This window comes from Corapipo altera, unplaced genomic scaffold (assembly GCF_003945725.1).
Source record: "Corapipo altera isolate COAL_440 unplaced genomic scaffold, ASM394572v1 61411, whole genome shotgun sequence".
NCBI classification, from domain to species: domain Eukaryota; kingdom Metazoa; phylum Chordata; class Aves; order Passeriformes; family Pipridae; genus Corapipo; species Corapipo altera.
In genome coordinates, this window is record NW_020884875.1 from 23,554,078 (window position 1) to 23,669,514 (window position 115,437).

The 115,437-nt window shown below is 38.4% G+C and overlaps 3 protein-coding genes across 7 annotated transcripts; 2 read left to right on the forward strand and 1 right to left on the reverse strand.

Moving 5' to 3' along the window:
• The first annotated feature begins 19,289 nt into the window (after window positions 1-19,289).
• On the forward strand, window positions 19,290-87,635 carry DENND4C (DENN domain containing 4C). Of its 3 annotated transcripts, none has more exons than XM_027634453.1 (33): window positions 19,290-19,508; window positions 36,021-36,345; window positions 42,202-42,454; window positions 43,406-43,475; window positions 44,621-44,790; window positions 46,812-47,053; window positions 47,899-47,965; window positions 48,616-48,674; window positions 50,024-50,168; window positions 50,509-50,684; window positions 54,282-54,382; window positions 57,140-57,358; window positions 58,348-58,493; window positions 59,624-59,659; window positions 59,888-60,018; window positions 60,842-60,974; window positions 61,434-61,640; window positions 62,315-62,443; window positions 63,105-63,249; window positions 63,570-63,716; window positions 65,886-66,011; window positions 66,806-66,946; window positions 68,278-69,425; window positions 71,002-71,182; window positions 72,787-72,896; window positions 74,101-74,276; window positions 75,653-75,835; window positions 77,321-77,510; window positions 78,414-78,659; window positions 79,988-80,105; window positions 80,722-80,875; window positions 81,963-82,027; window positions 82,713-87,635. In XM_027634453.1, the coding sequence occupies exons 2-33, from the start codon at window positions 36,035-36,037 to the stop codon at window positions 82,847-82,849; spliced, it is 5,862 nt and encodes a 1,953-aa protein (XP_027490254.1). In that variant the 5' UTR covers window positions 19,290-19,508; window positions 36,021-36,034; the 3' UTR covers window positions 82,850-87,635. The 3 variants fall into 3 exon arrangements, with proteins under 3 accessions (XP_027490254.1, XP_027490255.1, XP_027490253.1); XM_027634454.1 differs by lacking the exon at window positions 19,290-19,508 and adding an exon at window positions 19,863-19,944; XM_027634452.1 differs by lacking the exon at window positions 19,290-19,508 and adding an exon at window positions 32,073-32,133.
• Window positions 87,636-89,930: 2,295 nt separating this feature from the next.
• RPS6 (ribosomal protein S6) lies at window positions 89,931-94,820 on the reverse strand. The gene is made up of 6 exons (XM_027634458.1): window positions 94,707-94,820; window positions 93,757-93,888; window positions 92,626-92,836; window positions 92,116-92,262; window positions 90,830-90,987; window positions 89,931-90,067 (listed from the first exon to the last, which is right to left on the reverse strand). Exons 1-6 carry the CDS (start codon window positions 94,710-94,712, stop codon window positions 89,972-89,974), a joined length of 750 nt encoding a protein of 249 aa, XP_027490259.1. The 5' UTR covers window positions 94,713-94,820; the 3' UTR covers window positions 89,931-89,971.
• A 102-nt stretch (window positions 94,821-94,922) lies between these two features.
• ACER2 (alkaline ceramidase 2) lies at window positions 94,923-113,446 on the forward strand. Of its 3 annotated transcripts, none has more exons than XM_027634457.1 (6): window positions 94,923-95,498; window positions 101,848-101,962; window positions 102,843-102,984; window positions 106,902-107,039; window positions 110,884-111,021; window positions 111,849-113,446. In XM_027634457.1, exons 2-6 carry the CDS (start codon window positions 101,887-101,889, stop codon window positions 112,033-112,035), a joined length of 681 nt encoding a protein of 226 aa, XP_027490258.1. In that variant the 5' UTR covers window positions 94,923-95,498; window positions 101,848-101,886; the 3' UTR covers window positions 112,036-113,446. The 3 variants fall into 3 exon arrangements, with proteins under 3 accessions (XP_027490258.1, XP_027490256.1, XP_027490257.1); XM_027634455.1 differs by lacking the exon at window positions 94,923-95,498 and adding an exon at window positions 96,053-96,190; XM_027634456.1 differs by lacking the exons at window positions 94,923-95,498; window positions 106,902-107,039 and adding an exon at window positions 96,053-96,190.
• The last annotated feature ends 1,991 nt before the right edge of the window (window positions 113,447-115,437 follow it).

Below are 115,437 nucleotides of genomic sequence, written 5' to 3' on the forward strand. Positions count from 1 at the left end.
CAATCTGTTCCATCAGCATTGGTGAAACAAAAAGAAGCTGTGTCTCCCCTCTAATCTTGCAGTAAGATCATCACAGAAAAAAACTTGATAGAATTACATTCTCACCAAAGTAAAATTTCATATGTTTTTCCTAGGATTTCATTTTGAAACAGTTTGAATGAGGGCTTGGTACCCTGATATTATGTTTGTAAAGCCCTGTTCTGTAACTAAATGAACAACAGATACTGAGCCTATGAAAAACTCTACAGTAAGACAGTGAAACTGTGATCATAAGATGTTTCAGGACAAAGGTAAAACCTACTTGAATTATGTGTACACAACAAGCTCATTTGTTGGAACTGCATCATCCAGTCTAAAAATGGATCACAACAGAGGACGGTGACTTCAAAAAGGAATGATGCAACAGAATAATCAAGGCCATCAGTTTATTTTGGGGACTGCATCAATGCCAGGTGAATCTGCAGTGGGATTTTTTTGGTAGCTTTTCTTCAAATACATTCCTGGAAAGCATATTCCCTCTTTGGTCAACAGTTTTCTATAAGAAGACTGAATTGTGGTTCCTAATTTCCTGGGTCTGGATAGTCACCTTTTATTGTGCTGACTCTTTTAGGCCCATTCACAAGCACAGTTTTCTCACGGGACACATTGCAGTATTACTGCTTCAAATGGCAAAATAAATGTCAAACTTTTACACATGTATATATATTAGTTGTTGGGAGGAGTAGATTAAAAGGTGAAAGAATAGCGAGGAGGATTGTAAATTGCTCAAATGACCTTGCAGCTGGGAATAACTCTTTATAAGCCTGTGTGAAGAACAGGCCAGTGATCCTCTAGCAGGGACTGAGTTTAAGAATGTGTACATCTCCAACTGTTATATGTCTGCCCAAGTATTACTTTGGTGATTCCCCGGTTCACGGGGTAATGGAAATAAATTTACTCTTTGTGTTCTATAGCTGCAAGTTTGTGGTTGTCTGGCTGCCTGCCTGTGTCAACTCACACACTAATGTATGCAAATATCAGTACTATGACTGCATCCCTCCTCACAGAAGTTTGGCTGCTGGGGCTGTGAGCTCAAAGAGGTCAGAGGCTGGTTACTCCCTAAGGGAGGGGAGCTGGGAGTTGAAGGAGACCCCAAAAGCTTGCCCAGAGCCCAAGGCCATCACTTTGAGGTGATGAGACAGGGCCAGAGGAAGTCAGGAATACAAGCCAGCAATTCAGAGGTAGGATCAGGCCCTCTAAAGATAATGAGTGATCACCAGACAGGCCTGTAGTGATGAGGAAGGTCCAAGGTAAGGCTGGAAGATCATCCTGTGGGTCAGGATCTGGGCCCAGATTGCCAATGGCCAGGCATAGGCAGAGTCATGATGTAGTAGCAGCTGTAGCTCAGATGGCATCTAAGCACTAGAGCAGCACCTTAGATCAGTTCCCACAGAAGGCTGAGGACTTCCTGCAGTGTTGTCCGGAAAGGATCTCTCTTGAAGGGGTCTCTCCAGGCTTAGCAGAGGGAGGGGACAGTCTTCAACTATACTGAATTGGCTCTGAGCACAGCCAACCAAACCTCCAGGAGGAGGGGTGGTCTCAGGGCCCTTTAAACAAGTATATTTCATACCTCCAGTAACCAACAGCTGTTGGGAGGAGAAAAAAAGTAACTCAAGACCTAAGAACCCTTCTTATGTTCTGCCAAACCAACTTCTTGTTCCTTCCAGCCTTCTTTGGCTTTTTTTTCTTCTGCCAGATACTTAAGGTTTCTATACTTTAGCTTACATGCAGAAGGATGATACTAAAGGAAAACAGAAGGGAATGCTCTAAGTTACCATATGCTAGCTGAAAAGAGGTAATAGTATGCCTCTTCCTTAAAGGGATTAGGTCAATAGATTTATAAATTTACTCCAGTTTAGCTGCTTAGTAAATAAGTAGCATTAAGGTTGTGACTGATCTTTCAAATAACAATTATGGCAGATATCCAACAACAATTATTTAATGAAATTGCTAGTAGCATCACATAGGAATGGACAACAAGAGACTTCTGCAAGCGACTTTTCACCCAAATTCCAGGAAACAGGCACAAAGTCCAAAGATTACGCAGAGCCATTTGAATATCCATGTCCTTCCTACTCCAACAACATGAGTATCCCAGATGGATTACTTTCTGAAGACCTGTTTTCTGCAAGTATCTCCCTATAAGGCAAGCACCTCCCCTTAGTACCTTAAGCAAGTGGAACCTACGATAAACATTACTTATCAAAATATCACTAGTTTCTTCCTGACACCTAACAAAAGTCAGTGCTTCTTCATCTTTTCTTACTTTTGTCACAATCAGGTTTTATTGTAGGTATGTTTTTCTCTCAGTCAGCATTTCTGTTCTACCTAAATTGCCATTAAAAAAGAAATACAATATCATGTAAAGTTAAAACCTATTCTGTTACACTTAAAACCTCATGATTTTTCCTTTAGTTTCCTCAGAACTATTCAGCTAATTCTGAAGTCTTCTCATGTGGAAACACTTTTCCTGGATGTGAACAATAGTGAGCCAGAGAGTCAGAGAGACAGCAGACAACAAGCTTCCTGAGTGAAGTCAGCAGTTCCTATTTCCTCTCTATTCTGTAATATGGTAGGATGTGTCAGACAAAGATTGCCAGACTGCTATGTATATTTACTAGAACTGCTTAATACTTCATCTTTGACCTTTCCCCTAGTTTCTTTTTCTTTTCTTTTTTTTTTGTACTCTATTTTGTACTAGTCTTTTGTATCAAAGTCAACTCCCTTGATTACAAAAAATAAGGAAAGACAACAGATTCCCAAATTAGGGTATCTTCTCCCTGATCCTTTTTTAATTTGATCAGCTCTTCAATCAGTAACTACATTTACACAAATATTAAGGGCAGAACTAGTTAGGTAGCAGAAATACAATAACGTATTCCACTAAATAATTAATGTCAGTATCTCACTTTTTTCTAAATCCCTTCACTGTTGTCTGTCAGAAAGCTCTTTCTGACCAAGCTACAAGACTATGGAGCTTCTGGCAGAAAAAGACATTACAGCTTCCTTTACAGGCACATAATGTTTCTTATAGCAGCTGCAATGAAGGAAAACAAAGCAAAAAGCCCCATGCTATTTTTTCATAAGAACTTTCAAATTTTGGAGCCACTAACAGTGACATCTGTAAAATGTCATTCCAAATTAAAAATACTAACTTTCCAAAGCCAAAAGATCTTCTCAAAATGTATTATACACTTGCTGTGGTTTAACCCCAGCCAACAGCAACCAAGTCCCACGCAGCTGCTCACTCACTCCCCCACCAGGGGACTGGAGACAGAATGAGAAGAGTAAAAGCTTGAAAACTCGTGGATTGAGATAATTACAGTTTAATAGGGAAAGCAAAAGCTGTGGAAACAAGCAAAGCAAAACAAGGAATTCATTCACTGCTTCTCATGGGTGGGCAGGTGTTCAGCCACCTCCAGGAGAGCAGGGCCCCATCACACATAACGGTGACTTGGGAAGACAAACACTATCACTCCAAACTTGCTTCCCTTCCTCCTTCTTCCCCTTATTTTATGTACTGAGCATGATATCATATGGTCTGGAATATCCCTTTGGTTACTTGGGTCGCCTGTCCCAGCTGCGTCTCCTCCCAGTCTCCCATGGACCCCCAGCCCCTTGGCCAGTGTGGCAGCATGAAAAGCATAAAAGGCCTTGGCTCTGCTTAAGCCCTGCTCAGTAATGACAAAAACAACTCTATATTATCAACCTTGGGTTCAGCACAAATCCAAAACACAGCCCGACACAAGACACTCTGAAGACGGTTAACTCCATGCCAGCCAAAACCAGCACAGCACTGTTGTTAAAGCACCAAATGTGGTACTCCTCATGGGAATTTTGGTAATAAGTCATAATGATATTCAGAATGATTTTGTAAAAATAGTTAAAAAAGTATATAAGCACTCAATTAGAAGCAGAAGACCTTTTTTTTTTTTTTAATTAAACAGGCTTCTGACAGTCCTAATTCTCAGACTTAAAGAATACATTAAATAGTTGTTAATAATTTCACTCAGTTTTGGATTATACTCCAAGTGATCCATCTAACATCCCTGAATGAGCAGCCAGAAATTCCAACAGGTATTGCATTCATTTCTCAGGATTTGGAAGCCTCCCTCCTATGTAAGTTATTCTGAGGAAAAAGATTCTTGTTTCTTAGGTCATTGGCAGATAATGGTTCATTTAGATCTGTCTCAAAACATAAAAATAACACATTGTGCTGTAAAATGACTGGTATTCATAAGCTCAGACACCATTATAAACCTTGAAAGTACATACAATTTAATACCTTTGATGCACTCTGTTCCCTCAAGTGAAATAGCCTCACAATCTTGTGTTTGCTTTTGTAGAATGATGTAACCTTCATGTTCACTTTCACATCCCTCTTTCAAAGAAAACCCTTATGAACTTATACAAATTGCTTGAGTTTGTTGGCTTCCAGGAAAACTCCAGTGTATTCTGTATTTGAATAAAAAATTAATAGATGTGATCTATGGACTGTTAGTAAGTATACAATTCCTAAGCCTACTAATCTTTCTTCTTACCAACTCTGGCTTAGTCAGCTTTTCAGCATTTTTCTTTCTGATCTTCCTAGCATTTCTCGCACTTTAATCAAAGCACATATATAATTCAAAATGAATAAATTTCTTTTCTTGATTTTTGATGTGGAATCATAGAATCATTAAGGTTGGAAAAGACCTCCAAGATCATCGAGTCCAACCTTTGACCGAACACCATCATGTCAACTAAACCATGACACTAAGTGCAATGTACAGACTAAACACCCCAGCTCCCTCAGCTGCTCCTCACAGAACTTGTGCTCCAGACCCTTCACCAGCCTTGCTGCCCTTCTCTGGACCTGCTCCAGCACCTCAGTGTCCTTCTTGTAATGAGTGAGGGGCCCAGAGCTCATAGGATTTAAGGTGTGGCCTTAATCCCAGTGCTAAGGACAGGGGTATCTCTTCCCTAGTCCTGCTGGCCACAGTATTTCTGATACAAGCCAGGATGCTTGGCCTTCTTGGCCACCTGGGCACACTGCTGGCTCATGTTCAGCCACTGTAGACCAGCACCCCCAGATCTGTTTCCACCAGGCAGCTTTATAGACTGGAGATCTGCCTGGGGTTCTCGTGGCCTCTTAATTCTTCTAACTGTTGTACCTTCACTTGTATTTCCTCCATTAATACTTATTTAATGTTCCTGTAAGTACCACCATTGCTTGCCAAATTGTTTAGGTAGTGGATGTCACAATCTCAGGCTGACCACAGCTAAGCAATTTTAGTTTTATACATGTATTTACTAAATTCACAGTAAGATGTGAGAAACCCATTTATTTTTTTGCTAAAAAGATTCTTGGTATCCTCTCATAGATAAACACTTAAGTTCCATATTCTTGAATAAAGAACACATTATTTATGAAAGCACTGTCGTATGCTGAATATTTAAAAAATAAAAATAGACTTTGGCATTAGTGTTCCATGTCTACTTTGAAAAAATATGAAATTACTGTAAGTGTTGGTCATAAATTTTGTCTCACCAAGTTACAGATAATCTTTTCTATATTTAAGTGGCCTTTTAATTTCTCAAACCCTTGAGATGTCATTGCCAACCATAAAACAACTTCTTCATGAGGGGCAATGGAGGGGCAGGCACTGATCTCTTCTCTGTGGTGACCAGTGACAGGACCTGAGGGAACGGCCTGAAGTTGTGTCAGGGGAGGCTTAGGTTGGCTTTTAGAAAGATGTTCTTCATCCACAGGGTGGTTGGGCACTAGGACAGGCTCCCCATGGAAGTCGTCACAGCACCAAGCTTGACAGAGTTCAAGTATTTGGATGATACTCTCAGGCACATGATGTGACTGTTGGGAATGATCCTGTGAAGGGCCAGGAGTTGGACTTGATGATGCTTGTGGGTGCCTTCCAACTCAGCATATTCTGTGATTCTGTGATTCTGAATGAGTAGGAAGAAAGTAGAAATCTATACTCTGAGGAATGCAGTTTTAAAGCAGATGTTACAGTTTTCATAACTTCCATGACTATGACATTATGCAATTTAGAATTTAACTTTTAATCTTAATATTGGATGCAAACAAATATCCTGAACCCCAGAAAAATGAAATATTTACAAAAATATTTGGGAACATAGAATTATTCAGATTCCTTACTATGTTGAGCGGCAAATTTCACAGAGCTCTCAGTCTTCAGTCTTTGTAACTTATTAGGCACAACAACTGCAAGCTGCTTCACATGATCCTCACAACAGGCTGCAGGGGAGTCTCAGCTCGGGCGCCTAGAGCACCTCTTCTCTCTCCTTTTTCACTGACTGTGGTGTCTGCGGGGCTGATTCTCTCACTCCTCTCTTCTCTGGCTGCAATTACTTCTGCACAATAAGTTTTTTTTCCTTCTTAAATTTGTTACCACAGAGGGATTACTACCACTGCTGGTGGGCTCGGCCTTGGCCAGAGGCAGGTCCACCTTGGAGCCAGCTTGCAGTGGCTCTGTTGGAGACAGGAGAAGCTTCTAGCAGCTTGTTAGAGAAGCCACTTCTGCAGAGCTCTGCTATCAAAACCTGGCCATGAAAACCCAATACAGATACACAGCATCAAACCTATCACTATCATGAGTCTGAACAATGTTTCATATGAAAGTAAGAGTTCTGGCGTGCAATTCCACATATATCAATATAAAAACTATCTGTAATGAAGAAATTATTCAAGAAGAAATTATTCAGAAGTAAGCACACATGGTGCATAAGATGTATAAGAAACCTGTAACCATAGTAGCATGACAAAAGTGCTGCCCAGATCAGCACACAAATAGTCATTGAAGTGAAAAGTTAACTCCTGTTGCATTTATACAGATGTGCTGAGTAGTAACATTAACATACCATATTAATTCTAAAAAAAATACGTCCTTCTCTGAGTACCTATTTACTTGTTTTCTTCTAAGAACCATTGTTATTACTATGAAATACTATAGGATGGCCAACTGTTGTCATGTGGCTATTGTGAAAACCCATTCTTAGAGGTCAAGCAAAGTCAACCTAAACCACATGAAATTCCTCCTGACTTTTCAAGACTCCTCAAACACACTAGAGGACACTAGTCACCTTGATAAGGGGCAGGAAGAGACTCTTTTATAGATAATAAGAGACATCAGTGCACTGCGACAACTAACCAGGACAGTTTCACTCAGGAGAAAATATTCTCTGATTCAGTTTCCAAAACACTGACAACCATTAGAGGTTGTAATTATCTTCTTAGTGAAAACAGTATTAGGTCCCACTACAGCAAATGATGGTTTATAATTTCTGTCCCTCAAAAACTACAGAATAGTGAGTCATTTGACAAAAATACTTTTTTTTGCATTAAAAAAATGTTTTCTCCTCAACAAAACCAGCTGAAGGATATGCTTCTGCCTTGCATGCATCATCTAGCCAAGTTAACAATATTTTATGGCTTAGAGTTTATACACTGTTTAAAACAAAACCAGTGAAAAAACACATTAAAAGAATGGTGGCTTCTGCATTTTACATCAGATTTGGAAAGAAGCAAGTGTCACAACCGAAATTAAAGTTTAGACAATTAACCACAATTTTAAATACCTTCATATGAACACTGTGCACATCACTAAAAAAAATTATAAAACATTTACAAAAGGCTATATATACTATGAAGGAAGAGTGGGGGAACATTCAGGAAATCTTCAAATTACCTCAGTGGATATGAATGAAATAAAAACTTAAAAAGCAGTTTATTCAATGTATAATAACCACAAACATATTTACAAACTTTCAGAAGGAGTAGCTATAATTTGAAATACTTTCCCTTTTTTCCTACAAAAATCACACTATTGATAACACATTTAGAATCTGTTGTGCTTCCTCCTTCATCCCATGGAAGAATAAATCCTGTAAACCACAAGCCATCCCCTTCTTCCTTCACTTCAGGACAGTTGCATGTTCTGTGAATTACGAATAAAATTAAGACATTTGCACTTCAAGTTACAGCCTCCTATTTTAACTGTATCTCTGTGAAGTAACACTGCCTAAACAAAGTCAATGCAACATCAGCGGGACACAACACATTCAAACTGCTTTGAAGCATCAGGACCTCCCAGATCATGTTTTAGCTTGTTTTAACAATTAAAAAAATCTACATCAGAAAGGTAGGTAGTAAGGTGTTAAGGTCCATGTGGTTATCTCACCAGGTATTTTAGTGCAGCAATTCAGACATACAAGGAATACATAAGATACAATCCATTAGAGTGCTTAAACATTTATTTAACTTAAAAGCTTGACAACATCAGTAATTACAGAAGACCTCGTTATGACAAGTTGATTGCTGAACTCTCGAAAACATTTTCATCTTTTTAAGTAACACCGACTCAAATGTCTGAAATTTCCTGAGAGTAGATTATACAATGCCACATTCTGCCAGAGAAAATTGAAAGCATAGCAAAATCAAACAGAGGCCGGGATAACTCGATGGAAAGAAATTCCCATTTGAGGGATTTTTAGCTCCACCTAATGGTCAGAAAGGAAAATATTTTCCTGTACACCTGTTTGCTATGCAATCACTATTTGAAGACAGAACTGAATAGGGTGTATCAAAGTAATAAACATAATTATATCAAAATAACACTATAAGTAGGACTTATAGTAGCAATAACCAAGAAACACCAGTAACTTTACCTCATTACTCCACAGCTAACGAATTTTTCCTATCCTTGGAGCTATATCAATGTTTATCATGGTAATTTCCAAAGAACAGCTAACAGGCTGTGTTGCTGCATTTGTACATTAAATAATGGGAAAGATCCTTAGTGTATAAAGATTGACAGCACTTGAATGAACTACATGAACTTACATTGGTGAAGATCTGGTCATTATGTTATGCTTAGTTTGCTGAAGCTTTGTTCCATATTGTACTAGTTTCTTGTGTAACAGGCATTTTCCAGATAAAAACAAAGTCCTTCACACATGCCACTCAAAGCCCTATGTACTAATTCATTAGGTACTTCCAGGTGTCTTTTTTCACTAAGCATGAGCCTAGCATGGAGCATCAAGAGCATCAGGCCAAGTCAGTGACATGCTGCAGATCTTTTTTTTTTTTTTTTTTTTTGTAGACATGCACAAGTTCTGTATTTACTCCAATGCATGTAACAGAAAACACCTTTCTTCTACATTTTGAGAAAAACAATGTGAAGGTACCCAAGGCTGCGTAAAGTAGATTTTTATTGTAGGTAATCCGTCTTGAATATTCCTGTAAACACTGCCATATGTAAGCTAAAAAAAAAATTCTCTCAAAGCACCATAAATTACTAAGGAAGGCTTGAAATAGTTTGCTTTTTTTCTGAAAAAATAATGCTGTTCTCACACATATAGTATCCAAATGATCTTTATCTTTACTAACATATACAGAACACCTTCAAGAGTGGTAATAGACCTGCATGGAAAACCTTTTAGTACTGCAGTAACTTCCATCTTCTAATTTGCCTCTGGCTATAGATACAAAGTAATCAAGTATGTGTAGATTTGGGCTTAGTTACATATTTTCTATGAAGGGCCAGAATGCAGCTGAAATGTGGCCTAGCTTGTTTAGTGATTAACTCCAGGTAAGGGTAATTCTGTCCCAGAATGTACGCTAAAACAAATAACCCCTCCATGTTTCCCTACTTGATAATTTGAGGTAATGCAATTTAATATCACTTTTGCTCTGCTGTATAATAAGAGAATATTCAAAACAACATACCACAAGATACTTCAAAAAGTGTTTTATATACTGTTCTGTTAAATAGGATGATGGCTTAATATTCATTATATCAGCAGCCAACACTATTTTCTTTCCTTGGGAATATAAAAGCAGGAAAAAAACTCAAACAACAAAAAAACCCACCATCACAACAACAAAAAAGACAAGGAGAAAATCAGCATTAAATAGACAAGAGGAACAAGATGACCCCAAAAGACAGATTAATATGTGCTAATAGAAATATTTTTAAAAAGCCATTAAAATTTTTTAGTTTGCTAAGAATTGAGAAGCAATCTTGTTGTACCTAAATCATAGATACTCCAACTAAATTTTTATTAGAATGCATTGTCATTAACATCACTTTAAAAAGAGATTGTTCTGAAAAATTTCATGCTTAAAAGAAAACGAGTAAACTCATAATGAAAATATAAGAAAGTATGGAATACACAATACTAGTTTCTCATTAAAATACTTAGTGATCCAGATTCTAATCACAGTAAAATTCCTTCACTTTTTTATACGGAATCCTTCTATTCCCACAGTTTTGCAAACAGGAAAGCTTATTGTTTTGGAAATATATGTATTGTAGTATATGAATAAGTAAGTTTAGACTTCAAGCTACAGTACAGAGCTATTCTGAAGCTGATTAAGATTAGCATACATGTATTAAACTTTCCATATATGCTTGTAATATAAAACACCAAAGGAACAGCGTCTGCTGCTGTACAAGAGTATCCAATTATGAGCCTATAAAGCTCTTTATCAAGTATTAATCACTCCATAATTTGAAATACATTCAAAATTAGAAAAATCATACAGTCATAGAATATCCTGAGCTGGAGGGGACCCCCAAGGAACCTAAAGTTCAACTCTTGGCCCTGCACAGGTCCACCTCAAGAATCCTACCACATTTCCATGTTCAGGAAGTGTCATCCAGACTCTCACAAGGTTGGAACATGATGAAGTACAGACCAGATAGTGACCCAAATTAATGTACAATTAATATATCTTTTATGTTTTTTAAGTACCAAAGAATATCAGACTTAAATAAAGATTTACATAAAGTTTGAGCTCTCAACATACAAACTTTAAAAAGAACACATGAATTTCACTGTACTGCAATAAGTGCCTTAGAAATTATATATGCACAGAATACCATAGAGCATATGACATCAGTCCATGATCTCAGTTTCATCTAGTTGTGCTTGAGCAATACATAATCAAGCTGACTACTTTATCAGGCAACTGTTTTGGAACTAATTCAAAAAAGTGTTTTTTATCCATTGCTAACCATACGTTTATTCTTGCTATTAGTTCTTTTGTCTGTAAAATAACATTTGCTTTCAGACAATTCAAGAAACATCTTGTTTGTATGTTTGGATTATCTCAGATTTTCTTTACAGACTTTGCAATGTTTCATGTATAAATCTATGTAACAGCTAAATGAAGTCTGAAAACATTGTTCTTAGTAGAGAAATATTTTTTATTTGAGTACTAAGTTTTCTAGTTAGTCAAGAGTAATATAAATACATATATAGTTAGCACTTTTAATGTGTTTGTATCCTGATATCTCACAATTTTACAGAAAATATTATTTATACAGTATTATGATTAGTATAGAGAGATTAAGGAATTTATTAAAGGTAGTTTAAAAGCCCAAGGGAAGAAGTAGAAACAGAGTGGCTGTGTGTATTTCTTATGCCTTTGTGATATGTTCTGCCTACTAGATTTTCCTGTTTCCTGAAAAGATAAACAGGAACAGCACACATTTGGAACATACCTGCACATTTTACCACCACGTAACACTGATCTCATCACCTACCTAGGCTTCCTCTTAGTTATGTGGTGTGAAACAAAATCAGAAAAGAAGTAGGAAACTGTAGCAAAGATTCAGGAAAAAAGTACAATAAGCAGTTACTCTTCTGAAGAGAGAAAAGAGAAATACACGCAGCAAAGAGAAAACAAAGTTCTAGGGCCATGACTGAAACCACCACCCATGGTAAACTGCAGAGAGCTCAGTTTATTTACTTAGGAAAGATGAAAGACTGAATCACTCCTAAACCAGTGACATAAAACTTGGGTAGGGAGATATCCTACCTTATTCCTCACTCATCAGATGCCAGAAATATGTTACAAAGTCATTCCCTCCAGCTTTTTCAAGCCGCAGATAGAAAACTTGAACAGAGGGACCTCTGGAAATGCTGCAGTCTTTTGTGTTCAAATGAAAACACTATTAGCCCAGAAAATAAAAGAGCTAGGCTGCATTCATCTAGCTGTTTACCCGTTAAGTCTTGAAAGAGAATCACTTCTGTACTCTAGGACTCTCGAACAGGATCAAATATTCTATTTCTACATACAAACCAGACTCTGCACATAGTCTACTCTCACATCTGACTTCCCACCATTTTCCTTATAAAGCAGTTACTTAATGAAAAAGGAACCGTGAAAGGAAAAAAACAAAGCCAAACACATACACACCCATCTGCTGTATTTACATATGCTCTGCAACATGTGGCCAAACTGCTTAATTTACACTGAGTGATTATTTTTCACCTTGAGGGGCGGGTCTCAGGTAAGTGCTTCTAGGATTAAAATCATAAGTGTGGACTTAGGTACTAAATCCGCTTGACTTCTAAATTCACTTATTTCAAATGTAAATAGTTTTTTTATAGACACCTGAACTTTCTGGATGAGTCAGCTCTACCTGCTGTCCCACACCTCAAACAGTACTTATCTGCTTCCACTGTGACTAAAACTACTATGATTATCCAACTGCTTTTTGAGAGGTACTTTCTGAAAAACTCCTTAAGCAAACTGAGTGGCTTGGGAAAGGACTGCTCTTGCTGATGCCCTCCTTTTGCTAGAAAGCTCAACTTGCATTTTCTGGGGTTTTTTTCCTCCCCAGATGTTAGTTGCCTGGCTTAAATCACTCCAACTGAATATGAACTGTCTTGTCAACATGAAAGAGTTAAGAAGATAACTAAGAACTGTGTACTGGGCTGTGATGGAGGCCTCCCTTATTGGCTTGAAGTGTTTGTGGAATCACAACCTGAGTTAACAAGTCTCAGATTGATATATGACATCTGTCTCTGCAGATATACGAAACCTAGCCTTCACTAGTGTGTAGTCAAGGACCCTTGTATTAGAACTGCTTGATAGCAAGTTTTCCCCAGGACATGTGGCTGTCACTGAGATTAGACAACAGGAGGTAACAGAGAAGAAATTCCTAGGGAAGGGGTAAAGTCAGAGGACAAAGTATTTAGAAAGCTACATTCAAGCAACAGACACCTGTGGTTCACCCTCAGAAAGAAACACTTCCACATGCTCCCATCCATGAGGATTACTGATGCCATGCAGCTCTCAGACACTTGGGTTCATATTCAAAGACTCTCACAGTAGCTGTAGTCTCCAGCCACATCCCTACTCCCTTCTCAGAAAGCATTTTGCACTCCCCTAGTGTAACTATTGCTTCTCTAATTCTTCAATGAAAATAGCAATAGAATGATAATGTTTATGTTTACTTGCCTACAGTTCCTTTTCTCTTGTGTTCAGTTTTTTAGGAGCATGTCCAGTTTCAGCAGTATCTCTGAGATTCAACAGGGAACAACCTACTGATATTGACAATGCTTTGCACCTCTACATTTTATTTTTCTGTTAAGCAAAGATAAACTAACAAATTAATTTCGCTTATTGTTATGCATTTCCAGTCAGTCCTCAGAGGACCAAGAAAAGGCTAGTTGAGTAGGCTCTCTTTTTTTAAATAAATAGCTAAAAGTTGGAGTTAATCACAGATGTTAAAGCCAAGAAAAATCACTAGCTCATATTGCCTTCTTTAAAGTACACATAAATAAACAATGCTGCCCAGAAAAGCATCTAGAAATAAAATATCTACTGGTTTTCAGTGGGTTCTATCAGTTATTGTTAAACAGTAAGAAACTATGTCTTCTTTCACATTTGAGTTTCATAGAATCATATAATGGCTTGGGTTGCAAGGGTCCTTAAAAATCACATAGTTCCAAGCCCCCTGCCATGGGCAGGGACATCTTCCACTAGAGCAGGTTGCTCAGAGCCCCATCCAACCTGGCGTTGAACTCTTCAAGGGATGGGACATCCAGAGCTTCTCTGGAAACCTATTCCAGTGTCTCACTGGAACACAGTAAAGACTTTCTCCCTAAAATCTCACCTAAATCTACTCTCTTTCAGTTTGAAGCCATTCCCCTTCGTCCTGTCACTACATGCTCTTGCAAGTAGTCTCTTCCATTTTTCTTGTAGGCTCCCTTCAGGCACTGGAAGGTTACAATTAGGTCATCCCAAAGCCTTCTATTTTCAAGGCTGAACAATCTCAATTATCTCAGCCTTTACTCAAAGGAGAGGTGCTCCATCCCTCTAATACTCTTGGTGGCATCCTCTGGACTTGCTCCAACAGGTGAATGTCCTTCCTGTGCTGGGGACCCCAGAGCAGGATGCAGCACTCCAGGTGGGGTCTCACTAGATCAGAGCAGAGGGGCAGAATCACCTCCCTCCATGTGTTGGCCACACTGCTTTTGATGAAGCCCAGGATACAACTGGCTTTCTGGGCTGGGAGCTCACATTGCTGGCTCACATCCAGCTTCTCATCCAACAGCACCCCCAAGTCCTTCTTGGCAGGACTGCTCTTGATCAGTTCATCCCCCAGCCTGTATTGATACTGGGGGTTGCCCCAACCCAGGTGCAGTTTGTATGGCATTATATTCCAGACGTTATTTCTTGTTGCTTCCCTCTAAATTAAAAGTACGTTGTGTGAAGTACCTTCACACTTTTTATGAAGGTACTTATTTATTTTAATCAAGTCAATCCAGGTCTTTTGATAAACTGAGCAAGTTGTTGCTCAAGAAAAAGAGGTTTCCCATTTCTAAGAAATAAGTTTTCTTGGAAAATAAATTAAAAATTATATTATGTTACTAAACACAGCCAATAAGATCTACATAAGTACCTATAGTTAATAAGTTAGGTAAGTGGGGGACAGTGAGTCAGCATGAACTGACCTGAACTTTAAAACAGAATTTATGTTCAGAGACATTCCTATTAGACAGGAGCAATTATCTCAGCAATTACATGTAGATCAAAAATCACATAAATCAGAAATCTGAGTGTACTTAAAAAATTACTGTCTTTTGTGAATTTTTGCTCACATGGACTGACTGGTCAGGTTCAACATTTGGCAGTACACAGAACATTCTGTTGAGTAACAGCTAACCCAGAAACCAGCCAAAAAATCCAAAGCCAAATCTAACAGCAAAATCCAGACAACAGAGAGTCCCAGCAGAAACAGACATTGCAACAATTTTGTGCTTACTTAAAACTCCATTTTCTTTGTGTTGCCAAACCCAAGAGATACCATGCTCAATACTTTTTAGCAGGAATAATCTCTTTTTTCAAACTGCTGAGGACTCATGTAACACCTAATACTTGAGGGAATCACAAGCATTTTGAAAACAATTCTAAAACCCTGTTACCTTATAAGCTGGACACAGAGAGACTCTGTGAAAGCTTTTACAGAGAAAGGGAACATAATATTTTACAGAAAAATAAAATAAGAAAACTTTTGAAAGATAAATATCTCAAAAAATCCTGCCACATTTTATGCAGAGAAGATGAAGATAACTTGATCTTTAAAAATAAATAATTTCAAAGTATTCTTGAATTTAGGCCAGTATTTTAAGCAGCATATATTAATTTGTTAGAGAAGAATTAATATGAAGAAAGGGATCCTTCTCCCTTGCTGATATTTATGAAAGCCTTTCCATTAAAAATAGCCTGTCCAACTTAGGTTTTGATGTTGTAACACAGTGACAACAAGCAAAAGTTTACAATACTGGATTGAAATTCTGATACTTTCAGACAAAATGGTGGCTTTCAAAAAGATGGTTTTGGTGAAATAGCGTTGCCAGCTATGCTTACTTTCTTAATTAGAGTGAACTGGACACATGGTTTAAGCTGAAGCTGTCTATGACAATGACTGTATGTTTTTTCTATCTCTGTGTGTCACTGATTAAATGATTAAAGCCAGAAAGAGCTTGTGAATCCTCAGTTCCCACTCATATCATACAGGCTGAGAAAATAAATTGTGAAACCATAACCAACTGTACAGTAAGAAGAAACACTTGGACTCAGAGCTTTCTGTCTTATACAGAATCACAGCTACAACTTCAAAAGTACACAATGATCAAGATGTTCTACACATTACAGTGACAGCATTACTTCAAGCAATTTTTAACAAATCATGATCAGCAGAACTCCTTGGGACAGCAGGCAACTATCCCTGTTCATTTTTATTACCCACTTTAATGGACACTCCATATGTCAATTCCAAAAGCCAGAGAAGATGAAGTGGTCTCTGGTATAATTTCCATAGTTCATATGACTGGAGGCAACTGCAGGATTAAAGAATGAAATCTTCCAGCAGTTATGAAGAAATTTTCAAGTATTCAGTCAGGAATTTGAAAAGGGAAGGTATTTTTATGTGGGAACAAGTTAAGCCAGCAGCACTTGCATTCAGTTAATTAGAACCAAAAGCGAGTGTTTCAGCCTTGGAGCTGATAAGGAGTGTGTGAATCAAAACACTGAGTTTGCAAAAAGTCCTGGGAATTCTAGTTAACTGAATGACAATACCAGGTGCTGTTAAGAAAAAAAACAAATAAAGGGGAAACACAGAGAGAACTCTGTGGAGAATCTGGAAAACTGAATCACAGTGTGTGCAGACTCATTTCTTCAGTGCCCATATTTGCCATATTTTTATACCCAAGGACTCAAAGTAAACTTATCACAGATTCAATCTGCATAAATCCTCACCTGTGCATGTCACAGACACTCAAGGCACACAAAGTATTTGCTCTAACTAGGTTACAGGATCAGGCCCTCCTGGAGTTGTAGATTTGGCAATTGGTGACTAATCAAAGTCAAGACAATTCTTGAAAATTACCTGAAAGAATATTGAACAGAGGGCTTTTTTGCTACTCAGATTGAAATTAAACAGAATTATTTGCTATAACATAAAATTCTTCAATTATAAATTTTCAAGATCAGTCACAAGCTTCCTGGCACATGCATACCTACGAAGTACTAATTTTGAGAAAAAAAAAATTGATGCTCCAGTTCAAAGATCATAACAGCAGAATGGATCAAGAAACTCATGGTATTCCAGGAAAAAAACCCCACTATTATTTTAGATGCAAGGATGAGAGCCAGCCTCTCTGGGTGAAAGAGGTTCAAAAATACATAAATTAGCTGCCTTTTTCTCAGCCTCATTTTTTCCTTTGGATAAGTGGAATGCAATATAGTAACTAAGTGCTACCAAAAGGATGGTTATCTCATTTTTTATGACAGATCTGCTGCTCAGTGACTTTTTAGGGTATCTTACTCAACTCAAAAATTCAGGAAAAAAATGAACACATTAAAACACCCCTTGAGTTTCCTAATGGGTTAGTGAATAGAACTGACACAGTGGAATGTCTGATGGATGTCAGAGTTGCCAAGAGATAATAGAAATCTGCAGCCAGAAAGGAAGACACCTTAGGGTAGAACAGAATAGAATAGTTCCTATTGGAAGTGACCTACATTGATCATTTAGTCCAACTGCCTGACCACTTCCAGGCTGACTAAAAGTTAGACCCCCCCCTATTGAGGGCACCGTAAAAAAGCCTCTTAGTGACAGGTTTGGGGCACTGATCACTTCTTTAAGGAGTCAACTCCAGTGTTTCACCACCCTCTCAGTAAATAAATGCTTCCTAACGTCCACTCTAAACCTCCCCTGGTGCAGCTTTGAGCCATTCCCATGCATCTTGTTGCTGGGTCCCAGAAAGAAGAGATCGGCACCTCCCTCGCTACTTCCTTTTCTCAGAAACCTGTAAAGAACAATGAGGTCACCTCTCAAACTCCTTTTCTCCAAACTAGACAAAGCCAGAGACCTCAGCCACTCCTCACAGGACACTGCTTCCAGGCCTTTCACCAGTTTTTTTATCCCTCCTCTGGACACATTCAGGGACCTTCCCACCCTTTTTAAATTGTGGGGCCCAGCACTGCACACAGGACCCAGGGTGAAGCTGCAACAATGCTGAATACAGTGGGATGATCCTCTCTTTTGGCCAGCTGGTGATGCTCTGTCTGATGGGGTTTACTCTCCTTGCTGCTTGGACACCCTACTGACTCACACTGAGCTGCTGCCAATCAGCATCAGATCCCTTTTTCCAGGACTGCTCTCCAACTGCTCCTCTCCCAGTCTGTACTTGTGTCCAGGGCTACTCCGTACCAGATGCTGAATGTGGCATTTGTTCTTGTTAGATGTCATACCACTGAGTATGCTCCAATCTCAATGCTCCAATCTATCCATATCGCTCCACAAGGCCTCTTGTCCCTCAAGAGAATCAACAGCACCTTCCAGTTTAGTATCATCAGCAAACATACTAATCATGGTTTCAACTCCTGCATCCAGATCATGGATAAAAATGTTGAATAGTATTGGTCCTAGAATTGAACCCTGAGGAATGTTGCTGGTGACCCATCACCAGCCAGATGTAGCCCCATACACTACAACCCTTAGATCTCTGCCCTTCAGCCAATTCTTTACCCAGAGTAGCGTGAACCTTCTCCTCTCGCGCGTGGACAACTTTTCCAGGAAGACGCTGCAAGGGACAGCATCAAAAGCCTCATTAAAATATAGAAAAACTATATCCATCACCTTCCTTTTACCCAAGGCAAGCCCCTCTGAGCCTGTCTATCCCCTCACACTTTTATATATTCCAGAAAATTCGACGAGCACTATTTAGTTAATGAAAGTCACCTATGAAATGCACAGTCTCATCTGGATAGGTAGCTGAGATGACTATAGCCGTTCGAGGAGCAGCTGAGGTCACCTGGTCTGTTCAGCCTGGAGAAAGGAGACTGAGGGGAGACTTCATTGCAGTCAAAACTTCCTCATGAGGGGAGGAGGAGGAGCAAACACTAATTTCTTCTCTGTGGTGACCAGTGACAGAACCCAAGGGAATGGGGTCAGGGGAAGTTTAGGCTGGATATTAAAAAAATGTTCTTCATCCAGAGGGTTGGTGGGCACTGGAACAGGCTCCCCAGGGAAGTGGTCACAGCACCAAGCCTGACAGAACTCAAGAAGTGTTTGGACAACGCTCCCGGGCACATGGTGTGACTCTTGGGGATGGTCCTGTGCAGGGCTGAGTTGGACTCGATGATCCTTGTGGGTCCCTTCCAACTCACAGTCTTCTGTAATTCTCCGCCATACCAAGTTCCCTTTCTGCCATTACTTTTTTCCTGGTACAACCCAACACTCTCACAGAAGCCGCAGCGGGCGCACAGGCACCCCGAGTAATCCACACCGCGCTGCCTGCCTGAAGGGGTATCCCGGGCCAGCCACTCCGCCGCCCCGCCACAGGTGCCCGGTAGGCGGGACCAGACCACAGGCTACTCCGGCTGCTCCCACCGGCGCCCCCTGGCCGCAGCAGCACGGCTTCCCGGCCCCGGCGCCACCGCCTCCTTTCGGGGCGGGCCCTGGACCAGCCTGTAGGCGTTGGAGGGGGAGAAAGTAACATGGTGGCCGCTTCCTCTCTAAACAGGAGCGGCGGCGTGTCTGGCAGTCCCTGAGGAAGCGGCGGGCGCGGGAGAAAGCTCGGGGCGGGGAGCGCCCCCTCTGCTGGCGCGTACGAGGGGCAGCTGTCGGCGTGCGGGCCGGCGGCAGGTGAGAGGGGCGGGAGGGAGCGGACGGAGGGGGCCTGACAGGCGAGGAGCCGGCGCTGGACCCGGCGCCTCGCCCGCCTCCCACCGCCCCTGTCGCAGAGCGCGGGGCTCTGGCGGGGGACCCGTCTTCTCCACGCTACTCCTCGGCCTTCTCCTGAAGGCGTCGGGAGGAAAATTCCCTCCTCGCTGGACAGGCAGGGGGTTCGGGGTGTTCCCCGGCGCCGAGCTGCCTGAGAAGGGCTCCTGCTCTGCCCCAGCAGAGCTTCCGTGCTAGGGATCGTCCTTACCCTGCACCGCGCGGGCCGGCAGGGGCGGAGACGCTTTCCGGGCTTTTTCACTTTATTATCATGATAATGGTTATTTTCCCTGGTCCCGTTGGCCGCGGCCGCCCGAGGGACAGCGGGGCTCTCCGGCTGCACAGGTGGCAGCCGCTGCAGGTGAGTCCCCGGGCAGCTGCCTTCTTTATTTCTCCATTTTTCTCTCCCTTTCCATACCCCGACTCCTCCCCTGAGCTCCGGCGTCAGCGTGTTTAACCCTTACGGGGGTCTGTGGTGAAATGGAGACGTCAGCGGCGGTGCCGTCGCTGTGGGAAGGGTGTTTGAAGAGCAGGGGCAGTCCCTCCCCTCCCCATCCTGCACCCTGGCGATAAAGGCACCGTAGATCATAGTCGCGCCGTAATTGATCGTATCAGTAAGAAACGTAAAGTTCTGCAGATTTGACAAAAGGAAGGGCTAAAGCCGTAACATTTAATCAACCTATACTATCATCTGAGGATATCTGATGTGTCTTTACTGCACGACCATATAATCTGTGTAATGACAGGATCTGGTGATATACCTTCGTCTGTCAAATAGTGAAAAGTAATAGTCACAGAAGCTTTAAATATGATCTAAGCTGATTAACTTTGCTGTTAATGTCAAACACAGTCTTTCAAAGTTTTCAGAGCACAATTTAACATAATCGTTGATGCTGCAATCTTAGAAAACGTGTGAAAACTGAACATTTTACAAAATCTAAATTTAATGTCTCGTCTATACCAGTTTTTTAATGCTGTTGTCTTTTACTGTTAAGTTCAAACATATTGATCATCATAACTGGTCTACTCTGGCCTCCAGTCAGGAGGCCTGGAGACACACCATCTATAACGCTGCTGATGCTTTTGAGAAAGCACACAGGATCACTCTTGAGGAGAAAAGACAACGCAGAAAGAATCGTACCTTGCAGAATATACCATCTAAGGAGTCTTTCTGCTGTGCCTTTTGCAACCGGACATGTCTATCTCATATTGGCCTTTTTAGCCACCAATGTGCTTGCAACAAACGTCATAGAACCCTTCCCAAATATTCATTCACGAAGCCCGGTCATGATGATCAAACATATGGCAGACATGGACTGTTGTGTTGATATTAAATAATGCCTGTGGCTAAGCTTTTGTATCTGCATGAAGGCATAGCCTGTAAACAAACAGGATATTTGATCTTTCTTTTTTTTCTGCAAGCTGTGTTAGTGTGACATCGCTAATATTTTCTTAGATTACTATGAAGTTTTTAACGAAAATACCTTTGAGTATGGGCGTGTTAGTAAAAAGAAAATTATTTGCTGTTAGTTTCATTGGCTGTTTCTTTGTGTAGACTAAACACGAAGTTAGTAAAAGGTTTTACATCTCTCTTTTTAAGTGGCATGTTAGGAGTTGAGACAGTAAATGTTCTGTTCTTTGGGGAAAAAATAATGATGGATTGCAAACTACTTCATATCTGTTTGGAAAATGAAAGAATTCGTATTTGTATTTTTTTGTGAAAAGCAGTCATGACCAAACTTAAGTGATTAACCAGGTTACTAACCACACTAGTCATATTTCAAATCCTTGGCACAAAGGACACAAAGTAAAAAAACCCAAAAGCATTAGATATTTTGAGAATGCTTTTATTATAAATGTGACTGTCTTTTTTAAGAATTTTTTTTTAAGAATTGACTGCTTTTTACCATTCCAGTGGATATTAAATGCTAATAATGCATTTCTGTCTTGAGAAGTGCAAGGAGAAAGTTCAGTAGAAACCAGAAATGTTTGTCTACATGACTTCTGACTTCTGTGTTAAAACAGTTACTAGCACAGCTTGATGCCTATTAACTGCTAAACTCTCAATAATTGGATCTTTTAAAAAAAAGATCTTACAAATTAAGATGGGCATTTTCTTAAATACCTATGGATAAGTATAATGTTACATTTGGCTATTTATTCATAGGTTAAGGTTGGCCTCTCCATAGCCCGAAGTAAAGTAGTGACATCTTCTTGAATACGTCTTACATATTTGTTTGCTTATTTGAAGATCGTGTGTGCGATTTCTTTCCGATTGATGTTTACATGGTTTTCATTAAAACAAACAAACAAAAAAACTCGAGCAAAACTGGAATATTAAGTGTTGGTATGGATAACATTCATCTGACTCAGCGTGTATTGAATTCTTGTTTGGAGTGGCAGTGAAATATGTATTGTCGAAATATAGTGCTTGAAATGGTACCTTTTTAAGTTTAGTTCTTTCTTAGGTCTGTATTTGACCAGTAGAGAATTGAGTTTGGAATTCAGCCTCAGTATGCTTTAATGACAAATATGTTCAAATGTTCATCTTGATGCACTGTCTGGGTTTACTTAAAAATACAGTAGGAGAAAAGACTCGGTAGAATGAAATAGGATAGGTATATTGGCAAAGTTATAAGAGGAAATAGTAGTCATTTGACTGTTATGTCTTACTGTTATGCTTTCAGGTAGATTTCAATGGCAGGTTATCAGCACAGAGCAGTATTTATAAAGGCTAGCATGTTTGGTGATCTTCTTACTTAGAAGGGTTTCATACCCTTCTAACTGAAATGACAATAAAAAGCACCTCTAAGCTCTAAATGTGGCATCTTTTTGTTTAATGGTAGATTGCACTGTAGAAGGTTATCTGATAGAACTTTTTTTTCCTGTGCTTGCTAGTCATCCCAAGGCAAGGTTTGCCCACCTTCAGCATACTGCTTTCTTGAATAAAATTCAAGATATCGAAGGCCTTGGTGTACGTGACCTATAAAATAGTTCTTGGGTATCATAGTCCTCGTTACTAAATTGCTTCCTGTGTGCCTTGCCAGGTAGTTGACCATACTGCTTATTCAAATCTGTAAAATGAAAATCAGTGTGCTGCACTGGGCATCATGTGACCTGCTTTCCTCCTGTAGTGTTTCAGATTGTGAACTGAAGTTCTGGGATTTTTTTATCTGCTTTTGAACTTCTGGTTTGCTGCAGAAATTGTCCCTCTCTCGAAGTTGTTGCCCTTGGTTCTACAGAAATGTGATACTGCTTCTTTCCCATCCAATAGAAAAGGTAGTGGTGTTGAAAATACTAAATCCCCATGATTATAATGGGAATGTTTTCATTCTGCAAATTTATGGAGATAAAAGGCTCACAACTCTGACCTCTGTGCAGATGGTTATTAGAACTGAAGTGACTTAATTCAAGGCTGTTTCTGGACTATGACTTCTGGTGAAATGTGACTGTTTCATGTTCTTGTGAGTTATTCTTGTGAGTGCTCCGTCACAAAATATGAGCATGCAGATTTATTCTGAAGTTTTAGGAATACTGTTACACTGTGCTTCAGGGTATAAATGTGGTCCTTATGTTTACTGTTTGCTTTGATAGACAGGAAACTTGAAAACAGTGTTCAGAATTACTAAGATTATAATTATGTTCTCTGTTTATGCCCGTGATTTTTTTTGTTGTTGTTTTCCTTTTTTTTTAAGAACAGCAAACTCAAGATTGTTGATATAGAGAACAGTAAAAATCTACCCATGAGTTCTTGGTGAATGTTGGCTTGCATGTCATTAAAAATTCCATTTGCTTTGTTTCAGGTAAATGCAGTGAGCCAGTTTTCCTCTACTCTGCTTTCGTCTTCATATTTAGTGTCACTTCAGTTCCTTTCTTTTACCCTCAAAAACCTCTTTAAGGAGACTTGATGCTTTACAAGTATGTGTTTTTCTGCCTAAAAATATTAAAAATAGTGTAAATCAAGGATTAACTTGCTGAGATTACAAGTCTCCAAAGCAGTAGAAGCTTCATCTTGAAATGGAAGTGTTTTCCATTTGTGAACAAATTGCAGCTCAACCACAAAACTATCACCAAGGGGTCAAAGAACACCAGGTTTTTACTTTCTTTCTGAACCTGTATATTTGAGCGATTGCTTTTGCCTTTGTAATTAAGTACAACCTTTGATTAATAATGTGTAAGCTGAAGTCCAGCTACTGATGAATTCTTCGGTGTTACTCTTCCCTTTTGCAAGTCTTTGCAGTGTTGAGGCATTGTGACTGGTGAAAGCAAGACTTTTTTTTTTTTTTTTCCTTCCCTGTTGAGCAACCCTCTGCTGCTGTTCCTGGTGTCACATAACATGGCTCCAGCCTTCTTTGCTATTATCTGGTGAAGAAGCTATACTGTCACCTGGATAAGAAACCTGACATAGGTGTAAGTCTTGTGAGTAAAATATCCTCCTGCTGTGTCTATGTAATGTGTATATTCTGCTTTAGGAAGGAATAAAAGCATGCATAAAAAGGGATAAAAGTTGGGAGAAAGAGCCACAACTAAAGAACAGCTACATAGGAACAGCATATGAAGAAAAAGAAGTTCAAGCACTTAATTAATGTTTCAGGAAAATGGAGAACTCAAGGCATCTATAGGTGTGTAGTTAAGCCTTAAAGCTTCTATGGAATATCCATCTCAGTCTAACAGAAAGTTATAGAAAGGAACAATAAGGTAAACTGCTGAGTCACAGCAACAGATTATTCAGTTGGTTACTCTAATCATCGCATATGCCTATCACAAAAATCTGAAAACTGGTACGGCCAGTTCTCAATAACTGATCAGTCAGGCATCCTTGGAAATACCAGCAGCAGTATGCCTAGACTACAGAGTAATTTGTACCTATGCCTTTATTTTCTTAAGCTTGAAATCTCGCAATAGTATTTTAAGTAATTAGTGTAATGAGAATGTAAACTGCTGGGTATCTAGATGCAAGTGGCAGAAGACTGTTGTGTTTGGAGGTAATATGAACTTAAGTATGCCAAGGTGGAGTTTTTTGGGGGGCATAGATAATATCTTCTGCAGGTTTCCTTAAAACGAGTCCTAAAAAATAAGCTATGTCTTTGACAGAGGAGATGCTTGCAAGGATGTGGATAACCTGAGAACTGTTTAATGTATGTAAAACATACAGGTCTTACCAAGGTTCTGAAACTGTGAAAGATGTGACTGAAGAGTGGTATTGACAGAAGTTAATTTTAGCCTAGGGGGACTCATGTTTCTAGGCTTCCTTCTTCCCCTGTTATCCACCATTTACGTTTTAAGGGCTAATTCCCAATGAAAGCCTGACTTCAGGTGCTCTCAATTATCATTGAAGCTCCTCTTCCAGTTCCTATGGAAGAAATCTGGGAAGGATAAGTTTGGTTTTCTGTGAGGTTAAGTTTGGTTTTCTGAACAGATGTCACATACATTTATGAGTAAAATTTGCATCTTGCAGGAGAAGGAAGAGTACAAATAATTTTATTTAAGCTTTGTAAGTCATAAACCACTGTGATGTATAGATGTGGTTTGCTAATGATTGGGAGCAATGTGTCTCTTACTGTTCATATCCAAGTTTTTTTTCAGTTCTGAGTATTAAAAGATAAGCAGGACATAAAAGATCAAATTTTCTAACAGCATAAATATGTTCCTGTTTTCTCAAAATTGTGATGAAACCAGAAAAAGTAAGTCTACATGTCTCCTGTACAATACTTATTTGACTTAAAGAAAATTCTTGCAGTTACAATCATCAGCGAAAGATTTGAGTTTCTTCTGACCTTAAATTCTTGCATGACCTTGGAGATGCATCTATACTTAGCTTTTTTTTTCTTTTCCCTTTTTGTTATGCCTTAGCAGTAAGTAAGTAGTAATTCTCCTTGTACCCTGGACTGTTCATTATGTTTGTGCATATAGTATAAACATATCACTGAAGTTTTCCACTACTAATAAAAAACCCAGGCAAACTTGGAGTTGTACTGGCATAAAAAAATCTCAAGTCACAAACAGAACAGACTTTGCAAGCAAAAAATTGGTTTTGCTAGCAGTGGTATACTTACAAAGCGGCTTCTACCAGAATACCTATATGTCTCTGAAGAGCAGAATTCTTTTGTGGACTTCTGGCTATGCTAGTACAGTCCTAGGACCAAACCTTATAATAAAAGGAGGAGTATGTTGTTCGGGATTGGGTAGATCAAGTAGCAAGTTTACCTTTGAAAAAAGGCACAGTATGTGACCTTTGCCTTCTTAAAAGGCAGTGTCATTTCAAACTCTGATGTATATACTTTGCTGCATTTTTCCTTTGAACTTTTTTTGTAGACATCTACTTGTAAGATGTGTGAAAGCCTGAAGTTCTTTTGGGTTATGATGACTCATTCACCATGAATGTAATGACTAATGTGACATTTCAGTTTATTTTAAAGAAAACAGAACAAATCCTCCATAAAGATATTTACAGCTTTTTTTCTTTCTTCTGTGATTCAGTCGTACAGTGGATGTGCACTGTTAATCTCAAAACCTCTCCTTCTTAGTCTCTTTGATCCAACTGATTCTGCTAGGAATAAAAGATATTATTTACTAAGTCACTACTGTACTATTAAAATGTTTTTCTAGTTATATTAGTAGTCAGGTGATGCACAAGTCTGAGAAGGGAAACTGTTTTGAGCCTAAAATGTCTAATTGTCTCTTGTACCTTTTTTGAAATCTTACCCTTAGCTGGTGTGCTTTCTGGATTAAATGTGTGAACTGAAATACTTTGCATTTAAGTTGTCCAGGTTGTTAAGTGCAAAACTAATATTTCCATTTATATCTCTATTCTGCTTGTCTGTGTGGAATAGTGATAGTGCCCTAAACCTGGCAAAGGAAGAAGGAAATTAAAAAAAAAAAAAAAGTAAAGGATTAAAACTATGTCATAGAGGACAGTGTGATGCCCTTTCCCTTAAGCAGGGACTGAATTACGGTAGCCCACCTCTAAGGTAAATCCTCTGACAACATGACTATCATCCCACCTGCCTCTTCCAAGAGCCAGTAGAATGTTAAAGTGCACCGTAAAGTGGAGCAGTATCCATGGAGGAAAATTATGTATACTAATCTATACTTGGGAGAAGATTGTGAGGGCTGGCATAGGTGTGTTGTTACTGTTTTGCTTTAGGTTTTGTTTGGGGTTTTTTTGTTTGTGTTTTCTCTTTTTCTTTTTTTTTTTTTTTCCCAAAAGTAGAAATTATGAATTGCCCTCCACCTTATGCAGACAAATGAATGTAGGGGGTCTCAAATGTTTTGTGCGTGCCACAGCAACTGAGCACTAGGACTGTGCTGTTCTGTAAGTCATGTGGGATCAAATCTTGGGATTTGGAAACAATTTGGAAAAATCTGAGATCAGTTCTCTAAGTAAATTGAATCAATCCATTTCTAAATGGTTAAATTGGAAATAGGAATGCTAACAATTGTGAATTATATCCACAATTTTCATGGCCTGCTTTAGGAAACAGTTTTTTATTTTAAACATATTAATAAATCACTAAAAATATTATGGATCAAAACAACAAAAAATACATAAAAGCATACATAAAGAATATTTTAAATAGGAAAACAAATGCATGTGTTAAATTATGACAGAAATGAATGGTATACTCTTAGTGATGATTTAACTTAAGCACTTCTTTTACGGGCTAAAGTCTGTGTAGTTTATCGCAGAAAATCAGGTTCCCTGTAAGTGTTTTGTCTGACAACTCCACAGTGCGTTGAGTAATACAGTATAGATATTTTGAGTGTCATGTGGTGATATAATAAGAAGGCTCAAAATAGATGTAACATTAGACTTCACAATTATCACATCTGGTGTGTGATAGGACTTCGTGAAGAGAATCTCAAACTTGCCATCCCTTGATAGCTTTTTTCATGTTTGAGGAAAATATGTATTGATACTTATGTCTATATAAGTAGTACCTTTTTAATATATTATCTTTTGTGATTATTTTCTTCAGAAGTTCTTGCATTACACAGCATTTTAATATTCTGATGAGCTCAATTTAACATACATTCAGAATACTGAAATATGGGATTTAATGGATTCAGGTGTTTAGTTCTCCTGAATATATATAGATTCAGAAATGTAAGTGAGCACAGCACGAAGCAAGAGTTGGTAATGAAGGGCTTTTAAGGGCTGGAAACATGAGTTTCTTTACACATATTATGGAATTTGGAGAGAAAAAAGATTTATTTGTTTTGTGCTAAGTTTCTATGTAAACATCAGATGTCTTGTTTGTCTCAGAAGTGGCTGAAAATTTTAAGAGAAAAGAAAAAAAAAAACAAGTCAGATTTCCCAGGAATGGGGAGAGTAGTGTAGACACTAAGTAAAGAGCTTGTCTTTAGAAAATTTAGCTAAACATTTGACGGTACAAAAATACTTACGAAAGCTGAAGGCATAAGTTTTCAGGAACCATACTCCTGCCTAAGGTCTTTATGCATTTTTTATGTTTGTGGTAGCTTCATTGCAAGTGACCTATGCAGTGAGTGCTCTAGACTCGTAGGTCTAACCTCTTTCCAAATCTTCTGCAGATGTGCTAATGCAAACCCTCACTGCAGAAATGTGCTGCAGATCAAGATTGTGGTGTGCTGGTGCAGTAGAAAGAACAAAAAGACAGTTCCTCCCATAAAATTCTCACTGCTGCAGTGTAAGACCAAAAGCATGAATATTTGAGCTGCTGTCAAGTGTTTGGTTTGGACTTAATTTTAAGACATCTTGGCACAAGAGAGTTTCTTAATGAGGAGTTGGCAAGAGGATTAAAAGACTTCTGAAGTGTTAATAAGCTCCCCTCAACCTTGAAAAGCAGATGAGAAAGAATGAAAATGCTGACATGAAACAAGTGGTTTGGGCTGGTATCATAGGCCAACCAGAAGTGGGAGTCATCCTCTTGATAGCCATGTAAAGAGTTCAGTGAGGTGAGGATAGGCTGCAAGGCTCTGAACCTGTCCGTGAAGCAGCCTGCGTTTGCTGGGTTTGTCAGTGAAGAGACCTACAGAGAAGAATAGTGTCTTTCTGCAGAGATTTTTTTTACCAAAAGATAAAAATGAGGAAAATCATATTCCTCAAAAACAGTGAGTGAGTTTTCCACTATGGATTTGTGGAGCCCTTAGAAGATAATTTCAAGCAACTTACGGCTGATTATATTGTAGATGGCTAGCAAAAATTAAGTCAAATAATGATTCTGTGATCAGGCAAATCTCTATCCATGATGATTCTAGCAAAATATTTTCAATGTTAACTATTTCAATGCTTAGTAGAGAGAGCAACAAGAATGAAAATATCTCAGACTCTTACAGCTTACTTTGAGTAACTTCTCAGGTAGATTTGAAACAATATTCTTTCTTCTCTCCTTTGACCTCTCAAAACCAAAACATAGTCCACCCTCACCCTGAGCAAAAAAGGGCACCAAAAAACCTACAAAAAGCAATCTAGGAGATCTGGGCTCCCAGAAGGAATTTAATCGCTGGACTTTTGTCTCTTGACTTTTCTTTCACTGTTTTGTTTTTGTTTCAGGCTACTATATTTGGCTTTTTTCCAAAGGAGTTTCCAATTACAGAAAGAGTTCTCTAACAGAGAATGTTTCCAGGGCAGCAGATGTTTCACTCATTACATAATACTGAACATAGCTAACCTTTAAAGCTTTTAGCTGGGGCAGTAAGTGCATTTTATAAAGTACTTTTCTTACTCTGAGGACTATGTTGTTGTTGTTAATAAATTTTCTCTCTTGAACTGTTTTCTGTTACGTGAACGAACAGTTTGGGTACAACACTGATGAAACAAGATTAAACTGGTTTATTAAATGAGTGTAGCTGGACTGCTTGCTGATTATCATTCTTCCTGTCTCACATCTTTTCCATTTCTGCTTCCTATCCTTGGCAATAGAACTTAATTTACTGGTACCAAACTTGCCTTCATTGATTCCAGCTGCTTGTTGAGACTGCATAGGTCAGTTCAGAATTTGCTTTTTGGCCTCACATGTCTATAACTGCTCCAATCTTTATACCATTGGACAACTTGAAATTACTGTATAATAGGAAAATTTTAAGTGTTGAATAATAATATAGTAGAGTTAGTCTGGATAGTCCAGAGTAGATTGGGTATTTTTTGGATTTAGGGTTTTGGGGGCATTTTTGTTTGTTTGGGCTTTTTTGGCAGTGGGGTTTTTGTGTGTGTGTGTGTGTGGAAGTGGGGTTTTTTTTTGGTGGTGGTGTGTTTTTTGTTTGTTTTTTTGGGGGGGTTTGTTTGCTTGGTTGATTGGGTTTTTTTGTTTTGTTTGTGTTGTGTTTTGTTTTGTTTTTTCCTCCACTTAGAATTTTTCTGACTGAAAAATTTTCATAGTCCTGAGCTTCCTGGATTACAGTGTCCATTAACTTAGTGATATTTTCAGTGAATTCATAAGTAGCTGTTCAAGTTACTATCACAAAAGTTTGCTTCTGAAAGCTTTGTTATGTTTGCTACAGGCATTTATATCATCACATCATTGCCCCATTGTTTTGTATCAGTGGTAACTGGTTTTGTTGACAGAATAAATCAGACTAAATGTACAGCTCTGCTTCCTAAAACAGAATCTTAAATTGTTAGTAGTCTGGTTTTGAATCTTTTCTGAATAAGTTTGGAGCTAGTTTCCTCACTTCCTTTGATAATCTTTGCTCTAGAAATCTAAGGAATTGCACACAGGACAGGAAAACATAGAAAATGCAAAAAAAATTAAAGGTAATGGAGAACAATAATATGTTTTGTTTAAGGGGGAAGTGTTCTCCATTTTTTCTAAAACATGTCTGAAAAGTTTTAAGGCTTCTCAGTAACAAAATTGCTTAAGCGGCAAACTGTATATGACTGAGAAAACTAGAGATTTATTACTATCTAATTATCAGTTATTACAATACTGGATTTGGAAAATCAGTTCATTTCATCACTGCCTCCTCTTCTGTGATGCACACTATTGCATCATTTAAAATCCATGGTTTGAAATTAAAAAGGAAATCTACACTGGGAGAATATTTTCTTTTCCTGTTTCCTGCCATATGAATGGTGTATTTGTTAGTAGCTCTCATGAAAATGTTAGTAACAAATCCCCAAAGAGAGACACCAAATTTAGTCAATTTATAAAGTGCAGTTTGTTTTTCAGTATTAGCTGTAGAACTGTTTTTGACATATCAGAAGCTTAAAGCAGAAGTGACCTTGTTCTCAAACATCCACTGTTTGCAGAATTCTGTTGCTCTGAGAACTGTTTTTTGTACAGGTGGAGGCAAAAATCCCCCTACTATTTCATCAAATTATTTCTAGGCTTGGTGCCTTTGCTTCCATGGGAATCACTTACCTGAGATGATTTGCTGTGATGTTTCTTCTCATTTCCTACTTTAGTGCCCTGATCTGTTTGGAATGCTTTAGAAAACTTTCCCACCAAGTTGATTACATTCATTTTGTGCCTGATTTTTGTGTTCATATGCTGTCAGGAAACAGTCTGGTACACAAACAGCCAGTGCAAAGTCAACATTGTTTTTTTTGCATCTATGAAAATTTGCAACAATTTGGCTATCTGACACAAAAAACCATTTTAGATTATATTCAGTACAGGACCTTGATACAACTTGCTTTCTGGATGAAGTTCAAATAACTCATGAAAGCCATCTTATTTTGTCTTTCACCTTGTCCTTAAGTTTATTTTTCCAATGTTAGAGACCTCTATAAGATAATCAACTTGTAGGTGTAAGCTGTTTCATTTGTGCAACTATTACATTCTCAAATGTTTACTTGAAAACTTCTAGGAGGGAATGGTTCTATATTTGCATATATGCATGTTCAGACCAAAATGCTTGTGACATCCAGCCATTCTTGTTCCACAGCTGGTTGTGTTAAGACAAGTAGAAGGTGGACATTGCATGTCTGTGAAGTTGTTTTTGCAACTCTGGTTTTTCTAATACTCATGTGATTTAATCAAGGGACTGTAACTGTTACTTCATTAAATAATTTTCATGACAAATCACAACAATGTGAGATGCAATCCAAAAAAGAAAGATTTCTAATACTTCTTTTTCTCTTGCTGTTGACTGTCTGTGGCTAATAGTTTGTTGTCTTTTTTTTTTTCTGTTTTAATCCTGTTCAGTGCTAATGGTGTGCTTGAAGTAATGTTACGTTACCTTGTCTTTTGCTGTGGTGTGTGTATAAGTGTGTGTATGGGGGGTGGTGCTGCTGCTGTATACACTTCATATTCTTACACATTGTAAAATGTACTTCAGAGAACTCACATATAGATGTCTGTGTAACTTCCCTGTGTGTTGCAAGTGACGCCTGAACTGTTTGATAACCACCTTGTTTCATCTGAACTTACTTAACTTTGCTGAATAGTTTGTAATGTTCCGTTCTGTAGTAATTTTAAGTTACCTTTGATGCATAGGCAAGATCTGATTTCTGCTGTACAAGTGAAATGTGTAAGCTGCAATTGCACACTTCCCTTAGTAGAAATGGATTTGCTTAAAAGTGACTGTGACATGGACAAGCACACTGATGTGAGCAGTAACAGTGCATGTATGCTGGAATGGACAAGAAAGCAGAACTGCCAACTGCACTATGTTGGTTGTTAAATGGTAGTACTGGTGGCTGTCTTTGCACTTTTGGTGTACATATGAGCCTGTGTGGATACATAAGTGTGCTAGAATCATAACTGTATTTTGTGTTTAAAAAAACACCAACAAACGATTTAAAGTTTTGATTGCCAAGTATAGTCCATGATTGCATTCCTCATTGCTTTTCTAAGTGATTTCAACTATTAACTTCCATGTCTTGAAATCCAGTTAAAGAGAGACAAAATTTGAGGCAATGAGAACAAGAGCAGTCATTCAGATTTATTATATACAGTTAACATTGAGGACCACCTTCACTGTGTTCTTTCTGTTGCTGTGTAATACGATTAGGAAATAGTTACAAAATTATCACCATCCCTTATAGATCCATATGGACACTGAGGTTTGTGATTCTTCAAACAGTATTGCTCATATTCTTTAAACAGAATTCCAATTGTTGTTTTCAGTTTATTTGGCTTATACTTAAGTATCTTTATAGACTTTAAAAACAAGGTCTTTTGTTTGACTTTTATGTTGGCTTTTTTTTCGATGTATCCTGCATTGTCATTGTGCAACATGAAGGTAACACTTTTTACTTTTAGATTTTTTTTTCCCCCCTGGAAGGGTATATAGTATGTTACAATAAAAATCTCAATATTTTCTAAGTGTTGAGTTTTTCTTTTAGTCTTGCGATGTACAAAAATCTGCTTGTGGAAAACAGAGGACAATAGCTTTTGAAGTTATTCTTGGGAAAATTTGCTGTGATAAACTTACAATATGTTTGTTCCCTTGTCTGTTAAGAGAAGCAGTGTTCATACTTGTTTTTCTGTGAGGTATCACAAAAATAGTGGAAAATAGCAGTGGGTTCATCCTGTCCCCCACAAAACCTGTGTTTATTTCTTTCCTTCAGTTCAGAAGGCAAAGTATTCTTGGGCGTACTGAATTCTGCTATTTCTATTTGTGTCGGTGGCCATCTGCTGATTTGTAATGTAGTCTCTGTGTTTCCAAAGCTATTGCATTAAAGAAGGTCACTATGGCTTTATTAGGAGCTGTTACTTGAAAGGTCCATTTCGAGTGATCCTGTTGCTTTAAATCTTTCTGAAACTGGAGAACAAATTCTTGAAGAGCTGACTTGTAGTGTTTATTTGAAACCTTACTTATCCATGTAGAAAAGGAACTGTTTTGAGAGACTGGAAACATTTTGAAAAACTTTCTAAATGTTGTGCTGACATACAAGGCTTTTGTGCCAAATTTCTCAGCTGAATTGTCTGGTGACTCTGACTTTTTCCTGCCGTATGTTAGACAGGGTTTCCATGAAGTAAAACATAGCCATGGCAAAGAGGGAAATATCACAGACACAAGTGTATGCTCCTTAGCTAACAATTGCTACGGTTTTATTGATGCCCACTGGTAAAAATTTAGCAATGGATTCTCTTCATTTGCATTCTAATATTTCAAATCTTAATATTTAATTTTTTCAAGTGCTTTTAAATTTTTCTCTCTGTTTTCCCAGGAAAACTAAATTCTCACTTTAAAACATATTTGAGGACAACATTAGTGCAATTCCAGGAACTACAACTGTGATTAAAAAGACAAACTCTTGTGAGATTTTTGATGTATGCTGTTATCATAACTGTTTGGGTTTTTTCCTGATCTCCACGTTAAAATTAAATGTAAGCCATGGTTTTTAATGTTGCTTCAAGAGAACATGGTACTGAGTGGTGTGAACGTGACCCAGGTAATAAAAGGCTGGAACATTTAACAAATGTTTTGGATTTAAAAAAATAAATTATTAGGATGCCAACCATTTTGCTACTTTTAGCAGCTTGTTCCAGTAACTTTATTTCTCACACGTCAAGTGCAAACGGTACTTTGCAGATTACAAGATATTCTGGCTCAGGACTTTTTTTTGAGGGGAGCGTGAGAGTATGGTTTATTTCTTTATTTCTTTCTTTGTAATTCTGTGAAAAGTGCAAGCATCTGAGAGGCAAACTGAAACATCTTCACAGTTTTATGATTAATCCAGTGTAGGTCAGTGCTGCTGCTGAAAGGGGCATACTGCTGCTGCTTTTGTGCTGACACAGGGAATCGCTGTAGAATAGTGTTCGCTCTGGTTGAACACTAAGCAGTCTCTGCCAGGTTAGCATTCAGCCAGAGCAATTTCTTGTTCCAGTTCATTACATGGTTGCACAAACTATAGTTCCAGACAGAAGTGAAGGTGGAAATGAGCAGTGGCAGTATGAGAAGGGACCTTTTAACAGAAGTAGCAGTTTATAGAAGATGAAGTTGAAGGCATTACCCCTGATTTTCTTGCTGACTTGCTTGCCTGTAAGGGGCTTTATTGCTCATTTCATGTTTTTTTATGACAGTAAAAAGGGTAAACTGATGCAAGTTCTGTACCTAAATGTGATTCAGAAGCTTCACAAGTAGCTATGGCTCTGGAGTAATTTTCTTGTTCTTCAGGAGAAGTTGCATAATCATGTGCTAAAATTTCTTAGTAAATATGCAGGATGAATAACTGATTTTTCCCTCAGTACTCGGTACACTCATTATCAAAAGTTTTAGAAGTCTTTTAAACTGTAAAGATGGAAAATACCTTTTTAGTATCATTTCAATAAGAAAGAGCAGTATAAGAACAGGAAGGTGATTAACCAGGTTGCAGGGAACAGAATTATACTGCCTTCACCAAACCAGAGTTCTGTTAGCAGAGGCCAGTATTTCTGCAGTTACCAGACTAGGGCATTCTGAATACAAGAACCTTCTCAATTTTGGTGCACTTATTTGATAATATCCATGGACCACCACTCCTTGGTAGGTGGAACCTTGGTAGCTGTGGCATTCTTATTTTCAAAGGTGGGAGCCAGACCTATTTGGTTAGCTTTGTAGATGGGATCTCCAGAAATCTGGTGATAGAAACAAGGGGATCTTAAAGAAGGTGGTCCCAATCTTCCTGTAGGGGTACAACAATATTCAGGTTTATTGCTTGGCTACCACTGTTTAAATACTTCTTATGTATCTTCTAAAAATACAAGTATTTAATGAGAATCAGGTACTTGAAATTGTACTTGAGATACTTGAGCATAAGCTGGTTTGTTTTTAATAGAAACTTGTATTTCAGTACTTTAACATCATATGCTTAGTGAACATTGGTGATGTTGGAAGAACAACTCTTTACAGATCTGGAATGTGAAGCTGAGCAGTGATGTGTGCTGCCTGATCAGCTGATGAAATGTGGGTTGGGATGTGTGATTTTTGTAAATGACTTCCAGATGTTACAGTTGCCAGCTGAATGTTCAAGACTGCACTGTTAGGTCTGGGTTATGAAACAAAATGGATGAACTGTGCAGAAGATAAAGTAATGAGGCTGTATTTGCAATTGTTCTCCCTCTCTTTCTCTTTCTCTCTCTCAAAGAAAAAAAAAAGAGAACATGATTCTTTAGTGAAATTGCTCACAAGCAGTGACAGAAAAATACAGATGCTTTTAGAATGGGATATCTACATTAACTTATAGCCTGCGAAGAGCTTGAATGGTCTTATAGTGAGCAATTTTCTATGTAACTGCTGTGTCAGGAGCTTTGAGTTATCCTTTATCTCACTCTAAACATGACTGTTACAGTGCTAGAACTGAAATTTAATTACTGACAATATCTTTCAATATCTTTTTTAAGCAGCAAAAGTCAAAGGTTTATTTGGAGTCTCCCTAGAATTTTCATGAATTCATAGAATTCTCTACGTAGGAATTCTTGTATTTGCAAAAATTTCTTCAAAAGTTCTAAATCCTCATAGTTGTTGAGGGAAAGGGTTGTGTTTGAAAGCAGAATGTTTGAACTTCTGTCTCTTTATTTTCCCCAGATACTGACATAACCATGATAGAAGACAAAGGTCCACGAGTGGCTGACTATTTTGTAGTGGCAGGGCTCACTGATACAGATACGGCAACCCTGCTGGACCAAGAAATAAGCCGACATGAAACAAAGTCAACTGGTCCAAAGGCTCCAATTACTGACATTGCTGTGATAATTAAATCAGCTGGTGAAACTGTCCCAGAGGGATACACCTGTATTGAAGCCACTCCTACAGCCCTTCAAGCCAACTTAAACTATGGAAGTCTGAAGAGTCCTGAACTTTTTCTTTGCTACAAGAGAGGGCGGGACAAACCACCGCTTACTGACATCGGGTGAGATTTCTACCACAATTCAGTTCCTTCTTCAATAACGATCAAATCTTACTCTTTATAGGTGATGATGAAGACAGATGTAAGAAAACTTTTTAAAAATCCACTGTTTGAATCTGGAATAGGTTGAACAAAATGTCAGTCTTCTAGTGAACTTATCTTTTTTAAAATTAATGGTAATGTTTTAGTTTAGAAGATAAGAGGGAGAGAGAGTGATGAAACAAAGCAAATATGAGAAATCAAGTTCTCTGCTGCAGTTTTATGAAAGGTGAGAAAATAGCACAAAATTTATTTATAGAAATGATATAGTCCAAATTCAGAAATATTAACATGCTTAATCTGAAAACAATGACTTCAGGAGACAACAAAAATTATCACCTTGTGGAATTCAATTTAATACTTATAGTAAAAGATACAACTTAAGAATGTTTAAGGACATTTTAGAACTAGTGGGGATATAATGAGAAAGAGAAAACAGAGCATGGGTGAGGATACGATTATGATTATGGCAAAATAAGGAATGCATGTGTTTTTCCTTAGTTATTAAAGAAATAGTAAACAATAGTGTAAAAGTCATACATCTCTATGTAAGCTATCATAAGTTTAGTTTTTTTCATTTATAAGCTTAAATGCATTAGGCGTAAAGCCTATGTATGCCATTTTTTGCCTACAGTTTGAGTGCCAACTGACAAGCAGGGTCCAGTCAGGAGAAGACTGTCACTGAAATCTTAGTAAAGAAAGTAGTTTCATGGTAAGACAGTTTTCTCTAAGGCTTACAGTTCAAGTTAAATAATTAACTTTATACATTCTAGTTTCTGTTCATCTTGGCCATCTAAACTATGTTCTAATTGTCTTCAGCGAAACTGATTTTTAAAATAATCTTTTCCTATGGGTGCAACTGGCACTGCGAGAAGACATATTGCAGTCTGAAGTTATTATTTCAATGGTTTGTCAAACTTCAGTAGTTCTAGCAGAAGGAGGAATTTTTACAGTGAGTGATTCCTCAAGGGAATTCCTGAACAATCAGTCTTCAGCATGTGGCTTTAGGGAAGCAACTTGACTAGCACGTTTATCTTTCTGTCCCCCACAACCTTAGGAACTTGAATGCTTGGGTAGATTTTGTAGGGAATGCCTGCTAAACAAAATAGGCAGATAATTGGCTAAGATGGTGATATTTGGCAAATAGTATTTCTAGTTAATATTTGATCTGCTTAGGGTGTCACACCTAACACGTCGTGGGAGACTTTTCTCTCTGAGCAGTGATGCATATTTTCCCCCTGCTGTTCCTCCTGTTTTGCAACTATGTGCAAGAGATGGTTAGAGCAATCTTTTTTTTGGTATCTATAAATTCCAATGTGTTCAAATGAAAGTGGAGTTTGTGCAAGAGATGTATGCACGGTCTGAAGGCTAGTTTATGCTGTTCTCTATTATTTTAATTAAAAACCCCAGTGAGACAGAATATTTTACCTTTAAGCCTGTCTGACATGCTAAGTGAACATAGCAGGTACAGAAACAGTACATCTCTTGAAAGGGTGAAAAACATAGTCTTGTGTCAGAGTTGCTGGTATGTGTATAAAAATGAGTTATGTTGTAGTCCAAGCATTCAGATGATTCTTGATAAGTGTTTGTGTGTGTCTGTGTATTTCTTTCTGCTAGGGAAAGTACTTAAATGCTGTTTGGAGAAGAGGGAGGTTGGGGCTATGCTCTACTATTTCTCTGCTATGTCCTTGTGTTCTGTATTTCTGTGCCCTCCATCCTCATTCCTTCATAATTGTCCACTGGTTCTTAAACTTAAGTGTCTGTAATCTGCTAGAGTGACTTCCTGATGCAGGTGCTTGCTTGCATATAGTTAGGCCATGTGCCATGCCTCTGGATGTTGCATTTCCCAGAATTAATTGGATTAATTAGTTAGAGAAAATATTAGTTGGAAATTATTTGGAAAAATAAAGGTTTGATCCTAGGATAAGAGATCTCTAAGATCCTATTCCTACATATAGTTGTAAAATCTAGTATCTTAAGCTTATATATCTATGAAATAATTCAGCTACAGTCATTCCATTGCTTTCCTAATTGATTGTTTTGCTGATGTTCCAGAAATAGACAAGAACTGAGATTTGAGATTTGTTTTGGTTTAGGTGTGTGAGACTTTGAAACAAAATTTCACCTCTCTTTGTTTTACACTTGAGTTAGGGACATGCTAGAGCTCCTGCACTTCTTTTTTAAATAATGCAAAAGTTAGGTATCTTGCATTGTATAAAGAAAGAATTGCATATTTATTTGTTTTTTAAAAACTTTTTTTTTTTTCACATTAGTATGGGAAGCTTTAGTTTGCTTAGTGATTCTGTGCTAAGGACCCTTGGGGTTCTGGGTATAATGACCCTTGTAATTCCTGTTATACCTGTTTTCTGAAAGTCTACAGGAGTATCAATTGAACACATGATTTTTTTTGCTGAAGATGTATTTCAAAAAAGAAAGTGAACTCAAATTTCAAGAAACTGGAATAGAAACTGGAAAGTGTTCTTAACAACGAGCATCTTCCATTGTTTCTGAAATCTCACCGGTGTGACAACTGCAGCTGAGTGTTCAGAACAGCTTAGGGTGAGACTAATGGTGAAACTAATTACTTGTTTGTTTAGACAAATAGTAATAGTGATGGCAGTAGAAATAAAACATAAGTCCATCTTTTCCCTTTGCTTGACCTACCACTTTTCTGACACTCCTACTGCCTAGTATATTTATATTAGTCCCTTTATTATTCAATACTTGCAAACCTCCTTATCTTAAAGGAAAGAGGAAGAGGTGTTATGAAGGCTTATTTTGCATAACAGGTGTGAGAGGCAGAAATATGGTTGTACATAGAGGACAAGTCAAACTGGACAGCAGCCCTAGACACAATGCAATTTGCAACAGTCGACCTGTTTTGAAATGGTTTTCCAGAAGGAAAGGTGTCTGTGGTTTAAGGTTTTGAACTCAACAGGCACAATAAGGTAGTATTTCTTCTTTTGTCTGATGCATTGAAGTGTACCTTTACATCAGTAAAACTGCTTATGAGAGAACTTCCATGTACAAGGTCAAACAGCCTTACAAAGAGAGGATAAGAATTTTTTGGTCTTTCTTACAAAGAAGGGACCTAACATCTAGAGTAAGCTTTATATTTTACATATAAATTTATATTTTGCTTGAAATGAAACTGTATTGAAGTTGATAAAATATTGTAGCAAACAATGTGTACTTAGGATCGAAGCCAAACTATATGCTTAAAGAAGCAGGAAACAAATCTTAACCCTAATCAGTACAAATTAATCAAAGGCAGATGCTGGGAAACAGGAACAAGTAGGAATAAACTTACACTGCCAGGGAGGATGTTACTTATAAATGGTGCCATGTTCAATATTTCATGCATCACTTCTAATTGCTTTTCTCTGAATCATTAAAACCATTGTTTAATTTGAGTGATCCGTGTGGTGGTTTTCTTCCATTTGCTTGCAAATACAATACCATACTGCAGTACTATGCATGAGGTCAGGAAATGGTTGGGTTTAATAATACTGCTCCAGTGTATATTGTAGAAGTGAGTGTTGCTTTCATTTTCATTTTGCTTTTGAGGAGAGGTTACCCCACTGTTACAGTCTTGAATGCTGGTCAGGCCCTTAAGTCTTTTTCTGAGAATACTTGCAAACTTACTAAACTGAACTGCTAGAATTGTCTGATTAATGCGGTGTTCCTTGTCAAAAGCTGTCAGCTGACAGACATTTCTGGAAAAATTTTGTATTTTGGATTTTCTTTAAAATACATGAAACTGAAATGAAATGGAATTGAAACTTCTGTTTGGAGACTGCTCTGTTAAAATTTTCTTCAGATTAAGATTCTGATTGGCAGTGATTTGAAAAATTCATGTAAATTCTTTATGCACAATGAACGCGGCCTGAGAGCTGCTGCCATTGTAGTGGTTGGTATTCTGTTTTGTTGGGTTTTTTTTAACTTTGTGAAGCAGGTAACCCAATAAAAAGTGCAAAAAACATGTTGTTCCAGAACATTACTTAGTTTAGAAATAATATAATTAGCATGTGCTTTCTCCATACATATCTTGGTAGGTAGTATATTAAAACTTGGAAATGCTGGTATTAGGCTGGTTTTGAGCCTGAGATTACACATTGTTTTAAATGTAGCAAATCTGATGATCAGACTCTCTACAACTGAAACCCTTGTTTAAGATTATTGTCCTCCATGAACTAGTTGAGTAAATTTCTATGGCAGTCTGGTAGCTACATCAGTATGCTCCCAACTCATGTGATTTCTTTGCTTTTTTAAAGTATTCTAGTTCATGTGTATCATCAGTACTATAACAAGATATGTGTTCGTTCTCTTGAGTCAGAATAAATAGTAACATTTGCATATTCCAGTTTAAAGATGGGAATAGTATTTAAGTAATATTGAAAGTTTAATCATATATATTTTTTTAAAGTTCTGGGAATGGTTGGATCTGAAAAAACTTTCTTTTTTTTTGGCTTAGACATGTAACTTTTTGAAGTTTTCAAATACATACTTACTTGTAATCTGTCAAACATTTAACCAAGAGTATTTTGGGACAGTAAATATGTATTGCCTGCTTATTTTTTTTGTAAGGTTGTGAGGGACTACATGTGGAAAGCTGGAGATCACAAAATACAAGGTTTTAATTTATTACCTTTATCCTTAATCTTGTAATGATGAAAACTGATTTGCAAGTGGCAATTACTGTGTACGTATTGCAGAGAGCCAAGCAAACGGAACCATTGGTTACTTGGGTGTGGAATGGGAGATAAAGAACTTGCCCTATAATAGCATCTGTGCATTAAAAATGTTCAGTGATGTTTGTTTTGGCTTCCACATTTCTTCTCATAGTAACTTCTTAATAGCTTTATGTTTGGAAAAGAAAAGCTTTAGCTCATTTAGCTGCTGTGAAGCTGTAAAGGATTTTTCGTTTTTTGCTAAGAATATAGCGATGTAAACTAGTGATCTTGCTAAAAAAATCCAAGCACCATGTGAATGTTGTTGTACAGCCACATAAGATATATTCTGCTTTCTAGGAGTACAGTCAACTGTACTTATTATTTCTTCCTTCTCTGTGGAGCAGAGTATTAGTTTCTCTCCTTGCCCCATTGTCCTAAGGAGTGTTATTCAAACTGTGAATGTCAATTACTACTGTATTTGGATTAATTTTTTTTCTGGAAAAATTCATCTAGGAAGCAGTCTACTTTGTTCTTTTCCAAGACTGTTTCTTAAAAACAAACCAAACCAAAGCCTACCAAAAAAAGTCTCCAAAAAACCCTAAAGTAAAACAACAAAACCCCAAACACAACCAATTAGAAACAAACAAACAAAGCCCCAAACCAAAACAAAAAACCCTACCCACAAAAAAACCAAACCAAAACAAAACCAAAACCAAAACCAAAAACAAAAAACCAAACCCAGAAAAAGACAAATTTTAAATGACTTATCAGACATTTTAGTGATGAAATTGTCAGGTGTCATATGTGCAAGCAATGTAAAGTTTACTTTGTATTTATTTTTCATTCACAGTGAAAAATAAATAGAACTAGTAGCATTCCTACTAGTTCTATAACTAAATCCTTTTCAATGTGGCTTGATTCTTCCCCCCCCCCCCCCCATAATTGTCATTTGTTCCCACAGAGAATATTTTGGAGCAGTTTCTTTAACCTCAAGTGCTGCATGATGAAAGACAATATATAAAATGCGCATTACAAAGTTGCAGTGATGACGTAGGGTGCTAATGCATGGACAGTTTCTCTGAATTTGTCCAAGTAACATCATATATATTTGAATGCACATAATATCTTGTTTCCTTCATGTCTGCAGAGTTCTGTATGAAGGGAAGGAACGCATAATTTCAGGCTGTGAAGTGATTCAAGCTACTCCTTATGGTCGTTGCGCTAATGTGAACAACAGCTCAGCTTCTTCTCAGCGGATCTTTATCACATATCGAAGGGCTCCTCCAGTACGACCTCAAAATTCATTGGCAGTGACAGATATCTGTGTTATTGTTACCAGCAAAGGAGAAACCCCTCCTCATACATTCTGTAAAGTTGATAAGAATTTAAACTGTGGTATGGTGAGTATTTATAAGCTTGAGTTGCCTTTTTTCTCTATTTTGTTTAACTCAACAAACATACCTAAAGGAGTAGCTTCTTGAACTCTTCTTAGCGCTATTATAATTGTGTTCTGTCACTACATCGTAATTCATTCTTCATACCATATGTGAGACTTCAGTTTTGTTACTTTGATTTCCTTTCTTGTTGGAAATTACTGTTTTATACTGAATACTCACTACTTCTGTTTGCATATGCATGTCTAGGTGTATTTAGGAGTAGTGCACTGGAATTCTAATTTTTTTTATTATCTCTCTCCCACCATTTGGTGATGCTGACACTCAGGATGAATCAGAAACACCTTTTTCTCGGTTGTTAATAATGCCTGTGTTACTAAGACACTGTAAGAATGATAATTAATGCTTGCAGTTTCTCCATGTACTTTGCTTTAATTGGTTCTCTTTTACTTAGTCTGTTTTGCATTTAGTTTACTCAGGCTGGAATAAGTGGGTTTTTTGAATGGTAGAGCATGTTTAGACAAACTGCAAAAATACTATGTTGATAACCAGTTTATGGAAGTCTGATAGAAGCCTCAAGTGGTGATGATTAGAATTTCACTTCCCCTGACGAGGTTTCCATAAGATTCTACTTTTAAATAACCATAAAAATGTGAAGCTGCAAATTGAGCTGCTTCACTTTTACTTGTTCTTTTGTTGGAATAAATCAGAGTAGTGTGGTGGTGTCATTATTTTATGTAAATCCTGTAATCTCTAAAAAATGAGAGAAGGGTGAATTCTCATTTTTATCATTTACATGCACTCAGCTGCCAACCACACTGTATTCTGTATTCCGTAATCCTTTTTATTAAAATGTCTGACTTGTTTGTAAGTGGGAATATATACAAATGCTTACGTTTGATTTCTGTTGCCTATTGTTATCTTTGCTGGTTCTGAGATGAAACTTTTTTCTTCCAGTGGGGTTCCAGTGTATACCTTTGTTACAAGAAGTCTGTGCCAGCTTCTAACTCTTTAGCGTATAAAGCTGGTACGTAATTTTAGAAGCTGTCTAAACAAAAGGATTCAAATGCTTTGTTGAAATAAAGTAATAATTTAGTAATAAAGCACCATCTGTCAGAATTTTGTTCTTAGAGGATGTCAGTTGAAATTAACTCCTGTAATGCCTTCTTTGCTCTCCTCACTTTTTCCTAGGGAAAAGAAAAGTCTTAATAGGAATAGCATTTTCCTGTATTATTTTAGTTCTTATCATGGCTTGGTAGCTTAGGAGCTTTAGCAGAAATCTTAGCAAATATTTCAGACGAAACAAAAGACAAAACAAAACTTGTGTTGGTGGTATTGGAGAAGGACTAACTAAAAATTCTGTTCAGCCTTACTCATATTTCTTTTTGTGTGTCAACATCTTTAATTTAAGTTGAAAGTTAGATATGTTTCTTCCCTTCAGTTCCACAACTATTCTGTTGTTCCTTATTTGAGGAGATTGAAAAATATTCTGAACAATAAATGACAAGTCTGGCTTTTGTAAGTTTTTTAATGTGTTGCTACAGATTTCTTTTTGGTTTTGAGGAAACCAGAAAAACTTTCAGAAGTGTTTCTACTCAGCACTAAGTGCACCAAATTCCTTTGATAGGAGTAAACTACCAAACAGAAGTGGAAAGCATAGGTAATGAAGTCCGTGTACCATAAAACAAGCTAGATGAGCAGCAATAGTAAACCAGTGCTTATGTGCCTGTTTTCTACCAGCAAGAGTTATATACCTGAAGGCTGAATAAACAATTTGTTGAAACTGAACATACTGAGAGCAGAAAATGCAGACAGTCATCTAGTTCACCCTATTTTCAGTGAAGGTATTACTGCTGTCTTCACAGTAGATAATCACTTTCTTCATAGGAATTTCTTGTAATAAAATCCATTCCAGTGGCACATTTAAATAGCACATCAACCTGACTGGTTTGGTAAAATCAACCAGTATTCATACACTATTTTCAAGTGATTGTTACTTGGATCACTTAGTCTTACTGTCAAATGAGAGACTTTCTTCTTTGCAGATGTAATCTCAAATTGTGAAGTCCAGATAACCATCAGATGTAGCTATATATTGTGGAAAATATATTGCTTACATTATTTAGGGCTCACAGAACAAATGTACTTACTTTTCCTTTTCCCATTCTTAAGGCTTAATTTTCAGATATCCTCAAGAGAACTATGAATCATTCCCACTGTCAGAATCTGTTCCTCTCTTCTGCCTTCCCATGGGAGCCACTATTGAGTGCTGGGACCCTCAAACCAAGTATCCACTACCAGTGTTCTCAACATTTGTACTGACCTGCTCTTCTGCAGAAAAGGTATGGTTCCACTCTGTGAACTCGTTTTTTTCTTTTATTTCAGGTGGCTACTATGGAGATAAATATTGTTTCTTTTGTATTTTAGAAATACTACAAAATAAATTGTTCAATACCTCTCTTCTAAAATTGTGTTTCTTAAGCCTTTGTGTAAGATGAAACTAAACCAAACAGGAAGTAGCTGGAAGTGTATTTGCTGTTTTAGTCCCATGTAGGCTGAACCATATACCCTTAATAAAACTAAAACTCATAGCACATAGATTTCTCTGTTGATTCAAGGAAGGAGTTTCTGGGAATGGAATTGTACTCTGCATGTAAAAGAGAACTTAGGACGCGTGTTAGCAATGTTTAAGTTGCTAAGAGTTTTCCTGTCATTACCTTAAAAGCCACTTCTTTGTGAATTTGTGTAATTGGGCTCTGTAGGTATCTGTGCACATGAATTGGAAACTAGTTACCAGAAAACAGCAGGGCAGGAAGAGGAATGACATGTGCTGAGAGGTGAATATGTGAAAGGCTCTAATGATGTCCCAAGATTAGTGATCCCTCTGAATTTGTATGAAGTGATAGATTCAGAACACGATCTGTTTTCTGAATAAGAAGGCTGTATAAGGCCACCGGCACACACAGGCACCAAAAAGGTGTTGCATGACTTGGCCCATGTGTGGGAAAGGCAGTGTCTGCTATATATAGAGACTACAGGATTATAAGTACATCTGATGAAGCAAGGGAGCCCTAGTTTAGGGTTGATCTCTCAGCTTTTGTTTCAGCTTGCCAACTGTGTATGTCTGTGTGTGTTTGTGTGTGTGAACTGCATATGGGAATAAGTGATTTTAATGTGTGATTATCTCTCTGTGGCTAATAAACAGCAGTTTGGCTCTGTTAGTGATAACAGCTCAACTTCCAGTCTGTCTCAGTCACCTAATAGGAAATTTATATTCTTTTCCATTTCCAAATAGAAAAAAGATATTTCTCCAAAATATTAATACTTCCTTTGCAAGGAAGGATGCAGTATTTTTCTTTCCCCATTCTTCTTTTGCTAAGCTTGGCAGAATAATTCAGTTAATATTGAAGCTTTGAAAAATAGGAAGGGAATATTTGCCACGGTCCGAGGGGGGATGGGGCCGTAACACAGCACGGACGAGTCCAGAGACAAGGTAGAGGTGCAAATGGAATACTTTATTGAGGGGTGTAGGGGTTTTATGAGTTTCAAGTGGGGAAAGGGCTAGAATATGGGGTGGAGCATGAGACGGACAAAGGGAGGAACAAATCGGGGTAGGGACACAGGCAAAGGGGGAGGAACATGGGAGGAACCGGGGAAGGAAAGGGCGAATGGTGGCTGTCTTTTCTCTGCAGCTTCTTCAGCCTATCAGAGAGGGGAGCAGGGAAGCAGGGAAGTGGGCATGCCTGGACATGCCCAGGAGATACAAATCCTGGGGAAACATACAGTAGTGTGTATATTTATAAACACATAAGAACTGTAAAGTCTGTATCATAAAGTCCTGTCAATTGCTGTATGTTTTTCTCCATGCCTGGAACCTCTCCCATCCTGAATCTTGTTCCTTCACAAATATTAGAAAAGGTTTACCTTGATAAAATGAGTGAAGTCAAAACTGGAATAATTTTATTGTTTAGTTTGGTAATGATAGGGGAATTTATTGAACACAAACATTTCATGAGGGTTGGGGGTTTGAGGGATTTTTGATTTTGTTCTGGTTTTTTTTTTCCTTTACCCTCACGGTTAATATGCATGCAGTTTGCTTCCTTGCCTTTCAAGTTACTGAGTATGAATACTTTATTGAGGAAAGTACAGTGAAAATGGGGAAGAGAAGCACAAGAGTCCAAAGTATTTTGTTTATAGGGGTGCTTTCTGTGTTACATAAATGAAAAGTCATTTCATAAGCTACCAGCAAAAGCACTGTAGTGTGTGCAAATATGAAAGACTTAAGGATGCTTCAGAAGTTCTAACCTGTTAAATACTCCTGTTAAATACTGAGTCTGCTTAGCTGTTTTCCTTCATCTTTTAGGTATATGGTGCTGCTATTCAGTTTTATGAGCCGTATCCCCGGGAGCTGCTAACAGAAAAACAGCAATCGCAGCTGGGTCTCCTGACAACTGTAGAGAGGAAAGTGATTACTTCCAAGTCCATCAATTCAAACAAATGCATCTGCCTTCTCTCACACTGGCCTTTCTTTGAAGCATTTCGAAAATTTCTTATGTTCATCTACAAACTGTCTGTCTCTGGACCTCATCCTCTTCCCATTGAAAAGTATGTAGAACATTTCTCCAATTGTTGTGGGAATGTAGTTATCAGCTCAAGAAATCATGTGATTTATGGATGTCACACTTGCCTAGTTGGTATAGTTGATGCATCGTCTTGCTTCCACTGTTTAGCTTATTTTGTACTGATAGAAATTATTGCTGCTTCGGTTTAATAGTACTGGCTCTTGCAGCGCCAGCAAAGTTAACTGGATTTTACTTTGGCTTTTCTGTTAAAATATGTTATATATGTTTACCTTTCTTTGAGCTACATCAAACACAGAAAATGGCTGAGCTGTGATACATGCTACATTTGCAGTCCTGCATTTTAGCTTAATAAGTATAAACTCAGGGATGCTGTACCATAGCAATGAATATGTGTGTCCAAGCACTACAACTAATGCAGATTGTTTTTGTGTGTGTCTCTGTGTGCGTGTAAAACCTCTGCAGAGGATGCTTTTCAGGGTCCTAAAAGTTTACTGAAATACAATGTTACTTTCAAAACTGTTAGACCTCTGGCAGAGTATGTAGCTCCTCCTAGCAAAGTCAAGTTAGAAACTAGAGAATGGAGTTAGGCTGCCTGGGGTTTTAAATGGCTTGCCTAGATGCCCTTGTGTTCTTACCTTTTGCTTACATGAGAAACTGTCAGTATTACTCACATTTAATGCTTGGAAATTGAATGGAGATTCTTTGTTTTGGTTTGCATAAATATATCAAATGTATCAAAATGGTAAATAAATCTTAGCAGCCTTTCTAAAACATGGTACAATATTAATTCCAAAACGTGGTTAACATTGTTTTCAGTCTCTCCTTAATCCCCAGTGCTGGTTTTCTAACATCTTGTCTACTTTGCAGGCATATATCCCATTTTATGCACAATATACCTTTCCCTTCACCACAAAGGCCAAGAATTCTTGTGCAGGTAAGCCAAGCATTTGCAACCATTTTTAACTACAGTAATGGCAAACTTTCTTTCTTGCCTTTGGTTTCTTTCTTTAGGCTTTTTGCTTGGCTTTGAATACCCGCCCGCTGGAAGGGAACAGGGAGGAGATGGTTGGGTTGGCCTTCTTTCTCATTGATATAAATCTGGGACAAGTTAGCAAAGGAGACAGTTTCAGGCTTTAGGTGGTGTAGATGGCAGCAATGTCCTACTTGCACTTCTAAAATTTCTGCCTCGTACTACCCTTTTGTTTTATAGGCACCATTTGTGTTACCTCACTGGTAGGGTTGTTTTCTGTCTTTCCCTCACTTGTCCACCCACTGCTGTGGATCAGAGTCTAGTCCCCTGGGGCATTTTCTCTTGTGTTCCTCTGTTTAATCACCTGGCAGCCCGTAGCGTGTCCAACACTGAGTCACAGACAATTTTCTATAATTCTGAGAATTGTTTCGGTGACTGATACAAGCTCTGTTCACCTAGTGACCACGAGTCCCAGAGGTTGTCTCTGGTACATGACATTGTGTCTGTCTGCCAGGCAGTTCATGAAATTATGGATATACATTTGTATTGGAATATTATACTGTATTACCTTTGGAGTTGTCCATACCAATCACATACTACTTTATGTGTTTCAGCTTTCTGCCCATGATGCATTAATATTGTCACAGCCAGTTTCTACACCATTGCCATTAAGGTATCATTATTAATGCTTTAAATGTATGCTACTTGAAAAATTCAGAGGCAAATAGGAGTCAGTCATAGAAGGAAGTCAAATATTACTGCAGTATCATTAAACATTCTAACCAGAAAGTTCAGTCTGCATTTATAATGTTATAGAGTGTTGTCATCTGACATAGGTGTGTCCATTTTGGAAGTGTAATATCATTAATTATTCTGAAATAAATATAAATTACCAGATTATTGTAGGAACTATGAAGGAATAAGGTGTCTATGAGGAAACAAATACATGTATTTAAAGATCCTGTATTTCAGAACCTGTGTAGTAAGCAATTTTATTTTTTTTAGTAGTATAGAGAGTGTTGTTTTGGTTTTCTGCTTTTTTGGATCCAAGAGAGGCAATTACATCGAATAGTTAGGTGAAATCTTTGAAAGTGCAAATGCAAACATTTCAGAAATTCAAAAGTACACCTAAAAATTGTATTTGTGATTGGAGGTTGGTGCAGTCTCTGTGGATACTGCTTGGGTCTTCTGGGTTGGAGCTCCCTATGATAGTGACATGAGGTTTTGATTCAACGGTTTTGTTGATTTTTGGTTTGTCTTTAAGTTAAAAACCAAAATATTCTCCATTTTTATTCTTCCTACCCCAAAACATTATTGTATAATATTCTTTGTTTATCATATTTAATTCATATTCATATTTAATCACATCTGTTGCACAGGTACTTGAGTGAGAAATCACAGCCAGCCACCAAATTGCAAAGTAACTTGTAAACGCTTTTCTAAGGACAGATTTTACACTGCTGTGCTCTGATAGATGTCATTGCAATTCATAAATGCATACAGTCCAAACAAATGAAATGGAGTCTAAGCTGTAGAAACTAAAGGCATTTTGCTATCAAAATGGTGGATTAATTTTGCTTGACTCATACTAGAATTTGATACTGTGATTCTAAGATCAGATGGATACTACAGTTCTTGATTTTTGCCTGAGGTAACCCATCATATGAAACTACTGGTGTTTGTCTTTTTGAATTAACCAGTTGGATGTGTTTAACTGTTGTGAAGACAAGATGCCTGGGTATCTATGAGAAAGAGTACCATAAACAACACAAATTCAGCAGTAGCATGGCTTAGTGTATCTTTCTTTAGTAGTAGAATTTGAATTTAGGTTACTTTGTGGTAGTATAAGTCTTATAATGACATGAGAGCTGTTAGTTAGTTAGTTAAGTATTTGATGTGTGGTAATATTAGTACCATTCAACTAGTTGATTCCAAACAGTTGTCAGAAGTTTAATAAAGTGTCTTTTTTTTTTAAACCCGATAACATTCTTCTTTTCTTCCCCTTTCCCATACACTCCTTAGTGGAGCAAACTTTAGCACTCTGCTTATGAATCTTGGACCAGAGAACTGTGCCACTCTGTTACTCTTTGTATTACTAGAAGGCAAGATCCTGCTCCATTCTCTTAGACCAGCTGTGTTGACAGGAATTGCTGAAGCTGTAGTAGCTGTAAGTACGAAGTGTTCTGTGCAGCAAGGAGAGAAATTGGTTTAAACACCACAGTTGTTACAGGGCTTTTTTAAGTTAAAATTACTGATGTACTAGATGGTAATTTTTCCCAGCAACAGCATTTAATTAAAGTGCTGTAGCTAATAACTATTAGAAAGATCATAATTTTTGCATATCTCACTAAGAGATGTGCTGTATATAAGTGATCAGACTTGGGAACATTTTTCTGACAGTGTTGCAAAGCTTTTAGCAATTTCATTTTGATGTGCTATGACTTCTTGATTTTTATTGTACAGTTTCTGTTGTCTTGTTTTAATGTGTTAATTTAATTTTTCTTCAGATGATATTTCCATTTCAATGGCAATGTCCATATATCCCCCTTTGTCCTTTGTCTCTGGCCACCGTACTCAGCGCACCAGTTCCATTTATTGTTGGAGTTGATTCACGATATTTTGATCTGTACGATCCACCGCAGGATATTGTGTGCATTGACTTAGACACAAATATGGTGTACATGTAAGTTCTGTGGAGATTTTACGTTTATCTGTAGATGGAGTGATTGCTGAAATGCTCAGGAGATAAAATTGTTAAATGCTCTTTTATCCACTATGGTTTGTTTCTTACTGTCCCCTGTTTTTTTTCTCATTTCTAATGCTTCACACCAAATTAAAATTTACTAAGTCAAGGATCAGCACTTGGTACTTCCTGTAAAAATGTGATGCAGATGTTGCTGTAAATTTAGTAACAATGGTAAGTAACTAGGGAAGGGATTGTCACCCTGTACTTGGCATTGGTGAGACTGCACCTGAAATCCTGTGTTCAGTTTTGCACCCCTTATGACAAGAAAGATATTTTGATGCTGGAGTGAGTCCAGAAGAGGGCAGTGGAGCTGGTGAGGGGTCTGGAGCACATGTGTTTTTGAGGAGCAGTAAGGGAGCTGGGGTGTTTAGTCTGTAGGAAAGGAGCCTGGGGAAGACCTTATTGCTCTTTACAACTGTCTGAAAGGAGATTGTAGTCAGGTGGAGGTCAGCCTCTTCTCCAAGTAGGATGAAAGGAAATGGCATCAAGTTGCCCTAGATAAGGTTTAGATTGGATTGTAGGAAAACTTCCTTCACTGAAGGTCAGGCTTTGGAACAGAGTACTCAGGGAAGCCATTGAGTCACCAACCCTGGAAGTAGTTAAAAGACATGTAGATGCATTTCTTGCTTTAGTGGTGGATGTGGTTTTATGGTGGGCTTCACAGTGTTGGAACTTGATGATCTTAAAGGCTTTTTTCCATCCTAAACAAACATGAATGCTTTGGGACCCTTCATGACAGATCCTGATGCTGTCTTGCACTTGGACTACTTTATGTTAGTGTTGAAGAAATTTTTCTCAAGTTACAAGGACAAGTTTTTTGTGAGATCAATCAAGCAAAATTTGCTGTCTTAATTCTAAAATATTTTCACATAATTATTACATTTTTAATACTTTCCTTAAATTGAAGATGTTGCATGAACAGGTTTTTTGCACCTTCTTGAGGAGAGGTTAATTCAGAGTCTGGTTTTCTGCAATGTGAGTACAAATAACTGAGTTGAAAATTTAGTTTTTTCAGGTGTCTAGTAACTTTTATTAACTACCTTTCTATTTTAAATTAATAAGATCATAAATAGAGGTATCTGAGCTAGTTCAAGATGAGGGTGAACATCATTAACTAAAGTGCACATCTTTTCTCTGTGAAAATTTAGTTTTATTTAATCTCCCTTTTTTAGTGAGATTTTAAAAAATTAATTAATTAAAATGAAAATTTATTTAAATTTAATTAATGTAATTTAAACATTTAGTTTTACTTAATGTCACTTTTTAACTCTTGTCTTTTACTAGCTTGGATTAGACTTAGTAATTTGGTCTGTGAGTCAGTGGAATGCCTGGTTTCTGTTGTCTCAGAAAGACTCTTACTCTATTGAAGCAAATATTTCCTTTATATTACTGATATGCTTCGTTTTATTAGTAACATTACAGGAAATGGTAAACAGTGGAGCAGATTGGTTTTACGTTTTTTATTTGCTTTTTCTTCTGCTTCCCCTGGGTCCCCATTAGAAACACTGCAAAAAGCATTTTCATCACAGTATGGCCCAGTTTGATATATTTGGTATTATGCGACCAAAAGAATAATTATAGGTGTTGTGAAAGAGGAATACATTGAAGAAAGTCAAGGAAGATAACTTATTTATTTGAAGATATTTGCAGTGAAGAATACTTCAGTGTTTTTCTTCATAAGTAGAATGGAAGTTGAAGATTGGGTTGCTGAAAAATAGAATAGAAACAGGAAATTTCGCAGGCAGATAAGGATGTCAAGATTCTGTTGGGATGACTGTTAGAAAGACCAAGTACCAACATTACTTGGATTGGTTGTTGAACTAAAAGTCTCTCTGAGACAAACTGGAAAGACTTTTGCACCTTTTCTATTACTGTTTTAAAAGTCCATTTCTCTTTCAATAGTCAAGTGATCTTTTTCTTTTTTGCTGTCCATTTTGCATTTATCTGTATGACATATTTGGCTCCCAGAGGAATTTGACATCTGTAACATTTGACTTAGGCAAATGTGAGATGTTGGTACCTTCATTATAAAACTTTTTTAACTTGGAAATTAGTGTATCTTTCAGTTTTGCAGATGTGTAATTAAACCCAAATGCCCATAAAACACTTTTTGTTGAGGATCATAGAGAATTCTGAAATACTATGTTATTAGTGAATAAAGATTAATGTTTCATTCAGTTTTATCCACATCTGTTTCTGCCCCTTTTTATTTCAGTGGCAACGCTGCTTGCTTTTTTTTTTTGCTTTTTTTTTTTATGTAAAAGTATTTAACAGCACTGTTGCTGACCTGGAAAGACTGCTTAATAGAAAAATAACTTTTCAAAAATGCAGTATTGTCTGTTACATCAGTCAGTCTGTGTCTTTCGAGAGCAGGTTTGCTGCTATGCTGAAAAATACTGAAGGACTTTTATTCATTCAATATCTTCCTTAATGCTTTTTTAATTTTTTTTTTCAACTACCTCTGTGAAAGTTAACATTGAAAGTTCATTGAATAGCCTTTTTAGGACAAAGGTTTGATAGCAGGATTTTTTCCTGACATTTTTGGAATGGTACCACTTAAATTATTTATAGGTATGCAATTATTGCAGGGGAAGAATGGGCAAAGGCATCTGTAAGTATGCAATTTTTCTTTAACTCCTGAAATTTTGGCTTCCTTCCTAAGATATTCCTGTGTTGATTTTTCACTAGAGCAAATAATAATGGAACAAGGATCTCAAAAATGCAAAGTGCAAAACCAACTAGTGACAGTATCAGCTTGGATAGTAATAACTTTTTTGGTTTCATGGCCACAAGGTTTGATGTTCTCTCTGTAATAGAGATTCTCCCCCATCTTCTGCCTTCCAGAAAGAGGTGTAGAAGTTCTTGGGATTTACTCCCTACTAATCTCTCTTTATATCCAACTGCTTGAAGGTGGTGTAGCATTTTATCTGTTGTTGTTCTTAAAGAAGATGAGCATTCCTTTAGACAATTTACTCCATTGTTTGATCAACCACATAATTTTCCAACTATGAACTCAATTCCCAATCTTCCTAGACCTGTTGAAGATGGGACTGAGTTGCCATAAACATGTTACAGTGTGACCATAAAGTTACCAAATTATCTTCTAACATTTTGCCCTAACAATTTCATGTTGTATTCAGAACTACCTTTTATTTATACCAGTAGCAGTATGGCACATTAATGGTAGAATAGACTTTCCATAGTAGTTACATATAGTAACAAGACTGATAGAAAAATCTGAAAGGGAAATCATCTGAAAGGTCTAAATCAAGTCTTAATCTACCTATTCCTTACAGACTGGACAAAACTCTACTTATTACTCAATTTATACTATTCTGTATCTGAGGAAATGAAATTCTGAGTTATGTCACTCCTGTTTTTTTTCTTTGTAACAAATAGGGACGCTGACAAAATTTCAAAATAATGTTTTTTAGGTACTGCCTGCTGTAAATGAAGAAACCTAGGGCTGTTGAGTTCTTCTTTTTTATACTAACTGTATTTTATATGTCCATTTTTTTCTCTCCTGTGTTACAGATCAGATGATAAGAAGAGCACCAACTGGAAGCAGTTTCCCAAAAAGCCATGTAAAAGTCTGCTCAGCACCTTAAAGAAACTGCACTCACAGCTGGCAACAGGTGAAATAGAAAAAATAAAATGAATTGTAATTAGTATATAAATGTAAGAACTTCCTTCTGTCACATGAGGTGTGAATTTTATTTTTTAGATCCTTTTTTTTCTGTGACTTCTTAAAATTTAATCTTTTTTTTTAGCCTTTACTCATGGTCATGTCCAGCCTCCCATCCACCAGCACCCCCAAGTCCTTCTCAGCAAACATCTGTTCATCCTTCAGTCTGTATTGGCAGTGGAGGTTGTCCCAACCCAGTTTGCAGCATCTTGCACTTGATCTTAGGAGGTTCCCATGGGCCCACTTCTTGAGCATGGCCAGGTCTGGCATCCTGTCCTTCAGGTGTGTCAACCACACCACTCAGCTTGGTGTCATCTGCAAATTTGCTGAGGGTGCACTCTGTTCCTCTGCCTGTGTCATTAATGAAGGCATTAAATAACACTGGTCCCAGTACAGATCCTAAGGAACATCACTTGTCACTGATGTCCATCAGGACTCTGAGCTGTTGACCATTACCGTCTGGATGCCACCGTTCAACCACTTTCTTACCCATCTAACAGTCCACTCACCAAATTAGTCTCTCTACAATTCAGAGATGTTGTGGGGGACCATGTCAAAGGCTTTACACAAGCCCAGATAAATGACATCTGCAGCCCTTCCCTGGTCCACTGATGCAATCACTCCTTCATATAAGGTCACTAGGTTGGTCAGGCAGGACTTGCCCTTGGTGAAGCTGTGCTGGCTGTCTCAAATCACCTCCCTGTCCCCCATGTGCCTCATCATGGCTTCTAGGAGGATCTGTTCCATGATCTTCCAAGGCACAGATGAGAGGCTTCCACAGAGATTCCAGGGTCCAGTACTGGTGAATTTCTTAGATAATGACTTTTCTACGAGAATAGTGGAGTAACTAAATTTTGACAAAGTATTTTGGCAAAGTAAAAACAAAAACTGACCGTCTTCAGCCTAATGACTTGGACGGATAAGGGCAAGGTTCTAACTGACCTAAGAGTTTTCAGGTATTGCTTCTTTCTTACTGTAGGTAGGTTCCCTCTGGTAATCTGGTTCACAGTGTGTTAGGTTACATCATTATGGGGAAGGAGACGATGATAGCCTCATAGATACACAAGATATACAAAATAATTTGTAAATTCCAGAAGCAGAAGTTGGTGTTTTTAGTAATAAAAAGTGTGAAACTATCATTTTCAGCAATACTTGTTGCTGGGTTTCTTTTAAGAATGCAAGAGTAAACTCTGAATGTCACCTTTTTGTTTCTACCTTTTGGTGCACTAAAATGTTAGAATTTTTGTTGGAAGAATTGTTTTAGATGCACAGTCTTCAGAACAGGGAAAACGTGGTGTCACAAATGAGTGATTTAGGTCACTTAAAGAATGACCAGCAAAGGTGTATCAGTAAAAGCAGGTTTAATATAAAATTTGCAAAAGCACAACAAATTTCAGTACCAAGATTCACTTCATTACTTACTACATGGATAAAGCATGCAAAGGAAAATCGGGTTAGAATCATTGCAGAATGATTTTAACAGGGACTGTTAACTGACATTGCAAAGGAGTAAGGGAAACCCTACTGCTGAGACAAGAGGTGCAGAGAGGATCCCCTTGCCTTCTAAACTTCTCCTGGAGCCTAGGTGCAACTGAGTCCAAACTTACCCCTAGACTAAGGAGCTGAATCCAAAGGCCCAGGTTTATGTCTAAATGTGTTAACAGCACTTAATCACTGACTAACGTTAACAAAGTTATTTAATAGGATTTACTGTAAGCACCACAGTAACTTAACTACAGATCTGAGATGGAAATACTCATACTATACTTGCTGTTGGATGTTTAAATCCCTTCACACATGCATTCAACAGACACAAAGAATTGTGTACAAAGGTATATCTACCTGTTAAAAATTCACCTTGAGTTTAGTCAGATACTCAATGTTGGATGTCTTGGCAACCCTCAGTGGGTGACAGGTTGAGCCTTGAGGAGTGTAGAGGTATTAGCCCAGATCCTATCGGCAGCTTTTGGCTGTGGTCCTTGGACTGTCACGAACTGGAGAGCTGGTGAGCTCCAAGAAGTCCCACTGAGAAGGAGGTGCTGGTGTAGTCGCAGCAGCCCAGGAGATCTCAGAGGGCTTGGCTTAGGACTGGTCTTTGTAGTGTTACAAGATGGTCCATCAATGTCCTTCCTGGAGATTGGTAACTACTGGAATTTTCCTCAAAAGTCCAGTTATAATAATATCGTTCCGTTCAGGCTATGAGTCAGGCAGATAGTGTTCCAAGGCTTTTCATGAGGCAACAACTGTTCTTTAGGCAGCAGCAGTTGCTGAGAACAGACAGTGTTTCTGATAAGCTCAAGGGGAGCTTAACTGCTCAGGAGTCATTAATCAAGGCCAAGGCCTAAAGAGGCCTGAAGAGGAGACTGAAGATTGTAGAGCAGCCCAAGAGGAGCTGCTTGGGTGCAGGGAGGGGACACGTGGTACTTTAAGTTTGTGTTGATTTATTACTGAAAGACTACATTCAGTTGGGCATAGAATAACATTAACTGAGCTGGCATCCATCCTCCTTTTATGTCCCAAACTGCTGCATAGTTAGAGAAACACACAATCAGCTGTTGAAGTAACCTGCCTTTTATATGGACCAGTTAAATTGAGAAATAATTATAGGAGTTCTAGTGCTTGTCATTTCTGAACATGGGCAAGTAGAAAAAATTTTTTGAATGGCCTGAATTTTTAATAAAGGACTGTACATGTTGTTCATTGCTAGTTCACAGGAAAACTCAAGAAGGCTCTGCAGTGGAAATGACTCCTATAGAGGCAGATTTCTCCTGGCAGAAGAAGATGATAGAACTCGAGATGGAGATCCAGGAGGCTTTTCTCCGTTTTATGGCATCTATTTTAAAGGGTTACAGAACATTCCTCAAGCCAATCACGCAGGCACCTTCAAATAAAGCAACTGCTGCTGATTCCTTGTTTGATCATCAAGGTGAGGGTGAGGCAAACCAGCTGCTGATAGTGTTGGCAGTGTTACAACTTTAGGGTTGAGGAGCTGTGTAACTTTAAAAGGTCAAAGTTCCCTTTGGTTGTACAGTCTGTGGCAATATTTAGAATTGCAGCTGTATGAAGTTGAACTAATCAAAGTTGATTAGAACACAGATATATACGCATAGAAGTGCAGGTTTGCACTGGTATTAAAAAAGTTTTCTTTGGGTAACATGATGCCCTGTCTTCATGGCATGTTTTTTAAGGGCACCTCTTGGGAATGAATGGAAGAATATTTCTCAATTTCACGGAGCTGAAATATTAAAAGCCCAGTAATGAAGAATGAAGTAATGGTCTTGGTATAAATGGGAAAATATTAGAAAATAGGGCAAAGATCTAAAACGTAATAAAGCAATAGTCAGCAAATGTAATTTTCCTCATCACTGTTAACTTTTCAGATCTGTTCATGGTTGAATGCTGCATAAAATGTCACAGGTGTTTTGTTTTGTATGTGGTGGTGTGAGTTTTCTTTCTTTTTTGGTGAGATTGATTTTTTTTTTTAATTATTGGATGACAGATTTGAGAAGAAATTTTTAGTCAGTGGTTTGGAGAGTCTTAAATATTATCAGGCCCATTACCTCTTAAAATATCATTTTTATTTTTAGTAAATTTTAACTGTTAGATACTTTTGTATGAGGTCATAAGCTTTTTCTTGCACCAAGAGTCAACAAACGCAGTAAGTGGATTACATGGGGACGATTGATTGTATTGTTAACTGTGGTAAAAAATAGTTTATTAAAAAAATGCTGTTATTTTAGTCTTCTAAATGCAAGTAGATATAAATAGTTGTTTTTATTGATAACGCCAATACTTTATTGATAAAGCCAAACCTTAAATATTTTATGTGAACAATTTATATGTTAATTTCATATGGAACTCATATGGAACCTGTATGGAACTGGTATTTAGTTGTGTGTTCCCTTTTATAACCAGGGTTTTTAAAAAGCAGAGACCGTGCGTATACCAAGTTCTACACGCATCTCACCAAAACACAGATATTCAGCCGCTTTATTGAAGAGTGCAGTTTTGTGAGTGACAAGGATACTGGATTGGCATTTTTTGATGACTGCATAGAAAAGGTGAAAAATGTAGCAATAAGTTTATATGCTTCTGTTCATTTCATGTTATTGTCCTGGCTTTTAGTTGAGAAGGTAGATACCCTTTGCAGGAAGTGTTTGAAGGGATTGGAATTCTTGGTGGTTATTGCTTAGTCATGATTTTCATCTTCTTGGATGGTCATAATTTTCTGTGTTATTGCAAGAAACTTTGATTAAAGTCCTGTGGCATTTCAATCCATAGGATAATGCAAGAAATACCAGTAGCTGACATTAGCAAAATGCCATCTATGTCTTCTCTTTAAATGTTAATTATTCTCCTTCTAATATGGAATTACTACTAGTGGTCATCTAGTGGTAATTGTTGTTTTTTTCACACAGTTTCAACTTAAAATATGCTCCAATTATGGTCAAAACTGATTTATATAAGTAGGTTCCCCTTTCATTGCATGTTTGTTATAGGAGAAAGATTGCCGTATCCCATTCTTTTTTTTTTTTCTTTTTTTTGTTTCCTGAGGTCTCATCAGTATGGTTCTGGTCTAGATGGGTCATGGAATTTACAGCTTCATTTTTAAAATGACAAGTTTGCAGTGTAAAAATTAGGAGCTAGAGAATTATATTTATTTTTAAGGTGCATATATATGATTCTTTCTGGGCAGAACCTTCATTTTAATACGAAGTTCTTATAGATTGAGTCTTTGATTCTGTATTGATTCTAATCACATTAGCACTTGTAAAAAAACAATAACATAAGTATTTAAAAATTTATTTGCCTTTATTTTTCTCTCTCTGCTAAGTATGGGGTATGCATCTAGAGAATACTTAGTTAATAATTTGATATTATTGCAGGTTTTCATATTGAAAATATGTGCAAAACAGAAGTTTCTTTCATCTGAACTAAATGAAAGCACTTTTCCTTTGGTAGATTTAGGATTTTGTATTTGGTAGATAATGTCAACAGATTGAACACATGCTGATTACTGAATTCTTTGCTGAAGTATTTGAAAAACAGTTTAATTGCTTCTACAGTAATATGGAAATTTAGTGTTTCTTCTTTAATATTTGAGTAAATGACACAGCTTTAATACAATTATTTAGGGGGGTATTTTTGAGTTGAGAAGAAACTCTTTTTTTTTTTTTTTTTCTTTTCCCAGCTCTTTCCAGATAAAGGAACAGAAAAAGGAGAGAAGGTACTTCATCCTTCAGAATGTTTAGGAATATCTGATCATGAAATAAAAATGGAAAGACAAGGCTGTGGATTTGGTGTTTGAGTAATTAGAACAAGTTTAACTTATATATCTAATCAAATACAGCATGTATTAAATATATTTTTACGAATTCTAACATAATTAAAGTTAAAGAGGACATTTCTGTTACAAAGCCAAACTCTGTACTTAGTGTACAAACTCTGTTTTCAGGTCGATGTAGATTCTGTCGAAGATGCACGGTTGATTGAGCTTGATGAGTCACTAAAAAGTGAACACACAGTGTTCATAATGCCACCAGAGCCCCCTGCTGATGATGGACAGGACCGAGTGCCAAAATACAGGTACCAGTTAAACAACCACATGGAGTGAAACTAGAGTGCTTACAATGTTTAGCAGGGCAGATGTTCCATGTTAGTGCAAGACTTGCTTTAATACAGTGCTTAGAAGAACCCTTAGAAAGATAGGAGCTGCCAAAATTCTGGTAAGTTTCTGAAGTTCTGGAAGTCTGTGTTTTTTGTGTGTATATTTGAGGGCATGTGGATTATGGTATTAATTTTTCAGTAACTTCTTGCCAACTTCATAGTAATACTTTTCTACATTTATTCAATGTCTTTCTTCCTGTTTGAGCCATTTACGTGTATTTTGTAGCTAGTGCCGTGCACTTTGTTCCAGGTTGGGAACGATGAAGGGTAGGTTATGAACCTACCCAGTACTATTGATCTGCAGATGATGAACCAAAACAATAAAACATCCACTTTTCAGATTTCTTGAATTCAGTCTTTTTCAGCCCTGTGCAGAAAGTATGGAGTTTCAGACACTCTGGATATGATTTTTTTCCTGTCTCTCTTGCAGATCATGAAGGTTCTGTTTTCAGCTGTTGTCCTTGTTGATCGTTGTCTGTGCTTCCCTTACCTTCATGACCTGGATAGCAGTCTGTTTCTTATTTCCGTTGTCTCTGGAGATTTTATGTCCGAGGCATCTTCTTGTGGTATCTTTGTGAATAAGGCTAAAAAGAGCTTGTTGTCTTCTCTTTTTCTCCCTGATTCTTTACTCTCCTGTTTGTCAGTTCTTGCCACACCAGTGTCTTTGTATGGCTTTCCTGCTGTGAGCAGGTATGTGAAAATCTTTTTTTTTTTTTTTTTTTTTTTTAAATCATCTCGATAGCTATAAAAATTTCCCACGACTGGATTTCAAGCTCTTTGACAGGCCACAGGAGCTCAAGCTTTCCTTCAGCAGACACCCAGCTGGAAGTAGCATTTCAAATAGTCCAGCACTCATGGCAAAGAGGACAAAACAGGTCAGATGAGTCTCACTGTAATCACTGTATGAACACTGAAAGATAGGAATTTTTTTGGTGAAACTGACACTACCTATTTATACTATAAGTTAGTGTTGTTAGAGCTTTGGTCTTTGTAACTCCTGAGAATGAACACTTGCAAAAAAAAAAAGAGAACAGATAAACAAATTAGAATCTGAGATTACAGTTTATTGTCAAATGCATTTTTAATCTTTAGACAGTAATATAAAATTAAATTAAAATTAATGCTTTAATGGTGAAAAAAAAGATTAATCTCAATGCTAGTTTTTGCTTGCAGAGAGTCTTAATAAGAGAGTAGTAAGAAGGGATCTTCCATTGAATGTGTGGATTATTGTTAAATGCTTACTCTTAAGAAGCCAGTATCTGAGTTAGTAATGACTTCTAGATTCAGAATGTTGTATCTTTTGTCTGCTTTTTTGTTTTGTTTCACCCTCACAGGAGATAAAAACAGCCCATAAATTAGCCAAGAAGTATTACGTGAGCCCCCCACAGTGGGCTAAGTGTCTCTTCAGTCACAGTTACAGCCTATGGTTTATTTGTCTGCCAGCCTATGTCAGAGTTGCACATCCCAAGGTCAAAGCGCTGCAGCAGGCATATGATGTTCTAATTAAAATGAGGAAAACCGATGTGGAACCACTAGATGAGGCAAGTGCAAATAAAAAAAAGCTACCATGAACATGGAGTGGGGCAGAAGGTGCAAATACAGTCTGTTTCACTGCCACCACCACGTTAAGGTTTGACCTTTTTTAAAGCCACTTTAAAATCATCTCAAATAAGTCTGCTTAACTAGGGCAACTGGAAGTTAATTTCCTTTTTCATCCCCAGCATAGTGTCAGCTGGGTTAAATACTCCAGCTTAGCGTTGCTTATCATCTCTCAAATGACTTCCAGAAGAAAATTCCTGAGTATCTCTGTTTTTAAAGGCACTTTGATTTAATGCTTTGCAGCCATATCGCACTGATGGGATAATGGGTTTGTGTGCAGCATACTATTCTTTCAGTAGAACCCACAGGCACACAGCAGCAAGTTATCCTGACCTTCTCATGGGTGTTTCCCTACTTCCTTTATTTCTCAAACAAAAGAGCCAAATGGAAAAAAAAAGTCAGCATGCCCAACAATGTGACTGCCGATGTTATTTCAGCTCCTGTGATTTCCTCTTTAATTGTTGCTCCCTCTTCAGGCTGTGGAGTGTATGGATGAAGTAGTTGCTCTCACGTGGCTTTCCCTTTCAGATGTGTAAAAGTTGGAAATCAGGGAAGAGCATGAGCAGTTTCACAGTTCCTGTCATCAGTTCATTTCTGAACTTTTGTATCTTGTCAGGTCTGCTACAGAGTAGTAATGCAGCTCTGTGGACTGTGGGGTCAACCTGTTCAGGCTGTGAGGGTCCTTTTTGAAATGAAAAATGCTGGAATACAGCCAAATGCCATCACCTATGGTTATTATAATAAGGTAAGGGACCAGTATCTTTCTTGCTATTGTCATTCCCAATGTCCTGTAACACTTTTTGAACATTGTTTCTTAGAGGTCTTCACTTGTATTTGCTGATTCTGTTGGTCAAGCAATTCTTTTGGACGTATGTACTGTTGACTGGATCTACATGGCATGGTTTTACACTGATAAATTTATATTCCTGTGCTGTTTGACTAACCAGAAATTCTATTGATATATACATTTAAAGTATTTCCATTTCCAAGTTTTGGAACTGTCTGGTGCTTCCATGTCAAATACATCTGTTCCAAGGTTTATTCTTTAAGATAGTAAGATTCAAGATGGATGAAAGTTGGAATTGGCTTAGTGGAGGTAGCCTGCCCCTCTTCTGCTTGCTTCCAAGTTCCTGTAATATGCTGATGAAACTTCGTTATAAGCTATGTGGTGCTATCAAAATATATAAATAAGAACAGAGCCCACTTTGTTTACTTAAAGAAATCTTGATCCATTGTTTATTTTTACTCAGCTGTTGTATATACTGAGCTGTGGAAGTGTTTGTCCTACTTCACATGGTTTACAGGAAATGTGCTTTTAGATTAGGGAAAAGAACCTGCTCACTGTACCATGTTTCTTCAGTGTAACTTTCTTACTGTTTTTGTTATTACAATGTGACTTTTTGTAGGCGGTTTTAGAGTCTTCTTGGCCTAGCAGTAACCGCAGTGGCATATTCCTGTGGACAAAGGTACGAAACGTAGTTCATGGCACAGCACAATTTAGGCAGTGCTTAAAGAAATCAACGCGGAGCCCGCAAGTGCCTGTGATATCAGGTAATAAGTTAATTGAAATGAATTTATTTCTGCTGAACAAGAGGGATTTCTGAGGGATTGTAGCTAACATTGTGGCTTTTTTAAGTGGAAAATCTTTCCTTAAATATATAGAAATTGATAATTGCCAACTTGATGCTTTAAACAGTATTAGAATGTCCTTTGCACAATGAAGAGTTAATTGTCTGAATTCTTTTGCTAGAATTTCGTATTCTTATATGTGCAAGCAGAAGTATTTTCTGTTGTCTGAAAAGGTTAGATTTGTTTAAAAACCTGAGAAGTTAAATCCTCTCTTACTAACCAGCTCTCATTCATCTCTTTAGCTCTGCGGAGTCCCACAGGTGGAAGTGATGGGGACATGGTGAGCCATGGTAGCGTGGATAGTTCTAATGATGCTAACAGTGGGGAGCACACCCTCTTCGTCAGTGACTTAGTCAGGCTTGATTCCATTGATAATCACTCTAGCACAGGTACTAGATTCTACTGGGTTTCACTACTAACAGTTCCCCAAAAGCCTAAATTTTTTTAGTCTCCTGTTGATTTCCCCTCCATAACTAAAACCTTCCCCTCTTGAAGCTCTAGAGACTGAAGCATGGAGTTAACTTGTGTAGAAAAGAAATACGTTATTGTTGAGTATTACTCCTTTTTTGCAGATCATGTTTCTTATTAGAATGAACCATAGCAGAAATACTGTAAAGTTAAAATAAATGTCTTGCTGTGCTCTCATGTACCTTGCTTTTTGTGTTAATCTTCAGAAAAGGTATGAAGCTGTTTAATTTTTGCATGTTGTCATTTATTCATAGAAGTGATAGTCTGGGTCAGTAAAATCTTGCTCTGTGTTAAAGGACAGGAATGATAGTTGTTGAAGTGATCAGAAGATAACGCTTGAAAATGTTTCTCCTTGATGATATACCAGAAAGGCCTAATTAGCATTCATGGAATTAGTGTGTTATGTTTGATTATAGTAAAATATGCTTTTAAAGGCCATATTCAGCTTTCTTAATGGTAGTTGCTAAACTTTGAAATAAATACAGAAATTATCTGAACCTTGTAATGCAGTTTTTATGAGAAACTATTAGAATGGAAAGATGGGATAAGCTGCAGAAAACTCTGCCTTAAACGTGGTGTGCCCTCTTCCAGATAAACCGAGTTAAAAAGAGTGCACAGAAAGTTAATTATTTGAGATGACAAGACAAAATGCATGGTTCTTCATATTTGCTTTAGTACTGATCACATCCTACCTGTGCACAGTCTCAACTAAACTTCCTTTCTGTGTGTACTTCAAAACTTAATGTACAGATGGTTCTTGCACACTCTTCATGTTTTTAATATCTTGAGCCCTTTGTAAAAAGGACTGTGAGTCTGATTCCTGTGCTTCATCTGATATGTCTGCCTAGATTACTGAACTTCCCTTCTCTCTGCTCTTTGTTGCTCTGCTTTTTGCTCTTTGCTGTCTCTTGGGTGCCGCATTTGTCCTTGGCTATCACGGTGTGGGGTGCAGACATATGGTGTGAAGCCTTGGATGCACGTGTGCATTATTTCTACCCTTGAATGTTACTTCTGCAGGTAATTCACCCATTTATTGATAGGGTATTTTCACTTCTGTGCAAAGCAGGGATACTAACATTATTGAAATTAGATAGAAAATAAGAACCAAAGAAATTCAGAACTTAATTTTCTATATAAAAGGTTTTTAATATGGTAGCAACTGCATTAATTGATGTCTGCTCCAACTTATAATTCTTTTTTGCCTATTTGTTATTTGTTGGTAAAATAAACCAACAGTAATACATATGGTAAATAAATTACGTCTGTCAGTCAAGTTTTATGGAGCTTCCTGGTACCTTTCACACTCAGTGACTTATACTTTGATCTTTTTTGGTACAGTAATGTATTCTAATAGGTACTCTAAAGCATATAAACAGTCCTATTTAACATGTAGCTGAGGGATATATCCCATATAGTATATTTGTCTTTTTGCACATGCAGCAGCACTTCAGATAAAAATAGCAGAGAAAAGAGAGTCTTTCTAGATTGTTTCCTATGACTGACTTTTTGGACTACTATAAACTTCCTTTTTTTTTTTTGAGTCAGTGAGTGAGTTAGAGGTGTCAAACAGACTTGTATGTTTTCATTTTTGCTTTTTTCCTATTACAATTTATACTTTGCCCTACAGTACAAAGATATAGCACAGTTTATGGTACAGTTTTTTCAGGACTGTATTCATTGTTAGAAGCTTGCTTAATTACTGTTGTGCTCATCTAAATTTCTTTTGTAGGTGTATTTGAGAATTTAGCTTGTCCAGCAGTTAAATATTTCATGCTAATGAGATAGGAAAGGAATGAAAGGGGATACAGTGCATTAAAAGTATTTAGTCCCCGTAATGTTTCTGGGGGAAAAACTGGTCTTTAATTTAATTGGAAAAGTAAATTTGGATTGGTATAGAGTAATTATCTCTGCTGTCATCATCACCAAGTAGATCTGTCCACAAATTAGGCATTTTGGAGATCTTACTATGAACTTTTCTGGAGAAACAACATGTGGAACAAATTAATTTCAATTCTTTTGTTTTCTTACTGAAAAACAAATTTAGGAAGGAGAAACAAATTTGAGGTACGTATTTGTATTTCTTCAAGCAGGTGGTCAGTCAGACCAGGGTTATGGATCCAAGGATGAACTTTTAAGAGATGATGGAGATAATCTTCCTGCAACTGAAACGCAGCTAAACAAAGATATTTCTTCTAGAGCTGGAGACTTAATAGAAGGTTAAGTATACATGTTTAAGTTGATGAAGGCTTTTGGTAATAAATGGGTTTCATGCATTAGACTACCACAAATACTCGATGTATTAGTAATGTTACCAAGCTCAAAATATAACTGTATAAAATCTCTTGTATTACTTCTGTGCCCTAAATAATGGCAGTGGAATAAATACAGTTAGAAATAGCCTTTTATTAGACTAATTTAATATAGATGGAAAAATTGTACAAGTGCTGGGATACACAGTATTTTACATTTTACATTGCTCTCATTTATATGTTTGAAATCTTGACAATTTTTTTATCTGTACCAGTTGACCTAATAAAAGACACTACTTTTTCTTATGAACTCTTCCCAGCTGTAGATGACCCTATGGTCATCTTCTGTCCAGATTTTGCCCTTAGTTTTCCTGTATTGTATTGTTTTCAATACTGAATGTGTTTCATACCTGGGTTACTAGATCCTTTATGTGAGTTAAGCGTCTAAAGCTTCATTAAAGAAGTAGCCCTGCATGAAAATGTGTGAACTGCTGTTCTTGCTCTACTTTGATTAGTTGAAAAAATACCAAGGGGAGAAATTGGCAAATGCTGTAAGCTTGTGAACAGTTAAGCAGTCTCTGCATAATACTGGTGACTGTCACCTCCCTGGATATTACTTCCAGGAAATGCTCAGTACCTAGTAGGATTGATCCTTTGGACTGTTATTACATAAGGGAACAACGTTGGAGTTTGTTTTACCTAACAGTGCAAACGAAATTATTTAGTTGAATCTAGTGAAGCTGACATTCTCTTTCTTACAGAGGTTTCTGCAGAGAAATCTTATGAAAAGCAACAGCTGAATACAGAAATTCCGAGTCCAACTGATCCACCTACTTGGAGTAACAGTATTGTGAAAGTTCCATCTGGCATTTTTGATAGCAGTGGAAGGAAATGCAGTGGGGGTAAGTCACTGGGTGAAACAGAGCTTGCTAAATCCTGGTCCTGTTGTGCTACAGTGTTTTGCAATCTGTTTCATGTTATGGAAAGAAACAAAACTTCTATTCAAGGTGCAAATGCCTCACACAACATTTGCATTCCACCATTGTCCTTTGCAAGTGACTTAGGAGGAACCTCTTGATTCTAAGGTTGAAAATCACTATTGAGTAGATCAAAATCAAGATTTTTCCCTGTCCCACATTGAGAGTGTTTCAGTAATGTTCTGTGACAAAGAGAATTAAGTGTCTCTGCTCTTGGATTTTGTCATCTAAACCTTGCTGATCTTGGACAAGTCTCTTTATTCACGTAGCTTACATTGCCCATGTATAGTATGGGAACAACGCGTATTGTCTTTGTGTTGCACAAAATCTTTTTACTTATTCGGAGATTTACGATGAGGGAGATTTATGGATATATAAAAGCCAAATCTTGGGACTCAATTTTTTTCTGCCTTTGTGTCTGTCTTTTACTAGGACAAGGTAGTCCAGTTTCAGTGTAGCTTGATAGCAAAGAATTGAGTCTCAGGTACGAAGTTGCCCAGAACTTTTTTGGCAATTATAAGAACTGATGGCTAGCCAAGAAGCAGTATTGATGTGAGACTCAAACATCCTCCAGGACTGCATATGGTACAATGCAGGATCTCTGTTGAGATCCTAATATGGTAGAATTTCCATACGTATGGAGGTTTTTACCTAACTAGTAGAAAGTTATCTAGGCAATTAATATTCCCAATTCCCCTGAGGAAATGGGAATACTTATGAGATCAATTTATATCTTCCACATGCTAAATTTAATTAGTGTTTTCTAAGTATATTGCTCTGTCATAAATGAAATAATGCATCTATATTGGGCAAAAACACATGATAGTTTTTTTTCAGAACTTGAGTGAGGTACAAAGTTTGATGTATAGATCTATGACTATAGCTCTTGGGGGAAAAAAACAAACCAAACAAAACAAAAAAACCCCACAAACAACTAGAGCAATTTTTACTTGGAATTTTACCTTCCTTTAGTCCATGGATGTAGTACCTCCTCTTTGCTGGACGTTGGCACAGGGAAGGGAGTTAGAGGCTTAAACGGCTTTGACTCCAAAGAGTAGATGGCTTTTGATCTTCAGATGCCTTTGCAGCTGGTGAAATAATTTGTTAATGCTAGTGTAACTTCTTAATGAGTAGCTTGAGACTGTGGTACTCACAGTCGTCTCACTGATAAGGAGATAAAGGAGATTTCACATGATTTCAGAAAATAAACATTTTTGGTGGCTATGAATAACATATTAATGCATTTTCTCTTTTAGAAACTGTTTCTAGCCCGCTGTTTGTAACTCAGGATTCAGTTGAAGATGTAGTCTTTGGTGATGTTCTTCCTAAGAAAACAAGTGACAAAAGACAGAAGAGGCAGAAACTGTTTTCAGAGAGAAGCTGCAGTTTCAGCAGTGAAAGCAGAGCAGGAATGCTGCTGAAAAAAGGCAGCTTGGACTTGCATTCTAAAGAAATAGCAAAAATGATGGGAGCGGATGCCAAGATTCTAACAGCAGCTTTATCAGGAGCCAAAACTTCACCCTGTCATATGAATAAATCCCACAGCTTTGAAAATATCATTGACCAGCAGGTTTCTGATATAAGTGGGACTTGGAGTTGTGTGACTGAGACTGTTTGGGAACTAGAACATAAGTCTTCACAAGTGGTGGAAGAACCTGGGGAAGGGCAGGAGCATCTTGAGAATGGAAGAGGTGAAAACATGACTGCAGTGGAAGACGTGAACCTTGAACAGTCAGCTGAGTCCAAAACCCAAAAACCAGAATCTGAAGATGCAACTGCCAAAAGAAATAGCTTTTATGGAGTGGTTAAGCCTATCGAAAGGGAAGATGTTGAAGTAGGCTTGGACCCTTTATCTTTGCTAGCTACTGACAGCACGCAGCCAAGTTATCCAGAACCTGGGGAAAAGTTGGTATCACCAGTTGCAGCACGTAATTTGGCAGATGAAATAGAGAGCTATATGAATTTGAAGAACCCATTAGGTAGTAAGTTTCCCAGCATGGAACTGCATAAGCCAGATAAGGAAGCAGAAGCTTCTGGTGTACTTGGTCACTCACAAGAAAGGAGGTCAAGCCTGCCTTTGGATCCTGTCCTGCCATCGCCTAAGTCTTATGAAAATCGAAGAAGTCCTTCTGTCTCCAGATCCAAAACATTCACTGGACGATCAAAGCAACAAACCTATCCACAGGTCCAAAAGGAGCGGTCTTCATCTTTGACAGGACTGGGTCGTTCTTCTCAACATGGCTCGTTAGGAACTGTTGTAACAACTTTATCCAGTCTGAAGTTAGACAATATACTGTCTGGACCAAAAATGGATGTTTTGAAATCAGGCATGAAGCAGGCTGCCAATGTAGCCAGTAAGATGTGGGGAGTTGTAACTTCGGCGTATAGTTACTCAGATGATGAGGTAAGTGTTTTTCAATATGAAAAATTTGGGGAGTCAAAGTTAGAGGGATAACTTTTGTCTTCAGAAGATTGCTTCTCAAGGAGGTGTTTTTTATTAAGTATTGACTTAGATTAGCTAATAAAATTGCGCTTTATCCATGGTATTTTCCCTTGCCATTAAAAAACTCACATTTCAGACAGAAGCAAATTCAGTGGTCTTGATGCAGAAAGTTGAACTTTTTGTTCTCAACATTCCCCCCATTTATTTATTTATTTATCTTTATATTTAAAGAAGCTGAGCCAAGAAACCCTAGTAAGAACAAAATTGTGTTACCTTAAATGATGCCACACTGCCTGTCTTATTATACAAAAACTAAGGTTGTGAAAACAAATCACAAACCTAAGAAGTCATATTGGTGAGAATTAAAGTTGAAAGTCGTATGGTACAGCCCGAGAGCTAGTAAACTTACTTGTCGGGAATTTGGACGCTAAATGTTATGGTTCTTGTGTGACTAACAGAGTCATTTTTGGAGTAAAACATTTCAGAGCATAATTACAAGAATGAAGGAGGAGATAGATGGATGAATATTGTAACTTCCTCTTTTCTACATGTGTCGTCGTTGTGCCTTCAAACAGTTTTCTCTACTTAGAAGGACCTCTGCTTGATCCAGTTAACCCCTCAATCTGGTGTTTGGTTTTAAGGCTCTTTTGTCTCTCCTCTTCAGGCTGATAAGATTCTTGTTGCCTTTTTCAAATTCTGTCTTCTTTGCCGAGTGTTCATAAAAGGTGGAGAAGGGGAAGATAGCTGTCTGGCTTAATTTCTACATGAAACGAATTTAACTTATGTTGCTAATAGGGTCTCCAGTATTAAATAAATTTAAAAAAATTCTTAATTTTGTTTTTACCTAGATTTTGCCTATGACAGTGAAAACTCACTGCTTTGCTTTCTTTCCTGAGTTTTTTTTCCTATGATCTAGGAATCTTCTGTGCCTTTCTGTTACACTGACCTATTAGATAGAATTTTGTTGAATGGCTCATAATTCCACTGATGTGACTTATTCTACGTTTCTTCAAGCATCCTTTCATTCTCTCCTATTTTATTTCTTTAAATCACCTTTTTTTAATCCTAATTATTGTACTTTCTTGCATCTTGTGTCTTGGTGACTGTGTTAATGCTGCATCATTTCAGCTGGTATGTTTCATTCATATTTTCAGTTCTCAGAATGTGACTTCAACTTGAACCTTTTTTCTGACAATTCCTTCATTTTTTGTAATGTCTAACAAATCACAGTTATGCGTAGTTTTTCCTTTTTCTCCTGTAATGAATAAGTTTATATCCCTGTAGTTTTGTCACTCAGTGTGATCCTCAGCTAAAATATTTTTGTTGCTAAGCCTGTCATTTTTTCAGTATCTTCCTGCTTCATCCATTATCTGCACTTTTTGAGGTTACATAGATTTATCTTACATTTAACAATTTTTTTACGTCAGGTTTTAATCTTAATCTGGTAGTTTAATTATTTATTCTTTAGGATAAAGATAAAAGTCAAATAATGGATGTGGAAGTACTCAAACCCACTATTTTTCTTCTTGCATTAAAGGATGAAAGCAACCAACCAGACTATAACTTCCCTGTAGGTTTTGAAGATAATATTTTAGGAGATAATCTGTCGTCAAGAATTGGAGCCCCAGGGCTAATTACAAATGAGCTTGGACAAAGCACTACTAGTCTTGGCAGTAGCAGTAGCAGTGGAGATGCAGGAAGACAGCATTACAGTGCAGGTGAGATTAGTTGATTTTGTTTTCCCCATAACTTGATTATAATACAACAAACAGGGAAAACTATTGTATGTGAAATCATTAAAACAGTGAAAGCTATGCTAATCTGAAATTATTTCAAGCCCTTAAGAGAATTATAAGCAAATTTTTAATTCTGTTCTGTACTCTTCTCTTGCTGTAGTAAATATTTAGCTAATGTTTCTCTCTTTGTTGGATGTATAAAAAGCTGATACAAAATGCAGGAATTTAACCATAAAATATGGTTATTATGGTTATGGTTATTTAACAAAAAAAATATGGTTCCACTGTGTATGTGATAGGAAGATTCCTAACTAATTACAGCAAGAAAGACCTGCTCATTCATGTAGTCATAATACCCTGAAAGTTCTTGAAATAATACAGAAAAGATGAGCACTTCAAGAACTGCAATAGATGCATAACTAAGAGACAGATCTTTTGAGGAGGGAAACAAGCAAACAAAACCAAACCAACAAAACCAACTCCCATAGCCTTAAGCACACAAAAAACCCAAAGCAAAAATTTTTCATCTTTACCATGGAATAGGAGGTGTTGGATACATACTTGATTTGAAGTTGTAAAGGTAAATAATTGATGACTGTATGCCTGTTGCTAAATTGTCCTTCCCTCCCCACTGCCAGATGTAAAACTGGATTAAATAAATCTAATAATTTTCAGTTCAGATTTGATTCTTATTTTGAGAAAAAAGATGTGTTACTGAACCAGCTCTGGGGTTGATTTAGGTCTCTTTGCAATACAGAAATGATACAAATATTGTAAAACTATCTGCATCAGGAGAGGAAGAACTGTCTTGCAGACTGGAGATAAGCTGGCCCTGTCTCACAAAATCTTGAAAGGTATCTTCTAGTTCCAGTTAGTTAGAAGGGTTATAAGCACTGACTATGAAGAGTGGCAGCCAACAAGCTATGTCAAATTTGTTCACAAACATAAACTTTAGCTGAAAAATCAGAATAGCCTTCTTTATAATAAGGGAATGCTGGTAGTATTTTTTTCAATAGAAAAGTTTGGCCTTGTAAAAAGTAATGCTGATAATTATGCCTCCTAAAGCCGATTTCACTGTTTCCTTCTGGTGAATATATTACAACTCCTTTTCCCCTTCTCCAGACCGAAACTCATAACCCTGAAACCAAGCCTTACCAAAGAAGCGCATTTGTTTTACTGCAGTGTTAGCCAGGGAAAACTGAAGCACAGTAATGGCATATTTGGTATCGTGCATTTCACCTGGTACTATCCTTCTCTTTACAATTTACATATGGATGTATTGTTCAAGAAATCATCACCAACTTTTTAGAGTATATACATTGAGCAATCTTACTGCTCTTTACCAGTCTTTATTTTTTGTGTTTTTCTTTTACTAATCTGTGATATATTGTGTTAGAAAAATAACCTTGAAATGTCAATCACAAGCATTACATTTATCTGTATTGTATTCATAATGTCAGTGAGTTACACATACCTTTCGACATCTTTTGGTACAATTTTCTTGCCTTGGTTGAGCAGCAGTTATTATGGGTTAATTACTATTTGCTTGAATACAAAACAAATACAAACCAACTCTTTCTGTGCAGGTGAAGTTTCTTTCCCCAGAAGTATGAAAGTTCTAGATTCTGAGAGATCAGAGCACAGCTCTTCACATAATACTAGTTTATCCAGCATTTTCCAGAACTGTGCAATGGAGGTAAGATTAATACACTCATAGATGAAAGCTAAAATTATTCATTATTACTGTATGCATTAATTACCTGTTTAGTTGGATTGTGATTGTTTTTTTTCAAAACATCTTTTTCTTGTTTTTACTGCAAAGATGGTTAATACTTTTAGCCTGGGGTATGACATTTTTAAAAAAGAAGAGTGTCTTAAATGCTTTTATGTATCCTTCATATGTAGAGAGAAAAGACTATAGAGGGAAGGGTCAAAACTTGTAGTGAAATAGAAAAAGCTTGAAGGCTGAGATAAAGACAGTTTAATAAGTGAATTGGGGGGAAAAAAAAAAGGACAGAGACACAACAGAAAAACCCAGCAATGCAACTATCAGTCATCACCATGACAGCCAAGGAACAGCTGTTTTGTAAAAACAAACATATACAGAGTTTTATCTCTGAGTGTGATTTTATACAGTATCTTTTGGGTCAGCTGTCCTGGCTGTGTCCTCTCCCAGCCTCCTTGATGGTTGGGTAGATAATGAAAAGGAAAAGTCCATGATGGTGTATAAGGCACTGTGCAGCAACAACTAAAACACTGGTGGAGCTGGTGACCAGTCTAAAACACTGGGCTATAAAGAATACTAACAAGAAAATTAACTCTATCCCAGCCAAACCCTACACGATAATGTTTGCCTCTCTGTTTCAGTTATTGCTTCTAGATGATTTCTGATATGTAGGCAACAGTCACTGTGTTTGCCTTGGACACTTTTCTTTCAGCCTTCTGTCATATTTTGATAGAGTGGCTGTGGTGAGCACCTGTTATCCAGCCAGAGTCAACATACCACACAATTATAAAAGTTTCTTTTGTATTTGGTTGCTTTAGTTTGGTTTTGGTTTCTTTTGTTTTTTGAATAAGTAGGCATGCATTTCCTTATACAATTCAAAACAATTCATATATGCTGAAGGCTTCAAAAAAGCAAGCAATTGCAAATGCCAAATAAGTAACCTTTCAGGGTAATGCTTTTTCCAGGTCAAAAATAAATTACTGATATTTTTATTTCGAAGGTAAAAGTTATATGAATGAGAGAACTCTGAGGATGATGAGAAAGTATGGTGAATGAAATTCTCCCCATTGGCATTCTGATACCTGTTAAACTCCAGTGGATAATAAGCCTATAAAAAGCCATTATAGAAGAACCCTGAAACAGGGTTGATAATATTCATTCTTTGCTGTTCTAGGTATTGATGTCAAGCTGCTCTCAATGTAGAGCTTGTGGAGCTTTGGTTTATGATGAAGAAATTATGGCTGGATGGACAGCAGATGATTCAAACTTGAACACTACCTGTCCTTTCTGTAAAAGTACCTTTCTACCTTTGCTTAATATAGAATTTAAAGACCTACGTGGCTCTGCAAGGTCAGTGTGTTTTATATATACTGTTTCTGCCTTTGCCCCTGTACATGATTATATTTTTTCACAAGAGGATCTTTGGTACCTCTCCCAGTCTAGACTGTTTGACAACCATGATTGTGCTGAGGGAAAGTATAAGTTGCGTAAATTATCGAGATTGATTGTGTAACAGCCAAAACTCAAGGAATTGGTTGCCTTTTTACCAATTTTTCTTTTCATACTTTCCATACTTTTTTTAAGCATAACTGTGCAGAAGGTGTAGGCCTGTTTTCATTTTGTTTAGATTTTAAAACAAAACCTATGGATCTTGAACTTTCTAAAAGTGTATGAAGAAGTTTTTAAATCTGTAGGCAAAGAATTTTTCCCAGATTAAATTTGCTAACAACTTTTAGTTATACATGCCCTAGTTTATTGTTTCTGCAGTTTAAGCTTCTCTGCTTACTATTTTTACCTCTTTTAGTTACATTGTGAAAACTGGAACTTGATTTGAATTTTTGGTTCTCACTGTAGTGATTATGGCTGTGAAAAAGAGCTTCCATTAGTGTTCTCTACTGCAGAAATTGAATATCTGTAGCAGCTGTAGAATGTGTAGTTAAAACTTAGCAGATAAAGTCACATTCTTGTTATCTTTTACCTGTAATGGTGTATGATCATGTAGTCTGTTGTCGTGGGGTATATGTCGATAGGTCTTGGTCCGTGGAGAAAAGAACATACACACACACAACACAGTGATGAGACAAAGGGATGTCCCCTGCTCCAGAGAAGCAGCATCTTTTATTCAGTTTGCTCGCTTCTACTTTCCCCCACACACAGAATATAAATATATTCTTGCAAAAACACCCATGAATGTAACACCTGCAGCCAAACACAAGCAAACAGCTTCGCCCCTGTACTCCTTAAAACTCAAGGCTGTGTCCATGGAAACATCCAATTAGCCTCACTGTTCTCATGGGAAAAGGCCTAACTCTCTGTAGTATTTTAAACTCTTCAAGCCCCACGGATTTCGTGGAGCTGCCACTTCTCCCCACAGTCTGTAATGTCACATTACAATAGCAACCATTTTCAGTGATGGGTCAGCTATTGATACACTATTTTTGTTCCTGGGAACCCTGTCAAACTAAGATCATTAGTAATGATTTATGTCCAGTGTAGGATTTCTTCTTTTGCAGATCAGATCTCTCTGTGTTCATTTACTCTGCCTATATAAGTTTTAGGGGTGAGAGTAGGATGAAATTTGCGTCCTGTTGTCAAGCTTGTCCATGTTTTATGTCCTTGTTTTTGCTACTTTTGAAAAGTAAATGTGGAAGATAGGAACTTTATGACTTTGTGCTTATATCTTAACCTCGATATTTTTCTCTCCTCCCATTCATGTTGTAACTTAGCTTTTTCCTGAAGCAAAGTACCTCAGGAGATAGTTTACAGAGTGGTACCCTTCCATTAGCCACGGATCCCGTGGAGCAGAAACTGTTGTCCAGTCCAGCTGTCGCTGACTTGATCAGTTTTTCAGATGACCTGCAGTCCAGCCACACCATAGCTGAAGAAACTAGCTCTGCAGCTGAGCAGAGGTAGGTAAAACAGGATTTTGAGTTCTGTCAGAAATGTATCAGTACTTCCATACTTCTAAAGTGAAGGTCGGCTTATATACCAAATGCGATAAAGTGCATTTTTAACGTGATGATCATCTGCTTCCTCCCTTTCTTTTTGCATGTTTTAAGCATGCTTTTATCAGTTTGAAGTACACTTATTCCACTAAATGAGTAGATTTTAGAGATACAGCTATAGAAATAAAACTTCATGTCCATCTGCTATTGATTAATAGGTAAAACCTCTAATTGTTAAAACACAATTACCTTTTAAAGTCACACCAAAATCAAGCATTATTTCTCCTTTCCTTGTATGTATGTTTTAAAAAGAGGAACACTGCATTATGAGTAAAAATAAGTCAATTGTCTGGAACAGTTTTATTTGAGAGAAAGCTCTCAGAGTACTGAACAATTTTGCTGAGTGTGTTCTATGACAAATAAAAGCTATGTAAAACCGAAACTCCAAAAAACAATACCACTTTTGAAATAGTTTGGAGGGAGGGGAAGCATTAGGGCAAAGGTGTCATGTTGAAAGAGGGAAGAACTGAAATAATGCTGCTATGAATTGTGACCTTCCTTCTGGGATTTGTTATGTTTTGTTGTAATGGGTTTTTTTCAAAGTCATTACTCAGTTTGGAATTCTGGAGTATTAGTCCCTGGGAGCTAATGAGGTGATGCCTGTGTCAGATAATTAAGACTTAAATGAATGTAGTATTAATACACTAGAAGTGAAAGGTGGTATTGCTTATGTTAATGTCTTATTTTGATGACATATATTTTTAACTAAAGTAAAACTTAAAATGAAGGTCACCAGTAAATTAATCTCTTCCCTCTCTTTGGAGATTATTTGAAAGCAGACACTTTCTGTTGCAATTGTTTTTTCTTCTTTATTGTAGTTGAAGTATTTTTATCCATTGTTTTATAAGGAGCACAAAATGAAGATTCCCAGGTCTACAAACAGCTTGATTGCATGGGTTAAATCTGACAAGCCTGAGTTTGCTTAAATTATCTTGCTGGATGAGTTTGACACCATTTTTTTCACAATTAGTTTGGAATGCAATTTATGAATTGTTTTCTGTTATATTTTTATTCTGTTTATGACGGAGAAAGTAAACATAAAGGGAAGACGATGTAAAAGTGAGCATAGCCAAAACAAGACAATCTTTGTAGGTCGGCAGAGTTATATATTGCTGTTTTTCTAAGCAGGGTAAGGCTGTACCAAGGAATGGCACCTGTACAGAATTGCAGTGCTTTCAGATTTGTGTCTTAGGTTATATCTGGCTGCTTTTCTAGGGGGATATTTATACCGTTTGAGAGGCATTTTGTTTTGTGTTCTTTGTGATTCCTTATCAGTAGAGAAAATTGGTTTGAGATCTTTACTTGGCAGCCTTTCTTTGCTTCCTTCCTGTTGCCATAGAAATGTCGAATAGTTTCATATTAGCATATTTTCGTCTAAAATTCACACAGTGATGTGACAGAAGAACAGACTACAGATCCCAGAACCATGAAGACATATGCCAATAATCCACCAAAAAGGGGAGTGTCCTTGACTAGGAGCCACAGTGTTGGAGGTCCACTGCAAAACATTGATCTTTCCCAGAGACCATCTCATGGCATTTCAACAGTTAGTCTTCCAAACAGTTTGCAAGAAGCTGCGGTAAGTTTAGAAGCTGCATATTCAGTTGACAGAAAACCATTGAATACAATGAACTTACTAATATTCTACTACTAGCATTCTTGTCCATTTGGGAAATGGGAGTGACCAAGCATATTTTCATGTTCTTACTTCTGAAAAAAATCTTGATTCACTTAATCTAAAATTGCTTTTTCAATACTTTGTACAAATGGTTCTGTGTGATTTGAAATGTTCTCTCTAGTGGAATGAAGCCTAGTCTTTGTCTTTCTAAAACTGGAAGTTTGTTTTAATAACAAAGCAGCTTCTACAGCAGACTAAACTCAGTAGTATGAACAACCCAATGTTGCAAGAGTGAAAGTTCATTCCACTTCTGTGCATTTACTTCCACTGCTACTGTATATTCTGTTAGGCTTACCTGTTGAATGGTTGGGAGAAGGTAAGAGGCAGTACCGAGGCTCTTACATTATTCTTACTTGTGAAACAAAGTGTTTCCCCTCTCCTGGTGCTTTTTATTGTCCAGAAGCTGTCTTAAAATGTGAACTCATGATTCAGTTCTGCAGCCGATATAATTGCTGACATTTTTCTGTAATTTCCAGCCACAGGGTTAGTACCAGCTAACTAATGGTTTAGATAGCTTGAAATTGCACAATCAGGAACAAGTTCTAACAAATTAGCTTTTTTTTTTCTTGTTTACATGAGAGAGAGAACCTAGATGATTGTTCTTCACAGTTAAAAAATATCACAACAGTGAAAACTGCTGCTACTAAAGTTATTGTGTGTTCATTAGTTTCAGAGGCGTCTTCCAAATCTGAAAGGAAACTGCAATGGTGGTTTCCAGAGCAAGTAATCTTGAAAAGTATTTCTGGGAAAAAAATCTTTTATTTTGTAAAAAATAAAATTTATGTGTGGTGTTCTGTTTTTTAGGGTCCTTTAGCAAAAAGACCTAACCCTCTCCCTGTATCTGTACCCTACTTGAGTCCATTGGTTTTGCATAAGGAGCTTGAATCACTGTTGGAGAATGAGGGAGAGCAAGTAATTCATACATCCAAATTCATCAATCAACACCCCATCATTTTCTGGAATCTAGTTTGGTATTTCCAACGGTTGGATCTACCTAGCAACTTACCTGGACTGATTCTAACATCTGAGCACTGTAATGATGGAGTGCAGGTAAGTGGCTTCCTTGTATTAGAATGGCAAATACTACTCTAAGTTAAGTTGGAGAGTTTGGTTCAAAACAGGTGGGTAAGTAATATCTGAATAGCTTGAATCTAGATTCTTGGTTTTTATAACAAGTAGATAGGTTTGTTTTCCACAAGGAATCTTGAAGGAAGATGAGTGAAAACTGCCTTCAAATTCTAGTCAAGCTGGTCTCTTTCAAAAAGCCAGAGAGTAAGATTCATTAAAGAGAAGGCTGATATGCAGAAAGAAGCAAGATATATCTGTGAAGAACTAACAAATAACAATATATGGCAATACACAATACAGTGGGTTACATACTTGAGTTTATAACCTTTTAAGTTATTGGTCAGTACTTTTTGTTCTCTTCCAATAATAGGTTTTGCTATTCAAACTCCACTGGTTTCATTACTATATGACTAGAACAAAAGCTGTAGAACAGATATATCTTTTTAGTGTTTTGATTTTCTCATTTTAAGGAGTAGATGTTTTTCTATAACCTATATAATTTGTGTATGTAGGTAGCACATTCGATATGTATTTGTATATAATGTATGCAAAAAAGGTAGTATTTTCCTATCTGCCTGTATACACTTCAGTTTTAAAATTCTTTCCCTCAAATAACACCCACCTAGAACCAAGAACAATTTTTCAAGAAATATAGTTGAAGACAATACTAATGAAGTCTAAAGTGTACTGGAAAACCACAGTATTAGCAGGGAAAAGCACAAGATGGGACATAATGTCTCATAATTACTATTTAAATAGACACACTAAGTGGTAATTTTTCTTCTCTGGTAATTCTCCCTCCCCCAGAGGGACTTAAAGTTATAAAATAATTACAGAACTATTGTATTGACTGCCATATATTTTTAATGGAAATAAATAGTTCATATTTTTATACAAATAAAGATTCTTTCTGCTTTTTGGAAAGACCAGCACATAGATATGCACATAGATATTCAGGTCAGAAAATATTACAGTATAGTATGGTAAGTAGTACAAATCAAGTAAAGTGTTTGGTGCACAAAAAATATTTCCAGATACATAATCAGAAATATTTTCTTCAGATGTCTGTAGAAGACTAAATGTTCTTCATACATTAAGATAAACTGGAAATGGCAACTAAATGTTACACTATTTGTGACTGCTCTGGTTGAGTGCAGTTTACTGTAGAAGAAATTATCTCCTTTTTGTTAGATTCAAGATAAATAAATAAATCTTCGTTTGCAAAATGAGTAAAAGAGAATGTTTTTTTCAGTAATGTAACACTGTACTGATATTTTCAAAACTTGGTTTCCATTTCCTCATTTTTTTAGCTTCCTTTGACATCTCTTGCTCAAGATAGCAAGCTAGTATACATCCATCTACTGTGGGACAATATCAACCTCCACCAAGAGGCAGGGGAGCCCCTCTATATATCTTGGAGAAATCTCAGTAAGTTAAACAAATGTTACAGAAAACAGAAGGAGCAGAGGCTATGGAAAGAAACGGTTTGTAGTGTCTGAAATGTATACAGCCCATCTGTTTGAAAGCTTTTTTATTATGTGGAACATCTGCAATCCCTTAGGTACTTGGCATAGTCTAGATATCACATTAGGTGTGAAAATATCTTACTGATCTGTGTGAAAAAGTTTAATCTGTTCATTGTATGTCATTCGCTTAAACAGGGTGTGAGAAGTTGCTCTAGATGTGGTGCTAAATAAGCTTCACCTGAATTGAATGCTTCACTGCATTATCTGGTTATAGCTATGCAGGCTTGTGAGCTAACAAACCATCGCGGGCAACATCTAATGCTGGGTGCTCTTCAATCTGTTGTATTTCTGTCATGTGGGAGTTCTTGCACTTGGATAATTGATGTATCCTGTCATTTTGTATAAAGTAATTTTTGCATGAAGACTATAAGCAGACACAGACTTTCCATTTTAACAAATGTCTATAGATTGAGTAGAGGTTCTCTATATGTATCTCACTTTTTGAAATACCTTCTGCTTATTAAAGTAAAAAAGAAATAAGTCACTGCTTTAATAGTCTATATGCTCACACTTCCCAGATTCTTCTGAAAAGAGACCCTCCACACTGGCAGAAGATCAGCAGGCAACAAACACTTTGTTAGAGAACATCAAACTAAGTATTCAACACAATGATGTTGTTAAGCCAATCAACCTCCTCCTACAGAAAATTAAGCCAGATGTGAAACGACAGAGGTAAAGGGATAACCTCGTACTATTTTCTCCCCACTAGAAATTAAACAAGATCTGACTGTATATATTTCACAATGATAATTTCATAAGGACCTCTGGGGAATATTCAGTTTCATTTGTGTCCACCAAACACCATGGTTTTATTTGTTTATGCCCATGTTTACAAACAGATGCATTCTGTATCCCTATGCATTGTACATCCAGGTCAAATGGATGAATGGGATTCTTAAATCAAGATGGACATTCTGCAAATGAGTAAGAAAAATGCAGATGTTAACTATGCAGATTTTAGTGTTACTCCAGATCTAGTACATTGATACATACAAATGTAGTGTACAGCATCCTGTTGCAGTGTGTAGAATATTCTCCCTATTTATATCTACTGAAATTCTAGCAATCTGCAGTATTGGCTATGAAAAGAAGATGCAGCATGATCCACAAACAGAGACACTTAAATAATCCTTGTATGGTACATTTTGTCACCTGCACTGGAATTCAAGGGCTTTGTACAGAAGAACCTCTAAGTAAATTACCGTGTTTGAAGTCTGTCATGCTAAGTCATCTCTGCTTCTGTGTTTTGTAGTTACTAAAAAGAAGCAGAAACTAATCTGCCTAGAGAAACAACTTTATGACTTCCACAAGGGGAAAAATTAATATCTGATTATTCATTTTTACCTAATTGTGAGATAGATCCTGACATTCTGAAACAAAAAAAACCAAAATATGGATGATCTGAAATAAACCCACACCTAGCGCTTCACCCTCAGGCAGGAACAAATTGTTAAATAATAAATAAGTGATGATTAATTTCAGATTTCTTGTTTGTTTGAAGTTTTTATGGCATGTTTGGCAGGGGAATTTTTCATGGAAAATGTAACTGCTAGGATTTGGCAACAATGTAGCTTTCTGCAATAAGTCAAAGTATTCAGAGGTTAGAAAACCTAAAGCTGGTAGTCATGTTGATCATTCACTTTTTAAACAGAGCAGTTGCAGAAACTACATAATGGAAGATCAGCATCTTCAGTAATGACTTTGTAGACTTAGGACAATTGGTGCTTTCATTAACTTGGCCTTCAAAATATTCCCCTAGGAGTTTTTACAGGGAAATTCTTTTCCTGTCTCTGGTGTCTCTTGGGAGAGAAAACATTGACATTGGTAAGTAAAAAATACTCTGAAATGCACAGTGCCTGTGTTATGGAGTGTATCAATATTTTACACAAAAACTGGGGTATAAAACTGACTTTTCATCCATGAATTTCTAACTTTCAGTTGTGTTTTAATGAAAAGTACTTGACTGTCAGTCAGTCTTCAAGTAAGAGTTGCTTTTACGTAAATGTAATTCAGATGGGGCCATTAATTTTGACTTCATTTGAAACCAGTAATCAGTAATTTTAAACAAAGAGTATTAGCTTGAAGTTTTAATTCCTCATGTATGAAAGCTTATTTCCGGTCTTGTCCATCTTTCTCTGACCCACATATTAGACCTATGTCATCTAACCACCTGATTGCCCAGGCCCTGCTGATCTGCTCTGCCCTGTCTTCTGTTTGGTACTGTGTAAGCACAGTGACTCCCTTATGGGATGTAATAGGGGAAATACAGGGAAACTGAACTGTGATAGAAGCAGTAGGTATACACTGTGATGTATTGTGATGCCATACGTCTTACAAAGATGCTTTTCAGGTCCTGTGAGAAGGTGCATTTTGGAAAAAAAAATCAGCAGCTAGTTAGTGAAAATAATTTTGTTACTATATAGAAATGACCAAAAGCACTTTATAGGAACAGTAGTGCGCACTGTACAGTGTTTCTTAAATAACCTCAGCTATGCTTTTTCTATTTCAGAGGTCTTTGATAGTGAATACAGACTTGCACTTAAAAAACTACCAAAGGAAGTTCTTGAAAAGATGCAGAAAATAGATGCTCCACCAAGCAGCAGGGTTGAGTGTTGCAGGAAGTGCTTTGGAGCACCTTTTATATAAAAATGAGGAAGACATGCACTAAACTTCAGAATGACAAAAGCAGAGATGAAAAAAACAGAAAACTGGTGATATATACACTTTGAATCCCAAATGGTGGTAATTGAGCAATTTGTCAAAGAAATTTCATTGAGCTGCAGAATATATTCTTGTCTTTCATCTCATGAGACACATTGTAAAGTCCATCAGAATGTTTTAAAACAATATTAATAGGGTGATTTTTTTTTTCAGTGGTTGATCTTTTTGCCCCTTTATATTCTTTTTATTAACTCAGATTTTTCCCATACAGTATCAAGTTGTTCAAAAAGGTGATGATTAAACAGCAACCTATGGTCTGTAACTTTCTTAAGAGCCACCAGTATTTGTGTGTTTTAATGAATCACCTTTCCTGCCACAGAATATGTGGATTTTTCTACTGCTTCTTTAAAACGACCTTTACCTAAAGAGGGATCTTTTTGTTAGTGTGAATGTAAATATTTGAAACCTCAAATTGGAAGCTGCAAGGCAGTGCTTTAGTCAGATCACAGTACCTAAAATAGCTACCCTTCTCCTGGCAGTTGTCCCAGTTCAGTATTTTAAATTATCTTTGGCTGACCTTTTCATAATGTATGTCTGTAGTTGTGTAAAAACAGAAACTTAGACTCAACTTTCCTTATTCTTTATATGACATAATATAAGATCCTGTAAATATACTGGCCTCTTTCTCCAAAAGAAGGATAGGCTTCTCAGAAGCAGCTCAGAAATGGATTTCTTTTCTAAAGAATTAAATAAGAAGCTCAGATGACATTAAGATACATATAAGGATTGCAACAGATACTGTCTGAAAAAAATTATGCTTTTACTATATGCATGTATGCTTAAAAAGTGTCTTCCTTGAATTCTGTATGGCCCTCTCCCCTAGGTGTCATGCTAGCCTGTGGGTTAATTATTTTGCACTGATAGTCCGAATTCAATATTTCAATTAAAATGTATTTATAAGTGTGGTCTTCAAGGTGTATATTAGCAGAAATGAAGGGCTTATGTGTATGGTCTGAAAAGATGGATTCATCTTTTGGGTTGCTTGTAGTAGGTAAGACACTTCCTCACCTCACATATTTAACTGACTACAGTAGACATAGTCTTAGCAAGGAGAGCCTGGATGTTGGTCAACAGTTTAAATGTTCTGTTACTTGAAGAATATGATGAGATTTATTCCAGGTTTTTGCTGAAATTTAATGGTTTGGTATTTATGATGGAATAACTCTTAGAGGGGAAAAAAAGAGAAGATTTGTAGTGTATAAAAGGAGCATAGCTAAAATATTATCTGGGTATGAATGTATTTACTTTATAATACTCTGTTAAAAATTTTCATTCTTGAAAATGATGAGGGATGAAGATCTGTCTGGAACAGCTTTTATATGAAAAAGTAAAATCAACTTTTGTTTTTTCATGAGATAAAACAAAGGATTTGCACTATTTGTGACAAAATACATTTGCATCATAGACTGATGCCTTCTATTTTATCTATAAGTGCTGATCCTAAGTTCATATGGGGATATTACCTGGACAGATTCTCTCCTGATGAAACTGTTGTGTTTTCTCAACAATTAAAAGTGAGAAAGCATACACTGACCTTTTTTTTAATTATTCTTTATTCTTTGGGTTTATGCATAGTTGCTTGCTGATATCTGACCTACATCACAATGGAAGAGTAGGCCTTGATTCTTCATCTTTTCCTGTTACATAATTGACTTGCATGGTTCCGTCCTTTTAAAGTAAAAGGCTATCTAAAGCATTCATCCAAACAACTTAATACTTCTACAAATCAAACCAGCACATTTTCCTGTATAAATCTATACTTTTAATCTTCAGCAGACAGCTACACAAAGACAATTTTTAGTGTTAAATGGACAAACTGTGTGATTTTGTGATGCAATGTGCAAGGAATCAAGTTGTTGTTACCCTTAAATTATCCCAGCTCATAAAATTACGAGGAAAATCTGTCTAGTGAGTGCTGTTTTAGATAATTGGTGACATCCAAATAGTTTTAAAACCTAGTAAATAATATTATATTAACTAAATTCTGTAAACACATCACTTTCATTTCAAAACAGCTTTCTCATCTGTTGCTGAAAATACAAATTTATCAGGTAGTAGTGTTGTAAAGACAGCAAAGTCTTTGTGTCTGATTGTGTCATAACGTCTAGTGCTAAATATTACTTTTCCCAGGTACATACACTAAACAAAGAAACAAAAAAACCCCAACAAAACTAAAGCTTGGGGGGAAAAGGACTGAACTTACTTTGATTTGCTACTGCATATGGGCATTTTAGTACACTACAAATTAACTTTTATTCCTGTTGTATGCATGTGGATTTCAGAGTGGTAGAAGTCCTGCATGAAATCTTGAATCTGCATATTGGACTTGATTCTCTAATACAGAATGAAAAAAGTAAGAGCTCACCCCTTTTAATGGGGAGTTTTTAATGTTTGTTTTTCAATGACTAACTAATCAGTTGGTTCTTGAATGTAGTCCATAGCTCAAATGAAAAGGGAGATCGCTGAAAGTGATTTATTAAGTTTCATTTCAGAAGATGCTTTTATCAGGGGAAAAAAAAGTAAGAGCTCATAAAAATTTTAAAGAATTTAAGAACTGAGTAGTTTTTTCCTTAATTGATTTGTTGCCTTTTAAATGCATAATGGCACTTGCTGGTTTTCCTGACTTTTAGGTCTCCTGCAAATAGGTAGAGACTGCAGGTTTTCCTACACAAACTTTCTGAGATGTAGGCTCCCCTAACTTGAATGCTGAAGGAACTGTGAGTTCCTTCATAAGAAAAGGGCATAGGGTAAAACAGCTCGGCATGGCTCAATATTCATATAGTTGAAAATCTGGCCAAAAATAAGCAGGGAAAAGTTTCAAAAGTTTTTTGTGAGTGTATTGCAAACACTTCTGTTTTTCTGACAGCACTAAAGGCACACTTCTTTGCAAGTTAGTTGACAGCACGAACTTCTTGGGCTTTGTGGGAATGACTTAGTTATCTGCAAATGCTTCTAATTTGTTTGACATCTCACTCTTAGGAATCCAGATTTATCTCAGTCCATACTACATGAGTGATCTGGGCAAAGTGTTGTGAAGGAGGGGCAAGGAAAAGCTTGATTTTTAGTTCTGTTTTCCATTATTTTCCAGTAGAAATACTGTGTGTATTTTGGAATTCTCACTTATAACCTGAACAAAATGTTTCAAATCACCATTAACTTCAAAACTTCCAATGTGTGCTCAAAGTGAGGATGTAAAATGATCTGATTACATATGTGGATGCAAACAATGAATTTCAGGTCTGCCCAAGAACTTAGGAAGTTTATATTGGAATAACAATTACCAAAGAGAAGCTTCCTTGCATTGTTGTTCTAAGGATGTTGAATGGCAGTCAGTTATGCTGAGAACATTCTCTCTTGCACCTTTCACCCAGCTATAAAACAGTTACATATGTAGCTTGTGTGCTCATGTGAAAATAGCTATTTTTTGTAGAATTAAAACAACAAATGAGTGTTTAAAATCAGGATTCCTAAGTTACAAAGTTCTTCTTTATGAATTATATGCTAGTGCATCACCAAAACCTAAAAACATTGAAACCCCCTTAGGTATAGGAGACTGATGTGGCTGCAGTATTGGCACAGTAATTGGTTACAGCCTTAACATGTTACTAGAAGCATCTGTATGTTACTTATAGTCATACCCTGTCTTCACATTTTATATAAATCAATGTAGTACAATTATAATGGAAGATATTTTATTTAGTATATGTGTTTCAAACTAAATTAATTTGTTTTGTAAGTAACTTAGTCTTGTTCCTGGCAGAATTTCACATTAGTTTAAGCTCAAGCTACATTGCACTTGTGAATGAGTAATTTTATTCCATTTTAACTGTGAATTAATGGCTTTGTGTATTGCTGCAGCTAGAAGAATATACCTTTCATTGTGTTTACTGCTTTCCTTGAATAACTGCAACATAGGGGATATTTTCAAAATGTATATTAAATTAGATCATAGAAATTATATTTTTAAAACCAATTGTTAAAATGTAAGTAATTCAAGAATCTACTCAGTAGTTTTCTCTTTTTAAAACTCTTAATTAAACAATTATTTCAATGCAGATAACTTTTATTTCATCAAATGGTAAGCACGCCATCTTATTCACATAATTATACATTTTCAACAAAGGCAGGGCTTTTTTCTTTCAACCAGTAGAAACCTTTAAAATGCATTCTGTATATCAGCTTTTCATTATGTTTTTAAGAAACAAACACCCTTGTAACTTTTAAGTGTTGAAACTAAATGGTTGGACTCTAGTTCTCTGCTCTCCTGTGCTGTATACTGTAATGCATACGATGAGAGAAACAGATGGCGTTTTTATTTGTTCTTTCAGTCTGCATCAACCAAGGGTGCAAATAAAAGGGATTGTTTGCTGTTTTTTAGAAGCACATCAAACTCCTTTTAGGAGCTTAGACTGTATTGTAGTGAGGATGAAATGATGTAGTGTGAATAAATTATGAATTTATTAAGTGAGCTGGGAAGTTTAATGCTATAAAATTTGCACTGGTTTAGAGACTGTTTTGAACTGTTGAAAAATGGCATCTATTTACTGTGCTTTAATTAACAACTGTTTCTCTATAATGTTTTCTGTACATTTGACAAAAAATTTGACTTTAAAAGGGCACTGCATATTCTGAATTCTGTGTATTCTAAACTAAGAAACAATTTTTAATGTATTTCCCAAAATAAAATATGTATGTATCCTGTATAAAAAAATTTCAGTTGTTCATCTTTTTTTTTATTGGAACTTACACGCCTGACAGAATTTAACCTTAAATGCAAATTCAGCCTATAGCTGGACAAAAGCAAAGACTTTTGACTGCCTTCTTAAATCATTGTTTCACAGTACCTGTGACTTCTGAATGATGGGAAAGGACAGGGGCAGGGGCAGAGGGAAATCAAAGATGGGATTCATTTGTGGAGATTTGGTTCATGAGAGTGGATGGCTTTGTGGCAGCTTGAGCAAGCAGTGGGGATCAGCAGAGGTAACAAGAGTCAAAAAACAGGCTCAGGGAGACAGAATCCATGAAGATCTTGTATATAGGAAAGCTATGGCCCCTGGCATCCTGCTGCTCTCTGCTGACCAGGAGAAGAATTGTTAGTCAAGGGGTGTAGAAACAGCTTGCTTGTTGAACTTCACCGGAGTTCTGTTTTCTGAGGGACTTCATAATGGGGGCACAGAGTGGTGGTTTTAGTTGATGGATCCTAGCTTGCAACAGTGGACCTCCTGTGTCATACTTGCAGGTTTACATGCAGTTTCCAGGATATTTGTTTTTAAATTGGGCAGGGGTGGTAACAGGAGTGAGGCTGGGATGAAATTTCAAGCAGTAGAATTGCCAGTTACAAGTGCTTCAGGCCTTCACATTCACAACGAGTATCTTTTAAAATTCCTCATGTATGGCAGTCACTTCATTATTCTGGCAGTAAAAATAAGAATAGCAGACCCTAAAGGCTTTTCTCTTTGAAGAGACTGGTACACATAGAACAAACTGGTACATGTGGAGAAGACTCATAATAAATTCATCTTTTCAGGCCTGTTTTTAGATAGCTGAAGAAGTCTTTTCAACTTCAGTAATCTTGTCAGCATCCTGCTGACTTTCTGTGTTTTCCTCTGACTGCTTTTCTCACTGCTGTCCACTCAGTAATGCTGATTGCTAAGAATGTTACACCATCTTTGAATTTGTTACCCTTCATGTGGCATATTGAGGGAGGAGGCTGAAGGATGGAGGATGCTTACACGGGAACAAAAGCTTGCATTTGAGGAATCCCCAGAGAATCACAAGCAGAGTTTGGGTTTGAAGCTGTAGAGGAGGGAACTGCCACCTCGTGTGCCAGAATCAGGTGGGAAATTTGAGGGAATGTGGTGGTAAAGGGCAATAGCAGAAGATGCTGGCTTAAGGAAGCTCTGATCCTTCACATGTTCAAAGCTACTGTCAAAGTACTCATTAGTGGTAGTTCTCCCCGCCTCTGTGGTAACAAACTTCTGCTGTCTACAAGAGGAGTAGAGAAGGGTCACTAACTTGTCAAGGTGGAGAACTGATGGGGTCTGCAAGTAACCACAAAGGTCCTGCCTCTTTGTAGGAATAACCTCATGTACCAGTGCAGGCTGGGAGCAGACTGGCTGAAGAGCAGCTGAGCAAGGAAAGGCCTCATGTTCCCAGTGGACACCAACCTGACCACAGCAAAGCAAGCCAAGTGTCCTGGGTGAGCTAGACTAAGCACTGCCAGCACATGGATGGTGATCTTCTCCCTCAGTGCTGGTGACACATCTAGGTCCTCTGTCTGAGTCTGGACTGACTGAACATATATTTTTAAGTTAGAGCCAAGTTCCCATTACCCAGTACTGTCTGAATACATTGAGGCTACTGTAAAGTTTTTAATCCTTAAGTGAAATTTCTAAATTTCCTTTTAACTGCAGGCTTACTCATGCTTCATATCAATTTCAAAAGCAGAATGGTGCAATACCTACAAAATCCTAGACTACCTTGAGTTGGCACAGACATGTAAGGATAAAGACTAATTTCCTGCTCCTTGCAGGACCACCTAACACTAAACCATTTGACTAAGCATTGTCCAGACACTTCTTGAACTCTGGCAGGCTTGGGGCTGTGACCATTTCTGTGGGGACCCTGTTACAGTCAGTCAGAACTGCACTTCATTCTGCCAAGAATCAGCTGGAGGCTGTAAATTTTACCAGTCTTACACCAATAAAATACCCACAAACCAACCACTGAAATAAGTACTAAGTGAGTTTAGTTCTGCCCACAGCACTGCTGAACCATCATGTAAGATTTTGACACTGTAGGTATATCTACTTGTAGTAACATCCACACACATACACAAGTTGATTATGAACCAGAACTTCCCACTAAAGACAGATACAAAGTTCTCAAAGAGAATTTAATCAAGACCAAGATTTGTGATTCCAGTTTGGTCTGTGTGATGCAGTTAGTCTGAACTATTTAAGAGATGGCTGGTAACAAGATGCACTAGTAAGTCTCACACTGAAAGTTAACCACAAAAAGGGTTTATTTTTAATATCATGTACATCTTTACTTCTGACTTGATTCAGACTTAGATGTAGAAGCTCTCAATGAAGAAAGCCGGCGTCTCTTTGCAATCTGCTCCTGGCGTTTCTCCTTGGCTTCCTAAAAGCATGAAGAGAGTACAGAGATGTTACACTTAATCAAGCACCTTAAACTATCTACAAACAAACAAACTAGAGAAAATACAGCTTGGAGGAATGGATTCCCTAAGTCAATAAAGCAAAATGGTCTCCCTTCTTCACAGATCAGAAGAATTCTACAAGTATCCAAACCAGTACAGACCCAGGTCTTTAAACAGTATGCATCCAAAATAACAGTTCACAACAAACGAGAGGTGCATCTATTGTCATTTCCATCTTGAAGTCATGAAACTCAATAACTATTGTGCCAAATATTCCAACAGTACTGCTTCAGCAGTACTGCAGTTTTAGGAGCAAGAGAAAAAACTCATCCAAACAAGTACCTCTTTGCCAAGTTATCTTCCATTGGGATCAACTGCTGAATCCTGTTTCTCCACACAATCACTCAAATGCTTGAGCATCTGAGTTAAACATGGATTCACTGAACTAAAATTGCTACTGAAGAAGTTATTTTCACAGGCTGTAACTATTTGTTGTTTTCTTCAAAATAAGCTCTCAATTAAACTAATGGGCCTAGTTAAGTTCTTATTGCACTAGGACTGGCAGAAATAGACAGAAATATCCAAACCCCCCAACTGACCAGCTATGTTTATACTCATGTTTAGGCACTCATATTCAAAATGAACTACGTTCAGAGCACCTATAAGCATGCAGTCAAGTTTACAAAATCCTTTGATTCTGGGTATGAGCTATGTATATAGCTGAATTAAAATGGCAAACGCACCTTCATTCTCTTGGCCAAGAGCTTTGCGTATTCTGCTGCCTCCTCCTTGTTCTTCTGAGTGCGTTGCTTCTTCAGAGCAATGCGTCTGCGCTTATGCTGCAGCACCCGAGGAGTCACCAGCCGCTGGATCTTAGGGGCCTTGGTTCTGGGTTTCTTTCCTAAAAAAGTATTACAAAGAAGTGGCAGACTATCTTCCAAAGAGGCCACAGGCCTTATCTAGAAATCTTTAGAGTAACTTCCATTTACTATTATGGTAACATTACTTAGTGTACTACATAATATAGCAACTTATATGGAGTTCAACATCTTGACAAATTTTACAGGAAAAATGATCAATTAGTTTAAGATGCAGCATTAACAATACACAGTCCTAATGCTTATGATTTGTTATCAGCAATCAAGTGTTAATTCCTACTTTCTCAGCAGGTCTGTCTGTAGTAACTCCTCCTAGACTTAAAAGTTTTAAGAGTAAGGGTACTCATTATGTATCTTTCAGAACAGTTTTCAGTGTTAAAAAGCGATCTACAATTTTACACAGGTTTGACATGGTTTATCCCCCAAAAACCAGATCTACATAGTCCACAATGGGCAAAAAACCCACACCACCACAGAAATCTATAAAATTTCACTACTCAATGCTGACTGACTTCAGCAGTCACAAGCAAGAGTCGGATGTCTACCAGGATCACATTCTTAAATGGACAAAATAGTTCCTATGATGCAGTCTTTTCCCCAACAAACTTTCACAGTGCCCCAAGCTTTATGTGTCCTTTCTGCTAAAAATCTGCACCTTTTTCCTTTTCCCTGATCAAAGGTAAGAGAACCCAAACTCAGTCTCTTACACTACAAGAGACAAACAGTAAGCCAAGCAGTGCCCTTCCAATAAAAGCTTCTTTCAGAGACTGCCATAAACAATGGGGAAAAATCTTACCATCTACTCTATACACTGCTTTTCCCCCCCCCCAATATAAAAATGTTCCACTTTGTATTTAATCTTGTTCCAATAACAACTACTGTTGGGTTATTCTTAGAATATTAATCTAGATTCTATCAAACATTTAAGAACAAACTGTGAAAAACTAAAAAACTTAAACAGAAGGGGAAGAGAGGGGTGAAAGAAATGAGGCAACCAAGAAACTCTTCCACAAATTGCAGTGGACAAAGCTTAAATATAGTGAGTGTAAACTGGACCTGCTATTAACTGTGCTTCATTCACTGCAGCAGGCTGGACACCCTCTTGCCAGTAATTACGAGAAACCAAAGAACTGAAGAACAGCAGTTCTTACCCTCTTTGTTCAGAGGCTTCCTCACAACATACTGGCGAACATCATCCTCCTTAGACAGGTTGAACAGCTTGCGGATCCTGCTCGCCCTCTTGGGACCAAGACGACGGGGCACAGTTGTGTCCGTCAGCCCAGGAATGTCCTTTTCACCTTGGAGAAGGCAAATTTAAACATGCCAATTACCACTACATCTACTGAGCACCAGCTTCAGTAGCAAAATCCTAAGTTTAAAATACATAAAAATTCAAGATAATACTATACAATCCTTAGGGTTCACCTGCCAATAGCACAGCCCCAGCTACCCTCGGCTGGTTTAACATGATCAGATTGCTGGCAGCAATAAAAAGTCCTTTAGTGACCAGTTTTAGCATTATAAGAATGCAATGCCCAGAGGCAATCTCAAGACACACAGTCACACTCTAAAGCTGGGACTGCATTTGCGTTCCACACAACCTACCAGCCACTAGCAAGCAGGCTACTGCCTACTTCTACTTGTTTCATGCAGCCTCTTACCTTTTTTCACTATGACCAAGTTCAAGACACTTAAGTTGGCATCAACGATGCAGCCACGAACGGATTTGCGCTTTCTCTCTCCGGTCCTTCTGGGGCGGTAGCAGGAATGGCCCTTGCTGAGCAAAAGGCGGACACGTCCATGAGTCAGGACACCCTGCTTCATGGGGAAGCCTTGCTTGTCATTGCCACCACTGATCCGGACAACATATCCCTACAACAAACAGAAACACACTTCTTAGTTGCCCTTGTCTCTATTGCCTCAAAAAGCAGTAGGTATCACAACGCAATGGATGCTCTAAACAACGAAGTACCGTGTCCCTGATTCAGCAGAAGTCACTGTTACTGCCACTGCAAACAACTGCTTTAACCAACACCTCTGCAATGCTCCAGGAATTTTACTTGAAAGATGTAAAAAATACTTCTGCATACCAGAATTTACATTTAGTGATTCCTATTCATTTGCAGTTTTGTTAAAGTTACACCACACAAAATCTTGTCCATAATTATCTAGCTTTTCTTTAAGCTAAACCTATCTAAAGCCTGTTATCATCACAAACTGGAAAACTGCATAGAACACAAGACTGTCTGGAGTAGGGAGATAGAGGTAAAAAGTAAAGCTTTTACAGCCTGCCTTGCAAAGGTGGCAGCAGAAAAGATCAACTTCCTTAAATGCAGCTGCACTGTCTGTATTACCACTGAACTATTCCAAGCCCATCCACCAGGCGGAGCATGCTTTTTTCCATATGTTAGCAACAGTTTAAACACAACAAAGTCAGTTTCCAGCTTGTTCAGTAAAGAAAGGATCAGCAGTTTTACACCGCAGATTTAATTTGTCCTGAATACCACAACAGCATTCATATGAAGAGCAGAAAGTACTGCAAAGGGCAACAAGAAACTCCAAAACTCAAGGCTCTAAAGAAGAAAAATGAAAAAATTTTATTCTGATAAATCAAAGTACCAGAGCAGGCTAGCCTAATCACTAATTCTGTACATACATAGCAAGAGAAACTTTCAAGATAACTGCCAAATGTACAACATACAACCGCTGTATCGTGACAACTGCGTACTGGAAAAATTTTGTAATGTAAGCTCCTCAAATACAACTCTGACACAGCCTTTTGTGTTACTTACCTTCCACTCCTCACCAAGGGAATCAGCCAGGACCTCCGTGGCCATCCGTTTCTCATAGAATGTTCTCAGCTTGCGCTCATCATCCACTTCAATGAGTTTCTGGCAGCCAGTGGCTGGGAAAGAGATGTTGAGCTACCAGAGAAAACGGTAAGAAAAAAAGACAGATACGGCTGAAAATTCTGAGGCATCTTAACAAAAGATCAGTATTTATTTACCTGCTGGTTTGATCTTGACATTTGAAAGCTGTAATTCCCCACCTGCTTCCACGCTCACCAGCCACAGCCCATCACCACGGCACTCGGGGTGCCGAGCCAGGGAGGACAGTGTTCGGCCACTCTGGGCTGCACAACTCGTTCAGTCGCACAGAAAACTGACTATGGCAGCCGGAGCTCAATCACGGAACTGCGAGCAGAACAAGGTGAGGGCAGCAGAAACCTGTGCCCTCCTCTTCCTGGAAACCCCCTCGTAAGCACAGGCCATGTTAGCCACTAAAAACACTTCACGAGAGCGGCCCCTGCCGTGGGTGATTCTTGGGTGGTGGTGACCCCAGCTCCCCTGGGGCTGCTGCAGAGCGCAGCGCTCGGGGGGCGCATCCCGGCACTGCTCCTGAGCGTGGCCAGAGAACAGCGCATACAGCCCCTCCCCGCCAGGCCCCACTACCGGCTGCACAGGCCTCTCGCTCGCAATGCCCTTCCGAGCGAGGAGCGGCCGCTCCGGAGCCCGGCGCTCCGCTGGCCGGTGTCGGGAGAGGCCCGGCCGACGGAGCGGGGCCCGCGCGGCCGCCATGTCGCCCGCTGGCAATCCATTCCCATCCGTCGCGCCGCGGGGCTCTAGCCCCGCCGCCGGGGACCATCGGTCGGCGGCGGCGGCCCCGTAGGCTGCGGCAGGGCCATTTGCGGCACGGGGGCCCGGGCCCCCCACGGCGTCGGCCCGGCCCGGCGCCGCCTCACCTTCATCCTGCTCAGGCCTCGGCGCCGCGGGAAAGGACCGCACTTCCGCCCGCACTGCCCACATACACCCGCAACTCTCGCGAGAGCGTCACCGCCCGCTCCCCACGTGACCGAAGCTGCCCTATGGCGAGCGAGGCTGCGCCGCGCGAGGGGCGCGGTCGGGGGCGTCTCCTGGGGGCGTGTCCCGGCCCCGAGAGCGTCCTGCGCTCTCACCATCCTGCCCGGCCGGGCGGGGGGGGGCGCGGCGGGAAGCTGGCACCTGCCCGGGGGGGCAACATCTGGGGGGAAGACTGTTTCTTCTGATACAGCTCGTGCAGCGACGAAGTGCTCCTTAAGGACAGCCAGTGGAGCCGCACGGAGGGACTGGGGGGGGTAGGCGCGCCCACCCCGGGGCTAGGGGCACCGGCACCGGGAATAGGAAGCGACATCCATACGTGGCATACCGGCTTTCCGGACAAGGCGCGTTTATTGCGCGACCTGACCAGCTTACCCTGGGATGGGCTATCCCAGTCCCCCGCCGGGGCCGCTTGTCCGGCACTTTGTGCGCGCAGGCGCACTGGCGGCCGCTCCTCATCGCGCGGCTGGAGCTGAGTACTGTGCTGTGTCCAGTTCTGGGCTCCTCGGCACAAGGAACAGAAGGGGCTACTGGCAAGGATCCAGCAGAGGGCTACAAAGATGATCAGGGGTCTGGAGCATCTCTCTTATGAGGAGAGACTACAGAAGCTGAGCCTGTTTAGTTAGACTAGAGAAGACTGAGAGGGAATTTCATCAATACATATAAATATCTCAAAGGTGGGTGCCAAGGGAATGGTGCCAGACTCGTTTCAATGGTGCCTAGTGACAGACATGGAGAAATAGCCATAAACTAAAACATAAGTTCCACTGTAACGTGAGGAACAATTCATAGAGGGTGGCAGAGCACTGGAACAGGCTGCCCGGGGAGATCGAAGATCCTTCCTCTCTGGAGACACTCAAAATTCACCTGTGTAACCTGCTCTAGGTGACCCTGCCTTGGCAGGGGGGTTGGACTGGATGATCTTCAGAAGTCCCTTCCAACCCTAACAATTGTGTGATTTTGTGGTATTTCTAAGGAGTGCAAGGGACGCGGGCGGGCTGGCCACGCGGGTGAAGGGGCTGGCTCCTCAAGGGCGCCGGGGAGCGGGAAAACAGCGCTTCAGCCCGCCCGGCTGGCCGGGGTCCCGCGAGGCAGACTCAGCTCGCCCCCTGGAACGAGCCTGCCGGACCTGGGCCTGCCGGCCTCTGCCCAGAGGGGCCGCCCCGCGCCCGCCCCTTGCGCGGGCGGTGTGGGGAGGGCGGTGCGGTGGCCGCCCCGCGGCGGCGCTGGGCCGGAGGGCGGGAGTGGCCGGGCGGGCGCCATGGGGGCTCTGCTGTGGTGGGACCAGCTGCAGGCCGGCAGCTCGGAGGTGGACTGGTGTGAGGACAACTACACCATCGTGCCCGCCATCGCCGAGTTCTACAACACGGTGCGTGGCGGCGGCCGCTGCCCGGTGGTGCGGGAGCGACAACCCCTCGGAGCCGGGGCGCGGCGGGTGGGCGAGTGTGAGGCGGCGGCAGAGTCCGCTGCTGCCCTAGGGGCTCCTGCTGCCTGCCACCTCCGTCTCCTGCAGGGTTTTCGTGGAATTGTAGCTTGTCCTTCTATGGCTGCCTCCTCCTTTTGCTTCTCCGCTTTCTGACATGCCTAAAATTAAAGAAAAAGAAGAGATTTGGTGTTGCAGGTATAAAATGGGAAGGTTTACTAGTCATACTAGCCATACTACTACTAGTAACTAATGTGCAGCAGGCCCTCTCCTCGTCTGTGCAGAGCCTTGTCGTGGCCAAGCCCAGAATTTTTGGTACTGGATTGCCCGCCTCTGGTACCCGTCTGCTAGACAGGTGACAGCCTCTTGATAGCTGCAACACTGTGATGGGTCAAGATAAAAACACCTTGGTCTTTGGAGGCAAAACTGGATTCCACCGAGGTATGTGAGTTTTAAGGAACAGTTTGCCTTAAGGTTGCAGGATGAAGTCAAGAGCGTACTTTTGGGAGAAGAGATGACTGTTTAAGGAAGTAGGTGAAGAAAGGAAGGAGAGGGAAGAGGAATAATGTAATTTTTGCTTCATTCTAATAAGCTGTGGTTTACCCCTGAATCCTGTTGCACCTTCTCAATACGTTTCAGCTGCTGGAAATAGCTTAAAAAAGCCCAGTACCAGAGCTGGGCTGCCCTGTACCACACGTCTTGGAAAGGGAGCAATACTCCTGACAACCTGTTGATGTAAAGAATTGGAGTGACAAATAGGTACACGACAGTAAGGTAACCCATTGGGCTTTCAAGTACTTTGTCTTTCCATGAAAAACAGGTGTCCAGGAGCAAACCTGCGAATGTCCAGCGTCTTTTCTGTTCTATAGATGCTTTGTCTCTTCTACTTTAAAACGTGCAGGTTTTTCTCTCATATTCCATCCTTTTGTGATCTTTCTCTTTCAAGCCAATGTCTAATGAAGAAAGAATTAGGTGTCTGTCTTCACTTACTGGAGTCTGTATAATAGGCGGTGCTGCACATACAGAGCACATAATTCCATGGTGATGGTGTACATTGTTTTTTTCTTTTACTTTGCTGCCAAGGACCTGTGTGTGGTGGCTGTGGGAGAATTCTGAGGGTGTGTGAGGGAAACTGTCAGCTTTTTTTGTGTGTCTGATGTCACTGTGCAAGAACTGAAAACAAAGGGAGGAAAATGTCAGGATAAAAAAGGTTATTTGAAGACAGCAAATGTGTTTGGGAGCCAGCTATGCAGGGGGATGGGTATCCATCTGACTGTATGTGCTTGTTCAGTCTAAAGTACAGTTAATTTTCTTCAAAGTCGCTTCTGTGAGGTGATGTTTTGTGCTGGAAACAGTGTTAATAATTCAGGGATGTTTTCGTTTAGCGCTCAGCAGCCCTCTGCGGGTCAAGGCCTTTTCTGCTGCTCACCGCACCCCACTAGTGGGTGGCCTGGGGGTGTACAAGGAATTGGGAGGGGACACAGCTGCAACAGCTGATTCCAGCTGACCCAGGGGATATCCCAGAGCATATGGCATTGTGGTCAGCATATAGAACTGGGGGAAAAAGAAGGGAACGGTTTGGAGTGATGGTGGTTGTCTTCCCAAGTCACTGTTACGCGTGATGGGGTCCTGCTTTCCTAGCAATGGCTGAACTCCTGCCTACCCATGGGAAGTGCTGAATGAATTCCCTGTCTTCCTTAGCTTATGTGTGCAGCTTTTGCTGTCTTTTTGTCAAACCGCAGTTTCTCAACCCACCCAATTTTCTCACATTTACCCTTCCAGTTCTCTCCCCCATCCTGCTGCGAAGAACGTGAGCGAGTGCCTGGGCAGTGATTAAACCACTAAAAAGTTACTGGCAGGGATTAAACCACAACACTGTACTGAGCTGATTAGCCGTGGTATAGAAGCTTGCTAAATGCTAGAAGCTGCAGTTGTGTCCAGATGAATAACTGAGGTTCCAGACAGACACAGAAAAAGGTTTGCCCTGAAGACGGTGGGAAAAAAGAGGCCATGTTGAGGGTAGTCATGTTTAGCCTCTCTTCAGTACTACAGAGTCATTGTAAGGGTTTGATTTTTGTATTAGCAACTTCTGAAAATTAAAGCAGTGACTTGAAGTGGATTGATGCAGTTGTGCAACTGTGTCTGCATAAAAACTGATGCTCACAAGGCAGTTGGGAAATTTTGGCCCTACTCTAACAGGGATCTTAGGTGACAACAAAATTTTATTCCTTTTAGGATGGTTCAGTTCTGACTGACTCAATCAAACCTCTTGAAGTGTCAGGAACCATTCTTCAGCAAACCTGAATCTGATATCTGGGTCGTTAAGCTTTAGATTAAAACCTTCCTAATCCACATTTTAAGCTGTCACAGTTGAGGTCAGAGTTGTGGTTAAGGTCTCACGCAATATTCATGTAAGCACTAAACTAGAGCAGCTTATCTGTAGTGTATTTGTAAAACATTTATTCTGGTGGAACTCAAACCAAAGCACTCAACACACTTAAATCAGTAGCAGAGTATCTGTTTAAAGGTTCTGAACAAATTGATCAGACTAATTTTTTAAAACATACACATAGACTGATGTGATTTTGTCTAGCTAAAGTGATTGAGGACATACTTTTTCAGTAAAGAGGCCACAAAACACTCTGGCTCAAATTGAAAGTATAGTTATAGGAAAACTATTTTTTTTCCCCCTTTTCTTTCTGAAATTAATAAAGTAATGTGTCCTGATGCAGTATAACCCTACTCCAGAACATAAACAAATGCTTCCTCATGGTCAAAATAGTTTAGTCTCTGAAGAGATATCTACAAAAAAAGCTGTTGTGTTTTAAACACCTGAAACCAGTATTTTTCTCCTGTTGTTAGCAAAGTCAATACTTACCAGTTCAGTTTGTTGCATTCAGTTGTGCTTGTACGTTCTTGCCAGATTTCCATTTAAGAAGGGAATTGCCAGGGGTTTATTTCTCCTTTTGTATTCCATAGTTGCATGGAGATAAAAGTGTTAAAAAGCTGTGAAGTAGTCTTAGGAGTGTGAGAAAATGCTTGTACCTTCTCTACTTCGTGTTTTTTATCACTGAAGATTTTTATAGTGTTTGTGAGTGGCATGCTCATGTACTGGGATGTAGAAGATAGAAACTCTCTCATCTCACTGAGAGCTACTTCAGTTCACTTTTGCATTCTGCTCACAAAGAGGTAGAGCAGTAAGTTTTCCTCTGGTGGTTGAATGCTGCAGCTGCTGTCTGGGAGATGTAGCTGACAGTGAAGAATACAGGAGCTTTGATAGGACTGCAGGAAACATACTGTATCAGGAGTGGCTACATGTGATTGAAGTTCTGTGGTCATGATCTGAGCAAGCCTCTGGCATTCTCCCTGTCCAATAGGCCTATGTCCTGTATTCTTATCATATTCTTAATTAGTTGGAAATTAAACCTAAAGGTGCAGAATTATATGAAGCCAAAGGATGGACTTTTATTGATGGGCTGCTTGCCTTTTTTCTAGAACTGTAACTTTTAATAATTGCCTTTTGCAGATCCTGAAGAAAATTTTCTCTATTACTCATGTCAATTTTTGCACTTAACACTATGAGCATTTCAATTGTACTCTATAAAATCATGCAGGCCAATTTATTATGTAAAAAATTGCACATACACTTTCTGAAACCATACTTTCTGAAATCATACTACAGTATTGAAACTTACAGTACTAAAATTATTTCAACTTCTGAGATTTTACAAAATCTTCCTACTGGCCACTGCAAAGATTACAAGTCATGATCAGGCTCCAGTTTGCAAGGGTTTTCCTGCAGTTGCAGGCAGGACCTTAGCAGGAATGGTAGTTCAGTGCCAGAGGAGCACTACCATAGAACTGAACTGCTCCCTTGTTGGTTCATCTTTAGTGTAAATCTGCATTGGTACAACTGTGGTAAGCAGATCTAGTGTTTCCTTTGTTGTCTTGTTCCTAGGCAGAATAAGGACTTTCTGGCCAAGCTTTTATAGACTCTGATTGCCTGTTCTGATTTTCCTCATTGGTCAGATTCAGCTGTAGAGATGTAAAAGTTGTCTTCCAATCCACTTTGTTTATAACCATCTATTTTTGCCTATTGACAGCTGTCTTTGGCCTAACTGTGTCTAAAAGCCAAAAATGCATAGAGCACTCCCAGGCCCCTAGAGGACTTGTTCATATTCCATCATCCCTGCTGTCACCATGTATGATTCCTGCCTGCCTTGGGGTGAGGGGAGTCTTGCTGCTCTGTACTTGTCTCAGTACTGGGATCCTGATTCATGACTGTGTTCCCAGCATTGCTGCATGGAGTTGTGTGTTTTCTTTTGTGAATGGAAGATGCTCAAGTGAGCCTCTTTCTTTGAACATATAGGTTGCTTTACATGGGTTAAGCAAATTGTTCCGCCTCTTAAAAGCTGTTCTCAGATTATGTTGAATGGTAGACAACAGTAGCTGAATGAACAAATTTGTATGTCATTGTTGAATTATTTCTCCACTAGATTTTCATTAATGTCAGTAAAAGTTTGTAAGTCTCTGTGAAGAGGTGATCTTTCCCAAAGGAGTGCTCTTGCCTCAGAGTTGTTTTCTATATCAACTTTATGGAAATGTTGCAGGGGGTGATTTTTTTCTTGTGCTGAGGCTAAGTAGGCAAACATGAGAAAGCTGAGGCTGGATAACTCGTTCTGTCCCCTGCCCCATTGTGAAGCAGCAGTAGAATCTTTTCATAGCTACTCAGTTATAGTGCCATGCCTGGCCCTCAGCAATGGCAGCTCCTTCTGGGGAGAACCAAGTGATCACTACCAGTATGACAGCTTCTCCTAATTGCCAGTAAAGTATTTTCAGTCTTTAACTAGAGAATCATGCTTTAGGCTGTTGGTAGGCAAGACAAAACATAAAACGTGTTCAAATCTTACATATTAAATTACAAAAACCTCTAGCAATGGTCTGAATTATCAGCTTTTTCACCTTCCTATAGCTAGTTTCAATTCATATTCAGTTGTTTCTGTAATGGAGAACCAAGAGAAAAAAATGAAATGTAAAAGAACTTAAAGCTCCAGGCTCTCTTTGCCCTGCACAAAAAGGGTTCTAACTGTTAGCTTAGTGTCGTATTTTAGACCTTCCTCATAATAGCTATTGCTCAGTAAATTGACTTCCAGCTTGACTAATTCTGTCTAGTGCCAGTTCTTCTAATGCTTTTTCCATGCTAGGCTTGGCAGCCTTTGAGAGAACAAGTTGCTGGTCTGTACATCCTGTTCCTCAGCTGCTTGCTCTTGTATGCCATCCGAATTGCAGCAGTCTTGAATATTTGTAGATTCTTAATAAAATTCCTCTGGGAATCAGCTTGAAATGTAGTTTAAAGATGAGTAGCCACATTTTATGTTGATTAAAGTTTTTATGCTGTTATTTGTTAGTGATGTTAAACAGAACAAATTGATGCTTTTGCAAAAACAGCTAAGCACTGGAAAAAACAGAGGGCCGTAATTTACTGAGCTAGGGCTTCACTGGATGCCAAAATGTTGTTATTATAGATGTCTTAGAAACCCTATGGATATTTAAGGTTTGTTTACTTTCTGTCTTTGTGAGACTGTGTTATTTTTTTTTCCTAGATAAGCAACGTCTTGTTTTTCATTTTACCACCCATATGTATGTGCTTGTTCCGTCAATATGCAGTCTGCTTCAACAGTGGAATGTATTTAATATGGACTCTGCTAGTCGTGGTTGGTAAGTTGATTAGTCTGTTTGCCAACTCATGTGTGAATTGAGAGAGGAAATCAGTTCTTATTGCTTGCATTTGATTGTTTTGCAAAATAAAGCAATCTTGACATGTACAGAAGAGTTTGCCTGTACCTGCATAAAGCTGAAACAGCCATAGTTTCTGAAAGGAAAATGCCTTTTGCAATTTGAGGTTGGTGGGAACTTTGGCCATAGTTCTGTTCCCTTCCTATCTTTTCACATACTTTTCTTTTTTCATGTTTGGGCTTACTCTGCAGCAGTGCTGACCCTCCTTCCTATGTTGTCATTTAAATGAGAGCTGAAAGAGCCAGTGCAACTGAAGAGGGTTTTGCATTGTATTGAGAAGGGCCAAAAGCTGAGCTGTTTTGTAGATGTGAGATTCTGAAGTGTGTTCATTCCTGGGGGCACTTTAAAGGAATAACCAGAGCACTCTGGGGCACTGTGACACTTTCCACCTGTAAACCTACATGATTGAGTAGTCATCAGATGCTGCTTTTTATCTTTGTCTTACCTGTTCTTCTGCTATTGAGAAAATAGCTGAGAAGCAGCATTTGGCTTGTGTTCCTTAATTGATTTTGCATTATACTTTTCCACATGATGTCTCTTCATATACATCTGCGTTTTTAGTAGGAGCTGACATCTTCAGCTGCTCCTTTTGTGAAGTGTTTGCTTTATAATTAATGAGAGGCCAATGACCTGGATTGCATCTTAGGAAAGTTGGCGTTTGTTTTCTGGTTTTATTTTTTAATAATCTTTTCTTGACCAAATGGTTTCCACTATTTTCTATGAAGTTCTGAGCATGAGCAGTGTGTTTTGGTCTATTATGGTACCACAACTATTTATATTGTCTTTTGATTAATTCTTCCAGGAATTGGATCTGTTTATTTTCATGCCACACTCAGCTTCCTGGGCCAGATGCTGGATGAGCTGGCTATTCTCTGGGTCCTGATGTGTGCTTTTGCCATGTGGTTCCCCAGGAGATACCTGCCCAGGGTTTTTCGAAATGACAGGTAATCGTAAAATCATGCATGTATGCTTTCAAGTTTCTTGAAACGTGTTGTGCTAACACCTAAACTTGCACATAATGGCACTGAGTTATCATCCAACCTTACCACTGCTGCTGCTGTCTTTTCTTACTCCGTTCTCTTATGGTTGCTTATATTTCAGCCCTTTTTTTTTTTAATTCCTGAGTCTACAGTTGCTGATGGCAGGGTTTGCACCCTCTAACTTCAGGTGTTGGGATGAGGTGACTTGCCTCTGGAAGAGTCTATTCTTGTTTATTCCAGGGAGACCTTGACAATGAGTAGTTTATATAAGTTACAGCTAATGTAAGAGAAGCCAGCTTTCACTCTTCCTTTTGTATATCCTGAAGTGTAAATACAAGTGGACTTACGGAAGTCAGCTGAATGTTCATCTGAATATTTAAGGCAGTGATTGTTCTCTCTGAAGATTGCTAAGACTGGTTTGTTTTTTTGCTTTTTTACTTGATATGTGCCTTATTAGAAGCTGCTAATGAAGGGTGGGTGAAGAGAAGTTTGTTGCCTAGATTGACCATTCCTCAAAATAGCTTGCACTGGGCAGAGTGTACTTTTAATTACTCCGTATAGCGTATGTGTATGGCCCAGTTCTCTTCAACAACTTCATTAACAACTTGGACATAGGACTTGAAGGAAAACTAAGTAAATTTGCTGTTGACACAAAACTGGGAGGAGCTGTTGACTCCCTCGAAGGCAGGGAGGCCCTGCAGAGAGACCTCAACAAATCAGAGGAGTGGGCAATCACCAATTAGATTAAATTCAACAAGAGAAAGTGCCGTATTCTGCACCTGGGGCAACCCTGGATGGTTGTACAGACTGGGGAATGAGATGCCAAAAGCAGTGCCATGGAAAGGGACCTGAGGGTCATGTTTGATGGCAAGTTGGATATGAGTCATTAGTGCCCTGGCAGCCAGGAGGGCCAACTGTGTCCTGGCGGGCATCGCCAGCCGGTTGAGGGAGGTGAATATTGTGTGCAGTTTTGGGCACTGCAATATAAGGAAGATATTAAGCTCTTAGCATCCAAAGGAGGGCAACGAAGACGGTGAAGGCCCTTGAGAGGAAGCTGCATGAGGAGTGGCTGAGGTCATTTGGTCTGTTCAGCCTGGAGGAGTCTGAGGGGAGACCTCTTCGCAATCTTCAAAATCCTCATGAGGGGAAGCAGGGAGACAGGTGCCAATCTCTTCACTCTAGAGATCGGTGACAAGACTTGAGGAAACAGTGTGAAGCTGAGTCAGAGTGAGGTTTAGGTTAGATATCAGGAAAAAGTTTTTCACCCGAAGACTGGCTGGGCACTGGAGCAGACTCCCCAGGGAAGTGGTCACAGCACTAAGCCTGTCTTGAGTTCAAGAAGCATGTGGACAGTGCTCTCAGGTACCTATTATGATTCTTGCGGTGTCATGTGCAGGGCCAGGAGTTGGACTCGATCCTGATGGGTCCTTTTCAACTCAGCCTGTTCTATAATTTTATATGGTTTAATGGCTTTGTCATTTAGTATATCTGCATATTGCAGCACTGCTGTTATAGAACACCATCAACTTAACAAGCAAACAGGCTTTACTGGTGTCTTTTGGTTTATGGTGTGACTGTTAGATGTTTAGTTCAAGTGAAGAAGGATTCAGAGTCTTGAATTTATGTGTAATTTATGTAAACTCTGTAAATTATCTCTCAGAAGCCTAAAGGGGCTGTTTTATTTCATCTGTCACTATCTTCTGGTTGTACTGAGTGTAAAACCACAGTCTTGGCCCACAAGCTCATTGTAGGGGTTTTACGTTAAAAAAACCCCACCTCACAGATTTATTAAAAGGAGCCTTCAGTTCTTTTATAACAGGAGAAACACTACGATGCTTCTCAGAGGGTCAAAATAATACACTTTTACTGGCAACTTTTGGAAAATAAAGGAACTTGACAAAAATTTCAAAGAAGCGTTCAATCAACATAGAGCATTTCACAAAGCATTGGCTTAGCAAATTCCAACCCATCCAGGTTTCAGTTACCCAAATCTCAAGGAAAGGAAATTAGGAGAAGAAGAAGAAAAAAGAAAGAAGGGGAGGAAAAGAGAGTTATTGCTACCACCCTAGATCCAACTACCAGGAGTCCAGGAAGCAGCAGGGCCACAAGTATGTGCTGGCTACATGATGCTGCTTTTATTGTTTTGGACTTCTGTGACCATCCACCCCAGGTGGGGCTTCCATTGTGCCAGCCATTCTGGGGCTGGATTAGGGGCTCCAGGGGGTGTGGTGTGGGCTGGACTAAAGGCTCCAGGGATGGGCAGAAGTATGGAGCGCTGCTCCTGGTGTGCCAGTGGCTGGCAGCTGCACCAGTGGCTCTCAAGGAGGTGGGGTTATGGAGGGAGCAGAGCACAATCCCACCATGGCAGAACCTGATCTGCCCCCTTCCCCTCCCCACAGAGTTGTTTCCAGCCAGTAATAACTTTTTTGTAACTTTTTTCAGTCCCTCACACTGGGTATGGATGTAGAATGGACCAAGATGTTAAACTATATCATTTTTTAAAGGAATAACAGCACTTTTGGGGTGGAATACTGTTGAATTTCATGTTAAAACTATAAATACTAGATCTCCCAGGTTGTAACTGATCCATAAAAATACTGAGATGAGGTGAAGGATGTCCCCTATCCTTTAACATTTCAGGACATGTCTCTTCCAGAGAATCTGTCAAGACAGTTACTTGTTAAGGTCTTAATTACTTTTTGAAGGATACAAGAGAGAGACATACTGTGCAAGAAGCCCTAACCTAGAACATGTTTGGTTAATATTTCTGGGCGTTTTGTGTTGCCTAGCTATTATTATGTCCATCCTGTGCTCAGTGCTGTGGTCTTTACTTCATCCTCATCACACTTTGGATTTTCAGTGCTGCAAATGTTATTATCTATCATGACCAACTGACGATGTCTTTATTCATTAAGACATTCATGTCAGATCAGAACTTCCTACTTAAGTATCTTGTTGCCTTCCAGGAGAAAGGAAAACATTATAGCAGAAGGCAAATGGAATGAGCTAGGTGAAGGTGTTAACACTTGTGTCCATGGAATGATATTGCAGAAGTATATTGAGACCCTACTTCAGACATAGAAGAGCCATTTTGGGACAGCAACTGTTTTATAAAGCTATGGTTCAATAGTTGGAAGGGCAATGTGATGATCCTCTGTCTGCCATAATCCCTCCACAGACCGGAAATAGGTTGCTTAAAGTCCAGACTTGAAGTTTAAACAACAGTTAACATACATTTAACTTAAAAGTTGTTAGGCTGTCTGCACAGGGCCCAATTCTGATTTCATTTATGCTAAGAATATACCAAATCCTAGTCTTATAAAAGAGCATTTTGGGGATTGCTTACCTGCTGTTGAATTTGATTAGAAGAAATGTTCATATTTACCATGTGTTTTCAGTATCTTTTAAGGCTTAAAAGGGATAAAGGAAAGCAGACTGTAAGATGACTGTAGAATTTGGGGCATTAACAGTAACAAAATATTCTAAAAATCCATGTTAAAAGCTTGAAGAATGATGAAACAGAACTTTTTGAGGAAGTATAGTGCTATGTGCAGAGGTGGATTTGTTCGTAACTTATTGTGGGAAGAGGAAGACTGGACTGTGGTCTTTGTTTTGAAGCCAGTGATGAGTGTGTGTGTGCACATGTGTGTAGAAGAACACTGCCCAGCAAAGGTTTGTGTATATTATTAACTCTGCATTCACATGCAAGTCTGTGTAAGATCCACATCCCACTCTATGCGTGTTGTCATTGCATCTCCTAAGCACAATTAGAGAAATCTAAATTTTGTTACACTATTAAGATAATTTTAAGGTTTCTGGGTTTAGCAATTATAAGCTTTGAATTAAGAGCAGTCTTTCTACCCCATAAAAACCCTATTCAGGAGCCGTTTTAAAGCTGCTGTGGGTGTCCTGTCTGGAGTTACCACCTGCCTTGCCTTCATTAAACCTGCCATCAACAACATCTTGCTGATGACTCTGGGTGTTCCCTGCACAGCTTTGCTTATTGCTGAGTTGAAGAGGTGAGTATATTTCTCCTGAATGCAGCATGATGATACACTAGATCTGGCTTCGGTGCTTGTGATAGCAGATCAGAAATGCTTCTTCCACATGCAAAAGCAGATCTAGTATAAACTTGTTTAGCAGTTCAGATGTTTTTGTCAAAGATTTTTTTTCCCCTAGGCCATTACACTGGGTCAGTCTTCTGTCTTCTTGCAACATACCTCAAGCTGCAAACCGATCTAACGCAAATCTGTTTGTTTATTGTGGAATCAGAGCAAGGGTTTCATTTCATAGACAGCATTTCTTCTGTATAGTGTGCATCAGGGTGAGGTGGTGGCATGATTGCAGTCTGAATACTAGTGGGAATGTGGAGCAAAGCCCAAGTGTGTGTTGATGTTCCAACTCTCGAAGTTGTATTGTGAGTCTTACAGCACTTCATCTTCTGCTATGGAGAATATGATGGAGTCAGACTGACAAAGATAAGGTTAATCACCAAGTTTTGGAGGATAGCTATCAATCAGTACCTTAGAAACCATAAAACCAGAATGCAAATAGAAAAGAACCTGAGACTGATCTTCACATTTTAAAGAGATCTTCCATAACACTGATACCAGGAACTGTCCAGAAACGTTTTTTTTTTCATCTCTTCAGCCACTGCAAAAAGGACTAGAGGAGTGCTGGCATTCAAACTTGTCCTTTTTCACCTCTTCTCCAGTGTCTGAGGAGGATTTTACAACTTATGTTGGCTCTTACATATTGCATATGTCCATCAAAAGAAATGGGTTAAGACCAAATGTCTGCATTCTGACTGCTTCTGTTAGAACAAAGATTTTAGTGTTTGCTACATTACCCTGTTCTGCCACTGCTTCACTCTACAGTAGAAGCCTCTGCTAACAATGTTTCGTAAAGGTGTTCATGAGTCTTTTCTCATCAGACATCCTACTGTGTATTTCTGTGGTCAAAGACACTTGGGAAACATCACCAAAATTAGCTGTAGACAAGAAGGTCAGTGGCTGAAGAATGTTGGTGATGTCTCATTTTAATGACAGCACAAAGGAACTACTGACAGGGCCTAGGGACATCTGGTTATGGCACTGGATGATCTGTGTGAATTTTCTGTCAGTTCCATATGAGATTTGCAGGCATGAGCTCCTGAGAAACTTAAAAAGACAAGTAGCTAGTGTAAATACTGTTGTGGAATTGTTATGCCTACAGGTATTTGTTTTTTAAAACGCCTTCTGAAAGGTCATATATTATTAAAATGTGTCTTTTTTTTTAGAGAATTAAAAAAAGATAGACCTTTTTGAATTGGTGATTTAAAAGGGACCTGAAGTGAAATTGGGGCCCTCTCTAATTGCACATTGGGATGATGTAATACCTATGATATTTTTGGATGAATTCCTAAGTGTAAAAACCAAATAAAAAGGTTTTATTTTAAGCTATGCTGATCCCTTGGAAATTTAAATGTGATACATTGTTTTAAATCCTGAGGTGAGGAGTCATCTCATCTCCCTTTGGAGGAGAAAAATTAATTTAAGCATTACTTAAAATGCTTGCTGTTTTTCCATTCTGTTCTGCCATAGTCAGGAGGGGACCACACAGACAAGTCTTGTCAGGCTGCAGTGAAAATTTATCTTTGAAACAGGTATCTGGGGAAGAAAAGAGAAGTTTTATTCTGTTCCACACTGAAGTTTTTGGTGTTTTAGACCAAAACTCACTCTTGTTATTCCTGTCCTAGTCTTGTGTCAATCTTTTACAGAATTCTGGTGTGTTTTCAAATGACTATTTTCTTCCTCACGTTTATCTTTGATGAGGAGATAATATTATCACAGGAGAGCATTACATTCTTAAATGCAGACCTGGTATGCTAGGATAGGAAGGTCTATGGCTGGGGAGTATTGTGGATAAGGGGTATCAAAAGAACAAAAGGTAGTCAAGTGTCCTTGAAAGACAAAAGAATTGTTAAACTTTATTCTCATTTCTGTCACAACAAATCCCTTACTGTATTTCTTTAAAAAAAAAAAAAAAAAAAGAAGAAAAAGAAAAATCTCTCCTAGGAAATGGTATTAGTGAGAATGAATGTGTATCCTTTCAGTTGCTAGTCCAACCCCTTGAGATACAATGTCATCAAATTAGTAGTGATTTAGTGAGTCATCATCATCAGGCATGTAACTACCTCCATGTGCAGATAGATGCTAGAATATTGTTGCTCAGCTTACTTCTGAGCCTTGAGCAGTGAAGGTTTACCCTAGCTTCAGGTCTGACCATTCATATTTGATTCTTCTACTAGAAATCTGACTCTGACTGGAGCCTTGCTTCATTATCGTGAGTTGCTCACACTTCTCTTATTCCCTTGACTAAAATGTTAAGCTAGTTAGAAGTGTTAAATATTCTTTAGGATAGAAAAGGAGATAACTGTGTTAAATTGAATCAAGCAGTTAATCAACATCCCAGCAAATTGCACTGGTTTGAAGAAAAGCTGGTATGCTTTTTTCAGAGTTCCAAGATGTTGGAAGATAACGCTGCTGTATACCTGCCCAGTCCCTGAAATAGCTAATGACTGGAGCACACCAGTGTCTGCAGGAACTCTGATATTTAAATAACTGCCGTTTGTGTTAAATGGGGAACACTGTGCATTGTGTAGAAAAAATGTGCAAATGGAAGTGCAATGTTTGTGGGATCCAGTTTCTTTCAGGTTAGAGTAAGATAGGAGCATGTCGCAGATCTGTGCACAGCAGTGGGAACATGTCTTTCAGACCTTCTGCTAACAGCCTTTTGTTAACAGGGGCCTTTTTCAGTGATAGTTTGAGTGATCAGTGCCCGCGTCTATTAATAAATAAAGGAAGGCTATATTTCCAGGTGGTATTTGCATTACGTCTCTTCATTGTATTAGAAGTAGTTGCTTTGCAATCCCCTGCCTCCTCAGCAAGCATGTCCCCAGCCCTCTGAAGCACAGTTACTGCAGGAGCTGAAGACTCCATGATGGGTGATCACAGAAAACCCAGGAGTATTAAACAGATCAGACTCTTTTTGCCCTAAGGTAGTCCTTTGCAGAACACTCTGCAGCATCTACTCCTATGTTTATAAAAATATATTGCAGTACCTGGTGATGGTACTAAGCAAACCTCTCATAACAGTCTGTACCATTTCTATGGCTGATCTTGTGTTGGGTAACTAAGCGTTCACTTTTCCTTTGAAGCCTTGAATTCTTTGAACTGTGCAGATTAATTGCCCTCTGCTCTTGGTATTCGAGCTGTGAGTTTGAAGCCAAACCTCTTATTTTAAATGGAATGCAGTGGCATGTGTTTATGTACTTTAGACATGTCCAGGAAAGCCTTCGTATTCTCCATGCACACACCCTTTCCTCTGTCAGAATGCACAAGTACTCATCTCAGTAGTGTAGTTTTGTCTGTCACATGTACAAAATTGATCCATACATGTGTCTGCTTAGGTACATGGTTTAGTGTCGCGCTCTTACGAACAGTTGTACATCTCAGTGAAGACTGTAAATGTGCCTTAGCATTAATGGGAATCTATATAAAGTGTCATCTATGAACAAATCTGAGCACTTGGCTGGTTGTTAACTGACAGCATGTGTAAATAATCACTAGTTGTCCTGAGTACCCCTCCCTAGATATGGGAATGGTTTGATGTTTGCCCACCGTTTGAGCATTGGTGTTACAGACAGTACCCAAAACACAGCTACTGATAAAAAGTTTGTTTGTTTTGTTACCTCACCACTGCCTTGCATCAAAGCCAGATTTACTGTATGTGAAGTTCATCTGTTAAGGACATTTGTGGTGGAGTCATTTTAAAGATTGGTGTTTGGCATTGTTTTATAACAACTTATGTTTTTCTTCTCAGGTGTGAAAACCTCCGTGTATACAAACTGGGTCTCTTTTCAGGTCTTTGGTGGATGCTAGCACTTTTCTGCTGGATCAGTGACAAAGCATTTTGTGAGATCTGGTCCTCGTTTAATTTCCCCTATTTGCATTGCGTATGGTAAGTGTTGTGTATAAAGTCCAAAGTTTGATTCAAATGTGAATCAAACTCACCACATTACTGTTCTGTGCTGCCTGGTGGCTGTTTCTGGTTAGTTCTAGACAGAATTACGGGTAAAATTATAAACCCAGAGGAAGTCTCACACTATTCCATGTGGCAGATTTAGGAGTCTCTTTGGCCTGATCAAATTCTTCAGGCACTAAGTTCATTAATTGTAACTGAATTCCTTGCCATACTGATTAGTAAAAATCCCACAGCGTTGCTCAGCTGAAGCTGTGATTATGAAAACTTAGATTTCCATCAGTAACAGTGATGGTAATCCTCATGGTGAATGAGGATTAATGATTAATTAATGATGGTGAAGTAGAGGAATGGTGAAGGGCTTTGATACCTTTTCTCTTTTACTACCCAGAAAATTGTGGTTGCTTACTCAGGGGGCCATATGTCAGCATTTCTGCACAGGTCTGTCAGGTGCAGAGAAGCCAAAAAGTAGGAACTTGTTTAAACCAGGGATAGGCTACAGCTTTGTAGTTTTCTATATTCTCTATATTCCTTTCCTTCCATGCAAAGGACAGGCAGCAACCCTATGGGGAACTTGGGGGAATATGGTGAAGGACAGACTGATTTTATAGTGATCTAGTTGACTACTTTACTGAAGTCATGTTACTGATTTTTTTTTCTTTCTTCTCCTCTTGTTTTTGTTTGTTTGTTTGTTTTGGTTTGTTTTGGTTTGGGCTGGGTTTTTGTTTGGCTTTTAATGTTTTGTTTGTTTGTTTTTTGGGGGGGGGGGTTGGGGTTTTTTTGGATGTGTGGATGTCTGTTCTCAGGCACATTTTGATCTGCCTTGCGGCATACCTGGGCTGTGTCTGCTTTGCTTACTTTGATGCTGCCTCTGAGATACCTGAACAGGGCCCTATCATAAAGTTCTGGCCCAGTGAAAGATGGGCATTCATTGGAGTTCCCTATGTCACCCTCCTCTGTGCACACAAGAAGTCACCTGTGAAGATTACATGAAGCTGACAATGGAATTGACAATTGGGGACGGATTTTCAATTTACATTCAAGCATAGACAATATTTAAATAATGATAAATGGCCAGTGTTGTGTTTTCTCTTCTTGCTAAGATAGGGAGCACTTCAGATGTCATAGGAAGAGGAGGGAAGTGTGTTCTTTCATCTCTTAAGAGGAGAGAGGAAGCAGGAACATGGAGGCACTTGAACACTAAATGTTCACAAATGGCTTCTCTAGTTGGCTCTGTTTTGGACTGAATGTTTTTGATGTAGCATTTCTCTTGATAAAAGCTCTTTCCAAATACTAGCGTCAAGGAATGATGTTTCTGTGGTAAGTCACCTGTGGTGCTTGAGTCACTTCTTTTGTAACTGCTGGATTAAGGCCTTCTTTGTGAAAGAAGCCAGTCCAAGAAGCTTACGTGTCATCCTGTGTCCTTCATAGGCTCTGATTTTGCTGATAGCCACAAGAGTGTGCTTGAAGCCCTTGCTACTCCCAGCCTGGTGTGGCACACAGGAAGTCTGGCTGAGCATCACAGTGGATCACAGGGTACATGATTGCTTCCCCAAGTACAACAGGAAACTAGTATTTGCAGCTAGGTAACTGTGTAAGTGCAGTTAGGCAGTGTAGATGCAGAAGTAGCTGACACAAGTCCCTAAAACTAAATAGGAGTTCAAGGCTCTACTGTATTTCCACTGACCTGTGAACATTTAGATGCTGCATATTTCCCTTTTACAGAAATGCCACAGAAATCCCTCTACCTCTGCAGACACCTTTGGTCTTGAATTTGGCATTGAAGCACACACAGAAGTGTAGATACTAACTTCAGTAAGATCTTAGGTCAGCATGGATTGACAGTGTGATTAAACTGCAAAAACTTGTAGTTTTGTGCCTGGCTGCACATGTCATTTGAGAGGTTGCTTCTCACCAATGTATTGCAAAGTGATGTAAAAAATAGTCCAGTGCTCCACTGATTATACTTAGGAAGAAAGTGAGTAACTGCTTAAAAACCAAGCTGAAGACCTAGATTTCAGTGAGCAGTGAAATGGGATATTGCATCTCGCATTCTTAGGAAACGACAGATTTTCTGTTTCTTTTCAGCCTGTTTTGTAAAGATAAGGGATGTCTAGGTTGATTTAGTTCTAAGATTAGTGGGGTTGAAGTTTAGGAATGACTATGGTTCTTGTAAGCAATTTGTGCTAGGCCTGTTTAGAAAACAATGCGAAGTGCAGGCATGTTTTTCAAATATTAGCCATTGTAGCTGCTAATAGCTGCAGTTTTGGAGAAAAAAGGGTCTACTCACATTCCATCAAACTGTAATATCAGAACTGTAAGTGGGTTAAGGCTTTAAATGTACAGTGTTATTAATAAGTGTTATTTTCTTTTTTGTATTAGACCAGGAAATATGATTTCTTCTTTTGCTGACACATCTAAAGCTGTACTTGTTTTTTGTCAATGTGAAAATGTACTCTATACAGTATGATCTTTATGAAAGTGACTTTTAGCAATAACTTTGTGGTGAATTAACTTTCAAAGCATTTTTAAAAGCTTTTGTACTCGAGTTTATGCTTAGAAAGCAACAACTATGTTGTATGCTGATCCACTTAAAGCAGATTGCTAGTGGAAAATATGACTGCCTTCTTGAGACCTTCAGAGTGGGTAAGTAGACTACTGTCAGATGACTGCCTGATCATAAAAGCAGCAAAATCTTTCCGGTGGAACAGTGCATATTTATACCACTTGCTAGTAGATTTGAAACATCTTTTTTAACACAAAGTGATACAATTTTTTTATGTAACTAGCCTGTTTGTAAAAATTCATGTTGGAATGTTTGTTACTCTTTGAAACTCAGCTGCTTTGTCCTTTTCCTTCCTCTCTCCCTGATTATGAAATGTTCAGTTTCAAACACTTCTCAGGTATTAAAAGTTATATTATTATACAGATAGGATTGCTGGCTGGAACCCAGCTAAGGTTTCTGATGCCTAATATGGCCCTACTTTGAGTAAGATTTTTTGATATTTTTTGCTAAATTATTATATAACAATAAGTAAGTTATTTTCTGTATTGCTTGGGAATGTAATAACTGCAGGCATAATGTACTATTCAAAATGACTGGAGCCTTCTTATGCAATATTTTGTTTGATAGCAACCTCTGACTCAAAGGGCTCTAATCAGTCTGCTATTAACTGCTGTTCTGCTCTGCAGAGTCTAACTGCTCACAAAGAAGTAATTTCATAATTTAAAAAATCTCAGTGCATTCAGCTATTAAAGAGGTAAATGAATACAGATACAGGCCAAGAATCATCTGTATTTTTAGTAACTGACCTCTAGCCTTCATGTTCTTGATAGGAGATTCTGTGAACAAAGATCACTATGTGTTATTCAAAGCTTCATTGTAGAACAAGTTGGCATATTCCACTGTAGCAGCAGCTCACCACTTTTAGATGTAGCTACTGCACTTTACATTAAATTAGTATTAACTTCCATGTTCTGAAAATAGCTAAATTTATTTCAAAGAGTAAAAAACATGCAGTTTTTACATCTTCACAGATTCCACCTTCAGGTTAACATTAGTACTCAAAAAGTGTGTGTATGGCATACAGAGGGGTTTGTGCACTGGCTCATACAGATGAATATATATGTGCTGAAGTAGCTGTATCATGTTGCAGCAGTATAATGTGATGTGTATGCACCTGCACCTTTTAAAGCCTCAGAATGCTTTCTTCCCCTACCAGCAGGAAGTGAGTTGGTTCATAGTCTTTAGGTTCAGTTAAAAGTTTATTTAGTGGGATGCAGTTGAGCATATTGTAGATACTGGCATGTGATATCCATCATTCCTTTAATGTTAAACTTCATGTTTTTTAAGACAGGATGGTTAACTTTCCATGGTGGCAAACACTTTCCCAATTCACAGTCATTAAAAACTCAATAAATAGTATGTAAGGAATGGTGTTGGGCTGGGTTTTCTTCCTGTCTCTCTTGAAGTCTGTATGCTAAATGTTTGTGAAAAGCATGTCACACTTTGCAGCATTAATCTGCATTTGGAGTAAATATTGTTTACTTTTTCATACATGATGTTTCTGGAGAAAAATGCAGCTGCTAGTATAATTCCTTGAAATATAGTAAGGATAACTTCTCCCTTACACAGATAACAGCAGTTCTGACTCATGGAGGAGGAGGGAGACTGCATTAGATATAAGGCCATTAATTAGTGAGATAGAGATTACTTTGCTTAGCAAACTGGTTCTTGCAACGGGACCAAATACTTGGAAAACTGCAAGCCCATGAAACAAGGGATGAGTAGCAAGAAATGGCTAAAAATGAATGGCCTGTTGTCATAGTTTGAGATGGCCCCCCCCCCCCGAGAGTCGGGGGCTCAGAGGTGATTGGGTGCCAGGGCAGTGTTCC

Coding starts and splice junctions, on each gene's coding strand:
- ACER2 (XM_027634455.1), top strand. CDS start 96,083: ATGGGGGCTCTGCTGTGGTGGGACCAGCTGCAGGCCGGCAGCTCGGAG. Junction 101,963..102,842: donor GACTCTGCTAGTCGTGGTTG/GTAAGTTGATTA, acceptor TAATTCTTCCAG/GAATTGGATCTGTTTATTTT. Junction 111,022..111,848: donor CCCTATTTGCATTGCGTATG/GTAAGTGTTGTG, acceptor GTCTGTTCTCAG/GCACATTTTGATCTGCCTTG.
- DENND4C (XM_027634452.1), top strand. CDS start 32,097: ATGGACAAGCACACTGATGTGAGCAGTAACAGTGCAT. Junction 54,383..57,139: donor GCACTCACAGCTGGCAACAG/GTGAAATAGAAA, acceptor GTTCATTGCTAG/TTCACAGGAAAACTCAAGAA. Junction 60,975..61,433: donor TGGCAAAGAGGACAAAACAG/GTCAGATGAGTC, acceptor TCACCCTCACAG/GAGATAAAAACAGCCCATAA.
- RPS6 (XM_027634458.1), bottom strand. Junction 92,837..93,756: donor CCCTTGGTGAGGAGTGGAAG/GTAAGTAACACA, acceptor TGTTTGTTGTAG/GGATATGTTGTCCGGATCAG. Junction 90,068..90,829: donor TCTTGGCCAAGAGAATGAAG/GTGCGTTTGCCA, acceptor TCATGCTTTTAG/GAAGCCAAGGAGAAACGCCA.